Source organism: Musca autumnalis, unplaced genomic scaffold, assembly GCF_047663935.1.
Source record: "Musca autumnalis isolate F117 unplaced genomic scaffold, ASM4766393v1 scaffold_1, whole genome shotgun sequence".
NCBI classification, from domain to species: domain Eukaryota; kingdom Metazoa; phylum Arthropoda; class Insecta; order Diptera; family Muscidae; genus Musca; species Musca autumnalis.
Window position 1 is genome coordinate 123519854 of NW_027411644.1, and position 136742 is coordinate 123656595.

The window sequence follows — 136742 nt, forward strand, 5'->3', positions numbered from 1 at the left end:
CCCTCCGATTTTCATATATAGTTAACTAGCTGACCCGGTCCGCGTTGCTGGCCCGTTGTTTGGGTTCTCCGTGTAAACTTTAGTTATCTATCCAGTATTGATACAGCCATAATTAGGCATCCCTATAGAAACTTCATAATATAAATCAATGTTTTGACATAAATTCCATATAATGGTATCCCCCAAATTTAAGATATAAAATCTCTTTTATTATACCCTTCACCATAAATTGACAGTTTAAAGCACTTTGTGGCCCACATACAATGGTCGGTGCACGTCAATTAACATTGCTATATATTGGATTGTTGGTCTCGGTTGGGGTCGTAATTATTACTGCAGAGAATTGTCAGTTAGGTCCACGTTTTGATATAGCTCTCACAGAACGGTACCGGCTGATTTTTGCTATTTTTGAGGATTTAACATCATTATTTTAAAGAGGAGAGCATAAATATTCCGATCGACCGAAAGACACGCCTTTTCATTTGCGCTCGGTATGTAACAGTTATAGGTTCACGTTTTGATATAGCTCCCATAAAACAGTACCTCCCGATTTTCGATAGTTCAGAGATATAGCCACTGTTGGGGGTCGTAAACAGTCTTGCAGAGAATTTTCAGTATACGTCCTCGTTTTTATATAGCTCCCATAGAACGGTGGCGCCTGATTTTCGTTATTTTTGGTGGAATTAACCTCATTCAGCCCGATCGAACGTAACGCCTTTTTTCTTCGCGCTCTTTATGCAATAGTGGTAAAATACCCCTCAGCGAAATGTATGTTCCTTCGGGATATGTTTGGCAACATTTATATAATTCATAAAAAATTACTTCTATAAATTGTAGTTGTTATTATCGAGATTTTGTTGTATTTAAAAAATCTATCTTTATCTAGCTATTCCAAGGATTGAAATCAATGCTTATGAAGTTTCACTTCCCACATTTTGAGATTTTATCCGTAATTATAATATTGTATTGTACTGTATTCCAAAATGTGGAGTTTATCGCGCTATCCCACTTATTGTTGCTTTTATAGCGTTTTATAGGCACGCTTACAAAATTATGTATATTATCTGAAATAATAAAAGTTTGCAAATTTTGTGATGACCGCGATGTTTCACTTCCGCGAAGACCATTCAGGGTCAAGACAGTAATTACAGTAGTATTGCAAACAATCTGTAAACAATACGTTCAAAAATATCATGGACTTCAAATTTAAAAAAAAAAATTTGAAGGAGAACCTCCGGTCGCTACACTTAGCCGTATTAAAATAGTTCACGACCGCGCTATCGCGCTTGTTCAAGCTAGTGTTTATATCATTTTTGTGTCACGCTTACTAAAATTATGTATATTAATTGAAATAATACATTTTTGAAAACTTTGTGATGACCGCGACCATTCAGGGAAAACAATCTGTAAACAATACGTTCAAAAATATCAAAGATTTCAGATTTTCTTAAAAACATTGTGGGGGAGGACCACCGGTCACTACTCCTAGCCGTATAAAAACAGCTTATGACAGTTCTAATTAATTGAAATAATACATTTTTGACAATTTTGGGATGACCGCGTTTTTCACTTCCGCGACGACCATTCAGGGTCAAGACAGTAATTACAGTAGTATTGCAAACAATCTGTAAACAATACGTTCAAAAATATCAGATACTTCAGATTTTTTTAAAAAAGAATTTGAAGGAGAACCTCCGGTCACTACACTTAGCCGTATTAAAATAGCTCACCACCGCGATATCCCACTTGTTCAAGCTAGTGTTTATATCATTTTTGTGTCACGCTTACTAAAATTAGGTATATTAATTGAAATAATACATTTTTGAAAACTTTGTGATGACCGCGACCATTCAGGGAAAACAATCTGTAAACAATACGTTCAAAAATATCAAAGATTTCAGATTTTCTTAAAAACATTGTGGGGGAGGACCACTGGTCGCTACTCTAAGCAGTATAAAAACAGCTTTTGAAATTTTTGGGATGACCGCGATATTTCACTTCCGCGACGACCATTCAGGGTCAAGACTGTAATTACCATAGCATTGCAAACAATTCGTAAGCAATATATTAAAACGTATCTTGAATTTCGCGGTTTTCTTAAAAAAATTGTGGAGAGGACCACCGGTCACTACACTTAGCGAGATAAAAAAATAGATTACGACCTTTTCTCAGACCTAAAAACTGCACATACAAAATTTCATAAGATTTCCCAATCGATTTTTCGGAATTTCTATATAGTGACATTTCAAGTTATCGGGATTTTACTGTACTCCAAAATATGGCGTTGACCGCGTTATCCCACATATTGAAGCCAGTGTTACAGCGGTTTTGTAGTCACGCTTACTAAAATTAGGTATATTATCTGAAATAATACATTTTTGAATAATATGGGATGCCCACGATATTTCACTTCCGCGACGACCATTCAAAGAAATATATAGCCTATTTTCACCGCCGGTGTTCCCAGTAAATTATCTGAAATTTTCAAGAAAATCTATTCAGCCGTTTTAGATTCTATTCGGAACATACAAACATACAAACATACAAACAAACAAACATACTAACATACACACATTGCCTTTTATATATTAGATAGATTATGCGAACTTTACCGAAATACATAAACATACGATTTTTTTGAGAAAGTAATGGGTAAAACTGATAAAGGACAATGAGAACGTGACAATATGGGTTTCTTGGATATGGGAAACCTACATATAGTTTTCGATGGAACATTTTTGTCAAAAATTTCATTTTGTTTTACTTTTTGAGTTCAAGAACAAGAAGGACATCGAAGGAACTGAGGTAGAAGGACAGCATATTCGACAGAAAGGTTCCTCATTCTATTTAACTGAAAACATGACATCTAACAATGATGAAACAATATCTCGAAACAGAGATAAAAAGCTATTTTCTCAATGATTGATTGGGGCAAATCAAAAAATTCATTATGTCATAACTCAGAAATTTCAGCTATCGGATCCTTTGGGGTTTTCAATCGGGGTTTTCATCCCGAAAAGGAATTTTTCCACCCCCAGATCTTGACTTCCATTTTATGTCACAGTGTATTCAGTAATATTTCCCATAGATACTACAATGTCTTTAATAGAAGACAAGGATAACATAAAAACAAGATGAGAATACAAAAAGAACTTTGTGAGAATACCAGTAAGACTTCTGACGAAAAAAGTTAAAGGTCCAATCTTAATTCGATTATCATAGAACTTTACTTTTGTTTGCAAAAATGTAAAAAATCAATTGGATCAACAAATTAGGGTTGAATAGACTACACTTCAGAGGATAGTAAACATCCTGTGAATTTTCCCTTAACTTAGTATAATATACCGTTTGCATATATGTTTTCTTATACATTCCTTTTAAAAAAATAATAATTAAAAAAAATCTTGTTCCAAATTTAATGTTATATTTCTATAACGTGGAAAAATTTTGCCCGGAGTCGGAGTCGAGTTATTTTTTTCGACTCAGACTCCGACTCCAGCAAAATTGCTCGACTCCGACTCATAGACTCCGACTCCGACTCCGAAACCCTGATTACAACAATATTTTGTTTTAATTTTTTTATACTCTGGCTTAATCCCATTGTTGTCGTTTTAATATTTTAAAACAACGAATTTTTTAGTGAAGAAAATGTGTCATTATTCGCCAAGAGGTAAGGCAGGGAAGACTGTAGTTTCGATTTTCACCACAGAATCTCATCAGTTCCTTTTTTTTGATATTCTCCGTGGTTATTTTTCAATAAATTCTTCAACATAAAACTTTTTGAAAAAAAAAAGTAAGAAAAGCGTTAAGTTCGGCCGTGCCGAATTTTTTATACCCTCCACCACGAACGGTATTGAAGTGAATTCCAAAAATTCCGAAAATTGGGAGATATCGTCCTATGGAGGCTATATTAACGAAGACTTACTACCAAATTTCAGTCACTTCGGTGGGATATTTAGGTCACAATCTTCAAAATACCGAAAATCAGGAGGTACCGTTCTATGGGGGATATACTAGGGCGTGGATCTGTACCGACAAGTTTCTGGGAGAAAGTTTTATACCCCCAACGAAGACTAAATAACAAATATCAGCCATTTCTGGGGAATATTGAGGCCACAACCTTCAAAGCACCGAAAAACGGGAGGTAAGTTCTATGGGGGCTATATAAAGGCGTGGACCTATACCAACAAATTTCATATGGAACGTTTTTTTTTTGTTTTTTTTCCTTTATTCATATTTATTGTATTTTGTACATTAATATACATAAAGCCTCAGCGCCCTGATGGCATTGTAGAGTTTTTTACAATAAACATTTTTTTTAAATTTATAAATTACAGAAAAGTAATATTAAAAATATATATTTTTTACAAATGTACATAATTAGTTCATTTACATCAAAAGTGTTTCCATCCTATTACATAAATACCTTTTAGTGGCAGATTTAAAATTAGAAACGGTTTGAACGCACTTTATATCTGAAGGCAATTCGTTAAATTTCTTAGTTCCCATATAGTCTAATCTCTGTTTAGTTTTCTCAAATTTGCAAAGTGCAATTCTCAAATTGCTACTATTTCGTGTGTGAAAATTGTTCTGGTTCTGTTCTAGTATAATTGTCTGATGACCAATTTTATTAATAGTCTTAAAAACATATGTTACCATTTGATACACTGCCGCTCACTTGAATAGAACCCCCCTGCAAAATTTTTTTCAACCTCAATTTTTTCCGAATTACGCAAGATATGAAGTTTTTAAGGTTTATTATATTTTACTTCATGTCTTTGGAGTTAACTTACTCATTCATTTGCATTCAAATCCAATCTATATAAGAATTATACAAGAAAAACGAAATAAAGTCAAAAATTAGAGTAAAAAATTTGGCTCATTTGAATAAAACCCCCCTTTAAAACTTGGGAATACAGAAAGATTGTATTAGAATATCGATGCATATTCGTTCTATATAGAAAACTAAGTACTTTCAGTAATATTCAGTAAAAGTATAACCCTCCTGATTAAGGATACACCCGTATTTCCTGCTTTGGCAAGGATTCCTTAAATAATCATGTGTAATGCCTAACAAAGTTTGCTTTTTCTCTCATCAAGTTTATTTTTGGAAGCGTACTGTCTCATTTAGTCGTATATTTTACGCATAAGTCAGTCCCATACATTTTAGAGAATATTTACCACTGTAGAATATGGCGGCACCTCCAGGATATCCGCATTTCTTTTCGAAAATTTAAGTTTTGATGGCTCGAAGTGTACAAAAGGTTATAAAATCATGATGATATTTCCACTCCTGACATCCAACAATGTTACTCAATACTGGATATGTCTGTTTCAGAACTCCTTTATAAGTTGTCGTGCGTAGTTATGGTGCAGTAAATTGACGCCCAAGTCCTTCATAATTAGTAATGCGTTCCAGCGCCATAAAAACACATTCATCGCTATAGAAACAATTTAGAAGATGGTGTTCCATTCAATAGACGCGAAAACAATTGTTATATAGTTATGCAATAGTTTACTTGGTTTGGTTTGGTTTTAGGACGCGCAGCTACCGTTGTTGGCAGCTACTTCACTCGGAGACCTTGAGGTCCATTGTGATCATCCTTAAAGGAACTGTGTGTTGTAGTTGGACTATATGTAATGATGATAGATGCTGGGTTATTGCGGATTTGTTGTGAAGTTGAGTGTGTAGGTGATGCTGTGATGATGGATGTGAGTTTATAGGTTGTTGCTGAGGTTGTGATGGTGGATGTAAGTTTAGATGGGTTGGATGTGATGATGATGGATGCTGATTTATAAGGTGGGTGTTGAAACTGGTGACTGGTTTATTCTGAAGTAATGTGAGGTGGTTGGGCTATTGTCGCTTTATTGATGTAAAGTGGCTTGGTGTGATGGGTATGGTGAGTAATGGATATGGTTGCGCGACTGCTGTGATTGTGGCAAAGTTGTTGATGTAGTGAATGTGATGTGGGTGTATTGCCGCTGAGGGTGTTGTTCAGTGTTGAGCCGATTTCTATCCCCCTGTGTGAAGTAGAGAGAAAAAAACAATGATTAATTAGTTTTGTTTGCCAGCCATGTGAGATTTCTGGCAAATTGGTACAAGTAGATGGGGTCTATGTCGGAGAAGAAAGTCAGAGTATTTATCTCATATCTACCGAAGAGTCTCCTCGTGAGTAACGAGGGGCATCTACATAGTAGATGTTCGACCGTCTCTGTTTCTTCCGGATCTTGACATAGCCTACAGTAGTCTACACCACTGTTGTCCCATCTAGAAGTTAGGGACCTGACCATGTTGTGACCGGTAATGAGACCTACAGTGGTCTTTATCCCTAACTTATTTAGTGAGAAAAGAGAGTTGGTTCTATTTTGAGAATAGCTGGGCCAGATTGCCTTGGATACTTTACAGCCAGTTTCCATTTGCCATCTTTGCCCCGCCTTCTCAAGGAAGTAACCGGGAAGTTTCCGGATGTAGTAGCACTTTGGTGGTCTGATAGATGACTCAACTGGTAAGTCAGTCGACTAAAAGCCACCCCGTGCTAGTTAATCCGCCTCTTCGTTTCCCTTTATATCACTGTGTCCTGGAACCCAGCAAAGATCAACGAAGTCGCGTACTTCAAGCAGAGCGGTTTTGCAATCGAGGATAGCTTTTGAGTTTATGGTCCATGACTTGAGAGCCTTAAGGGCCGCTTGACTATCGACAGAAATAGTCACCGGTCCTTTAAGGACACTCCCAAGTTCTTTGATCATCTCCGCTGCTTTCCTAATTGCAAAAATCTCTGCCTGAAAGACGCTGCAGTTATCGTTGAGTTTGAAGGATTGCTTAATTTGTGGGTTTTCGCAGAAGACCCCGGCACCTGTGCCAGCCTCCATCTTTGAACCGTCTGTATAGATGACCAGACCGCTAAGAGGAGGGCTACCACTTGACCAGGCATCTCTGCTTGGGATTGTGACATTAATTTGGTTGAAGTTGAGCACAGTGGGTATATAATCACTGATGTGATCGGGTCCACTGGACTCAACTAAATCGATGAAGGGGAAAAGGACCTTTGCATGTCCAAATCGTGAACACTGCCACATACCTGCCTCTCTAAGCCTGAAAGCCGTCCTCGCTGCCTGAAAGTTGATAGTAATGTCCAGAGGTTGGAGATCCAGTATCACATTCAGTGCAGCTTGAGGTGTACTTCTAATGACACCAGAGATTAGCAGAGATGCAGTTCTTTGAACACTAGATAATTTGGACAGAAGTGCACTGTTCCCGAGTGCATGCCACCAGACAAGCCCACCATAGGTAAGAATTGGGAGAACCACGGTATCATACAACCAGTGTATGATCTTTGGTTTGAGACCCCAACTTTTACCAATGGAGTTCTTACAGGAATAGAGTGCCATAAAACCTCTCTTAACCCTCTCCTCAGTATTCCTTTTCCAATTTAAGCGTTGGTCCAGGATAACACCGAGGTATTTGGCTTCTGATGAGAGTTTTAGGGCAACACCATCAAGCTCTGGTAGCGGGAAATCGGGAATTTTGCGCTTCTTCGTGTAGAGTACGAGCTCGGCCTTCGTTGGATTCACACCAAGTCCATTGGTGCGAGCCCAGCTAGACAGCTGCACTAAAGCACGCCGCATAAGGTCTGATATGGTCGACAAGAATTTGCCGCTTATAAGGATAACAACATCGTCAGCATAGGCTACCGCCTTCGTCCTTAGTTGGTTGAAATTCACAAGAATTTCGTTTATTACAAGGAGCCAGAGGAGGGGTGATAAGACTCCTCCTTGAGGCGTACCCCTGCAAACCTTTTTCCTTCCGGAACTCTCTCCTATATGGGAGTTGATGATTCTGTTCTTCAGCATTTCATCAACCCACCTAACAAGGATAGAGGAAACTCCTGCGTTAGTGAGCGAATTATGAATGGATTCCAGCTTCACATTGTTGAAGGCTCCCTCAATATCGAGGAAGGCTGCAAGTGTGAAGCACGAACCCTCCATATTCCTCTCAATATATCCAACCACCTCGTGTAAGGCGGCGTCCACCGACTTGCCTTTAATATAGGCGTGCTGCGAGTTGCTTATAGTATTGGAATCTAGATGAGACCGTATGTCGTGGTCGAGTAGTCTCTCTAGAGTTTTAAGGAGGAAGGAAGAAAGACTAATAGGTCTATAGTCTTTAGGTAGTGTGTGACTAGGCTTCCCAGCTTTGGGAATGTAAGTCACCGTTACCTCCTTCCATGAGTTAGGTATGTACGACAGACGCAGGCAGGCCCTGTAAATTTCCTTTATGGTTGCCAGTACCGAGTCAGCTGCATTCTGCAACATAGCCGGGATAATGCCATCCGGTTCAGGAGACTTATAGGGTTGGAAGCTGTCTATCGCCCATTTTATTCTTGGGATGCTAGTTAAGCTGTCAATCAGTTGCTCGTCCTGTGCCGTGCAGCCCTGATTGTGACTCGTTTGTAGCGAGTCACTCTCTAGGTCTGTACAGCCTGGAAAGTGCACTTCAGACAGCAGATTTAGAGTCTCTAGACCAGAGTTAGTCCACGTGCCGTTTTCTCGTTTGATGCTACCATGGGTTTGGGATCCTTGGATAGAATCTTACGAAACCTGGCAGCTTCGTTTACTCCTTCTATAGACTCAGCGAAGCAAGCCCAAGATCACCGTTTAGCCTTTTTTATTTCACTCTTGTACTTATTGAAATTAACCCTGTAGGTATCCCAATCTGTACTGAGAGAAGATTTGCTGGCTTTGTTGTATGATTTCCTGGCCGCCTTGCGAAGACTGGCCAGGTCTTTATTCCACCATACCGGCTGAGATTTCTTCCCAGGGTAGGTTATTGGGCAGGAATCCTCGTAACACCTCAGGAGGGACTTACTTAGATCTTTTACAGCAACCTCGACTTCCTTTGATGTAGACAGTCTTTGGGAATTGCCTAACACCGAAGTCGTTTGTATGCTGTACTTGTTCCAGTCTGTCCTCCTGGGATTCCTGTATGGTTTTTGTTTCTCCGAATTTATGGGGACTTTGAAGAGTATCATCTTGTGATCTGAAAAAGAGCACTTTTCGGATACCTTCCAGTCCATAACTTCGGAGTCTTCCAGATTGGTTAGGGTGATGTCAATTACTTCGCCTCTAACTCTATTTTGGAAAGTGGGTGTGGTGCCCCTATTGCAAATTCTTAAATTATGTTGCAAAATAAATTTAAAAATTGACTCACCTCTAGTTTTGGTATCGCTGCTTCCCCAATGGAAGTGATGAGCATTTGCATCGCATCCAAGAATGATGTGGCCTGCGCTCCCCATTTCGTCCATTAGATTATTTACGATACCGCCGGGTGGGTCGGGGGCTTCATAGGGCATGTAGACAGAGGCCATTATAAAGGGTTTCCCATGCCCTCTGTCCATCCTTATAGTGGTGATATCTCCTCTGCTGAAATTAGAGAGAAGCATTAGTTTTAGGTTCTTTTTTGCGACTACATATGTTCTCACCTTGTCTCCGTTCGAGGCAGCGAGGACAGTGTAGTTGTTATTACTCAGTCCAGCAACCTTATTATTGTATAAATAAGGCTCCTGGACTAGAGCAATATCAATCTTGGAAGTCGAGAGAGTAAGTAGGAGTTCGGTAGCAGCAGCTTTACAATGATGCAGATTAATCTGCACCACACTGAGCTGCTGTCGCCTACCTCCTACTGTTGCTTTGTTGGGATTTTGAAGCATAACCTTCCCAATCCAAAGTTAAGCAACCCCTCTCGACTACGTAAATAGGCTTCCCCGCTAACATCCGTTGCAAAGCGAATGACAAGACCGCCGTTCTTCGGATAGGAGCTGAGAATTATCCAGTTCTCCATCCGAAGACCGACGTTCTGCCTCTCGACTAACTTCAGTATTTTGTCCAGCTCCATAGATGGAGGGGGGACCCATACTGAAGTCACCATCCCACACGGGATCTCAGCAATGCTGACAGCAGCCAAATCACTCCCCTCCCAAAGAGGATCAAGGTTGTTAACCGTAGATCTAAGGAAATCCGCAGATTCCTTATTCTCGCAGTTAACAACCATGACCCCCTTATAGGGGGCAGACTGACCGAGTCTCACTTTACTGCGATCCACCTCGTCTGAGATGAGGACGTCTCTAAGATGACCCTCGATTTGCAACCAATGACTTGTGCTGATCCTCCCATTGGGGTCAGCCTTGTCAATGATGGCCACTCTCAGGTCATCCGGAACTGTCCGTCGCAACGCACTGTCACCCTGCTTGGATGTGCAAGGTTTCTCTTGAGACCCGCTGGCTGGTTCACAAGGTTTTTGTGAAGGGACAACGATTGTGGAAGTATTACTCTTCCCTGTGTTGTCCTTCACACTCTCCTTGATCACCTTCGGCTCGCAAGGTTTTTGCGTGGTGGCGGTAGCTGCGGAGTGTGTAGCCCCACAGTTACTGGCACCTGCACTGACCTTGACTACCGGTGTAGCAGAGGTCTGCGAGATGATCGGTCGTGACAGGGATGACTTCTTCGCAGCCGGTGGTTGCTCCTCAGAGGACCTCATCCTCTTCACCACTACAGGTTCGGTGGAGTTTGTCCTTGAGGTACCACTGGTCTTTGAAGAAGTCTTTCCTGGCACTGACTTCTCATCCCGTTTTTCGAGCTTCCCCCTGCCCATCAGCCGACCCACCTCCATCACCTTGTTTATGGGCTTAGAAGAAGGGGCAGCAGAGGGGTTTGGGGAGGCAGCGGTTTTTTTGGGCCTGGTTTTTGACCTTGTTGGCTTCTTCACAGTCTGTATGGACTGTGATTTTGCCAGGTCCCCGGCGGGTATAGTAGTAGGAGGGTGGTCTGTCGTCACATCCGTACGGGTTACGGCAGAATACCCTCCCTCACTCGACGTGGGAATTTTATTGATTAGGAAATCCTTAATCGTTAGGTGAGGATATTTCCTTTCAAATCTCCTCACAAACTTTAGGTTTTTCCTAATCAATTTAAATTCCCTTTCTGTGATGGTCTTGGGGTCCTTATCGACAAATCGCCCACAATACGAGATTGCAAAGCGATAGTCTTTCCTATCCATAGCCTCTTTGCTTGCACGTTTTGAGGTTGTGGGTTTTTGCGACTCATCCATGACTTCCATGGTTGCGTCGCACTCTCCGACAACTTCATCAACCGCAGTTTGCCTAAGAAGCTGTGAGGGTTTTTCTCCTGAACAAACTGGAGGAACGATTTTGACGGACAGAGGTGACGACTCAGCTTGACCTGTGGAGGGAATAATGGTGGTTTCCATCATTTCTTCCTCGTTGGTTAAAGTTGAGTCATTTACCTCGTCGACCTGTTCGTCATCCAAATTTGTTGATGTGAGAAAGTTCTCATCTATTTTGGATAGGAGGACCCTGCTCTGTCTGTTTAGACTGTCGTTAATTATGTCTAACGTAGGGCTGTCGACCTTACCCCTGGTTGGGGTACCACGCGAAGTGGAGGGGGAGGTTAAATGAGAGTTGCCCGTGTCCATATTCCTAATCGTCAACGAGAGAGAGGTACTTGCACTTGTGGAAGTGAGGGTGGCAAGGCATACACACCAACATCAGTCGGGGTTTTTTGTTTTTTTGAAGGTTTTTGTTTTTTTTTGGGAGGGGGGGGGGGGTTTAAAAGTTCTGATATCCATAGGCTATTTGGTTTAAAGGAAGGATGGGAGGTCAACCGTGGCATTGCCTCCTTACCACGGTAAGGGCATTGACAGAAGAACAAGTTCGTTACTCGTTGATTCGCCCAGGTGTCAACGAGGCTCCGTTCGAATACAGTTTTAGGTACCCCACTGCAAACCTTAAAACACCGATAGGCACGAGTTTTACGCATAACACCCCGGTGTTGGGGGATCTCTGATGGGTAGGAGATCGCTACCTGGATAACCTTTGGTCAGCCGCACTCTCTCGCGCTCAAAAAAGTCAAGTAAAACGGAGCTCTATTAGTCCGTTTAAGATGCCATGTCGAGTACCGAGAGATTGCGACCTAAGCCCCTGTATCGCGTCAAGATTGTTATCCCTGATAGATTGTTACCCCTGACAGGGAATGAGGAGAGTCCTTAATAATTACGAATGACTTGGGCGTCAATTTCTTTCACCCCAAATGCGCACGACAATTTACAAGGAAGTTCTAAAACAGGCATTTCCAGTAGTGAGTAACATTTTTGGATGTCAGGAGTGGAAATTTCATCATGATTTTATAAACTTTTGTACACTTCGAGTCATCAAAACTTAATTTTTTGAAAAAAAAAATGAGGATATCCTGGAGGGTCTGCCATATTCTACACTGGTAAATATTCTCTAAAATGTATGGGAATGACTTATGCGTAAAATATACGACTAAATGAGACAGTACGCTTCCAAAAATACACTTGTTGAAAGAAAAAAAGTAAGCTTTGTTAGGCATTACACCTGATTATTTAAGGAATCCTTGCCAAAGCAGGAAATACGGGTGTATCCTTAATCAGGAGGGTTATACTTTTACTGAATATTACTGAAAGTACTTAGTTTTCAATATAGAACGAATATGCATCGATATTCTAATACAATCCTTCTGTATTCCCAAGTTTTAAAGGGGGGTTTTATTCAAATGAGCCAATTTTTTTACTCTATTTTTTTATTTTATTTTGTTTTTCTTGTATAATTCTTATATAGATTGGATTTGAATGCAAATGAATGACTAAGTTTACTCCAAAGACATGAAGTAAAATATAGTAATTCTTCAAAACTTCATATCTTGTGTAATTCGGAAAAAATTGAGGTTGAAAAAAATTTTGCAGGGGGGTTTTATTCAAGTGAGCGGCAGTGTATATCTGTAAACCATGTATTGGTAATATATTTGATGCAACATCTCTGAACAATGAAAGGGTAGAATATCTCTGTGGCAATTTGTAGATTATCTTTAATGCTTTGTTTTGCACGCGTTGTAACGATTTCAGAGACGTATTCGATTTGTTATAAGCATACATAATAGCCAAGTATTTCAAATGTGATTGAATTAATGAGTTGTATATCATTAGATTTGCTGCTTGATTCAACTTATTCTACAGTTTGTATAAAATACCAACTGCCGGAGCTATTTTCCTTTTTAAACTATTGATATGCAAATCCCATGATAGATTACTTTGAAGTATCATCCTAAATAATTAATGGAGTTTACCTCACATATAACTCTACCATCAACATGTATGCAAAATGTGTCCGTATTTCGCCTAGGTCTTTGTGGTCGAAATCTAATGAGTTGTGTTTTGTTAGGATTTAACACTAAACGATTTAGTCCTGCAAACTCAACTACTAAAGCGGCATCTCGTTCCATACGAACTCTCAACTCAACTTCACTTTTATATGGTTATAATAAACATACATATGTCATCGGCAAACATAAGTTTCCCAAACAGGCAAAGATTTTGCAAGTCATTAACGTAAATTGAAAACAATAAAGGACCTAATCCACTGTCCTGCGGAATTCCAAAATTAATTGCACCCATGTAACTTTTCTCATCATTAATTTGCACATATTGTTTCCTGTTCGATAAATAGCTTTTAAACAACATAACTTCCTTACCTTGAATGCCATAATACCTCATTTTTTCCGTCAATATGTCATGATCAACAAGATCAAAAGCTTTTGTTAGATCAAAAAATATTGCCGCTACTTTACTAAATCCACTATCCAGACCATTACAAACTGTATGCGTAAGATTTATAACTGCATCCACTTTTCCGCAACCTTTTCTAAACCCAAACTGAAACTTATAAATTAAATTATTTCGTTCTAAATACGTTTGCAGTTTATCAAATAGAATTTTTTCCATAATTTTGTCAACTGACGACAAAACGGCAACAGGCCTATATTTATCCACCGATTTTGCATTTGTTTCCTCCAAGATTGGTATGACTTTGTGTATTTTCAGAGCCTCTGGATAAATGGATGAAGAATTCATCATATTGAAAACAGTAACTAATACTGGTGATAATTCTTGTGCACAGTTTTTAACAAATTTTTGGTAATATATTATCAAATCCTGGACTTTTAGCACTCTCCATTTGGGATAAACTTGCAAAATATCTTGTAATCTTATGTTGTCTATTGCAAATCGAGTACGAACTCTAGATAATGTTTGTAAAGAATTAACTGTGTCAGTTGTAAATGTTTGAATTTGTGATCGTAATTCGGATGAAATGGTTAAAAAATAGTTATTGAATAGATTGGCTTTATCAATATCACTAGTAACACTATTTCCTTGTGCAACATTCAACTCAATATCAACTTTACTGGACTTTCCAAGGGATTTGTTGATAAAATCCCAGCATTTTTTCTGATTATTCCCTATCTTCTTAAACTATCCTCGTAATAGCTCTCTCTGCATACATTGGACGAAATTATTATTATTCGACTAATACGTTTTAATGTATCCTCAAGTACATCAGTTCTATTTTTTGACCTACGCCGTTTTTTTAATAAGCGTTTCTTTAGCATAATTAGTTTCTCAAAATTTATATTTATCCAGGGAGATATCTTCGTTTGTAATCGAGTTTAATTTTTTCTTCTGTCGTAGATCCTTCTATTGAAGTCTGAATACACGATATCAACCTTTCAGTCAAAATAGACACATCTGAACACCCAAAGTTATTGGCCAATGTATTTTGTAAGATTGCTTTCGCCTTTTGGTAATCACAGTACTTTCTTAAAGTCTCTTCAATATCAGAACCAACGCTTTTTGCTTTAAATTTGCAAGAAAGTAAATTATGATCAGAAAGATCGCATTCCACAGAATCCACTAACAAATCAACTGAGATGTTACTAAATACATGATCAATACATGTTCCACTTCTAGGTCTAGTTATTAAAGTGTGGCTATTGTGACAACCATAATTTAGCATCAATGTTTCTATGTCCATAAAGTTACCATTTTTCAACAAATCAATATTTGAATCAACAAGTAGTATTATGGAATTATGAGCATGAGCATTTAAAACGTTCTCCATACCATTAATAAAGTTAGTCAAATTGCATTTCTGGGAACGATAAAACGAAACCACTTTCATTGGTTTCCTATCAATTTTGACATTATTTAATGTGACAGCTATAAGATTCAAGAAATTATGACTTATGCAAACATCAACAGTGTATTGTAAGCGATTATTGAGATATATGGTTGTACCTCCATAATTATCTGCTGTACACTTTTAAACCCTGGGATAGAATATATCTGCGCAATACTTTCATGAAACCATGTTTCTTGGATTGTTATAATATCTGGCAATTTCACAAAACTTGATAACAAACCTTTAAACTTATTAAATTTTTCAATTGAGGAAACACTTCTGATGTTAATGTTTATTATATGAAAATATTCATCATTTAATTCATAAGTGTATTTTAAAAATTTAGAAAATTGTTTGAAATACTGATTTTTAACCATTAGAAAATATTAGATTAACCATAAAACAAATTTATTTTACATATATGGATCAATATTTATGAAGGGGATTCGTAAGCAGCTCCATCGCAATCATCACTGGATTCCACAACATCCATTTCCCTATTCCGTATCATAGATCTTCTATTATAATGCTTGTTTGTTGTTGCTTCCATCAATATCTTATCCACATCTTCTTCACACTTTATGAAAATGCTTCTCGATATATCGCTTTTCTTACAAAAAACTCTCCCATCTCTGGCATAAACATATTGATAGCCAAGAGATTTCAACGATTTTGCATAATGCAAAAGATGCAACGTATCTTTGCTTAAGAAATCATTAACAAAAACATTTTTGGTCTCTTCTTTCTCCTTTAACTTTGTCTTCGATTTCATTAGTTCTTCCTTTTGTTTCTTCGATGCAAATTTCACAACAATAGTTTTGTTTTTGTTCTTCTTATCTTTGTTTCTGTTTCCAACAAAGTAAGCTGTATCAACCGCATTATCTTCCAAATTCACACCGATACTCTTCGAGAATGGCAACACAGCATCGACGGCATTGACATCATCTTCAACTTTCAATCCATTTATAATGCAATCATTTTTTACGCGGTCATCATGCAATATTTTCATTGAATATTTAAGAGAATTCACTTGTGTTTTTAATTTTCTATTCTCTTTCTCAATAGCAGTTATCTTTTATTTTCTGCTACATCCTTAAAAACTTCTTCGAATTTCGCTGACATAAAATTTATAGACTCGGTCAGCTGATCGAGTTTTTCTAGTTTTTCTAATTTTTTTAGTTCTATTTTTATTGTGTTTAGTTCTTTCTTTATTTCATTTCCACTTTCTTCACAACAATCGTGACAGTTGTATAGTTCGCTCACATTTTTCACCAGTCTCTCAAAATCTGTCTTCGTTAAACTCGTACAACGAACGTGATAGATGTTTTTGCACTCATCACACTGTATAAAATCTTCACATCCTTCTTTTATCTCAATCTGGAGGAACCGTTCCACAGTGGATCCACTTGTATGGAGAAAGTGCACAAAAATATTATGACTAAAACCTTAGGTCAAATTTAAGTATAGGATCGAATTGGCATTACAAAATACACTAAGAAAATATACAGCTAACCAGAATTCGGCAAAATCCACTTTAATATACGTGCGTGAAAATCCACTTTAATATACGTATTAGTTTAGCGATATTTTGAATATATTTAATCAGGAGGTACCGTTCTATGGGGGATATACTAGGGCGTGGATCTGTACCGACAAGTTTCTGGGAGAAAGTTTTATACCCCCAACGAAGACTAAATACCAAATATCAGCCATTTCTGGGGAATATTGAGGCCACAACCTTCAAAGCACCGAAAAACGGGAGGTAAGTTCTATGGGGGCTATATAAAGGCGTGGACCTATACCAACAAATTTCATATGGAACGTTTTTTTTTGTTTTTTTCCTTTATTCATATTTATTGTATTTTGTACATTAATATACATAAAGCCTCAGCGCCCTGATGGCATTGTAGAGTTTTTTACAATAAACATTTTTTTTTTTAAATTTATAAATTACAGAAAAGTAATATTAAAAATATATATTTTTTACAAATGTACATAATTAGTTCATTTACATCAAAAGTGTTTCCATCCTATTACATAAATACCTTTTAGTGGCAGATTTAAAATTAGAAACGGTTTGAACGCACTTTATATCTGAAGGCAATTCGTTAAATTTCTTAGTTCCCATATAGTCTAATCTCTGTTTAGTTTTCTCAAATTTGCAAAGTGCAATTCTCAAATTGCTACTATTTCGTGTGTGAAAATTGTTCTGGTTCTGTTCTAGTATAATTGTCTGATGACCAATTTTATTAATAGTCTTAAAAACATATGTTACCATTTGATACACTGCCGCTCACTTGAATAGAACCCCCCTGCAAAATTTTTTTCAACCTCAATTTTTTCCGAATTACGCAAGATATGAAGTTTTTAAGGTTTATTATATTTTACTTCATGTCTTTGGAGTTAACTTACTCATTCATTTGCATTCAAATCCAATCTATATAAGAATTATACAAGAAAAACGAAATAAAGTCAAAAATTAGAGTAAAAAATTTGGCTCATTTGAATAAAACCCCCCTTTAAAACTTGGGAATACAGAAAGATTGTATTAGAATATCGATGCATATTCGTTCTATATTGAAAACTAAGTACTTTCAGTAATATTCAGTAAAAGTATAACCCTCCTGATTAAGGATACACCCGTATTTCCTGCTTTGGCAAGGATTCCTTAAATAATCATGTGTAATGCCTAACAAAGTTTGCTTTTTCTCTCATCAAGTTTATTTTTGGAAGCGTACTGTCTCATTTAGTCGTATATTTTACGCATAAGTCATTCCCATACATTTTAGAGAATATTTACCACTGTAGAATATGGCGGCACCTCCAGGATATCCGCATTTCTTTTCGAAAATTTAAGTTTTGATGGCTCGAAGTGTACAAAAGGTTATAAAATCATGATGATATTTCCACTCCTGACATCCAACAATGTTACTCAATACTGGATATGTTTGTTTCAGAACTCCTTTATAAGTTGTCGTGCGTAGTTATGGTGCAGTAAATTGACGCCCAAGTCCTTCATAATTAGTAATGCGTTCCAGCGCCATAAAAACACATTCATCGCTATAGAAACAATTTAGAAGATGGTGTTCCATTCAATAGACGCGAAAACAATTGTTATATAGTTATGCAATAGTTTACTTGGTTTGGTTTGGTTTTAGGACGCGCAGCTACCGTTGTTGGCAGCTACTTCACTCGGAGACCTTGAGGTCCATTGTGATCATCCTTAAAGGAACTGTGTGTTGTAGTTGGACTATATGTAATGATGATAGATGCTGGATTATTGCGGATTTGTTGTGAAGTTGAGTGTGTAGGTGATGCTGTGATGATGGATGTGAGTTTATAGGTTGTTGCTGAGGTTGTGATGGTGGATGTAAGTTTAGATGGGTTGGATGTGATGATGATGGATGCTGATTTATAAGGTGGGTGTTGAAACTGGTGACTGGTTTATTCTGAAGTAATGTGAGGTGGTTGGGCTATTGTCGCTTTATTGATGTAAAGTGGCTTGGTGTGATGGGTATGGTGAGTAATGGATATGGTTGCGCGACTGCTGTGATTGTGGCAAAGTTGTTGATGTAGTAAATGTGATGTGGGTGTATTGCCGCTGAGGGTGTTGTTCAGTGTTGAGCCGATTTCTATCCCCCTGTGTGAAGTAGAGAGAAAAAAACAATGATTAATTAGTTTTGTTTGCCAGCCATGTGAGATTTCTGGCAAATTGGTACAAGTAGATGGGGTCTATGTCGGAGAAGAAAGTCAGAGTATTTATCTCATATCTACCGAAGAGTCTCCTCGTGAGTAACGAGGGGCATCTACATAGTAGATGTTCGACCGTCTCTGTTTCTTCCGGATCTTGACATAGCCTACAGTAGTCTACACCACTGTTGTCCCATCTAGAAGTTAGGGACCTGACCATGTTGTGACCGGTAATGAGACCTACAGTGGTCTTTATCCCTAACTTATTTAGTGAGAAAAGAGAGTTGGTTCTATTTTGAGAATAGCTGGGCCAGATTGCCTTGGATACTTTACAGCCAGTTTCCATTTGCCATCTTTGCCCCGCCTTCTCAAGGAAGTAACCGGGATGTTTCCGAATGTAGTAGCACTTTGGTGGTCTGATAGATGACTCAACTGGTAAGTCAGTCGACTGAGAGCCACCCCGTGCTAGTTAATCCGCCTCTTCGTTTCCCTTTATATCACTGTGTCCTGGAACCCAGCAAAGATCAACGAAGTCGCGTACTTCAAGCAGAGCGTTTTTGCAATCGAGGATAGCTTTTGAGTTTATGGTCCATGACTTGAGAGCCTTAAGGGCCGCTTGACTATCGACAAAAATAGTCACCGGTCCTTTAAGGACACTCCCAAGTTCTTTGATCATCTCCGCTGCTTTCCTAATTGCAAAAATCTCTGCTGCAGTTATCGTTGAGTTTGAAGGATTGCTTAATTTGTGGGTTTTCGCAGAAGACCCCGGCACCTGTGCCAGCCTCCATCTTTGAACCGTCTGTATAGATGACCAGACCGCTAAGAGGAGGGCTACCACTTGACCAGGCATCTCTGCTTGGGATTGTGACATTAATTTGGTTGAAGTTGAGCACAGTGGGTATATAATCACTGATGTGATCGGGTCCACTGGACTCAACTAAATCGATGAAGGGGAAAAGGACCTTTGCATGTCCAAATCGTGAACACTGCCACATACCTGCCTCTCTAAGCCTGAAAGCCGTCCTCGCTGCCTGAAAGTTGATAGTAATGTCCAGAGGTTGGAGATCCAGTATCACATTCAGTGCAGCTTGAGGTGTACTTCTAATGAGACCAGAGATTAGCAGAGATGCAGTTCTTTGAACACTAGATAATTTGGACAGAAGTGCACTGTTCCCGAGTGCATGCCACCAGACAAGCCCAACATAGGTAAGAATTGGGAGAACCACGGTATCATACAACCAGTGTATGATCTTTGGTTTGAGACCCCAACTTTTACCAATGGAGTTCTTACAGGAATAGAGTGCCATAAAACCTCTCTTAACTCTCTCCTCAGTATTCCTTTTCCAATTTAAGCGTTGGTCCAGGATAACACCGAGGTATTTGGCTTCTGATGAGAGTTTTAGGGCAACACCATCCAGCTCTGGTAGCGGGAAATCGGGAATTTTGCGCTTCTTCGTGTAGAGTACGAGCTCGGTTTTCGTTGGATTCACACCAAGTCCATTGGTGCGAGCCCAGCTAGACAGCTGCACTAAAGCACGCCGCATAAGGTCTGATATGGTCGACAAGAATTTGCCGCTTATAAGGATAACAACATCGTCAGCATAGGCTACCGCCTTCGTCCTTAGTTGGTTGAAATTCACAAGAATTTCGTTTATTACAAGGAGCCAGAGGAGGGGTGATAAGACTCCTCCTTGAGGCGTACCCGTGCAAACCTTTTTCCTTCCGGAACTCTCTCCTAGATGGGAGTTGATGATTCTGCTCTTCAGCATTTCATCAACCCACCTAACAAGGATAGAGGAAACTCCTGCGTTAGTGAGCGAATTATGAATGGATTCCAGCTTCACATTGTTGAAGGCTCCCTCAATATCGAGGAAGGCTGCAAGTGTGAAGCACGAACCCTCCATATTCCTCTCAATATATCCAACCACCTCGTGTAAGGCGGCGTCCACCGACTTGCCTTTAATATAGGCGTGCTGCGAGTTGCTTATAGTATTGGAATCTAGATGAGACCGTATGTCGTGGTCGAGTAGTCTCTCTAGAGTTTTAAGGAGGAAGGAAGAAAGACTAATAGGTCTATAGTCTTTAGGTAGTGTGTGACTAGGCTTCCCAGCTTTGGGAATGTAAGTCACCGTTACCTCCTTCCATGAGTTAGGTATGTACGACAGACGCAGGCAGGCCCTGTTAATTTCCTTTATGGTTGCCAGTACCGAGTCAGCTGCATTCTGCAACATAGCCGGGATAATGCCATCCGGTTCAGGAGACTTATAGGGTTGGAAGCTGTCTATCGCCCATTTTATTCTTGGGATGCTAGTTAAGCTGTCAATCAGTTGCTCGTCCTGTGCCGTGCAGCCCTGATTGTGACTCGTTTGTAGCGAGTCACTCTCTAGGTCTGTACAGCCTGGAAAGTGCACTTCAGACAGCAGATTTAGAGTCTCTAGACCAGAGTTAGTCCACGTGCCGTTTTCTCGTTTGATGCTACCATGGGTTTGGGATCCTTGGATAGAATCTTACGAAACCTGGCAGCTTCGTTTACTCCTTCTATAGACTCAGCGAAGCAAGCCCAAGATCACCGTTTAGCCTTTTTAATTTCACTCTTGTACTTATTGAAATTAACCCTGTAGGTATCCCAATCTGTACTGAGAGAAGATTTGCTGGCTTTGTTGTATGATTTCCTGGCCGCCTTGCGAAGACTGGCCAGGTCTTTATTCCACCATACCGGCTGAGATTTCTTCCCAGGGTAGGTTATTGGGCAGGAATCCTCGTAACACCTCAGGAGGGATTTACTTAGATCTTTTACAGCAACCTCGACTTCCTTTGATGTAGACAGTCTTTGGGAATTGCCTAACACCGAAGTCGTTTGTATGCTGTACTTGTTCCAGTCTGTCTTCCTGGGATTCCTGTATAGTTTTTGTTTCTCCGAATTTATGGGGACTTTGAAGAGTATCATCTTGTGATCTGAAAAAGAGCACTTTTCGGATAACTTCCAGTCCATAACTTCGGAGTCTTCCAGATTGGTTAGGGTGAAGTCAATTACTTCGCCTCTAACTCTATTTTGGAAAGTGGGTGTGGTGCCCCTATTGCAAATTCTTAAATTATGTTGCAAAATAAATTTAAAAATTGACTCACCTCTAGTTTTGGTATCGCTGCTTCCCCAATGGAAGTGATGAGCATTTGCATCGCATCCAAGAATGATGTGGCCTGCGCTCCCCATTTCGTCCATTAGATTATTTACGATACCGCCGGGTGGGTCGGGGGCTTCATAGGGCATGTAGACAGAGGCCATTATAAAGGGTTTCCCATGCCCTCTGTCCATCCTTATAGTGGTGATATCTCCTCTGCTGAAATTAGAGAGAAGCATTAGTTTTAGGTTCTTTTTTGCGACTACACATGTTCTCACCTTGTCTCCGTTCGAGGCAGCGAGGACAGTGTAGTTGTTATTACTCAGTCCAGCAACCTTATTATTGTATAAATAAGGCTCCTGGACTAGAGCAATATCAATCTTGGAAGTCGAGAGAGTAAGTAGGAGTTCGGTAGCAGCAGCTTTACAATGATGCAGATTAATCTGCACCACACTGAGCTGCTGTCGCCTACCTCCTACTGTTGCTTTGTTGGGATTTTGAAGCATAACCTTCCCAATCCAAAGTTAAGCAACCCCTCTCGACTACGTAAATAGGCTTCCCCGCTAACATCCGTTGCAAAGCGAATGACAAGACCGCCGTTCTTCGGATAGGAGCTGAGAATTATCCAGTTCTCCATCCGAAGACCGACGTTCTGCCTCTCGACTAACTTCAGTATTTTGTCCAGCTCCATAGATGGAGGGGGGACCCATACTGAAGTCACCATCCCACACGGGATCTCAGCAATGCTGACAGCAGCCAAATCACTCCCCTCCCAAAGAGGATCAAGGTTGTTAACCGTAGATCTAAGGAAATCCGCAGATTCCTTATTCTCGCAGTTAACAACCATGACCCCCTTATAGGGGGCAGACTGACCGAGTCTCACTTTACTGCGATCCACCTCGTCTGAGATGAGGACGTCTCTAAGATGACCCTCGATTTGCAACCAATGACTTGTGCTGATCCTCCCATTGGGGTCAGCCTTGTCAATGATGGCCACTCTCAGGTCATCCGGAACTGTCCGTCGCAACGCACTGTCACCCTGCTTGGATGTGCAAGGTTTCTCTTGAGACCCGCTGGCTGGTTCACAAGGTTTTTGTGAAGGGACAACGATTGTGGAAGTATTACTCTTCCCTGTGTTGTCCTTCACACTCTCCTTGATCACCTTCGGCTCGCAAGGTTTTTGCGTGGTGGCGGTAGCTGCGGAGTGTGTAGCCCCACAGTTACTGGCACCTGCACTGACCTTGACTACCGGTGTAGCAGAGGTCTGCGAGATGATCGGTCGTGACAGGGATGACTTCTTCGCAGCCGGTGGTTGCTCCTCAGAGGACCTCATCCTCTTCACCACTACGGGTTCGGTGGAGTTTGTCCTTGAGCTACCACTGGTCTTTGAAGAAGTCTTCCCTGGCACTGACTTCTCATCCCGTTTTTCGAGCTTCCCCCTGCCCATCAGCCGACCCACCTCCATCACCTTGTTTATGGGCTTAGAAGAAGGGGCAGCAGAGGGGTTTGGGGAGGCAGCGGTTTTTTTGGGCCTGGTTTTTGACCTTGTTGGCTTCTTCACAGTCTGTATGGACTGTGATTTTGCCAGGTCCCCGGCGGGTATAGTAGTAGGAGGGTGGTCTGTCGTCACATCCGTACGGGTTACGGCAGAATACCCTCCCTCACTCGACGTGGGAATTTTATTGATTAGGAAATCCTTAATCGTTAGGTGAGGATATTTCCTTTCAAATCTCCTCACAAACTTTAGGGTTTTCCTAATCAATTTAAATTCCCTTTCGGTGATGGTCTTGGGGTCCTTATCGACAAATCGCCCACAATACGAGATTGCAAAGCGATAGTCTTTCCTATCCATAGCCTCTTTGCTTGCACGTTTTGAGGTTGTGGGTTTTTGCGACTCATCCATGACTTCCATGGTTGCGTCGCACTCTCCGACAACTTCATCAACCGCAGTTTGCCTAAGAAGCTGTGAGGGTTTTTCTCCTGAACAAACTGGAGGAACGATTTTGTCGGACAGAGGTGACGACTCAGCTTGACCTGTGGAGGGAATAATGGTGGTTTCCATCATTTCTTCCTCGTTGGTTAAAGTTGAGTCATTTACCTCGTCGACCTGTTCGTCATCCAAATTTGTTGATGTGAGAAAGTTCTCATCTATTTTGGATAGGAGGACCCTGCTCTGTCTGTTTAGACTGTCGTTAATTATGTCTAACGTAGGGCTGTCGACCTTACCCCTGGTTGGGGTACCACGCGAAGTGGAGGGGGAGGTTAAATGAGAGTTGCCCGTGTCCATATTCCTAATCGTCAACGAGAGAGAGGTACTTGCACTTGTGGAAGTGAGGGTGCCAAGGCATCCACACCAACATCAGTCGGGGTTTTTTGTTTTTTTGAAGGTTTTTGTTTTTTGGGGGGGGGGTTTTTTAAAAGTTCTGATATCCATAGGCTATTTGGTTTAAAGGAAGTATGGGAGGTCAACCGTGGCATTGCCTCCTTACCACGGTAAGGGCATTGACAGAAGAACACGTTCGTTACTCGTTGATTCGCCCAGGTGTCAACGAGGCTCCGTTCGAATACAGTTTTAGGTACCCCACTGCAAACCTTAAAACACCGATAGGCACGAGTTTTACGCATAACACCCCGGTGTTGGGGGATCTCTGATGGGAGGAGATCGCTACCTGGATAACCTTTGGACAGCCGCACTCTCTCGCGCTCAAAAAAGTCAAGTAAAACGGAGCTCTATTAGTCCGTTTAAGATGCCATGTCGAGTACCGAGAGATTGCGACCTAAGCCCCTGTATCGCGTCAAGATTGTTATCCCTGATAGATTGTTACCCCTGACAGGGAATGAGGAGAGTCCTTAATAATTACGAATGACTTGGGCGTCAATTTCTTTCACCCCAAATGCGCACGACAATTTACAAGGAAGTTCTAAAACAGGCATTTCCAGTAGTGAGTAACATTTTTGGATGTCAGGAGTGGAAATTTCATCATGATTTTATAAACTTTTGTACACTTCGAGTCATCAAAACTTAATTTTTTGAAAAAAAATGAGGATATCCTGGAGGGTCTGCCATATTCTACACTGGTAAATATTCTCTAAAATGTATGGGAATGACTTATGCGTAAAATATACGACTAAATGAGACAGTACGCTTCCAAAAATACACTTGTTGAAAGAAAAAAAGTAAGCTTTGTTAGGCATTACACCTGATTATTTAAGGAATCCTTGCCAAAGCAGGAAATACGGGTGTATCCTTAATCAGGAGGGTTATACTTTTACTGAATATTACTGAAAGTACTTAGTTTTCAATATAGAACGAATATGCATCGATATTCTAATACAATCTTTCTGTATTCCCAAGTTTTAAAGGGGGGTTTTATTCAAATGAGCCAATTTTTTTACTCTAATTTTTTATTTTATTTTGTTTTTCTTGTATAATTCTTATATAGATTGGATTTGAATGCAAATGAATGACTAAGTTTACTCTCTGTGGCAATTTGTAGATTATCTTTAATGCTTTGTTTTGCACGCGTTGTAACGATTTCAGAGACGTATTCGATTTGTTATAAGCATATATAATAGCCAAGTATTTCAAATGTGATTGAATTAATGAGTTGTATATCATTAGATTTGCTGCTTGATTCAACTTATTCTACAGTTTGTATAAAATACCAACTGCCGGAGCTATTTTCCTTTTTAAACTATTGATATGCAAATCCCATGATAGATTACTTTGAAGTATCATCCTAAATAATTAATGGAGTTTACCTCACATATAACTCTACCATCAACATGTATGCAAAATGTGTCCGTATTTCGCCTAGGTCTTTGTGGTCGAAATCTAATGAGTTGTGTTTTGTTAGGATTTAACACTAAACGATTTAGTCCTGCAAACTCAACTACTAAAGCGGCATCTCGTTCCATACGAACTCTCAACTCAACTTCACTTTTATATGGTTATAATAAACATACATATGTCATCGGCAAACATAAGTTTCCCAAACAGGCAAAGATTTTGCAAGTCATTAACGTAAATTGAAAACAATAAAGGACCTAATCCACTGTCCTGCGGAATTCCAAAATTAATTGCACCCATGTAACTTTTCTCATCATTAATTTGCACATATTGTTTCCTGTTCGATAAATAGCTTTTAAACAACATAACTTCCTTACCTTGAATGCCATAATACCTCATTTTTTCCGTCAATATGTCATGATCAACAAGATCAAAAGCTTTTGTTAGATCAAAAAATATTGCCGCTACTTTACTAAATCCACTATCCAGACCATTACAAACTGTATGCGTAAGATTTATAACTGCATCCACTTTTCCGCAACCTTTTCTAAACCCAAACTGACTCTTATAAATTAAATTATTTCGTTCTAAATACGTTTGCAGTTTATCAAATAGAATTTTTTCCATAATTTTGTCAACTGACGACAAAACGGCAACAGGCCTATATTTATCCACCGATTTTGCATTTGTTTCCTCCAAGATTGGTATGACTTTGTGTATTTTCAGAGCCTCTGGATAAATGGATGAAGAATTCATCATATTGAAAACAGTAACTAATACTGGTGATAATTCTTGTGCACAGTTTTTAACAAATTTTTGGTAATATATTATCAAATCCTGGACTTTTAGCACTCTCCATTTGGGATAAACTTGCAAAATATCTTGTAATCTTATGTTGTCTATTGCAAATCGAGTACGAACTCTAGATAATGTTTGTAAAGAATTAACTGTGTCAGTTGTAAATGTTTGAATTTGTGATCGTAATTCGGATGAAATGGTTAAAAAATAGTTATTGAATAGATTGGCTTTATCAATATCACTAGTAACACTATTTCCTTGTGCAACATTCAACTCAATATCAACTTTACTGGACTTTCCAAGGGATTTGTTGATAAAATCCCAGCATTTTTTCTGATTATTCCCTATCTTCTTAAACTATCCTCGTAATAGCTCTCTCTGCATACATTGGACGAAATTTTTATTATTCGACTAATACGTTTTAATGTATCCTCAAGTACATCAGTTCTATTTTTTGACCTACGCCGTTTTTTTAATAAGCGTTTCTTTAGCATAATTAGTTTCTCAAAATTTCTATTTATCCAGGGAGATATCTTCGTTTGTAATCGAGTTTAATTTTTTCTTCTGTCGTAGATCCTTCTATTGAAGTCTGAATACACGATATCAACCTTTCAGTCAAAATAGACACATCTGAACACCCAAAGTTATTGGCCAATGTATTTTGTAAGATTGCTTTCGCCTTTTGGTAATCACAGTACTTTCTTAAAGTCTCTTCAATATCAGAACCAACGCTTTTTGCTTTAAATTTGCAAGAAAGTAAATTATGATCAGAAAGATCGCATTCCACAGAATCCACTAACAAATCAACTGAGATGTTACTAAATACATGATCAATACATGTTCCACTTCTAGGTCTAGTTATTAAAGTGTGGCTATTGTGACAACCATAATTTAGCATCAATGTTTCTATGTCCATAAAGTTACCATTTTTCAACAAATCAATATTTGAATCAACAAGTAGTATTATGGAATTATGAGCATGAGCATTTAAAACGTTCTCCATACCATTAATAAAGTTAGTCAAATTGCATTTCTGGGAACGATAAAACGAAACCACTTTCATTGGTTTCCTATCAATTTTGACATTATTTAATGTGACAGCTATAAGATTCAAGAAATTATGACTTATGCAAACATCAACAGTGTATTGTAAGCGATTATTGAGATATATGGTTGTACCTCCATAATTATCTGCTGTACACTTTTAAACCCTGGGATAGAATATATCTGCGCAATACATTCATGAAACCATGTTTCTTGGATTGTTATAATATCTGGCAATTTCACAAAACTTGATAACAAACCTTTAAACTTATTAAATTTTTCAATTGAGGAAACACTTCTGATGTTAATGTTTATTATATGAAAATATTCATCATTTAATTCATAAGTGTATTTTAAAAATTTAGAAAATTGTTTGAAATACTGATTATTAACCATTAGAAAATATTAGATTAACCATAAAACAAATTTATTTTACATATATGGATCAATATTTATGAAGGGGATTCGTAAGCAGCTCCATCGCAATCATCACTGGATTCCACAACATCCATTTCCCTATTCCGTATCATAGATCTTCTATTATAATGCTTGTTTGTTGTTGCTTCCATCAATATCTTATCCACATCTTCTTCACACTTTATGAAAATGCTTCTCGATATATCGCTTTTCTTACAAAAAACTCTCCCATCTCTGGCATAAACATATTGATAGCCAAGAGATTTCAACGATTTTGCATAATGCAAAAGATGCAACGTATCTTTGCTTAAGAAATCATTAACAAAAACATTTTTGGTCTCTTCTTTCTCCTTTAACTTTGTCTTCGATTTCATTAGTTCTTCCTTTTGTTTCTTCGATGCAAATTTCACAACAATAGTTTTGTTTTTGTTCTTCTTATCTTTGTTTCTGTTTCCAACAAAGTAAGCTGTATCAACCGCATTATCTTCCAAATTCACACCGATACTCTTCGAGAATGGCAACACAGCATCGACGGCATTGACATCATCTTCAACTTTCAATCCATTTATAATGCAATCATTTTTTACGCGGTCATCATGCAATATTTTCATTGAATATTTAAGAGAATTCACTTGTGTTTTTAATTTTCTATTCTCTTTCTCAATAGCAGTTATCTTTTATTTTCTGCTACATCCTTAAAAACTTCTTCGAATTTCGCTGACATAAAATTTATAGACTCGGTCAGCTGATCGTGTTTTTCTAGTTTTTCTAATTTTTTTAGTTCTATTTTTATTGTGTTTAGTTCTTTCTTTATTTCATTTCCACTTTCTTCACAACAATCGTGAAAGTTGTATAGTTCGCTCTCATTTTTCACCAGTCTCTCAAATTCTCTCTTCGTTAAACTCGTACAACGAACGTGATAGTTGTTTTTGCACTCATCACACTGTATAAAATCTTCACATCCTTCTTTTATCTCAATCTGGAGGAACCGTTCCACAGTGGATCCACTTGTATGGAGAAAGTGCCCAAAAATATTTAGAGTGTAAAAATCAAGCAAATGTCCCGATTACAGCTTTGTGCTGCTGCGAAGAGTGTTTTAAGAAACCACGAGCGTAACATTCTCCCCCCTTTCCCCTCTGGAGGGGGTATATGGTAAAAGTTGTTTTATAATGTTAATACAAAATGACATGAACAAAGGTCCCAATTATCTTATGATGCACAAAAAGGCTTGGGGAAACAAAACAATCTCAAAACAACATAAAATCCAACCAATTTAGCGGATTAAAAAAAAACAACATTTTTGTCTGAAAATTGGTACAATTTTTAATATAGATCTTATAGAGTTCTTCCTGGAAGGCACGTACCGCCAACGTAAGACAGATGTGGAAGAAGATTTCATCATCTTGCCACTGATACCAATTATGCTAATGTACGTGGTCAGATAACAGAGTTATACGCTAATATATCGATAGAAACCCTATTCCAGGGCAGCTTTAGTCAGCGACCCACCATTTATAGTCTGGCACTAGATGGCAGCTGATTTTAATACCGAATAATCTTAAACCCATTACCTACTTTGGAAAATTATTCCCGAGGTGGGCACTGGTGGGCATCATGACTAAAACCTTAGGTCAAATTTAAGTATAGGATCGAATTGGCATTACAAAATACACTAAGAAAATATACAGCTAACCAGAATTCGGCAAAATCCACTTTAATATACGTACGTGAAAATCCACTTTAATATACGTATTAGTTTAGCGATATTTTGAATATATTTACTTGCACTTAAAATATAGATTCGCGTTCGAATGAAACAAAAATTAGTGTATTTTTAAAAAGGTCCATGTCATAGCTGTCAGAGTTGCCAGATATTGTAACAAATTTTTGACATTAATTTTTTTATTTTTGGCCAATGAGTGGATCCACTGTGCGTTCTATGGGGCTATATGAGGGCGTGGACCTATAAGTACAAATTTCTGCAGGAAAGTTTTGTACCCCCAAAATACCAAATTTTAGTCATTTCGGTGTGATAATGGGGCTAAAACCTTAAAAATACCGAAAATCGGGAGGTATCGTCCTATGGGGACTATATCAAAACGTGGACCTATGTAAACATTTTATGGTAGAAATGTTTCTTATCCTCTGGAAACACAAAATTAGAACCGATTCTGTGGTCAAATGGGACTAATACATTCAAAATATCGTAAAGTGACGCGTACTATATAAGGGGTGTTATATGGGGGCTATACCAAAACGTGAACCTATATAAACAAACTTTGGTAGAAATATTTTTTAGCCTCTGAAAACACATAATATCAAAGTGCAACCGATTCGGTGGTCAAATGGGACAAGTATCTTAAAAATTCCTTAAAACGACGACGCGTCACGCGTCACTTTGTATGGGGGCTATACGAAAACGTGGACCTAAATAGCCCGCTTTCAATACCAAAAGTCCTACGTACATATAATAGATTTTACCAAAATTTCATCCACCTACTTCAATCCGTTCGGACGCTAGACTGATTTCCACAGACGGACGGACATGACTACATCGATGTAGAATTGCACGCTGATCAAGAATAAATATAGTTTGTGGGGTCTACAATTATTATTTCGAGTAGTTACAAACGGAAAGACAAACTTAATATACCCCCCATCTTATGGTGGAGGGTATAAAAACAAAATTGCAACAGATATCCCAATAAAAACGCCACGGATGTTCTGATTTAGAAACACTGACATGGTTGTATGTTTGGTTCTTGCTGCAATAAGAGCAAATCAACAAATTTTTGTTATGCTGCCTTCGTTGTAATTCAACGACACATAACAGCCTTGTTTGGCAAACAATTTTGTTGGGGTTATATGGGATAGCCATAGAAAAAAAATCTCATGGAGATTGTTTCTTTTGCCCCTCTTATATTTCCAGTCGCAGATTGATGTTTGCGTATAAAAATTGTTTTTTTGAACAAAATTTCGAAAAAAACTTCGGCGAAGAGTATCCCCAAAAAGTCTTCCCTGCTTTGTCCCTTTGCTAAGAATGCCACTTTTTCTCCACTAATAAATTCGTTGTATTAAAATGCTAAACCAACAGTGGGATTAAGCCAGACTATTTAAAAAACCAACAGCTATCCCAAAAAAAAGGCCACCTTATAAAATTTCTAATTACTTTCCGGTCATTTCCAATTTTATTGTGGCCCAGGCAATATTAGGCAGGTAGGTATGTAGGTAGAAATAAATTAATAATATTATTTTAATATTATTTATGACAATCACAGCATTTTAACATACCAGTGACAGCAACTAGAACATTATATTTTTACCTCAAAGCTCCATTTCGATTTTTAATCTGTTTGTCGTATATGGACATGGTACTTTAAAACGCAATAATCGTGTATCATTAATAATCATTAATGTTATCCTAAACCATTAACTGGTTATCGTACAAAATTGAGTGTAAATGATATGAAAACCTACTGCACTGAGGGAAAAAGGCCTCTCTAACATATTACCCAAACATATTTTGCAGCAAACATATATTTGCTTGCAACCAGTCACAAACATAACATAAAGTATTTGTTTGGCTGCAAACAAATACTTGTTTGAATGTAATATAAATAGAAACACAAAGGCCACAAAAAAACAGATACATACATACACATTTATAAATGGAGGTGTTTTTCTTTTATTGAAATGCATAGAAATACCAAATACAAAAGAAACAACAGATCCTCCTATCAAAGCTAAAATCATCAGCGGGAAAGCGGTATCTGGAATCAAATATTTATATAATGTAATAAATAGGTACATCCATACTTCAAATTCATATACATATGTATGTATATGAAAAAATATATTGATGTTATAACCAATATTAAATGCGATTTCTTCTTTCTCCCACAGCATATTTCTATTTACCTTTTGGATTGCATTATAAAATTTCCAATTATAAAATGTAATGGGTTTTAATTTACTACAAAGCACTACTACTTTAAGAGAACACAAATCACTGATCTATTCATTCACTTTACCGACTAGGGCAGACATGGCCAGCAACAACAAATTTCCTATGCCCGCGGGCATAGGCAAAGCGATCGTACTCACACTAGGGTTATGACTTTTTGACATTTTTCCTCAAAACTGATTTCCTGTATCAGGGATGAATTAACTTTTGCCTATTAATCACTATGCTATCGTTTATTCCATTGAAATATAAAAAAGTTCACGCACAAATCGATTTTAAAAAAATAATTTTTTGAAAAAATATATGAAATGAAACAAAAAATTTTTTTCAAAAAATTATTTTTTGTTGCATTAATGAATAAATATAAGCCTACTAATAACTATAAAAACGTTTATTTCATTCAAATATTAAAAAAAGTCGCGAAAAAAAGTCACTTTGAAAAAATTTTAAATTTTTTGTTAATAAAATTATATTATTGAATAAAAGCGTTTACGACATTTTTACGATTCTCAGAATTGAAGAAAAATAGTGAGAAATAAATTTTATGTCATTTTAATTATCTCATGTGGCTCTAAAGTTTATTTTCAATGATATATCTGTTTTCAGTGACTTCAAAAAATTTTCCATAATTTTGATAAATTCAAATTTTAAAATCATGTTGTGCGTGAGGTTTTTTCACCGAATCAACTTATAATTAAGATTTTATGTAATCTTATGGCAAAACTCATCACGCTATGATACAGGCATATGAGGTTGTAAAAAAGTCATAACCCTAACTCACACGTATAGAGTAAGCATCTTCGTGTGACTTCGTTAGGTTGGCGTGTTGTTTACATTTTGCAAATCAGTCGATAAGAAGAACGTTGGTTTGTTAGTGCAATACTTCCAAGGCGATTGTTTACATTTATTTAATGATTCAACCAACCCATTTGAACAAATATAGAACATTTTCTATGTGATGATTATATGAGACGGTGGTGCAGTGGTAAGCACACTCGCCTTGCACTCTGAAGGTCCGGGTTCGCTTCCCAAGTCAGACAAAAAAACATCACATTTTTAAAATGACAAAATTAATGTAGGCGGAAATTGCAACGAATAATTTCTCTACAGTAGAAGAGAAATAAAAAAATAAATAAAATATTAAAAAAATAAATAAAACTATAAAAATAAAAATAAAAAAAAAATAATTAAAAATAAATAGAAAAAAAAAATATTTTTTTAATTTCTAGAACTATCGCGGAAATGATCATCTAGAAGTGTCGCTGGAGTGACTTCCAAGACGACATCCCGGCGTGGTTCATTTCTTCACAACGGAGGTCACTTCAGGGTGACTTCTGCGACTATCGCCGCAACTGTTTTCATCGCCCTGGGCGACACGCCTAAGTTACTTCCGCGATAGTTTTTGCTTGCAGGGCTAATGTTGGTCGTTCGGATTTTTTATACTCACACAAGCGCAATGTATAATCTGCAAATGTCCCTGCAAACCATTGGAAGATTGTTGGACGATTTTTCGACCAGATTTTTCTTCAACGCTTCTTTCCGGCGATCTTTTAGCGAATTTTTATATAAAATTCACCCATGCGAGTAATTTGCCATTCGTAGACGATTCTCAAAAATTATTGTTTATTATCAATCGCTACTACAAATTACCTGTTATGCTTCTCGGCGATCTTTCCGCGAAGTTGTGTTATATTCCGCTATTGCTAGAGCAGGCGAATAATAAAGTATTCTCCCGAACCCCGATCACGCGTTTGTTACTAAAATTTTTGATTTGGTTGCTTATAATTCTCATATACACATTCTGCATAACTTTGGTATAAATGGCACGTACTATATTATGAGTATTGACAAACATAGTACATGTCTGGATTTTGCCAAGTGAAATTAAGAAAGGCCCGAGAAGCAGTATTAACCACTATATCATAAGGAATGATAACAAATCCGAAAATAAAACAAAAAGTATAAAAATCAAAGACAACAAATGAAAGCAACAAAAAACAAAGAATAATGAAAAATAAATTTCCTTTAATTTTTTGTTTATAGTTTCTTCTTCTTAAGATCTTCCAAATGATTCGTCAGCGAATCTTGGTCGCGATTCGCATTCCATAAACACTTACTTTAGGTTGGTGTTACGCGGAAGATTTTTAGGCGATATCGCCTGCGAAAAATTATTCGCCCAGGAAAATCGCGTATTATTCTTAGGAGATAGAAATGGTTTGCAGGGTGTGTGTTTTTGGCCATCAATGGACTAGAGCGATCCACACTGAATGATTGTCCAGAAGAAACTGCCTTCTATTACACCATACCCTCCAAACATTTGAAAGTTAAATATATCTTCCCTCAGTAAATGCGTTTCTGTAAAGTGCCTGCATTCAGTTAAAAATACGACTGTTGTCTATTTACAAGAACAAATATGTTGTTATCGCTTTTTTATCCGTATGTGGTCACAACTGCGTGACTTACAGGATTGTAAAAAGCGACACTTTATGTCGTACAAAAACAAATGCTTAAAGTCTGGAGTATTGATACTACTCTCTATTATAGAGAGTATTGTTTTCAAAACAAGACGTGATTTCTTCATTTCTTGTGAGGTTCTGTTAGCAATCGGTACAAACTTTATACAAAAATTTAAACTGTTTATTTATTTTTTTATTTACAACTTTTATAAAAAAGTAAATCAAACGTATTATTATTCATTTGAACTCAATGTAAATGCGGTTATAAAAGGTGCATTGTATTATAAAAATTGTTTCTTTTTGATTAATTTTATAATAAAATGCACCTTTTATAACCGCAGTAACATTAAATTCAAATGAATAATAATAGGTTTGAATAAACAATAAAAAACTAAATAGCCTTTTACAGATACTGTCGCTTCCGTCACTACTGAAAGTTTCGTAAGCGGTACCTGCATGAGTACCTAATGCACACTCAAAGTGCCCCGGTTCCGACACTCCAACTGAATCGCATAAGAAACATACAGCAGTGACGGAAGCGATAATAGAGTTTGGGCCGCATAAGTGGAACAGTTTCTTTAGTCATTTTTGTCTTTTCGGATACAAATGCGACTGTCGCAGTAGACACAACTATCGCCTTTCAGTGACTTTTGCGTCAAGCAAGCGATAGAAAATGTTTGGAGGGTACAAACAGCTCTTTATTATAATACAAGCAAGAGCCCTGTTGTTACGCTCTTTGACAAAAATCCCCTCTCCTCAAATAAAAAACATGTTCTAACATAAAAAATAAGTTGGTACCCAAACAAATAAAATTGAGATATCTTACAAAATGTTGCAAACATATATTTGTTTGGACCCAAACAAAATATGTTTGGATCCAAACATGTATTTGTTTGCAACCAGTCCCAAACAAATATTTGTTTGGTTTCAAACACATTTCTAACATATATTTTTCTGCGTGTTGAGAATATTTTACTATACCCTACACCACAATTTGGAAAGGGTGTTATATGTTTGTTTTGCTATAAATGCATGTAACACCGCGAAATATTCGTCGTAGACGCCCCTTGTGGTGTACCAAAATTATTATCTAAACGAGATGTAGACGTGTGTCCTTCTGTCCGTCCATCCATCAAAAATTTAATCAAACTTCAGGCCGCAAATATGGACCAATTGTCATGAAATTTTGTTTAGGGGTTGGGTTCCGACCAAAATAGAAACGATACGTTTTTGGTAATGATCGTAAAATATTAAGAGGATGAAATAGACCAAAAACAACATTTTTATCCGATTTTGTAGCGGCTTTGCAGGTCGCAATAATACTCTGATCGGCATGAAATTTTAAGCAAGGTTTGGGGTTACGACAAAGAAAAAGCTTGCTATTTGTCATAAAGATCATTTTAACGGGTTAAATGGGCAAAAACTTTTGTGTGAAAATTGGTAAAATTGTTATATAATGACTATATCTTTATTCCTGGAAGACACATTCCACCCGCGTAAGTTATATTCGAAAGAGGAACTCTCGTCCTTTCCATTGATGCCCATTATGTTGATGTACGTCATCAGATAACAGATTTACAGCCTAGTGTATATAGGGATCCAAAAATTTTTAATGTGAGTAATGTTACCATAATCACGCAAAAGTCGCAGTTATAGTTCAATACGAGGGGCTCTAAAAACTGTCTGGCCTAGTCAACACGCAGTGTCGCCAGACGTCATTTGATATTTTTTTTTGTTTGACAGTTTTTAGCCTAAACGTACTCAAGACAGTTTGACATGCGACCTTGTGTTGGGCTGTTTTCAGCGGCTTGATTGAGACACCTCCAAAGCATGGTTTTTGAACGCTTTCACAGCATCTTCTGGCGACGAAAATCGTTGACCACTCCTATTTTTCTTGGTGTGCTGCAATCAAATGAAGTCATTGGATCCCCAGTCAGGGCTATACGACGCATGACCCATCAATTCCACGTTTTGTCTGGTCAAACAGGCGCTGGTTTGAATCGATATGTGAGAGCTCACATTGTCATGGTGCAGAATGATTTGTGTTCTCTTGTTCGTTATTCAAATTTCTCAGGAGACTTCAGACAAACTAATTGTAGTGTAGCACTCAAGCCGCATAGCTGCCACACGATCAGTTTTGCCGAAGAAACAGGCGACCATTTGCTTCGAAGGTTTATTTCCATGAACAACTTTCGTTGGATTTGGCTTGATTTCAAAGACCCACCCAAACGGTTGATTCCTTTTTTGTTTCGGGCTCCTAAGCATAGATACAAGATTCGTCTGTGACGATTTCATTAATGTCGTATGAAGCATGGCGATTGTTTTTGTTCACAATTTCTTTGTACAAACCCACAAGGGCCTTTTTTTGAGCGATTGACCAATTTTGCTGGATCTTGCGAGAAAAATCCATTTTTGCGGCCAGGTGTTCATGCAATATCAAATGTTAGTTGGTGGATGAAATACCCAAGGGTGCCTCTATCTCACGGTATATAACATGGCAATCTTGCATTATCCGTTCACGCACGGCTTAATTTTTTTCTGGTACAACGGCCGATTTTGGGCTACCGTCACAACTTTCGCAATTTTGCGAGTGTCGGCTACGATTGAATTCATTAAACCAGTTCTTCATAGTGATATAGGAAGGACCTTTATCGACATACAAAGATTTAATTTGATATATGCACTCGTACCGCGATAATTCACGTCGAAATTTGTGAAAAATGATGGGACAGAAGTGTTCACAAACAAATTTCATTTATTTGCAAAGTGATTTTTTCAAGTCACTGTAAACAACACAACACATGGTCGTATGTCAAACTGTCCTGAGTACGCATAGGCTAAAAACTGTCAAACTTTCCAAAAGTATTTAAAATTACGCCTAACGACGCAGTTGCCTAGGCCAGAAGGTTTTTAGTGCCCCTCGTATTGATAAAATTTTGCATGAGCTGAGAGTTTTAGTCAGGGAAGATGCAAATAATTTTGGATAATGATCCGATAGTGTTTAGCTGGTAAAATTGACATTGTGGAAGAAATTTTCAAATTTAATTTTTGGTCCATATTTTGGGAGACAACCAAACTTGAAAGCCGACTCTTGACATTTCCCTTTATGCACATTACATCAATGTAAACGTAAGATAATGGAACTATTGTCTAACATATAAGTGGGATCTTTTAGTATGTTAGTTTGTTTGTAAAGAACTGCATTTACCTTCCATGCAACAAAATGCAGAAATCATTATTGTAAAGTTTTCTAGTCATGATAGAGAAATTCCCACTTGTTTAAATTGATGCAAATTACAATGATGTACATGTGGTCTTCGTGTTCTTGTGCTACATTTGACCTAAGGCCTCGAAATATTGGTTGTATTTTCATTGGTCCATTTGGCAAAAATCAACGAAAGCAATTGCTAAAAGTATTTTGATTTTTTTTAATGCGAATTTTCTTTAGCAAAAAATGTCCGTTTGTCCATGACAATATATGGAAAAACGTTTTACATTTCCAGTAATGACGGTGTATGTACAGTGTACACATCGCTCATTTACTCAAAGAGTAGCATAACTCAAAAAATGTGTTTTCTGAGTTAGCGGCTGCTATTCCTGGCTACACCCATGTCAATTGTTACTGTGTTAAAATCCCCCTTGCATTTTTACAAAGAAGACATAAGAGAGGTACCCAGCCCCTTTCAAAATTTAATAAAACATATAGCCTATTTTCACTAAGGGCCATCCTGTACATTCTCTGACACTTTCAGCAGAGTCGGTTCAGTAGTATTTGAGTGATAACATGCTTAAGAAAGTGGGCGTGGTAGGCCCCAAATAAGTACATAGGGTCGGATGCACAACCACCATTGCCTCGCAACTTAATTTTCTGACCGATACGTTCTTAAGTTTTGCAAATATAGCGATTTTTAAAGATAGGCCATAGGGGAGGTGCTTCTCCCCCTCCCAAATTCAACCAAATATTTAACCTATCTTCACCACCGATCATCCCTATACATTCTCTGAAATTTTCAAGAAAATCGGTTAAGCAGTTTTTAATATATAACATATTTAAAAAGTGGGCGTTAAAATAGCGTTTTTAAAAAGTGTCTTTAGGCCCCAAATTAGTACCTAAGGTCGGAGACACAAACACCATTGCCTCGCAATTAAATTTTCTTATCGATGCGTTCATCAGTTTTGCTAAAAACAAAAAAAAAAAACATTGTTCCACAACATCCCGTACTTTACTTATTTTACTTATTTTAAAAAAGAGGGCGTGGTCAAGTCTTTGGTTTTCAAATAAGTAGGTAAGGTCGGAGACACAACCACAATTGCCTCTCAATTAATTGCCAAACCGATACATTCGTAATTATTATAAATATAGCATTTTTAAAGAAATATGGTATAGGGGACAGTTTTATACCCCTAACGAAGACTAAACACCAAATTTTAGCCATTTTTGTTGAATATTAAGGCCACAACCTTAAAAATAACGAAAATCGGAAGGTACTCTTCTATGGCAGCTATATGAAAACGTGTATATATATACTGATAACACTATGCAACACTGAAAATGCAAACAACTTCTAGTATTAATTTTTTGAAAGTACATATTTAGACTACAAAAACCCTAGTTGGGTTTTGTCCTGTCAGATCCAGTTCGGATTTTATGGCCTCATCTAAACCGGGCTAAATCTACACTTTTTTGCATTTATCAGGTCTTTATCTCAGAAACGAATAGGAATTTGGCCTTGCTGTCGTTAGCAATATTGTAGCCATCAACTAGTAGAACTTATCTTTTGAAGAAACCACATAAGAAAAACTCCGTCTAGGGCATCAAAATCTATAAAATATAGAAAATTTTACATAATTGCTGAAATTCTGGTCAGTATCGGCTAAACTATTGGGAGTTGAACCAAGTAATAAAGTTCTCAACAATTCTTTAGAACATTCTGAAACTCTAAAATGCTTACTTCATGTTGTTTCAGCGGTATTTTGCATCATATCTTTTACAACATGTATTTTAAACACAGTTCACACCAACAGTTTATTCTCGCATTTCGGATTTCACTACATTATTGACATTTTTATTAAATCGTCGTTGAGAAATGTACTGAAAACAACGGGACAGAGGCATTTTACAACAATGACATGTTCTGAAGAGTTGTGTATTACATTCCAGGGAATATTTTTCCAAAAGAAAATATTCAGAAAAAATTAACGGTTTTGGAGATACGGTGCGAAATGTATAAAAATTGTGGTATTTTTGCATATATTTTGAAATTTGAGGCAATAAATGTAGTTTTTCGAGTTCATTATTTCTCCAAATATTGTGTTCTTGTCCTTATCTACAAATTTGCTTCAGAGGTCAGAAGAAGATTCGCATTGGTTTCAGAGATATAGCCCCGAATTTCTTTAAAAACTCAATATTTAACCATGTTTAGATGGGGCCATAAAATCGGAGCTGGATCTGACACAACAAAACCCAACTAGGGTTTCTTGGCGTTTGGGTCTGTACTTTCAAAAAATCCTCAGTTCGAATTGTTTGCACAAGATCACCTTAAAAATGTTGCACAGTGTAATTCTCTACTGGAATATTTTGTACCCTCATCGACAACTAAAGTCTAAATTCCGTCCATCCTGGTTTGATAATGACGCCGAAATCATCAAAATACAGAAAATCGGGTGAGACACGTTTCTGGGGGGAAGTTTCGTAGCCCTAGAGTCTTCTCATATTAAATTCAGACATTTCGGTGATAAAATGTGGCGAAGACTTTAAAATTACCGAAAATCGGAGGCACCGCTTTATAGGGGCGGTGGATTTTCGGTATTTTATATTAGAACGTGGATCTTTACTTAGAAATTTCTGGGGCAAAGTTTTTTAGTCCCAAAAAAGACGAAATAATAAAATATAAGCCATTTCGGTATGATAACAGAGGTAAAACCTTCATCATACCGAAAATGGGGAGGTATATTGTAGGAGGGCTACATCATAACGTGGACCGATGTAGCCCATTTTCAATACCAAACATCCTAGGAGTAAAAAAACTTCTATACTACGAATAGTTCGATGTGTTACAAACGGAATGACAAAGTTAATTATGGTGGAGGGTATAAAAACAATTAGCGACGAATACAATGGTAGAAGTGCGATGGAATTATGTATAAGGGTACCCCCGACTTACGGTATTTTGACGTTTTAACTATATTTTCAGACCGATTTAGCTATAATTTGACATTTAGGGTTCTTAAGTGTCAATAAACTTATATATCAAAATTTGTGGACAAAGGTCGACGGTTTGGTATAGCCCCCATATAACGGTACCCCCGATTTACGGTATTTTGACGTTTTTAGCTACATTTTCAGACCGATTTAGCTTTAGCGATTTAGGGTTCTTAAGTGCCAATAAACTTATATAACAAAACTAGTGGACATAGGTCCATGTTTTGGATAACCCCCATATAACGGTACCGCCCGATTTCAGGTATTTTGACGTTTTAAGCCACATTTCTAATTTGACATTTAGGGTTCTTAGTGACCAAAAAGCTTATATTCGAAAAATTATGAAAATTATGTTTTGGTATAGCCCCCATATAACGGTATCTCCCGATTTTCGGTATTTTGAGAATTTTACCTACAATTTTTAGTTCTTAGTTCTTAGTGGTCACCACACCTCTCCACCAAAAATTGTCAAGAAAGCTCCATGTATGGATAAACCCCCCATATAACGGTACCTCCCGATTTTCAGTAATTTTATGTTTTTAGCTACAATTTTGAACCGAAGTAGCAGTAATTTGACATTTGAAGTTCTTAGTGTTCATAAAACCTCTCCATCAAAAATTGTCAACATAGGTCCATGTTTGGATATAGCCTTCATGTAACGGTACCTCCCGATTTTCAGTAATTTAGCAATTTTAGTTTCAATTTTTAACCGAACTAGCTGTAATTTGACATTTGGAGGTTGTAGTAGTCACCTATAAAATGGTACCTCCCGATTTTCGGTACTTAACCGAGAGTAGGTCCATGTTTTGGTTTAGCCCTAAAACAAACCTCCCAATTTCCCGTACCTTAGCTTTATTTGTTGGCCGAACTTTCTGTAATTTGAAATTTAATAGCCAACAAAAATTGTTCATTTAAGTTCATATTTTCGTATAGCCCACATATAGCGGTAGCTCCGAACTAGTTGTTAATGACATTTGAAGTTCCCACTGATCACTTTCCACTAGAAATATTTAACATAGGTCTATGATTTGGTATAGCCTCCATATAACGTTATGTACCGATTTTCGGTATTTTGAGGATTTTAGCTATAATTTTTAAGCGAATTAGGAGTTATTTGACATTAGAGGCTCCATCAACATACTTCCATGTTTTATTACATTGTATAATGTATAATTCCATGTTTTATTGACATTAGAGGCTCCATCAACATACTTCCATGTTTTATTATAACCCCTATATAACGGCACCTCCCACTTTCTAGCCCACCAACAATTGTCAACATACATAGTTAGATATAGACACGATATATGTACATTATCTGACATTTTGACGTACCTATTTAAAGTTGGGGACAGGATTAAAAGCTCATTATTCCATTTTAGTTAAGAAAATTTTATGGTGGAGGGTATAAAAAGTTCGGCCCGGCCGAACTTAACGTTTTTTTACTTGTTCTTTTTTAATATATGGTATTTTGTATGTTACTGGAAGTAACACTCCTATGTGTTTAGTCGTAATTAGGTAGGTAGATCACATATACCACGTCCTATACTCTTACACAATTTCAACAGATGGGATGTAGGTCTACCTGAGGCTATTCTCCCCTATAAAGAAGAGTATTACAATGAAGACGAATCCTAAGAAGTTAAAACAGACCTAATACAGTGCTGAGTCAATTTGGGCCCTTTAAGGATTATTGATTCCCCTCAACTTATCAATCATAATCCCCTTTAAATCCTACACCTCATAAAAGCTGTAATTAGCTGTCATGTTCAAATACAATTTTAATAGCAAAAAATATGCATAAATGTATATGCGAAATAAAAAAAAAAAACATTAGCTGTTTCACTGAGTTTATTTTGCAACATTATTAGATTATGGTACCGCATTGAACAATAAAACTACGTAAAGTTCTCATTAAAACTTTTCAAATAAATAAAAATGCAATTAAAAACTAATATTGTGCGAAGTTAATATGTACATGAGTGAATTATATTCCACACATTACAACAAAACAATACTCAAAATATTGCAATGAATTTTTAAAATATAATGCACACTTTTATGGAGAGAATAGATTAAGTACCAGAGGCACTTCCAAAACACACACAAATCTACAAAAAAGTTTTATATAAAAATCTAGAAGGGATGTTATTTTATACTATATTTGAATTATTGTATATTAGGGCTTCACATACATATGTGCCATTTTTCCAAATACCACCGCACTGCGCGACTGTGTGCTTGTTAAAAAGCATATTAGGAAATGTGGTGCCAAATTTCGTTCTCATCGTAGGCATTTTCCTTTGTTTATTAGTAATTTATTTGCCTTCGAATTGTAATCAAATCTTACACTTAAATATCACTGACATCCAAAACTACAGTTTTGAAAAAGTACGTCATTAATTTTCCAGATATTAAATGGAATTGGCAACCTCAATGACGCATTTTACTAAAGCCTATTCGACAAAAATGCGCTAATAAAGTCTGAGAAGACATTTAATTGCAATTTAATAATGCAATGTATCTAAAGGCACTGAATTGTGTGAAAATAAAAATATATAAATAGCCAGTTCCACAATTATAACCTTTTTATACTTTTCGTATACTTATAGTATAATTCCAATTTATATAATTCCGACGTTATTCCTACAATAAAACAACTCCATATTTATTGAAATTCCAGCTCTTTCCAATTTTAAAAAATTTGCTCCGTTGTGATTTTTATTTCCAGATCTAGTACTAGTTAGTTTTTTCCGCATGCGTAAGTACGAATTCCCAAATCATTCACCTTTTCTCCACTCTAAGCCCCACCTCAATCCCTTAATACAATAATAAATTGTACCAACTTCTGTGCCATTTATTACTACTCATTGTACGTAATTCCAAGACCACCTCCAAAACACTGAATTTCAGCTCTATCCCTACACCCAATAACAAATTGAGTACTATTTAGGTACTTTTTGTACCTTTCCAAAACGGCCTCCATATCTCAACTCACTGATCATAATCCCAAAATTCAAAATTTCAGCTTTATCCCTATACATAATATCAAATTAAGTACTGTATAAGTATGTACTTTCATACTTTTATAGTCCATATTTACAAAACAACCTCAAATGAAAGGTGGTTACACCTGGGAAGTTTTTTGCGGATTCTGAAACCACAATGTTCATAGATGAGAAAAATCCAAAAACAAGAAAAAATCACTGGAGGAATTTTTAAATAAATCGCGGTCAAACTTCACATTTATTTAAAAATTCCTCCAGCGATTTCTTCTTGTTTTTGGATTTTTCTCATCTATGAACATTGCTGTTTCAGAATCCGTGTCCGTGTGTATTATAGTAAGATAAGGCGATCCATGCATGACATTGTTTTATAAGAAGGCGATATAGTCAGTACATTGTCGCAATTTGAACTCCTATATCTCAAAAATGGTAAAACCAACAAAAATATCATAAAGTTCAATCTTGTAGAGAATTATCACTGCTACAACAGTTTCATTAGTCCCATTTAGAGAGGACTTGCGGTTTCCAAGCAATCGTGAAAACCTAAAAATGTGAATTTGACCGCGATTTATTTAAAAAGCGCTTGGCGATTTTTTTTTTTGTTTTTTTTTTTATTTTTCTCATATATGAAAATTGTCGATCATTTACACAAAGAGTGGTACAACTCATAAAATGCGTTTTCTGAGTTAGCAATTTCTATATTTTCTACGAGTTTGGCATAATTATACAAACATGTTTTTTGACTTTATGAAGCACTAAAACACTTCAAATCATGTTTGATTTTGTACAGAAATATATCAGTGATATCTGGCTGGCAGTATACAGAATATGGTCCAAGTAGTTATTTTAGTTTTTGTGTATTTCAACCGCCAACTTATAACGCGTTTTTTCGAGATGTGTAACTCTTTAAGTGAATGAGCGATATAGGCTGCAAAGTTTATATCCTAAAAAAACTATGCATAAATATACACCAGTTGTAGAGAAATATTAGATGACAAAAATACTCAGCGAATGTCACCTAAATTACGCTGAAGGAGTATAAGAAATAAATTTAGAAGCTGCTCTCGTGCTTAAAATGGTCGCAACCCGTATTATTTGCTTAATATGAATTTACTTTATATGTCTGCTTATAATCTAGTAAAAGTCCCTTATTAATGATTTAGACGTACAAAATTATATGTTTTTGTTACTACTCGGAAATCCGGACAATTTGATAATCCAGACACCGCCGAAACATTTGGTGTCTGGATTATCGAGATTATACTGTATATGTATTTTATACCCTCCACCATAATATGGAGGGTATAATTAAATTTGTCATTCCGTTTGTAACACATTCTTGATCAGCGTAAAATTTTATGTCGATACTAGCTGACCCGGTCCGCGTTGCTGGCCCGTTCTTTGGGTTCTACGTGTAAATATTAGTAATGCATATACATATTTATCTATCTAGTATTGATACCTCTAGAAACTTAATCATATAAATCAATGTTTTGGAATAAACCCCATGTAATGGTATCTCCAAATTTAAGATAGAAAATCTCTTTAATTAGAAATAATAAACTTTGTGACCGACATAGAATCCCAGCAAAATTTATTTGAAGTTGTTCTATGTGAAGTAGTGATTGAATAGCTTTTTTAGAAGCAGTTAGCGCAGAGTCATGAAAAATGCATTCCGTTCTTCACATTTTGACAATGTCCGATTTGAATCCATTTCACAAAATTTTCACATTTTAGCAATGTTTACATTTATAATAACTTTTTGCAAATAAAATGATTAAGAACACAAGAAACAATTTATTTTATGGTATTTTAATTACTCAGCAAAATGTTTGTATCCAAAAAGATAGTCATAGGTGCAAGAAATGTCAGACTGCATATTTGTTTGTAGCCAAAAAAGTAGTTGAATCATGAATTTTTTCAATTTCTCCCTTAAGTTGCAACGGCGGAAGGACGAAATTCACAGGGAAATTTCATTCATGATAACCCCCTATGTCTTTTTTACGTGAAAGAAGTCAGCAATCAATTTTAGATATTTATCACCGTTTTAAGATGTTTTTGGGTATTTTTGAGTAATAAAAGCTAACTTTCTAGAATAAAAGTATTTGATTATACCCTACACCACTATGTGGGGAGGGTATTATAAGTTGGTTTTGGCTAAAAAGTTTGTAACGCATCGAAATAATGGTCGCAGACCCATACTTATATATACCAAAATGAATGTCTCGACGAGCTGAGTCGATCTGGCTATGTGTGTCCGTCCGTCAGTCCGTCCGTCCGTCCGTCTGTCCGTCTGTCCGTCTGTCCATCTAAACCTTGTAATCACGCTACAGGTCGCAATTTTGATCGGATCGTCACGAAATTTTGCATGTTGATAGGGGTCCCGGAGGGGAAGAAGCCTATTGATTTTGGTGATGGTCGGATAATATTTAGGAAAGGGCAAAAAACTTAGGTGGATAAAATGACAACGTTTTTTTCCAAAGTGAATATCTCAGCTTCTATATGGGGTATACCAAAAGCAAAACCTGGCAATGAAAGTAGAAAATATCACCTTTCTTATGATGTAAAGCAGGTGCTCGTAGGTGACCAAACAACGAAGATATCACAATAGAAGCAAATAAAACCCCAATTTTCATTTTTGCGATTTTAATTATATTGACGAATATCGCAGCTTTGGTTGAAAACTTTTCAAAAGCAAAGTCTGACTCTGAAAGTAGAAGATCCCCTCTTTACAATGATGCAAACTAGGTCGGCGTTGGTAACCAAATAACAGAGATATCGCAATAGTCGGTAATACATCCCATTTTTCTATTTTTTTGGAAATCACGCTACAGGTCGCAATTTTGATCGGATCGGCACGAAGATTTGAGGGTTAATGGGGGTCTCATAGATGAAGAAGGCTATTGATTTTGGTGATGGTCGGATAATAATTAGGGGTCGGACTGGGCAAACACTTATTTGGAGAAAAGTCAACATTTTATTTTAAAGCCAATATCTCTGTTTCTTTAAGAGGTATATCAAAAGCAAAACCTGGCAAAGAATGTGGAAAATATCACTTTACAACGCTGTAAAGTAGGTTGTCGTAGGTGGTCAAATAGCAGAGATATGGCAATAGTCGATAATGCATCCCATTTTCCGATTTTTTTGTAATCACGCTACAGGTCGCAATTTTGATCGGATCGTCACGAAATTTTGGGGGTTAATGGGGGTCACAAAGAGAAAGAAGCCTATTGATTTTGATGATGGTCGGATAATATTCAGGGGTCGGAATGGGCAAACACTTATTTGGAGAAAGGTCAACGTTTTATTTCAAAGCCAATATCTCTGTTTCTTTAAGAGGTATATCTAAAGCAAAACCTGGCAAGGAAAGTAGAAAATATCACCTTTACAAGGATGTAAAGCAGGTTGTCGTAGGTGGTCAAACAACAGAGATATCGCAATAGTAGATAATGCATCCCATTTTCCGATTTTTTTGTAATCACGCTACAGGTCGCAATTTTGATTGGATCGTCACGAATTTTTTGGGAGTTGATGCGGGTTCCACAGAGGAAGAAGCCTATTTAGTTTGGTGATGGTCGGATAATATTCAGGAGTCGGACTAAGCGAAAAGCTTATGTGGAGAAAAGTCAACGTTTTTTATGCGAATATCTCCGCTTCTGGTTGGAGTATTCCAAAAGGAATACCCGTCAATGGAAGAAGAAAAGATCTCGTTTATATTGATGCAAAGTATGTTGGCGTAAGTGAGCAAACCGAGATATTGCAAAATTCAGTAATATACCCAATATTTCCATTTTCTGTAATCACGCTACAAGTTGGAATTTTGATCGGATAGTGACGAAATTTTTGGGGGTAGATAGGGGCCCCACAGAGGAAGAAGCCTATTGATTTTGGTGATAGTCGGATAATATTTAGGGGTCGGAATGGGGAAAAACTCATTTGGAGACAAATTCAAAGTTTTATTCTTTGTGAATATATCGGCTTCTAGTAGGGGTATTCCAACGGCAAAGCCTGTCAATGGAAGAAGAAAATATTACCTTTACATTGGTGTAAAGCAGGTTGGCGAAGGTGGTCAAACAAGGGAGATACCACAATAGTCGGTAATGCATCCAATTCTTCCATTTTTTGCAATCAAGCTACAGGTCGTAATTTTGATCGGATGGTCACGAATTTTTGGTTGCTTATGGGGGTCCCAGAGAGAAAGAGGCGTATTATTTTTGGTGGTAGTCGGATTATATTCCCTAAAAGAACTGTTTACCAGTGAAAAGTTTATGCACAGGGGTAGTGGTGTAGGGTATCACATGGTCGGCCCCGTCCCGACTATAGCCTTTGCTCACTTGTTTTTATTTGCACTCAGTCGCTTTTTAAAATGATTTATTTGAGATATTCCATTTTTTTTTATTCATTATATTTTAATTTCATTAATACTAGCGAACTATTATCAAACTACTGTTTTTTCAAACAAAAATGTTCTACAAAAACATGAGTTTGGTAGTAATTTGAACGAAACTAGAAAAAGAGGCCATAAATATTAATTAGAAGTTACCACAACTTCTTTAAATACCTTTTCCAAATGGCCCTGAGTTCTCAAATCAGTGAAAATCCTCGCTTAATAGATGTTAGCTTCTCCGTCAAATTGCATGCTTGCGAATCAATTTTTAAATGAATCGAAAATTCAAAATACTTTCCATGGAATGTATATTTATTCACTACAAAGAACTAATGCAAAAAGTGTGCTTAAGAAGCAAATTAGACAGTATCCTCACTGCACCATGCCCTTGTAAAAATCATGACTTCTTTCACGTAAAAAGATGTAGTCCGAAATCACTTGCACTCATGATTCAACTACTTCTTTGGCTACAAACATTTTGCTGGGATAGTCGGTACACGTCCAAGTTTTGATATCGCCTCCATAGAACGGTGCCTCCCGAGTTTCGGTATTTTGAAGGCTTTAGCCATATTATTCAAAAAAATTTAGGTTGTTGTTCTCGGTTGGGGGTCGTAAATATTCCTGCAAAGATTTGTCGTTATAGGTTCGCATTTTGATGTAGCTCCCATAAAACGGTACCTCCCGATGTTCAATAGTTTGGAGGTTTATCCTAATTATCCCACCGAAATGGCTACTTGGTAGTTTGTCTCCGTCGGGGTCGTAAACATTCCTGCAGAGAATTGTCAATATAGGTCCACGTTTTGAAATAGCTCCCATAGAACGGTACCGGCTGATTTTCGCTATTTTGGAGGACTTAACCTCATTATCCCACTGAAATGGCAGAAATCTGGTTTTAATAGAATTTAGTATAGTTTTTTGCAAATATGGTTGTGTTCTTATCAGGCGCGATCATCTTAAGTGATCTAAATTCATATAGGAGGATCCGGGATCCATAATATTAACTCTAGGCTGTCAAATATCGAAAAAAAAACCTTGTATTCAACAATTATCCTTAGAGCACAGTATTATAAACTATATATTAATTTATTTCATTAACTGGATTCCTCTATGATGTCTTCAGAAAATAATTAAAAGGTTTAACTCACAATATATTATCAAAAAAAAAATAATTTCTTTAGATTTTGAATCAAATTTTCTCAGTTGCAAATATTTTGAACAGAACCAAATATGAGTTCGAGCTTTGTTTTGTATATTTTTATAAAATAATTACAATTATTTTTTAAATCTTTAAAAAGGGCCAATAAACAATTAACCTACATAAATATCTGCATTTCAAGTCTATAAATTGCCTCTGAACTACATAAAATGTGAAATTGTCATTACTGTTGAAAATGTTTTGAGCAGCACTGTAAATGTATATTTTTATACCCTACACCACACTGTGGTAAGGGGTATTATGTCTTTGTGCATTTGTATGTAACATACAAAAGGAAACGAAATAGACCCATAGTTCCTTTTGGGGATATACATATAATCACTTTCTGAGTCGATTTATGCATGTCCGCCCATCTGTCCGTCTGTCCATGTATTTTTGTTCGCAACGTACAGGTCGCATTTTTGTCGGATTCAGCTGAAAATTGGAGACTACAATTTCTTTAACCATAGGAAAATCGGTTCAGATTTGGATATAGCTCCCATATATATTTTCGCCCGATTTCACATGTTTGCTGCACCAAACACGCTATATACGTCCAATTTTGATGAAATTTTGAATGTGTGACTGAATTCGGTCTTGAAATAAGTGTCCCAAATTATATCGAAATAGGTTCAGATTTGGATATAGCTCCCATATATATTTTCGGCCGATTTCACGTATTTTCTGTACCAAACACGCTATATATTTCCGATTTCGATGAAATTTGGAATGTTTAACTGAATTCGGTCTAGAAATAAATGTTCCAAGTTATATCGAAATCGGTTCAGATTTGGATATAGCTCCCATATATATTTTCGGCCGATTTCGCGTATTTTCTGCACCAAACACGCTATATAAGTCCGATTTCAATGATATTTGGAATGTGTGACTGAATTCGGTCTAAAAATAAATGTGCCAAGTTATATCGAAATCGGTTCAGATAAGTTGGTTTTGGCCAAAAAGTTTGTAACGCATCGAAATAATGGTCGTAGACCCATACTTATATATACCAAAATGAATGGCTCGACGAGCTGAGTCGATCTGGCTATGTGTGTCCGTCCGTCCGTCTGTCCATCTAAACTTTGTAATCACGCTATAGGTCGCAATTTTGATCGGATTGTCACCAAATTTTGGGTATTGATGAGGCTCCCGGAGGGAAAGAAGCCTATTGATTTTGGTGATAGTCGGATAACATTAAGGAGTCGGAATAAGCAAAAAGCTTATGTGGAGAAAAGTCAACGTTTTTTTTTCTTATACGATTATCTCAGTTTCATGTATGAGTATACAAAAAGGAAAGCCCGTCAATGGAAGAAGTAAAGATCTCCTTTATATTGATGCAAAATATATTGACGTAAGTGGGCAAACAACCGATATATCACAAAAGTCAGTAATATATCCATTTTTCAATTTTTTGTAATCACGCTACAGGTCACAATTTTGATCGGATGGTCACGAAATTTTGGTTGCTTATGGTGGTCCCAGAGAGAAAAAGGCATATTATGTGTGGTGGTAATCGGATTATATTCCCTAAAAGAAAGATTTACCAGTGAAAGCTTATGCACAGAGGTAGTGGTGTAGGGTATCACATGGCCGGCACCGTCCCGACTATAGCCTTTGCTCACTTGTTTTTTTTTTTTTTTTGGTATTGATCATATTAAATGTATAGTACGTATATTCTTTAAAAATCTGAATATGTAAAATTTCCATGTTATGACATTTCTAATAGGGGGCCAGCGTGGTGCAATGGTATCAAATTTTCAAGGGTGGCAAAGTACCTTTCAGTAATGTTGGCGACATTTCCTGAGTATCTCAGTCATGAAAAACTTCTCTACAAGTAGTGTCTTAGGACACCCCTTTCGGACCAGGGTTTCGGAGTCGAGGTATTTTTGGGACGACTCCGACTCCAGACCAGTTTTTTCACGACTCCGACCCCGGGTCGACTCCGAGAGTAAATTCCTGTAACACTAAAATTAATAAAATGTGCACAAGTTTTTAACTTTTTACTATATTTTGGCCTATATAGACTAATCTGTTGGTGTTTCCTTACATTTTCTTTAGAAATGGCATTCGGTTGAATATAATACTCAAGTACAGAACATAAATATTAAGTAAAATTCGTATCTATATTGTAAAAGGAAGAAAGTTTTTGCCGGTTTTACGGGTTTTTTGCACGAGTATATTCTGGACGGAATACGGAAATATGAAAATAAAGGGGTAATACAAATCATAAGTACTAAATGTGATAAAAATTATAAGCAATTCATAGCCAAGTTTTAAACTGGACTCACTTTTTGGCTTTTCCAAAAACACCAAAACAAAATATTTTTGCAAAATGCCAGCACATAACAACTAAGAATTCATCGAATTCTATAAGTTGAAATAGCATCACCACAGTTGCCTTTGAATGATTGTTGTTGGAATTCTGTTTAAAATTGCCTTGCGCGTGACGTCCGCTGTTTTTTGTTTGAAGATTCAATCTCATTGATTGCTTAAGTCTGGAGTATACCCTCAATGGCTTAACTTCATTATTATTCTCTACTACAGAGAGTAATGCTGACGTAGGGGATGGAAGATACCGAGGAACGGTCCTGACCGGCTTTAACATGGCACAGCCCAGGATTTATCTTGGTCCCTCTTTCGTCTCAAGTGGACACTGACCTCCCCGTGGGGTCAACTGGGGAACTGCCTTTAACATTCGTTAAAGGTAGTGAGCTAACATGTGCCGCGCGTTCACCCATAAGAACGTTAAAAACTTGGGTTTGGGCGTCGGGTTAGTAACACTCCCCTAGAAAAAACAGCCTACTATGAAAAAACGGAAGAAAAGAAAAACAAACCCCTCTAATGTTGACGAACCACGCAACCGTTTTAAGGACCATGATCTGCGAATCTGCACCTGCAATGTTCGCACCCTTTATAGAGAAGGTGCAGTTTACGCATTGGCAGATGTACTTGAAAAGTACAAGGCCGACATTACTGTCATACAGGAAATACGATGGAACGGGAAAGGCGTCACAACAACACCTAAAGGTGACGCACTGTATTATAGCTGACATGACACAAAGCATGAGTTTGGTTGCGGATTTGTAGTTGGTCGGAGGGTAAAACATCTGGTCTCCAGCTTCACTCCAGTGAATGAAAGACTCGCAGCAATTCGATTAAAAGCAAAATTCTCCAACATCAGCTTTATTTGCGCTCATGCTCCCACTGAAGACAAGGACGAACAGACCAAGGATATAATTTACGAGCTCTGCCCATGACATTAAAATAATACTAGGCGATTTGAATGCCGAAATTGGAAAGGAGAATATCTTTGGCCCAACAGTCGGGAAATTCAGTCTCCACAGTGAAACATCTGACAATGGTATGATGCTGATAGACTTTGCAGCTGCAAGAAACATGGTAGTTAGCAGTACCAGATTTAAGCATCTCGATATTCATAAGGACACCTGGCTGTCGCCAGATTAAAGAACAAGAAATCAAATAGATCACGTTGTGATAGATGGAAGACATGAATCAAGCGTGTTGGATGTACGATCGTTTCGAGGTGCAAGCGTAGACTCGGACCACTACCTTGTTGCAACAAAAGATTAAACGTAGCAAATAAAGTGCGAACAGACACAACATGGAAGTTGGACAGCGGTAAGGGTGGCTGATAGGGTGTATGCATCAGCTAGTTAGCTTCATCTGGCAGGAAGAACGCGTACCCGACGATTGGAACCTGAGCATCCTGTGTCCCGTCCATAAGAATGGAGATAAGATTTTATGCTTTATGCAACTATAGGGGCATAAGTCTTCTCCCTATCGCATTTACACAAATGTTGGGTAAAAACTCTTTAACTGCCGAACCACTTGACGTATCCTGACGAATTTTGGCTCAAATCTTACTTATATCAAGAGAACATCTGGTATTGAAAATGGGGTCTCTAGGTCCATGGTTTGATATAGCCCCCATATAACCGTACCTCCCGATTTAAGGTATTTTTCACCTATTAGACACATTTTACAACAAAATTGGCTGTAATTTGGCACACTGAGTCCTCAATGAGTATAAAATATCTTTGCAAAATTCTGTCAACGTAGGTCTACGTATACCTCACCACCGCCGTAAACACAACAAACGACAGCAGTTGTGAAATAAAAACAAGAATTGTATTGGCCAACAGATGCTACTTTGGCTTAAGTAAGCACTACAAAAACAAAGCCGCAACTCGTCAAACAAAAATAACGCTTTACAAAACACTGATACTACCCGTGATACTGCTCCGGTGAATATCGACGTCGTATGAACCACGAGCTGTATCTGCTATACAACGACATCAATATAGTTAAACGTATCGAGATGCAGCGATTGCGTTGACTAGGCCATATAAGAATGAGTGCTGATGAACCCGCTAAAAAGGCGCATAAATTCGAGCCACATGGCGGTGCACGCAGAATTGGCAGGCCAAAGAATAGAATGGATGACGAGATGACAAGGCGCGGTATTCCAGAAAGCGAAGCACTAAACAGAGAGAATTGGAGATCTTTTCTTAGTTCGGTCCATGGAACAAATGTTCTGTAATGGGCCAGCTAAGTAAGTAATGTTTTTCAAAACGAACTGTAAGTGTTGCAAAATTTTACTTATCTCTACAAATATCATGATTTCATCCCGGCGAAGGGAATTATCAGTTGGCTTTTCAGTTTTTGAAATGATGATTTTTTAGTGAAAACCGAACTATTTAAGTATCGAGTATTCTTAAGTTAATGACAATGACACTCACCGTTCGGCTTTCCCAAAAAACACCAAAACAAAATATTTTGCAACATGCCAGCACATAAAAAAGTAAAACATTCTTCTAAAAATACACCCAAGACCAATTTCAGCACCATTTAGTACATTTTCGTAACTTTACAGTAGGTATTTCCAATTTCAGCCCTCGGCGGCCCTCTTACCAAATTTCTGAATTTGTATGCATTTCATTACAAAAGAAACTTCTTCAACTTGAAAAGTCGCACATTTAAGTATCGTTTGATGTAGTTTCAGTATTTACTAAGATCCCAGTTCACACCGCCATACAAATAATAATGCAGAAATGGGATGACATCAAACAACATACCCAAATACCAAAAAGACTGTTCTACAGATATTACAATTTTGTCGCCAAGACAACAATTATTTCACATTTAAAGATAAAATATATAATCAGATATATGAAATGCCCATGGGAAACCCATTATCACCGACCATCGCAGACATAACTTTAGAAAAACTACTTGACGACACATTAACTGAGCTACAGGATAAAGACGTAAATATCAGATACATAGTTAAATATGTAGATGATATATTAGCTATTATACATAAGGAAGATGCTGATGAAATCAAAACTACTCTTATGGGTCGATTCCGTATTGCGACGCGAGTCGTGTCGCGTTGCCAGTTGCAATTTTTCTATTACGTATGGCAAAAGTCGCCCGACGACGTCAAATTCTGTCGCCATAAAGTTAATTTTCCGGCGACAACAAATTAGCTATCGCCGTGCATTTTTACAAACGAATAAAAACAAAAAATTGAAATGTAAGTAACATTTTCATTTATTTTAAGCGAATTTATTTAATATTATATACGTTTTTTGGTGTTTCAGTACTTATATTATAAAAATTACTACAAAACAGGAATTTGAAATGCTGCTTAAAAAAATGGAAGCCCACCCAAACGTAGCTCGTGGAGTCTTTTTGGCGAAACTAAAGCCACTTTTGATGAGGTGTGGAAGGATGTTGCGGAGCAATTAAATAGTAGTGTGCGTACACCAGAAGAATGGCACTGAGTATGGACTCATTTTAAATCCAAACTAAAGAAAAAATGTCTCAAAATAAGAAGAACATTACAACTACAGGAGGTGGACCATCACAAGAAATATCTTTGTCGTCGATGGAGCAAGCGGTAGCAGACTTACTGTTAGTTAATATGGTTTCAAATCCTGCAGGTGCGATCTACGGAATTGAAGAGACATGGGCTGATAATAACAGTAAAATTGGACAATCTGTTGAGGTAGAAAATGAAAAACCTCAAAATGAAGTAGAAATTGACAAGGTACTTGCCAACAAAACGTTTAAACTAAAATATCCTTATCTATTCACATATAAATGGCGAACATCTTCCTTTGATCACATTATATGTACGTGTGTTCCGTCAATGCATCCGACAACGCCCGGGAAATTTGTTTTTGAATAAAAATAGTTTTTATTCTGACGCTTTTCCTCTTCTGTTAATTGGGAAACAATCCAAATTTTACACAGTTTTCCTCTATTAACTCCAGAACTTCACTTTATCAGGCATGCAAATAATCTTAAAGCAGCACACACTTTAAGGAGTGTCTGTATTGCTGTTGATCTGTGGGTTTTTAAATTCATTTTTTAAAGCCTCTACTATATAAATAACAGCGTCTTTTGGAAGCCGAAAATAGGCTTTAAACCTAAAGAATTAACAATTATTTTGATGAATGTTGGAAACCAAACATACTCACAATACTGATGGCAATTCTAAAGGATTCGATTTATCTCTTAAGTGTCGCCTGATAGATGCTACGTTAACTATATTTTCTTCGCTATCATCAAAAAATAGTTCCACTGAACTTATCATTTTAGAAAACTATAACTTTTGTGTACAACTTGCTCTGATATTTTTTCTGATTTATTCAAATCAAAACAAAAAACGCTCCGCTACATTACCGATAACTTGTTATCGACGATTATTTTCTATCGCTTTACGTAGAACAATTTTTAATTTTTGTCGCAGAGACGATTGACGACGCGACATGACTCGCGTCGCAATACGGAATCGACCCTTAAATAAACATCCCAATAAAATAATTCACTATTGAAGTCGAATATGGAGGATCATTAGACGCCAGACTACAACGCAAAAATAATACAATCGAATTTGATTGGTATACAAAAGACACGTCTTCAGGAAGAATAATGAGTTATCACGCAACACAACCAAAATCTCAAATTTAAACACGGTCAAAATTTATTTTACGGTTTTTTAACTATCAGCGACAAAAATTTCTACAACAAGCATATTGAAATCATCAAAAACACACTTCACAACAATAGTTTTCCAATGAAGGTCATCATTTCACTCATTGAAGAAATAAAAATGAGAATTAATAACGAAACGTTAACTATCTCCAACAATAAAAATAAGTCTCCAGATGCAGAGAAACCACCAACTTTTTACGGTGTAACATATGTTCCTGGTTTGTTCGATAATCAGCACCTAAGGCAAATAATAAATAACAACAACATCAACTTTACCTGCAAACCAATCAGAACACTAAGTGCAATTTTTTATACCCTCAGCATTTATGCTAACGAGGGCAAAATGTGCCTCATCGAAATAATGGTTTAAGACCCCAAGTATGTTTGAACGAAATCCCTTTCAGACAATTTGGAGTTGATTTATCAATGTCCGTCCGTCTGGAGCGCACGATAACTCTCAAATGGATCAACCGATTCGGTCCAAAATATGGTTTTCGTAATATTTTGCTCAAACTTAGTTTAAGTTCGAAGATGGGCTATATCGATTTACTCCTTCCGGTACCTGCCCCACAAAAGTTCGAAAACGTTCGGAAAATTTGTGCGCACGATATCTCTTGAAGGGACTAAAGGATTTAATACATACTTTGCATATAGTGAAATTTCTACCAGACTTAGATGAGGTTCCAATATAAACTCAATCGGTCCACTCCTTCGAGTATCTCCCACGCAAAATTTCACTGTCCACAATACTACGGTAAAAGTTTCATCAGGGGCAAGTCCATACTTCCTGAGAAAATAGCCTGAAAGATGCAAAAAGCCCCTATGACACCGTGTCCAAACATAGATTAAATTCGAAGACAAGCCATATGGTACCTCTCACACAAAATTCGGATAAGTTCACATTAAGACCTGCTCACCATATGTTGCGGCTGGAGAGCACGATAACTCTCGAACTGTTCAACCGATTTGGTCCAATATTTGGTCATCGTGATATTATATCCAAACTTAGTTTCATGGGGCAATACCGGTCCACAACTTCCGGTACTTCTCCCCAATATTTAAAAAAAGTCACTAAAATGCTAGGACGATATCACTTAAATGGAGCAACCAATTTGGTTCAAACTTTGGATCTCCTAATATTTTGTCAACATTTAGTTTAACTTATAAAACGGCCCATATCGGTCCTCCCTAAGGGTACCTCCCCCACAAAAGTTCAACATTTGTGTCTTATTGCAGTTAATTCCTAATCCACATTTTTGTCGGCAAGTTCAAATGTCCAAAAAGGGCCACAAAATTCTGAAGAGACCTTAAATACATTCGATCTGTCCGTAGGTAAAAGTTTCACTTCACATTTGCTGAGGGAATATATCTGTCTGACACTTTCTTACTTGTTCAAACTCAAAAACTCCGATTGACAAGCAACAACAAAGCAATGTTGTCTACGAAATCCAATGCAAAGGTAAAGCTTATGAGACCTGCAACAAAATTTACTTTGGAACAACAAAGCAAATGCTAGACACACGAATGGGAGAACATAAAGCAGACATACATAAACAAAATGAATCCACTGCTTTATCACAACATGTTTTACACACCGGTCACTCACCAGATTTTGACAACATAAAAATATTGGACAAAGAGAAAATGGAAAAGAAGAGACTTATGATTGAAAGTCTAAGAATACAACAAAATAATGACAGACTATGAACTGAAAGACGATACAGATAACATTAGTTGGTGCAATGGAATCGCAATAAAGTAAACGGCCTGTTATATTAGTTTTTAAGTCGTGTTGCTGTTTTCTATGTTTAATATAAGATCAATGTAAATCGCATCTTAAATTAATATTGTAAGTTTACCATTTTGTTGTTTTGACATGAAATAAAAAACTTTATTTTATTTATCAGAAGTCGACAAAACATCGACGAAACGTCGGGAATAAACGCAATAAACTTTTGTTTTATTTGCAAAACATCAACATAGGTCAGTAAGCTAAATAAGAAAAACAACATAAAAAACTTCTTATTTATCGTTCATGCAATACTAACATGGTACCAAATTTAGCAAATTTTCGTACACCTGGGTATTTCCTTCAAAAATACATTCTTACATCAACCCAATATACCATTTCCATTTCCATCTCCATCAGTTCCCCCACAACTAATTATAGTACTATTTAGCACTTTACACATAAATACATTAGTACGAATATACATGTATTAAAAACCGACAGTTAAGTAAAAATTCATTGTTTTAAATATCTATTATTTCAAATTATAACGTCTAGCTTATAGTTATATCGTTTTGAGGAGATATAGCAAAGAGACTGCATATCTGCGACATCTTTTGACAAATTAATTGATTTTATTAAAGGCAACGCCTATAGGTATGCTATGAATATACATATATGATTGAATTATACCGAGTGGTGAAAATGTTTAATGGTTAATTTACTATAAAGATGCAACGACGTATTATATTGTAAGATATTTAGAACTTAATCATCTAATTTAAGATATTTAGACTGCTTCCATGACGAATTTTTCAAAACCCAGTCTTAATTCCCATCTTCGTACCAACAGTGACCTACTGGTATAATTTCAAGCTCATTCGCCGGTTTTGCCTGGACATGATGATGATGAGTCACCTTGCGAAGACTTATTTCCTCTAACAGAGTCATTTCCTAGATTAGCAAATTGTGTGGCTGTAAAAATGCAGCAATAAATGTTTGTATGTATATGTAGATATATTTAATGCAAAATATGTATATACATTATAGTGTTTTTAAAATCTAAAATAGTTTTACAGGTTTAATGAAATCATTTGAGTTGCGAATACGCAAAGAGTATAATCGAAATAAATTCAATCCACTCTCACCCAGTCATGATTTTGGATGAAAGCACATCGTTTCTATACAACTGAAGTACACAAAAATATTTAAAAAAAATTGAACAGTCTAACATATCCGTACATTGCACATAACCTCACACGCACGTGCCACTTCTACTCTACAGTTACGGATTTAGCCAAGTTGCGCGGACAATCAACGTCACAGCCACGAAGAACAGCAATGTGGTAGGAAAGCAGTTGCATTGGAATGACAGTAAGAATACCCTGAAGACAGTCCACAGTGCGAGGAATTTCTAAGCTGCGGGAGCAGAAGGCCTTAGTTTCTTCATCACCTTCCTCGCAAATGATAATAGGGCAACCTTTGCGCGATGTGACTTGTTGCAGAGCATTCATGCACTTAACGTACACTGGATCTCGGAGCACTATCATGAGGACAGGCATTGAGTCATCGACTAGAGCCAAAGGACCATGTTTTAATTCGCCAGCCATAATGCCTTCACTGTGCATGTAGGTCAATTCCTTGACTTTCTGTGGGGAGAAAAGAGAGAGATGAAGTTAATATAGATGAATATAATATCACTAGTATCGTCGATGGACTTACCAAAGCACCTTCCATGCATGTGGCAAAATTGTAACCACGACCCATAATCAAGAGTGATTTATGCTGATACAAATCCTTAGCCAATTCCTGAACCTTGGAGTCCAATTTTAGGACCTGGCGAATCTGATCGGCCAAGTTTGATAGACCGTGAATAATTTCCAAACGTCTTTGTTGCAGGGACAAACGATCTTCTGACATGACCAAACCAAACATAACTAATGAGATAAATTGTGATGTGTAGGCTTTTGTGGATGCCACACCGATTTCAGGGCCGGCATTGATATGGACACCACAATGAGATTCACGGCAGATACTACTGCCAACAGTATTGGTGATGCCAACTATGAGGGCACCACGTTGTTTGCAATAACGCAAAGCCATAAGAGTATCGGCAGTCTCACCAGATTGTGAGATAAAGAAGCAGACATCGTCACGGAAAATGGGTGTGTTACGATCGAGGAAATCAGAAGCCAATTCAATCATAACTGGGAGTTCAGTGAGTTCTTCCAAGAGTTGACGAGTGGCCACAGCACTGTGGTAGGATGTACCACAACCGATCAACATCAGACGACGGCAACGTTTAATTTCAGGAATGTAATCCTTAATGCCACCCAATACGATGGTATTTGTATCGAAGCGGACACGTCCACGCATGGTGTTGACAACGGATTCGGGTTGTTCGAAAATTTCCTTCAACATGAAATAATCGTAATTGCCCTTCATAATTTGTTGAATTTCCATTTTAAGAGTGGTAATTTCACGAGCATGAGGATCATCGGTAGATTTCTTTAGACGATGAATGCTGAGACCACCATCGCGTACGGCAGCTACATCATCATCCTAAGTAGACAATTAAAAATATAAAACGGAAAATTTAATATCCAATAAGACGTTATGTACATAGGTATGTATGCATGTGCATTATTTTGTTGTCAACATTTTCTACAGGGTAGTAAGTTCAATGAACCTAAAGAACAAGAAAATATTTAAGTCTCTCGGAAGTATTTAGTATATCGTCTGCTCCGTCGGAAAAGGTCGTAAGTCCCTCTCAATAAATTTTTCAGGAGGAAGAAAAAACATTCCAGCGCTTTCTGTATTAAAGATTTTATTATGGTGGTAAAGACAGTATTTTTCGTTTATTTATTCCGCTTCAATACCTGTACTTTGTTTGATAAAATTCCATCGCGTTTGGGAGATAATTGGATGTCTTTGGACTTACGACCTTTTCCTTGTACAGTTTTGTATTTTTGTAGGGACTTACGACCTTTTCCTACAATTTACGGACGTTTTTAAAATAAAATATTTATACATTACAAAACAATGTGGAAAGGGTATTATAAGTTTGTTTTATCCAATATTCGTGTAACATCGCAAAGTATTCGTCGTAGACCCCCTCCCCTTGCCATTTTTTCATATCTTGATGAGATAAACCGATCTAGCTATGTGTGTGCGTCTATCCATTAACAATTGTAATAAAACTCCAGTCTTCAATTTTGGACCGATCGTCATGAAATTTTGTGGAGAGGTCGGGTTCGGACCAGAAGTGAGCCCATTAGATGTTGGTTATGATCGAAAGGTGTGAATTGGACCAAACCCACAATTTTTACCCGACTTTGTAGCTGTGCTGTAGACCGCAGTAATATTCCGACCGGAGCGAAATTTTAAGAATGATTTGAGTTTAAGACAAAGAATAAGCTTGCAATTTAACATGGTGATGAGATAATTATTAGCGGGTTTAATGGACCAAAACTTGTGTATGAAATCTTATATATAAAAGACAATGTGTGTATGTTTGTATGTTCCGCATAGACTCAAAAACGGCTGAACCGATTTTTTTGAAAATTTCAGAGAATATACAAGGAACAACCGAGGTTTTTGAATTTCGGAGGGGGCCCTATTTTTTAAAAAACGCTTTTTTGCAAAAGTTATGAAAGTATCGGTCAGAAAATTAATTTGCGAGGCAACGGTTGTTGAATCTCCGACCTAAGTACTTATTCCATGTAATTTTCAGATTATGCACAGGAATGTCCCTTGGTGGAAGTAGGCTATATATATATTTTGTTGAATTTCGGAGGAGCGGGTTAAAACTGTGCCCTAATTTTTAAATGCGCTATTTATATAAAACTTACGAACGATTCGGTTTCTCCAATCCTGGGTACATATTTTAGCAATAAGACCCGACCAGAGTAAAATTCTAAGTCGGTACAACCATGACCGTCTGTCCGTCTTTTGAAATTAAGATACAGCTCGCAATTTTTAAGATAGATCTTCGTGATTTGGTACAGAAGTTTCTATTACTTCTAGGATTTTTGGTATTGATGGGAACTAGACCCATGACACCATCGTCTAATTCCATTCCAAATTCATACTGCTCTTTGTTAGCAAAAACCATTATGACTTCTTAGTTTAATAACATTTCAATCAATTATTATTTTAGAATCATTTAATAACATAAACATTGCACTTAGCCGTCCGTTAGAAGGTTTTACTTTATTGAATTCGGAATACTAACTAATCTCGTTATGTGAATGCCCTATGTCCTATGAATGTCCCTAGAGAAACCACAAATGACCAGTTGATAAAGTTAAGTAAGATATACGACAATAAAAACAGTAAAAATTTTGATTTTTTTTTTAAATTTTCAATATATGAGGTATTTGAACACATACAGCATCCCAATTTGTATCAATGAAAATGCCAGAAGTCCATCTTTCTTAATCAGTTCCCTTATAGAGGAAAATAGATTTCAAATGTAAATTTTCGTTGCAATATAGAAATTATCACATTTTTTGTTCAAAAGTTTGGTCCACAGGCTCCGCCAAATATCATCCGATTATCATCCAAAAGTGTAGGCTAGTTCTTTACATTGTACCCCAACCATGGATGACGTTAAACATTATATCTGAACTATATTAGCTGTAGTATTCTTTTAAAGTATACATTTTCCTGTGGACTTACGACCTTTTCATACTCAAATTTGTACGTTTTGCGGACTTACGACCTTTTCCGACAAGGGCAAAACATATAGAAAAACGCGACATACTACCATTTTCTTTGTATCATACGACGTGTTTTGACTTGTACTATCATCCTGTAACAAAAACGCGATTTCCAAAAAAAGTGGACTTACGACCTTTTCCGACGGAGCAGACGATATTATAATTCATGTGAAGTTATGGTCATTTCATGGAGAAATTTAAATGTCAAATAAAAGTAAATATTAAAATTTGGTTTATTTTAAACTTTTGAATTGAGATCAGTCTACTTGTCCGAATTACATATCGTCGCCATAAATGCCAAAAGTCGTAACTAACAAAATAATAATTTTACAGAAGAAGCAAAAAACGTTATAAAATTAAAAACAGTTTTATGGAATATTATTCTTATGAAGGCGAGTGTATGGGATATTATCAATCATGAAAAACTATTTTATGGAATATTATTCTTATAAAGGCGAGGGTATGGGATATTATCAATCATATACGAATGGGAGTAAGTAATGAAACCAAAACCGCGGAAATGCTTGGTTTTGGGATCCGTCATTACAACAAAATCTGCAATGTTATCCCATTTTCCGAAATTCCTTTTCTTAAATAGGATCGTTATTTTTTAACGTAGAAGCTTGAAATTTTGCAAGAGCATCTATTTTAGTCTTACGTATTAGATTCAATCAAAAAACTAATTTTGACTTTTTTGGAGATACGATTTCGGACATTTATGGTGACGATATGTATGTTATACAAACAAGAGAAAAAAACACCATGAAAGTCACGTTATCTGTTTTTATTTTACAATTCATTCATCGTTGAATGAATACTGAAATGTATATTCTTGTACTTACCTCCAAGTAAATCACACGATTGGTATGCTCAATAACAGCTGAAGCATCGGATGCAAAGAAATATTCTACCTCCTTCTGTTCCATGGGCAAGAACTCCGATGTGCTTTCCGAACGTGGCAAAACTGATAAATCACGATTTTGTACATATGGACGATGTTCTTTTTGATTAGTATTCAACAAAATATTTTTCGTTTATTTTTGATGGCATTGATGATGTCGATAAAAGCCAATTGGCAGCAGTAGAGAGATGGCGATGACGATGGCAATGGGTGTTTTCAGTAGAAGCAAAAGCATTTGGTTCGAGTCATTGCCATTTGGTGTTTTTATGATATTTACAATGTCATCGATGCACATTGCATTCATTGGCAATAGCGTTTTTTTTTATTATGTAATTCGGAATCACGGCAACCAGGCAGATAATCCAAGATGGAATGTGAGTTAATATCAGGCGTACGATCCACAGTCCACAAGTAATTGATTGCAATAATATTTATTCAACAATTGCAAATTTGTAATGAATGATGGATGGTGCCAACGAAATAATCGATAATGAAATCAAAATGTTAAATTAGCAAAAATTTGTTTATTAAAAATTATGCATATATCCTTGTAAAGGAGAATTAATTAAAAAAAATATGTACTACTTTATTATAACAATTAACCAAATACAAAAATTTATATGGTAATGATATGTTAGTACTAAAAAATATAAACCTTCACCAAATATTTGCGATAGAATTTTAATTAATTCCATTTTAGATGCCAATGCATATTCGATGGATTTGCGAGTAGGAAAACAACATGAAATAAATACATACACATATACAAAAATTAAAAACAAATAAACATTTGTTAGATAAAAATTTTAAATATTATTTAAATTTATTTAATGTGTTTTATGGGCAGAAATAATTGTTTTTTAGTTTTTATTAAAACTGTTATACATGTCGATCCAAACAAATTTGATCAGATGCACATTAATAAATCAAACCGAAGTACATATGATGCGCTCAGCGCCAAAGCGGCCTAACTAAGGGGTCATATGACACAAAATAAAAACATTCCATATCTACCATATCTAAACTACCTCTAACTGTTCTGATCAGTTTGATTTTTTTATCATGTGGGATAGGCCGTTTTGGCGCTCAGCGCCTCATATATGGACTGTAAAATAATGGAATTGTCTGCTAAAATAATAGTTTGTTGGTTATGTATAAGAGAATTGATTATACAATATTTCAGTACAAAATGTAAAATAACACTGTGCAACACTGAAAATGCAAACCACTTCTAATGGGCATTTTCTGAAAATACATATTGAGACTACAAAAACCTAAATTGGGTTTTGTGTTCTTAGATCGGGTTTAGATTTTATGGCCTCATCTAAACCGACCTTAAATGAGCCTTTTTTCCAGTGATCGGACCTTTATCTCCGAAACTAATAAGAATTTTGCTTTGCAGTCTTCAGCAATATTGTAGCCCTAAAGTAGTAGAAATTATGTGTCAAACAGATGAACTTGGAAAAGCTGCACCTAGCGCATCAAATTCGTTAAAATATAGAAAAGTTTACATAATTTCTGAAATTCTGGTCAGTAACAACTAAACTGTATGGAGTTGAAACAAGTAATCATTCTAAAACTTTTCCAAATAATGTGACCATCAATTCTTCAGAACATTCTGAAACTCTAAAATGGTTATTTCAAGTTGTTTAAGGGGTATTTCATAACATACCTTTTATAAAACTTATTTCAAACAATGTTCACACAGGCTGTTCATTCTCATGTTGGGGATTTCAATGAATTATTGAAATATTTACCAAATTGTTGTTGAAAAATTTGCTATAAACAAGGCGATAGAGGCATTTTACAACAACATAATGTTCTGAAGAGTTGTTTATTACATTCCAGAAAATACTTTCCCAAAAGGTATCATTAAGAAGAATTTAACATCTTGGGAGATACGCTGCGAAATATACACAAATTATAGAATTTTTAGAGATATTATAAAATTTGAGACAATAAATGCAGTTTTTCGAATTTACTATTCCTCCAAATATTTTCTTCTTGCTCTTATCTACAAGTTTACTGCAAATGTCAAAACAAGATTCGTATTGGTTTCAGAGATACAGCCCCGACTTCTTTTAAAAATTCGATCTTTAACCATGTTTAGATGAGGCTATAGAACCCGAACCCGATCTAAGAAAACAAAACCCAAACATGGTTTTTGCCTATTGGTCCTCTACTTTCATAAAATTCTAAACAGAAGTTGTTTGCACGAGATTGGCTCCAAAATGTTGCACAGTGTAATAATAATTGTAATCTTCGGGCATTATTTTGATCCGCAAAATATCCAAATCATATTCGAACCTGACCTGCCTGCAGCGTTCTAGCTGAATTATTGCTATTGCTGCTAGGGTGATTACAACAGACGCATTTGGCTACATCGGTTATTTCGATGAGTTACAAACGAAAAAACGAACTTAATATACCCTCCATACTATGGTATATTTTGAAATTAATTCGAAAGGAAAATTTCTTCCCTTCCGCGTTCGAATCCTATAAAACGGTGGATATAGGTACTCTGCAAATAGGAAAATCTGGAAAAATATATTTTGACAAATCCGCGTACTAATCCGAGATTTTCTATGAAAAATTTTACATATATGGAATCCTTTAAGTGCGTTTATAATATTTGCGAAAAAGATACGCGAGTAATAACGGGTTTGTTACCTAAAATAGAATATGGAGGCACATACGCGATTTTCTATCTAGAATCTATTTGCAAAGGGGGTAAATTGACGTATTTTTAATGCGTGCTGCTGAAATCGAATGCGCATCAAAATCGTATGGGTATTGCGCACTTTTACCCACTTAAAGGTTTTCGCATTGTGTGATGCAACTGACGGCATACTTTGGCCGCTGAATGAAATGTCGAAATATGCATAGATATTGAAAGAGATTGATTCGCTATATCCAAAAGCGGATGCGCATAAACTGGTTGTAACTAATTCGCGAATAACAAGCTTTTTAATGTTCATATTTTTTGAATGATTGTAATTTCAATATTACTCTTAATTTCCTATCCTTATAAGTTATCACAGTAAGCAGTTAACCTTTCGCGATATTTTAACAATAAATTTTTCTATTTTGTTTTTGCCATAATATGCAATTTATATATCCAATCTCTATAAATTCGGTTTCATATAAATTCGGTTTGATGTATTTTTTAGAGGTTTTTACGGACTACGGGGCAGAATAATTTGGATTTACTTCAAGATTTTTTTAATATTTGTTGATTTTTCGCGAAAATAAAAATAAATTTAGTAAATATTTAAACATCTACGAATAGATATGGAAAGCTGTTAGTGATTTATACATACATTTTCTCATAAAAATAAATAAAACATTCTTAAGTATTTTTTCTTTAAATAAGAATAAAAAATGCTATAACTTTTGCGCGCATGGGCCAGATTTGTGAAATCGAACAGAATAATAAGAATAAGTAATAAGTATTATTGTCACAACCATATATATTGTGCCATACACCATAACATCGGTTTTGGTAATATAAATTTTAAACAATACGATTGCCATTATGTTCTACAAAATACAAATGCTATTCTAATTAACATATAGTCTGTATAAGAAAATAATATTTGTTTTTTATTATTTTTACGAATTTATACAAAATCCATTATATAACATTAATTTGTTTAAACAAAAACATATTATCAATTCGTTATTGATTTATTGCTAGTGTTTTTATATATTTTTATAGAAAGTGCATTTCATTTAATTAAGATATTGTTTGACAATATCTGTATACTATCAAATTGTATTTTCTGAATAATTTATTTAAATTAATTGTTTTTTTTTCTCGCTAAGTACATTTTTTTAAATTCGATCAAACTATCAATCCTACCTATTTTCCAACCATATCAAAAATGTTACAGATTGAATTGTATAGACAGATGTATGCTTCTGATTACACATAAAGCAACAAAACGAACGAAGAAATTGTATAGCTTTGTTATAATACAGTAGAACCGCGATAATTCGTACCTCGATAATTCGTAATTTTCGATAATTCGTAACAAACTGTCGGACCCTTGAAACCATTTCTTTCGGATTTTAGCCCCGCTAATTCGAAATCCTCGATAATTCGTAGAAAATGACCGGTTCCTTTGCATTACGAATTATCGAAGTTCTACTGTATTGCCAATAACTGTTTATACAGTGGAACCTGTCATAAGTGGTAAAAAAACGTTGAAAAGCCCTGTGAAGAAATCTATCCATCCTTAAAAGTTTGGAAGAAAAGCAAATACAAAATAGCTTCCCAATTAAGTGGAGTTATCGTTAGCAAGAGGTTTTACTGCACATGTACACATACATACACATGTAGAGTGAAATAAATAAATCTAATTTCAGTTAGTTTTATTGATAACGTTTTTTATAATAAATTCCTTGTTTATATGCTAAATTGAGTGGAATTAGTATGAATAACCACAAAAACTTTTTTCCAAGGGAAAATCGTTTAAATGTCGATTGCATTTCACGCCTTCCGATGCTTATTGCATTGCTAGTGTAATCAAGTGAACTGTAACTATTCACATCTATGGTGTTTTGCATATTTATTGGAAATAATGTTCTGAACATACAAACATATACTCATACATACAGGCATACTTTTAGCTTGGTTTTTAAAATATCAATTATTTAAGCTATTTCTTTGTGTAATAGATGTGCAAATTGTGGTATGTTTTATCCATATACAGACATACATATACATACATATGTTTAATTCATACAATGGTCTTTAGATTGGCATCTTTTTCATGTTCACAATCCATGAAATCTCTTTTTGAAAATTCATTTATTTGTTTCAAAATTCCACAAATATTTACTTTTCGAAATGCACAAAAGCCACGACACATGTACGTACAAGAGGGCTAAATCATTTTGCACTTTTCTTTCATCGTGAAAAATTACCATTTTCGTTGCTAGACTCAACGATTTTTTAACCTTAACTTAAAATACATGGCAAAATAAAAAAATCTGTGTGAAAACGTTTTTCACATGGAACTGTGCATTCAGAAAAGTTATAGCCCCGATATTATGTATATATAAATATGTACAATTTATGTGCATATAAATGTCAATAAAAACAAAATTGTCGATAAAGCAAAAATTCTTTTGATGTAAAAACATTACATATAATTGGACAATGTGAAATGCTTGGTGATTTTGAATTTTCAGTCAATTCCTAGACACTTTCTATAAAACAGATAAACAAGTAAGAACATCGCCATTCTAATGTCCTCAAAGTAGCTAAAATCATGAGGTACCGTGATATGGGGGTAATATCAAAATGTGGACATATATATATCGCCAATTTTTCGTAGAGAAATTTTCTGACGCTTTGTAAATTATTGATAATTTTCTATGAAAATCCTCAAAAAAACAGAAATCCTCTAACAAAATGCCTAAAATCGGGTGTACTTCTTATGTTAAAACTTACATTTATACCTACAATTCTCTGTAGGAATGTTGAATTCCCATATCAGCATTTCAGACATTTCGTTAGGATAATGTGGCTTACACTTTCAAAATACCCAAAGCATGCAGAAACATTATATGGGGATTATATTAAAGCGAGGACTAAGAATAATGACTAAGTAGAATGTGGTAAAATCCTTCGAAACAACGAAAATCAAAACGAGGAACTACACCGACAATTTGCCTAAAAAATGTCAGCTACATCGGAACGATAGTGTCGTTAAACATTCGGAATATCGGGCCATATATTAAATCGAGGACCTATACTGGTAATTCTCTGTAAAAATAACTTATACCCCTAGCACCCCCTATGGGTGCTATGCCAAAATCTGAATTAGTACTGTGGAAAATTTTGTGACTCCAAAGAAGACTAAATACCAATACCCAATTCGTTGTGAGAATGACTCTAAAACCTTTAAAATACCGAAAATAGGGGGGTGCCGTTCTATGGGGGCTATATCAGAACGTGGATCTGTACTGACAAATTTATGGGGAAATGTTTTGTAGTCCCAAATAAGACTAAATACTAATTTGCAGCTATTTCTGTAGGATAATACGACTAGAACTTTTTAAATATCGAAAAGCGGGAGGTACCACAAAACGTAGACCTGTACTGACACATTTCTGAGGAAACGTTTCGAAGTCCCATTTCAGTAAAAATAATGAGGCTAAAACCTTCAAAATGCCGAAAATCTAGAGATATCGTCCTATGGGGGCTATATCAAAACGAGGATCGGTATAACCCATTTGCAATACTAAACATCCTAGGAGTAAGAGAAACATCTGTTCCAAATTATAAGGCTCTATATTGAATATTACTATTTATGTATCTTGATTTCAACAGAGGGACGGACGGACAGACGGCATCGTGTTATCGACATGGAATTTTATGCCGATCAGGAATATATACATATACCTTATAGGGTCTCCGACGAATATTTCGATGTGTTACAAACCGACTGACCCTCCATATTATGGTGGAGTGTATACAAATCTAATGCTCAAAATGGGAAAACAATATTGATGAGGTAAGAAAACTAATTATTATATAGTCTAGTTACGGATTACAATTCTAGTGTCCGGATTACAGCGTTGTCGGGAGTATGGAGATTATACTGTATGTACATTATATATTTTTCATTAATTTTTTTTTTTCTGATATGCCGTATGAGCTGAATAACAACAAGTTATCATTTTTCAATGCAACTACCCCTAGGTAACGATAACACAATCAATTAAATTATGTAAAAAAGCATGCTCTTTTTTATTAGCAAAATGCAAAATAAAAGAATATGGTTATTAATAATTTAATTGATTGAATTTTCATGACCAAATTCGAACAGTCGCTATAGACTAACTTTTTTACGTAGTTTTAATGAATTTTTTTATATAACTAAAATGATTTAAATGGAGAACAGAGACAAGGGATGAAACCTCTCATATCAATCAGCTCAATGATATGGCACCTGCTTTTTAGCTCACCACTTATAGAGAAGTTTTAAAGGGCTGATGGCTTGACTGCATCTAGGATTCAGGTATTGAAATATTGAAATTTTGCGCAATGCTATGGTACAACAATGCCTTTAAATTAAATCTGTATTATATTACACAAAGAAGATGTTTAATTGGAATTACCATCATCCTTACTGGATCACAATACAACAGTTCATTCAAATGCAATGTGTGTGCAATAATTCACTTGCTCTCACGAATGTCCTACTTTCCTGATTTAATTCGATATAAAAAATGGTATTTCCTATAGTCCACTTTTTTTGGAATGTATAAATATAACAAAGATTGTATTAATTATATACACACCCATACAAATGTCAATTAGAAGGAATTTCAATATACGTATGTACATGAACATATGTATATACATATAATCGTTAATTAATGAGAAGCCGTTAATTTTTTTATTATGATTTTCAGTAGATACCTAATTTTCGTTTAAATTGATTGTTTCAAATCTAATAATAAAATTTAAAATATGTTAATGCATAAATATGAATACGAGTATGTGTACGAATATACAATTTGTATATAAATATATGTCTGCATAAACCTACATACATGTAATTATAGATACAAATTGCCAAATATGTGCGTGTGTGTTATTCTGATTATATTTACTTAACTCCATCGATAATATAAACACATCGGTTGTGTTTTCGATTTTAAAAGACAAATATGTGTAAATGTTGAATTTTATGTTTCCCGGAAAATAAATGATTTGAAAATAGCAAATAATAGGCTTATTTATTATTTAAAATTGGAATTTACAAATGTTTTCTTTAATTCAAATATGTAAAAAGTTTACATGCGGCAGAGCTGCAGCCATGACATATGTATGCAATAATATTAATTATACAGAAAAAAATGGTCGTTAAAGGTGTAACCAGCCAAAAATGAAATCCTAATAGTATGAAAAATTAAATTTTGCTATTATTTAAAATGACTAGTGCAATGGGGTGCAAGCAGGCATATCCACACACAGAGGAGATTTTGGTCATTGGAATTATATTTTGGGAGCGTAATATATAGCTTAATGTTTATGCTCTCGCAATATGTTTCCTGTTACTAAATTTCTTCTATTCGTAAAACCATGTTAACAATTTGTTAGAACAAATATTTTTGTGATAAAAGCAAGTAAAAGTGAGAAAGACTGACTGGAGCGATTATAGAAATTAACGTTTTTTTTCAGAGATAAAAATACCACTACACAGCTGGGTAAAGAATGAGAAAATATTAAGAAACGTAGTTCCAATTTTCTCTATTGTCGTCGGACAATAATACACAAAACACGTTTATGTGGCATGAAGTATTTCCGGCTACAGAAAGTCGGGCACTGCCGATTATATAATATCCTACACCGTTATCATTTCAATATAATGTAGTGATTATTTCTACACCCAATTGCGTAAGTTTTTCCAAATCTTCATAAATAAAAACCAAATGTTGTTCGTTGGTAATTGCATCAGCTGAGAACGGCTGGACCGATTTAGATAATTTTTTTTAATGTTCGTCATAGTCCAACTTTGGTTTTCATGGAAAGAAAAGTTGACCAAACCCACTTTACGCCCATTTTATTAAATATGTTATGGGGAACGTACAGGGATGGCCCCGGTGAAAATAGGCTGTATATTTTGTTGAATTTCGGTGGGAGCGGGGTACCCTTATGTCATATTTTAAAAACGCTACATTTTTATAAACAAAAATCAAATGTCGTTAGTTGGTAATTGAATCAGTTGAGAACGCCTGCACCGATTTGAATATTTTTTTTAAATGTTCGTCATAGCTCAACTTTAGTTTTATGGAAAGAAAAATTGACTATGGGAACCTCCCCTATGTCATATTAAACAAGTAAAAAAATATCAGTCGGCTTTGCCAATTTGAATTGATAGTTTCATATACGGAAAGATCGACCATCGGCCATTTTAGAAGTTAAACTAAATTTGGACAAAATCCAATGTTTAGACCAATTTGGTTGCCCCGTTCAAGAGATATCGTGCATATTTTAGTGACATTCTTTAAATATTGGAGGAAAGTACAGGAAGTTGTTGCCAATCTTCGAACTGAAACTAAGTTTTGGACACCTTTTCTCAAGAAGTCCCTGAAAAAGCATTTACCGTCGTAATTGAGGCAGCGAATGCAAGTTGCTTCAACAAAAATCAAAGTGATTCGAAAGCAGGTCTTAATGTGAACTAATCCGAAATTTTGTGTGGGAGGTACCGAAGGTCCATATTCAGATCTGATATATGTACATATGGTAGATATATTAGGATGTGTAAAGTATGGACCAAATCGGTCACTCCCTTCATGAGTTATCGTACGCACAATTTTTCCGAACATTTTTGAACTTTTGCGGGGGAGGTACCTGAAGGAGTGGACCGATAGGGCTTATCTTGGAACTTATACTAAGTTTGGTCAAAATATTACGAAGGCCAAATTTTGGACCGAATCGGCAGATCCGTCCAAGAGTTATCATTGAATAACTCAGTTTGACAATGGACCTGAAGAAATGGGTAGAAAACATGTTTTTTTTTAGTTATAAAGTAAAAAGGCACAACAAATTGTCATTAAATAAAAATAGGTAAAAAAACTTTTTAAGTTAAACGGTTTTATGTTAAACATACATTGCAATGTTTAAGATAAATGTACTAAAAACCAAAAAATAATAAAATAGATACAGTCGTGGGAATTATAAAGATATGCATAGACTAGACTAAAATAAAACCGTGGGGCACGTCAATTGTCTACAAATTATCGATTTAATGTGCGATAGAAGAATCGTTTAATTCGTCGTTAGACAGTTGGCCCGCAGACGGTGAGGAAATTACTTACTATTTTCTTGCTCATGGAAATTCCAATCGTTATACACTCCCGTTGCTTTGTTAACCTGGCTTCATATTCTTCAGGCGTTTCTGACGCCGTCATTTGTGTATATCGCTGACGTTGCTTTTTTAACCTGGCCTCATATTGCTCAGGTGTTTTTGACGCTAATTGTTCCCGTCGTTTCTGTAATCGACTATTTCTATCACCTTCACTTTCTTTAGCTCGTTTTGCTTTATACTTTTCTTTCGCTTTTTGAAGTCTTCGTTTACGTTGTGTTGCAGTTTCTGTTTTATTTGTGTTTGTATTTTCTACATATTTTTTTACCATTTTGTTCCCACGAGTAATGGACATTTAAACGGTCGACCCCCCAGAGGTCCAATAAAGGGGCAAGGCTATGTACAACAAGAAGCGCCTGAGTCTCTTGAGGGGAAAACGTTAACGACATATCATTTTTATCCACCCTAATGCCATACAGTTCTCGGCGCGTTTTAACCTTTCACCTTAACTTGGGTGGTGTACCGCTAACGACGTACCATTGTTAGCCACCCTAACGCCACACAGTCCTCAACACGATAAAAAATCTTGACTTGGGTGGTGGATTCAGGCTGGATTAATCAGATACCTAAATTACAGATTCAATTTCTAAATTTAAATCTTAATTATACGCCATTTACTGGCTGCGCCCATCTTAAATATTGAGGTTGTATAGTGCACTGTATTCTTCTTGTCAAGCCCTTTTATTTGATACCCATATTGATGGGATTGATAAAAAATTGTTATCAGCCATTTGGTAGCGGCGGCCATCTTAGATTTCAATTTTGTATAGTAAATTGTATTCTACTTGTAGAGACCTTTCATTTGATACCCATGTTGATGAGATTGATAAAACCTAAGTTATCCGCCATTTTGTAGAGGCCACCATCTTGGATTTTAATTTTATATAGTACATTGTATTCTGCTTGTTGAGCCCTTTCATTTGATACCCATATTGATGGGATTGATAAAAACTGCGTTATCCGCCATTTTGTAGCGGCCGCCATCTTGGATTTCAATTTTTTATAGTATATTGTATTCTTCTTGTTGAGCCCTTTCATTTGATACCCATATTGATGGGATTGATAAAACCTACGTTATCCGCCATTTTGCAGCGGCCGCCATCTTGGATTTCAATTTTTTATAGTATATTGTATTCTGCTTATTGAGCCCTTTCATTTGATACCCATATTGATGGGATTGATAAAACCTACGTTATCCGCCATTTTGTAGCGGTCGCCATCTTGGATTTCAATTTTTTTTAGTATATTGTATTCTTCTTGTTGAGCCCTTTCATTTGATACCCATATTGATGAGATTGATAAAACCTACGTTATCCGCCATTTTGTAGCGGTCGCCATCTTGGATTTAAATTTTTTATAGTATATTGTATTCTGCTTGTTGAGCCCTTTCATTTGATACCCATATTGATGTTATCCGCCATTTTGCAGCGGTCGCCATCTTGGATTTCAATTTTTTATAGTACATTGTATTCTGCTTGTTGAGCCCTTTCATTTGATACCCATATTGATGGGATTGATAAAACCCAGCAAACCAATCGTACCGACATCTTAACGAAATCGGAACAAAATTCGGACGATACGTCCGATGTCTGATCCGAAATCGTAACGATATCTTAACGAAAGTTGTATGAAGTGGTTGACATAATTTCGGAACGAAATGTCGAAGCGACATCGTACCGATTTCGATCCGATTTCGTAACGAAATCTGAAGAAAATCCTTGGAAAATTCGGAAAGGAAATTTCTTTCCGACATTCATTCCGAAATCGGAACGAAATCTGTACAAAATCTGAACTATTTCCGCACCGAAAAATCGTTTAGAAATCGGAACGAAATCTGAACGACGTTGCTTCTGATATTGTTCAGACGTGTCGGACATCCGACATTTGGTTTGCTGGGAACCTACGTTATCCGCCATTTTGTAGCGGCCGCCATCTTGAATTTATAATGATAATGAATAAACATAATTGTATTGTCACCAAAATCCAAAGTGTATACAAAATTTCAGATTAATCGGTTGACAGGAAGAGGGTGAAATTTGAATTACTAAATTTGACCCAAGAATAAATAATAAAACAAACAGGGTGAGCTAAATAAAACCATTTAAAAACAAAACGATGGGCCAGCAATGCGGACTCGGGACTGCTAGTATATGTATATAAATATATACTCCAATTTGAACCGATTTCAATATAATTCGGCAAACTATGTTCAAGACCAAATACCGTCACACATTGAAATTGGACAAAGTACACAGTGAAGTTGGTGCATCAAAAAACCAAAAATCGGCGGAACATATATGAACGGATTTGACAAACATTTCTCTAGTCCGAATTCGGTGAAATTTTCCACATTGCATTACAATTAAAAGAATTTGAGTGCATTAAATACATGAAGTCGGCCGAACATATACATTTGTTGGGAACTATGTATATCCAAATCTGAACCGATTGCAGTAAAATTTGGCAACATTTTTTCTAGAGCAAATTCCGACACAAAAAAAATCCATTTGATTCAAAAAACTTATACAAAGGTGCATTTTTACGAAAATTCTCTAAAGGCCGCAACTATGGTCCAATCGATGAAAAAATGTAACAGTTCACTGTTGAGGCAAAAATCCGATCCCAGTGTCAATTATTTTTTCGGAAGCACCATATGCTTAAAATAACTACTTGAAATATGATATTTTTATCGGGTGCCACCGTGGTGCAATGGTATGCACACCCGCCTTGCACGCAGAAGGTCGTGGGTTCGATTCCCCACTTAGGCAACATCAAATTTTTCACTGTGACAAAATACACCTCAATAATATTGGCGACATTTCCTGAGTATTTCAGCCTTATAAAACTTCTCTACAAATGGTGTCTTAGGACACGCCGTTCGGACTCGGCGATAAACGGTAGGTCCCATATCATTGAGCTAATATGAGAGAAGTCTGCCTTGTCCCGTCTGGGATGTTCGTGGAACAAATATATTATAGAATATATAAACTTTTATTTAAGGTAAGAATATTCTCTTAATCAATTTTGACATCAAATATTACATACATTGGTATTTATTATTGTTCCAACAGAATAATCAGCTATTTTTGCTTACTGTATATGTAATTGATGTAAAAAATGTAAATTTTATAAACTAACAATCTTACAACGGCTAATTGTTAACCATATGTTATAACAATAAAAAAATTAAAAGCATACAAAGTCAGACCAAATTAAATCTTCATCAACTATGTATTGCATTCAGAGTTTATCGAAATGCACACATATAAACGTGTACATGTATAAATGTATTTTAACGAAATACATGTTAACTTTTGAAAGAGCTATAGATTGATGTTTATTTAACGAGTTTGGGGTAGTAATTGGTCGGATTGCTATAATTAGTGTGAAATTGTATTTACATAGGATTACTGCAGATTATTTGAATGAACTACATACATATTTATGAAGTAGGACACCAGTATGCATACATTACATACGTTTGTATTAGGGTGTTTTAAAAAAATTGAAAACATGAAAACTCTGAAATATATGTACAGTCGAACTTCTCTATAGCGAGCACCTCTATAACGTATAATTTTCGACAACAAAATAATTTCTTTATAACTAATTTATAAATTAGTAATTTTCCGTCCCCAGCTGCAATATTAAATATTTTAAAGGCTCGTTATCAAAGTGTAACCACGAAAATGATCGATTAGTTACTACCATTTGGCCGCGGTAGTAACTGAAATATACTATTATTCTCGTTGGAACCTCAATACATGCTCATACATAAACGGTAAGTTTGTTATTCAAAAGTTAGATTTTATAGCAATGGGGCCTACACAGGAAGTTAGACCTTTCACGCCACACTTATTGTGAACGCAGAACTCATTTCATGAACCACAAATGTATATTTTTTAGACATTTCATTTCATGCCATGGTATTTATTCCTAATGTTTAAAAACTTTTCCCCAAAAGTTACCCTTTTTGTTTGAAGAATCGCCACTTATTAAACATGCAAATCCCAAGAAAATGTATAAATTATAAAATTTGCAAATCAGTGTATTTACTTTAATGACAATACAGCAGGGAGAGAGAGTAGTGACACACATTCACTCTCGTTCTCACAAGTAGTCATTCACTTAAACAAATGATAATATTTGCATAAATCCCCTTATCATAAATATACATATGTTTTCCTTGAATATACACACATACATGCATGCACACAGAAACAAATATATATTCGTTCTGCCAGAGAATGAATTTTCATCCTTATGTAAATAAAATTGTAAGTTTTTTTATTTATGAATGGTTTGAATGAAATATAAATTATAAACAATGGATTTTTAAGTGAGATATAATGATGCAGCAAAAGTAGTATATAAAGAATATTGAGAGGGAGAAGGACACAAATGACCGCAGCAGAAAATAATGGATGCTGAGAACATGTCAAGATTATTTACTGACCGCAACCGGTATTGATTATGGATTTAAATTCCTCTTGCTTTGCTCAAGTTAGAAATGGAAGAATTTACTGAATTTATGGTTACTAGTTTTGAGGGGTAGTTGTTTGTTTGTTTGTTTGTTTACCTTGAGGTTTGCCAGTTCCGGTTTCTATAGATGAGTTAATTGTACGATTTGTTCATTTGAATTGTTTTTGTTATACGATTTAGGTTATTATTCATTTTTTTGTTTGTTTTTGGTTTTGTGGTTTTGTAATTTATATTTTATGTGGGCACGTACACATACAGACATATATGATCAAAGGACGAAAGAGGACGAGAGAAAGAAAAATAATAAAAGTAAATATTTAGAAATCTCATTCACAGCTACAGCAAATGGCTTTGTAGAAAAGTCATAAATAAACTATTTACAGGAAGCCAACCATAGAAAAAATGAAAATCATAAAGTCCTACAATAGCCATATAAATTTAGTATTTAATAACAATAATAATAATATTTTTGCATACTCATACCACATACACACACAGCGCACCCTACACACCCATTATCATTTGTACAAGCAGTGAATGTACGAGAATGTGGGTGTACTTCACTGGGTGTGTGTGTTTGCGTTTCGAACAAAAGTTTAGTCATCACAATATTAATACATTAGTAGACACCTTCACCATTACCCTTGGGGTTAGTCGTACATATTTCATTTCCGGATAAAATAGCATTTTCATCCGCCTTTAAAGGGCGTCTTCAAAACCGTGCCCATTGACCATTTAGTTAAGAAAAAGTAAAGTATAATAATATGGCAACTACCTTGTTCACTTTGTTGTTTTTTATCGTCTATGAAAATCGTTGAGAAATAGTAGTAGATAGCGAGCAGTAGTAAAAGTGGTGGTAGTAGTAGTACAGTGTAGGGGTAGAGGTTGACATTAAGATAGTAGTAGTAGTGAGGATGTTGATGATAAGACACGATTCGTGTTGTTGACGTAGTTCCGGCGTAGAAAAGTTAGTGGGGTATATATTTGGTCGCGGGGTTAAAAATATGCAGGACCCACGTAGACACAAACGAGAACGGCGAAAGTGAGTGCGAACAACACAATCGATTCCGGGTAGATTTAACACAGATGATGATTTGTGGTGTATGCAAGTAGTAAACATATAATATGAAAAAAAACGGATACACACGGACACACATATACATCATTTAAGAACATAAACATAGAACCAACCACATAGAAGATAGTAAAGGAAGAGAAATGAAAAAAAGAAAAGAAACAATTGACTTATTAATAAATACAGATAGTTGTGGGAACACAGTTAGAAAACTATATATAGATACACAAGTTAGAATACAATTGATTTGATTCATTCACATAAGTAAGAGCTGCAGTTATAAGGACGAACCACAAATGAAGTGTAACGATGTAATCTATGTATATCATACAAATGTGTGAAAATAACATACCTTTGCCATAAAGAATGGGAATATGATCGGTGGCTAAGCGGGTTTTAGTTTTAATGCCCACCAACAATGGAGAGCCACGTCTAGAGGCTACACATTCTCCGGGGAAGTATTTTGATTTTAATGCAATAGCAAAAGCACCTTCCTGTAATTGTGAAAAAAGAAAATTAAATTAATTTTTACAAAAATTATTATTACTACATTGAATTTGAATTTTCTAATAAATGTTAAAAATTATCGGTCATGCCAGTGCAAACAAAGCCTTGATTCAAATTTGAAAGGGAAAGGTGTAGAAGAATATAATAGCGACGTCGGAATACAAAAGGAAATCTTAAAATTTGATTACAAAATAAAATACCAAAGTGAGGGTCAAGTAATGTAAAGAATGTTTGATCAAGAAAGGTAATTTTATTTCGATTTCACTATTGATAGGGGTAATATGGTCGACCTTTCTCAATTATAGGTTAAAGATTATTGTCTTTTAGGACGAATATCATCATTTGTGACATTTTTAATTAATTGAGACACATGACCCCACAAAGGAGGAAACAAACAAGGAAATGGTCCAGTTTATTCGAAAAGAGCGAAATCCATATCGTAATCGGAATCTTCCGGTTCTTCTTTCTTGGCTTCAAGCAGCAGGAGCAGCTACTCTACGATTTTATCGCTGGTAGTTACTCAGCTCACCAGACATATCAGATTTGATAATGATTCTATTTATACGAACACCATTGAATATTTGTAAATGTGAAGTATTTGTGAAGACTTTTTTTCTATTAATTCAACCTAGTGTCTGTCTTCTTGAATCTTAGTAGTTTCACATAATTTACTTGTTACCTTCCAACCTATTCACAATGCTTTAGACTGGCCAATTTAACAAGAGGATGTCTTAGGAGGAATAATCGTAGAAGAAATTTCTTATATTTGAATCCATATATGCATGACATGAAAGAAATGTGCCGTGTACGCATAGAGATACCGGTAACCCCATAAATCTATATTGTTACTATGGAGGTATAAGTAGGAATTATCCTATAAGAAATGTACGACGAGGATATGTAGATGGAAGGTAGAATTAAAATAAATAAAATACATTGGCGTTTAACGTTCTGAACCACAATTATCTTAAAATAAAATCTATCGATTGACTTGGAAGTAAAAAGCTTCAATTTAAAAATTCACAAATGTTGTACGTATAAATAGTGGGTCCAAATGACGAAAACTGTCTAGCAACAACAACATCTAATATGCCTGATGATGTTAACGAAACAATCGTTGCATAGCGGTTGGTGTGTAGGTCTTCGCTATATATCAATTTTAATAGAACCTCCTTAAGTCATATAGCTCGATTAATAATTAAATTAATTAAAAATCTCACAAATAATGGCCTTCACCCTTAACAAGTCAAAAACTTAAACAAAAAAAAATAAAAATTCAGCTGAGCCCGGCTGGGATTTGGACCTGGGTCGTCGCTAACCAACAGAAAATGTTGCTGACGTCTATTGAAATAAAATCTTCAATTTAAAAATACAGATATGCAAATTTGCAATGTTGTACGTATAAACAGGGGTTCCACATGATGAAAATTGTCTAGCAACAACAACATCCAATATGCCTGATAATGTTAACTTGACCATATATGTATATAAACTCCAAAACAAAACCGAGACCCTTAATATAAGCACAAAGTACTTACCAATTGCTGAATGGCCTGTTCAACCAATTCTCTAAATGAATATCCTTGATGTTTTTTCCACAAATGATGAACCAATTTAGCTATAACTTCAGTATCGGTGTCAGATTCGAATTCATAACCTCTGGTTTCCAAATAAGTTTTAACATCTTTGTAATTGGTTATAATGCCATTGTGCACTACAACAAAACTGTTGTCAAAGTCGGAACGTTGTGGATGGGAATTTTTTTCACAGGGTACACCATGAGTGGCCCAACGTGTGTGTGAGATACCAACATGTGTAGTAATGGGCTCATCGAATTCCTTGCCAGTACAGGCTAAAAATTATATACATATTTGGGATTAGTAATAATAGATTCATGACAAACTACATGTACATACTTTTTGCAATTGCATCTTCTAAAACTTTAACTTTGCCAACACTTTTGATCATCACTACGTCCTTAGAGTTGGGACCATCGATGGCAACACCTGTAGAGTCATAACCACGATATTCCAATCGCTTTAGACCATTTACCAATAATTCCAAAACTTCCGCACGGGATTTTGGTGTCATATAGTTCAAGTAAGCAAAAATTCCTAGAATAAAATAAAAAATGAAATAATATTTAGATTGAATAATTTTAAATATGGAATTAAAGTGATAGTTCTTTTTTGACATTTTCCGTGATTTCCCCCCAAAAAATAATTATCCTTTACGTGACTAAATAGTACCTATGTAATAACCTATTCAAAATGAGCTAAATAACAATATGTATGACCAATTATTCCTTCCTATTGTTTTCTCGTAAAAGAATTATTTATTTATGATCAGCTTTCCAGTATATACGCTGTAAGTGGTTATTTATGGAGTTTTTATATGCTCCCCAAAATTTTGGGAACTAAGTCCTCGCGGACTTAACTCTCAATGAGTATTATGTCGGTTTTATAAATTTAATTTAATTTTTTAATAAAATTTTTATTTGAAATTTATAAGATAATTAAAAAATTACTTGATTTTATATACATTTTTCTTTTCACAATACAATTTATAATTGATTTAAAATTTTTAAGAAAAATGAGTACAAAATAAGTGTTATCCATTACAAATCGAACACTATTCAACATATGCCTTCAACCCTATTTTGAATGAAATATATTTACTGCAGAACGGGCATATAACACTGTGCAACACGAAAATTATTAACCATATTCTGACACCGCAGTGTGATAGTTTACAAAAAATGAGAAGACACGTGTCTCGCCGTTTTTCCCTATCTCATCAACTTTCGCGGTTATAGGCCTCCAAAGGTTTTAGGCATTGATGTTAAAAGGGCCATTTAGTCAGGACTATGTCTTCCAAACCGTTAGGAAATTTGAACTTATCTCAGAAGCAAAGTTGTAGCTCTTGTCTTAAAGAACAAAAATTTGGAACACATATAACCCATCAAGCTTCATCTGCAAGGTCAAAATCGACATGGTCAAATAGTCCTGACTAAATGACCCTTTTTACATCAATGCCTCAAACTTTTGGAGGCCTATAACCGCGAAAGTTGGTGTTCTATCACACTGTGGGGTCAGAATATGGTTAATAAAACATGACTCAAAAAATTACACACAGTGTAATTTTTTGTTTTTTAATGGCATAAAAATTTACATATCTGTAAAAATAAAATACTGTCAGCATATGAATGTAATGTGTCGGGATGTGGAAAAGCGCCGCTGGTGAAAATTAAACATTTTTAAGAAACTCACGGGATTTTATAAAAAAATATATTCTCCTTTTAAGAAAAGGTAACGTAATTAAAAAAAATAAATTCTTTAAGAAAGCTCGTTTTAAAATTTAAAAAATATATATTTACGTGTCGATTTTAAGAAATTTAAATAATTAATATGTATACGAAATATCTTCGTCATCAAAATGTTGTTCCTGCAAACGTTAAGTAATATCTTGCATACATGTATTTCCACGGACATTCCCCAAAGGAACTAAGGAAACTTCTCTCCCTCTTATTCAAATTAGTGATATGGAACCTCTAATTTATTGACTAGTCCGAAAGGCATGTCTAACAATACCACTACTACATTACGCTGAAGGATTTTTTTGTCATCGCTGAAAAAATGATGTTGTCCGGTCTAGGAATGAAACCCGGACATTCAGTGAGTAAAGCTGACGTGCGACCTTTGCACTACAGTGGTACCCTACTGATATCTCAGAATTAATTTTATTATTCTCAACGTTTACTACATTGCCGAATCATTTCGTTTATGATGGACAATGAGAACATGTAGAAAGACCAAGAGCAGATTAGAAGGAAAGTACTTTAAAATAATTCGCATTTCACTCCAAATTTATAGTCATTTGAAAAATAATTTAATATTTAATTTGTTCAATTGCTTCTACTAGGGTCCGAATATAGTATTTAGTTATAAATATAAGCATAACATTTTTGAACCATTCGAAAAAAATATATTTTAAAGTTATCACTTGGTACAACGTTTGATCTTGTTACAAAATATGTGCCAAATAATAATTGAAATTATTTTTCTCACTAGTCATAGCAGGGTCTTGTTCGACGAGATATGAAAATGGTTTTCGTTGAATGGAGCTGAATTGGTCTTTGTAGTTTTGGTCCCTTTGGGTATTGTTATGTTTTTTTTCGCTTTCGTCTTCCGTTCTATTTTACTTTTGTACGATGGTGCAAACGTGATTGAAAAGGATTTATTTTCTGAAAACGTTTTTCCCTCGCAACCAATTGAAATTTCCGCATGAATAACAGCCAAACACAATGGTAAATCCTAAAAAGGGCTTCACTAGCAATAGAGTGGTCAGATTTGATTAATATCATGGCTATTTTTGAAACATTTTTCCCATAAAATGTCTTGTCAAACAAAAAAAGCCAAAAATACTGTTTGACAAAAGTGAGTGTTTAACAATGCCACCTACTATACTTTGACCTTCAGTAATAATACCGCGTTAAGTGGACGATAACCGTTTGACATCGTAAAAAAGTGTAACAAGCCAAAACCTTCTTCAACATGATGAATGTTTTGGACAAAAAGTTAGATATGGGAAGAAGATGTGAATCCTCTGATAAAACAGAAACAAACCAATTAATTGTTAACAACAAACACGAAGAAATTTCAATCAAATATATCCTCTTAAACATTTAATAAAAAAAAATGTTGATTCCTCCTGTATATTTCTTTTTGTGCTTCCATCATTTCCTTCGCTTTCGAGAAAATTCGAACTCATATATAATCATTTATATGTATGTAAATATAACAAGAAAATTAAGAGCTGTCAATCCATTTTTGTGTAATTTTATTATTTATCAAAGACATCATTGGAAAGCGTTTCTTAATGTATTCCAACATACAAAAAAATCTAATGGAATATTCTAAGATAAATTTAATATTTGATTCCTTATTGCAAGACTTTTGTCTGAAAACTAAAAACAAGCAGAAAAAATCTGAAATCCCTGTAGATGATATCTAAACGAATATCAAAAATCATAGACTCTGAACAAATGATTTCCCACTACAATTTATTTCTTATTTGGAGTCATTGCGACTTTATTGCATTTAAAATCTGAATCTCTTTATGTCTTGGCGGAATACGGTCAGCCAAAAATAAACAACCAGACAACAACTTTAGATAACAATCGAACTATCACGAAAAATGAAATTGTTTAGCACAACAACAATTGAAATTGTAGCGACATCAGCCGAACCGAAACAGCAACAACAACAACAGAACATGGAAGCTAAAAGTCATGTTGGTAATTTGCGTTCACATATTTATGTGCAAGCATAGAATTGGTGCCATTTGATTCTGGACAATCAGATGTAAATTGTAATTTGCAAATTTTCAACAACCGGCTTTATATTCCAACACACTTACATACATATTGCCACTTGCAAACAAAAATATGTACGTATGTATGCATATTTATAAACACAGATTTTTGTATGTTAGCACATACATACATATGTATGTATGTATTTTTGGGTGTCCTATTGTTGGCTCCGCAACACTTGATTTGTTCCAACAGCAAAATTGGTTAACTTACAGTCATGGGTTTGAAAAGCTAACTAAATGTCGGCAAAGAATGAAGTGAGCATAAATGGCAATAAGCTAAGGAACGAAAGGGAAAAGCTGCCAAAATCTAAAAACTGGTAGCACAAGCAGAATAGCTGGATTGGTAATAGAGGGAGGTGGGAAGTATGGAAGCAGTAAATGTAAATATCAGCGTGCAGCAATATTTGAGTTGCAAAAATACCGGCAATAGTGTAAGGCACACTTCGCGTGTAAATATCTATGAATGTGTGGACAGACATTCTTCTAAAGTCATATATAGGAATCCATAGTTATGGGTATGAATATGTTTAGTTAAACAGGCCACATGACGGTAACACCCACAAACGTGACCGTACACCAAAATACACATACAACAAACATACATATTTATTGTATCTATATGTATATCAGAGTTGCCACTATGAACTTTGGTTATGCAGAGATAATTTATGTAACAATCCAATTTACCGAAGTTTGTCTGATCAATATATCGATTCTGAAACTCGTTAAAAATAAGTACAGGAAAATATCGACTACCAAATATTTTTGTTTGGTAATTAACGAAGTTTGGCGGTAAGTTAACGCCCAAAATAATAATAATAATGGTTCCATAAACATCCCAGAAGGGACAAGGGGGGAATTCTCTCATACCAATGAGTGCACCCCGATTCATATTAGCTCAATAATATAGGACCTACTGTCTTACGACACCACTTGTAGAGAAGTTTTACATGGCTGAAATACTCAGGACATGTATTTTGCCACCGTTGAAAAATTGATGTTCCCTTCCTGGGAATCGAACAGCCAACCTTCGTTTGATAGGGTTCTGTTGATATCGAAAAAAAGAAAAATCTTCTATCAGTTATGAAATAATGTCTTCATTGTTATTTTGTAATGAAGTAAATATATGCACCCCTTACATATATGGGAAATGTTGCCAATTCCTTCATATTCCATTTCCAAAATATTAAATTTTTCTTTTCGCACTACATCGACGATTTTTGGTACATAGGTTAAGAAAAAATTCCTCATTACAAATCCGCTCGGGAGCAAGTAAAATGATACTCAGTATTCGCGGAATTTACAAAAAAGTACAAAATATTACATGTAATTTGACTTTTTTTCAAAACATAGGTCCATTTACACGTCAAAAATTATAAAAAAAATAGTTTTAAATCTAAACTTCACGTGGAGTCAAATGAGACCAAAATTATAATGATCGGGATAATAGTTAGGATGTTATAGCCAAAATAAGCACTTATTTGAGTAACAAAAAATAAATTTTGGTTTGAAAAAATAGTTTTCACATACATACATACATTCTAGAGTTGAAAATATAGGAACAAATCTATAGGAGTACTACTTTTTTAAACTCCCAAGAAAATGGACGGATTTTTCTTTATCTAAATTCACATAGAAGGTTTCCCATTGAGGAAAGTTATTGGGTAGGCTTCTTAAACGGAAATAGAGTTCAAATAAACCGTTTTAATTTATATGCAATTATCAAAATCAACACAATTATACCTTTACATTTGTATATATTTCTCCAAATTTCATTTGGAGGATCGATCGACTGCATCTTGATATCCAAAAACCTATAAAACGCCTTTAATTTGCGCAAAGTGCACACAATTTTTGTGCGCATCCGGTTTCAGTGTCACCTACATCGATAGATATCTATTTGCAGGCGATCAATCAAAAACCGTGGATGTAGCATCACACACTATTTTTGGGATAAAATTATTGTAGCTCCCTTATCAGTGAAGTTTTTTTTTATTGTTGTAAAATAATTCAGCTAAATCTCGGGTTTTGTTGTTTTTAAATTTTAAAACAACAAGTTTTATTTTTTTTTTGAAAAAAAAAACGAAGATGCTGCATTAGTTTTTTCTTTGCAGTGGAAACGACCCGCAGAAAACGCGATAAAATACGCGATATTTTCAAAAACAATTTTTGGTGATTTTCCTACTGTGGAATTTCTCCTATCTCACGTTTTAATAGATGGATTTTCACGAGTAGTGATTTATTGGATCCGGAACGTAAAAATATAAACTTTGCAATCAAGTACGAGGAAATCGAATGACAATTGTAAAAATTAGGACCGAAAAATATGATTTTTAAAAAAAATGTTCGCACAAAATTTTCGTATTTGGATACAGATTTCTGTGGAACTGTGTGGACTACATTCATGATACATATGTATATCAAAATGTGCTTTATCGAAATAATGGTGTTAGAACCCAAGTATGTTTCGGCAAAATCCGTCCGGCTGTCTAGAGTGTACAATAACTCTAGAATGGATCAAACGATTCGATCCAAAATTTAGCCTTCGTAATATTTTGTCCAAACTTAGTTTAAGTTCGAAGATGGGTCATATCGGTCCTTTCCTTCGGGCACTCCACCCCCCCCCCCCCAAAAGTTCAAAACATTTTGCTAAAATGGTGAGTGAACACGATAACTCTCGAAGGCAGTACACGATTTGGTCCATACATTGTATTATTTCTACCAAATAGAAATCAGGTTCGAATATAGACTATATCTGCCCACTCCTTCGTGTAGATCCCACAAAAATTTTCTTTCGAAGTGGATACTGGGTTGTTTCAAACTTTTCATATCGTCATATTTTTGCAAATCTAGATAAAATTCGAAAATGGTAACTTATCTGTCCACTCCTTCCGGTACACGCGCGATAGCTCATAAACGGACAACCAATTTGGTCCAAACTTTGGATCTCGTAATATTTTTACCAATCTTAATAAAAGTTCGAAAAAGGGCCATATCGGCCCACTCCTCTCTCACAATACTTCAACATTTTTGTTTAAATTCAGTTTAAGGTCTGTTCGAGGATTGTTTGTAAATTTTTGCCGAAGTTACTCCTTGTGTTCCTGCTTACAGCGATAATTAGTTTTTCGAGAGCAAGTCTAAACTTCCTGACATAATGGTCAAAGAGCTCGAAATTATACGGTGAGCAAATGAAGGGAAAGGAATGATTCCCAAAATTAGATCCACTTCTAAAATGAGCTATATCAATCCATTCGTTCAGGTTATCGAAATTTATATTTTTTCGGCCGGTATTCGGATCGATATTGTCTACAGAGGGTATATCTCTGTCAGCAAATATTTTTTACTTGTTTAAAACCACAAAGACCATTCATGTAGACAATTTTTAAATCTAAAACTTTTACTTTACGATTTTTGAGAAAAATTAAAAAAAAAAACTGAATAAGGCCTCCAGAAAATGACCTTTGACACCGAATAACTTCTTTCGCATACATGGGATCGATGGTTACTTTTAGGACATAAATTCTTCTAATGGCAAACCCTAGCTCTCCATCAAAATTCTGTTTTGTGGGAATTTTTGCATCCCCCCCTCTTATACGCATGTCTATTTTGACCGGACTATTGATATTATATTCAAACAACACCCTCCTATTAAAACATCCTAGTTCTTCTCTTTATCTGGCAGAGTGGGTTTAGTGCATACAACAGATATAATAATGGACAAAATATGGTTAATTACTTAGTTAGTAGATCGGACAGTTTGAAATGCTTTGATATTACTTTCCACGACAGATTTGATTTCTATGAATACATCGATTACCAATGTCCCATTGCTAAAGTTGGTGGGCTAAGACACGAAGTAAAACATCTAATATATATGGAAGTCATCAGACCAGTGGCAAGTTACCACCCCCCCCCCCCCCCCTTATCTGTCGACAGGAAAAAATGACAGAGGGCGAGGATATCTTTATAGATGTAAGCTCAAGGAAGCAACTAGATCCTTTGACCTTGAATTTGATCCAATGTATTGTCATAACCTACTGCATTATACGAAAAGTTTTTATTGGTACTGTTCGTACATCCTTTCATTGCATTTTTTTAAATAAAACGAATGCCTTTGACTTGTTATTAATTGGGTGGCAACCATATACAATATTGTTTTGCGAATTTGTATCTTGGTTCTCTACGTTTTTTTTAATTTATGTCTTTACTTTATGTCGTGAGACGTAGTCTCAATCAGGTTTCTGTTTCTCATTGTGGATTTCCTCTTGAAATGTAATTCAGGTTTTGACTTCTTGCAAAACTTCTGTCATATAATTTTATTTTAATTTCATTTGTTGTTGTTGTATTTGTCTCTTTGTTGGTATCTTAAACTTGTACTGCTAATTTGGTTGCTCTTTCGGTCTCTGTTGGTTAACTGACTGAATGTTACTGTGCTATCGTTATTATTAGATTTTTGCTTCGTTATTTCTATTGAGTGCGGGCGAGGGAGGTCGAAGTGGGTGTTTTTGTTTTTGCTGTGGAATTGAAATTGGTAACACACCCGCTTTTGCTAAATGTGAACGTGTCTGAGATAAATTTATCCAACACCAAATTAAAGCCGCACAGCAAAGTTATAACAACAGACCCTAACTACAGTCACAGCCATGGCCCTACCAAATAACACAACACAAAAAAGAGCAAAGTATCGAAAAAAAAAACAAACATACACAGCAACTAGACCCAGTACCACTAAAACCCAATTGATTTTTTTGGGCGAGTGAATGGTAATGGTGTGCGGGATAATATTGCACATTTATTGCATAATAATTATTTGTTTCTCTTCGCTTGGTACATTCACAATTTAAAGTTTGACTCAATCAATTCGTGTGGATATTTTCGTAATAAAAACTGAACTAAAAATCCAATTTAGCCACTCATCCAACCACATAAAAATTACAATAAAAATAGAGTCATGTTTATTGATACATTTCAATAATTGTAACACACATATCGAGGTTAAACTAGTTAAAAAGTTGTAACCTCAATTGGGTACTGCGTACTTATTGGAATGGTTACTTTCAATGGATGAGATTTTTCCAACAAAAAATCTTTAAAGTATAACAAAATAATTATACAAATTTGGGTATTCTTGGGATATTTGGGGTTCTCAGGCCATTTGAGACTTTGAATGTTTCAAAAACTCGCAATAAGCTGAAAGGCCTACATGATGCTGTGTATATTCTTATCATAATGCAATACATAGAGACGGAATAGAAATGCATTTGTATGCTTATATGAATGAGGTGATGGAAAAAATTCTGAAATCAATTTGAAATATTTGCAATATTTGCAAATGTAATTTCGGACGTGTATATGTAATTGGAAATTTTTATAAAAATATTTTTAACATTTATCCCTTATAGATGTATATCGAGATGTGCAAAAATTTAGGTTAATGCAAACAAAACCTATTTATTTGTAATTTGTGTCTCAAGGCTAAAGTTAATTAAATCAGCCATAACACAGTATTAATCAGTTGTAAAAAGATACAACATACCCAGGTTAGTGTGATCCACTCTGAATTTAATTCTGCATCGAATAATTTTTGAATGAAGGTTTCCTCCTAACAAAATTTCTAATTAAATTCTGATTTATGTCTGTTCTTTTTCTATTTCCGAATAATGTACGAGTATAGGCAAATCCCAATCCTAAAAACATCAAAAGTAAAATATTTCATATTTAAATTCCATACAAAAATTTCCTATTTCCAAATGATGCCTTCTAATATTTAATTTATTGGATATGACTGGCTTGTAAATATAAACTAATCATAATCATGAACGGGAATGGCAGGAACTTGGTCGAAAATAACTGGTAAGTGACTTTGACAGTTCGTAAATAACCGAAGGCGTATAACATTTTGTCATTTCGTTATTTTGCCATTAATTAAAATTTGTTGCGGGTTTTACAACACTGAGCTCCTCCTCTTCTTTTGTCGGCTGTCATTTCATTAAATATAACTTTTAGGTATTCTCTTGTTGTTTTTACTTACCGCACATTATGTTGTATTCAGTATTCAATTAATTTCTCCGAAATGAATATTTAAATATCTGCAAATACAGCGAAAAAAAGGCATATTAAAACAAAGGACATAGCACATCATGACTATAAATCGAATTAAATGTTAGATCAAATTTATTTGTTCAACTGTTTTGTAGTTGGTTAAGCGTGTGAAGGCAGTTGAATATGTTTGGCTTGGTTATTTTAAACTGATACGAAGTAAATTAAATTTCTATACAGAGATGGAAGAATTCATTACATTTTAATAATTGTATGTAATTATTTTGATACTAGCAGGTACATCTATCTATCTATCTATATATATAAAAAGGATGATGTTAGTTAATACGCTTATAACTCAAGAGCGGCTGAACAGATTTTGACAATTCGCACCAATTCGGAATGGTCTCATAGCAGAAAAGGATAAAACCTAAAAAAATCGCGAAAATTTGCGAAAAATTTGCAAAAATATTTTTTCAAGAATGTCAATTTTTCCACAAATTGCTATCAAGCTTCGCGTTTGGAGTATACCTTGACACTTATTTGATTAAAACGCAAATTTAAATAAACACTATATTCAGCATTAAATTCAAATTCCTACGATCGCATTCCTTCCTTCGTATTCAATTGCTTGAGTGAAATATCGTGTTCATTGATGAAAACAAGAATTGCAGAAAACCATCGATTATGAAACGAATAGGGGCGATATGATATTATTTTGCTTCAACTGTGCTACCAAAAATTTTTATTTACATCGCAAAACGTGTTATTTGTTTAAAAAATATATTTTAAATAAAAAACTGTAAAAATTTATCACTTTGCCTCACAGTACCTTCTCTCTTCGCCAAACTGACAAAGAAATATTTGCCATTGAACAGGGTGATAGCAATAATAGTATTATAGGTTTGAACCACAGCCATCAAGTTCTGTACCTAACAAACTGCGAGACGAAGTTCGCCGGGTCCCCTAGTATTTAATAATGGAAGATATGCTCGAAAGATTTAGTACAAATTTCCTATATAGCGTTATTTTTATGTTAAAAACGACAGTATAGTAGTTGTTAGAGCTGTATAGTTCCTGAACGAACTAGTTCAATTGAACGATGCATTGAAAAGAGCGTATGAACTAGATCAGTCGATATAGTTCAATAGTTCACTGAACTAGAATCAGCCTGTGACCGTACGATCAACGAACGAATGATTCACAATCTAGTTCAACACGTCGTTCACACATGCATAAAGTGACGCCTTCGCCTGTGTTATGGGATGCCTTCGTAATGTTTTGTGTTTGTTTATGTTTTGGATCAAGGTACATGGAATAGATGTTCGAAAATGAAGATTTATACAAACACATAAAGACAACATAGTCCAATTTGACGAATTCATTACCTATTGGATAGAAAAACCAGTAGGGAAAGGATCAAAGTCGGGCGGGGCCGACTATATGATACCCTACACCACTGTGAATATGTAAAATATAAATCGGAGCTATATCCAGATCTTAGCCGATTTTGATATAATTTGGCACATTTATTTCCAGACCGAATTCAGTCACACATTCCAAATATCATTGAAATCGGACTTATATATCGTGTCTGGAGCAGAAAATACACGAAATCGGCCGAGAATATATATGGGTGCTATATCAAAATCTGAACCGATTTCGATATAATTTGCCACATTTATTTCTAGACTGAATTCAGTCACACATTCCAAATTTCATCGAAATCGGAAATGTATAGCGTGTTTGGTACAGAAAATACGTGAAATCGGCCGAAAATATATATGGGAGCTATATCCAAATCTGAACCGATTTCTATATAATTTGGCACAATTATTTCTAGACTGAATTCGGTCACACATTCCAAATTTCATCGAAATCGGAAATATGTATATAGCGTGTTTGGTACAGAAAATACGTGAAATCGGCCGAAAATATATATGGGAGCTATATCCAAATCGGAACCGATTTTGATATAATTTGGCACACTTATTTCTAGACCGAATTCAGTCAAACATTCCAAATATGGGAGCTATATCCAAAACTGAACCGATTTCGATTTAATTTAGCTCATTTATTTCTAGACTGAATTCAGTCACACATTCCAAATTTCATCGAAATCGGACATATGTAGCGTGTGTGGTACAGGAAATACGTGAAATCGGCCGAAAATATATATGGGAGCTATATCCAAATCCGGACCGATTTCAATATAATTTTGCACACTTATTTGTAGACAAAATTCAGTCACACATTCAAAATTTCATCAAAATTGGACGTATATAGCGTGTTTGGTGCAGCAAATACGAGAAATCGGGCGAAAATATATATGGGAGCTATATCCAAATCTGAACCGATTTTCACCAAAAGCAATAGCGTTCTTCCTATGGCTAAAAAAGTTGTAGTCCCCAATTTTCAGCTGAGTCGGACAAAAAATGCGACCTGTATGTTGCAAACAAAAATACATGGACAGACGGACGGATACGCATAAATCAACTCAGAAAGTGATTATATGTATATCCCCAAAAGGAACTGTGGGTCTATTTCGTTTCCTTTTGTATGTTACATACAAATGCACAAAGACATAATTAATACCCCTTACCACTGTGTGGTGTAGGGTATAAAAATAAATAAAAAGAATACGCAAAGCTTTTTTCGCAATGACAACTTCTACACACACAACATAGGATTTTTTGCCTGTCAACTAAATGAAGGACGCTTTCTTTTAAATTCATACCAACTTAATCTCTCCTTATGAATGGAATAGTTATATCTAAATGAAATATTTTAAATTATATTGTTCTATTGTTTGTTCCTATTTGGTGTACGATTCTGATTGAACTGGATAGTGAACTATGAACTAGATTTCTGAACTAGTTCAGTTAAAAGCGCTGAATGAACTAGATTGTACAACTCTGGTAGTTGTGTCGTTCTGTCGTAATAACAAAAGTAGTGACACTTGTCATAAACTCTGCTTAATAACTGATGAACCCAATTACACTCGAATACTAGTCTAATTTAATTCTCGAAAAATTTGATATATACGTGTAATATTAAGCTCAATCATTACTGTAACTCCCCCTAAAATGCCCAACATTTTGTGCATTACATTTTCACCACACGTGGTTCCAAGTATAACGGTAAGATTCAGAATGTTCAAAAAACCACTTACACCACCATGATTTCAATGTAATTTGGCGAAATTTGTTGTAGATGGGAATCTGACACATTTTCGTGTTTGGTGCGTCAAGTACATGACATCGTGCGAAAACATACATATGTTTATGGGAGCTACATATGTATATCCAAATTTAAACTGTTTTCAAAATAATTTGGCGAACATATTTCTAATCCAAATTGCGGTAAATATTTCAAATTTAGTCAAAGCTGGACAGACAAGGGGTGTTTAGAGCATGAAATTGATGAAATCGGACAAAAATATAAATCTAATCCAAATCTGAATTGTTTTCAAATAAGTTGGCGAATTTTTCTCTAAACCATATTTTGACAGATTTTATAAATTCAATCAATCAAATCAAAATTAGACAGACAATGAGTTTTTTGTGTCAAACACTTCAAATCGGCAGAAAATATATATGGGACCTATGTATATACAAATCTGAACCGAGACCGACATAATTTAGCAAATTTATTTCTTGGTCAAATTTTTCCCATTTTCACGATTTATTGTATGGTTCGTTTTTGCGGTCTTTAGAAAATTCTCGTGAAAATGCACCTTTGGCACCTTTGGCACGGGTTAACGTTAACCAATCGCCATACAATTACATAGATAAGGTTTTTGGGTGAAATGGAAAAAATTAGGGTCTAAGAGAAAAAAAACCATATTTTTTCTGGATCGCCCTAACTTGAAATCAGCCGAAAATATATATATGGGAGCTATATCCAAAATCTGAACCCATTTTCATAAAATGCAATAACGTTCGCCATTTGTAAAAAAATACTACCCTTAATTTTCACTCGGGAATGATAATAAATCCGATCTGTACTTTAATTACAAAAATATATGGACAGACGGACGGGCGGACCGACTGAGAAATTGGTTCTATGTATATTCCTGAAAGATACTATGGGTATATCCACAAATACATAATACAATACACTTCACCACTGTGTGGTGTAGAATATAAAAACCGCTGGAACAAATCAAAGTTTTCGTTTCATTTAAATAGTTTATGGAAGTATAAATGTCTTGGGATGGATTTTAGAGCTGGCAAAAAATCGATGGCACTATCGAGAGTATCGATTAAAATGCAATATCGGTAGATAGTTTTGTCCATCGATATTATCGGTTTAAAACCCCCTAACCTAAAATCTATTGAAATGAATAGACATTACGCGGCTTTTCGGTTTTGTGGATGTGGGAAAATAAGTCCGTAGTGACACGTACAAAATTTTCGGAAAAACAAATTATATTTTTGTGTCTCTTTAATAAATAAAAGAAATTGTGTTTTTTTCTCCTTTATAGTTCTGTGAAGAACTTGTGCAAAATGTCAACAAAAGCAGTCATTTCCACCATTTTTATTTCCAAATTAATAAAACGATAGTATCGATAGCTATAGATTTTTTTGAAATGAGATATCGAAAATATCTAATGTTGGGAATATCGATAGTTTGCCAGCTCTAATGGATTTATGTATATGTCAAGAATTTTGATGCCATAGTCAGTATTGATAATTTTCACACGGTATTGAGTGAAAAATATCAACAAATAAGCGACCATATTTCGCTTATTGTTCATAGTTATGTATGAAAGAAAATTGCCGTTAGAGGGAAATGAAGTCCGCCCTGCAACAACAATCGCAAAATAATAAGACTGTAAATTGTTGGCAATGCGTCAATTCTTAACTGGTTAAATTGGGGAATATGCAGACCAAGACTGTCTTTTTTATTCAGGGTGGTCTCTTTGAATCGAAATCGATTCATAGAATCTGAATTGAGTAATACTCATATTCCCACAAGAAAGGTAATTCCCAAAATGTATAATGAATATTGGACAAAATTTGTTGTAATTACCAATCGACAACATGAATTATATTACCGCCATCACGTTATGTTTAAAATAAATGCTTAAATAAGTAATATTTTTTATTTATGGTGGTCTCTTCTAATCGAAATCAGTATTACTCAAATTCCCAAAACAAGGGGTTTCCCAAAAAATTGTGAAAAGTATTGGAGCAAGATTGGTTTGATCACCAACATAGGCGATCTACGACAACATATTTATTATAATTAACCTTATCTAACATATTATCGAGAGTAAGCTTTTAACATTAATATGGGTCGTAATAACATTCATATCTGTTTTATTATTTATTTGACTTTTGATTTAAAGTTTATTTGCTATTTGAACATAGTATTTGAACATTAATTAGATAACAACCTTAATTACTAAATTACTAAAATCAAATAATTGTTATCAAACTATACCCTTTTCACGATCCGGCATACTTATTGCATTAGGTTGGGGGTATTACTTGCCAAAAGCAAATCAACTTAAAATTTATACTAAGTTTGCCATTCTTTGTCCAATCCTTTTTTGTTTTTTTTTTTCACAAATTCCTTTCCGTCTCCTATACATTGGAAACTGTGCCGTACCGTATAGCTATGACCAATTTTCCTACTTTTTTAAGGAGGTGTTACACCCCTTCGAAAACCAGCCGCAGCCCCAGTAATACTCATATTCCCACAAGAAAGGTAATTTTCAAAATTTATGATGAATATTGGACAAAATTTGTTGTAATTACCAATCGACAACATGAATAAACAATACTTGTTTATATTATCGCCACCACGTTATGTTTAAAATAAATTCTTAAACAAGGTATATTTTTTATTTATGGTGGTCTCTTCTAATCGAAATCAGTAATATTCAAATTCCCAGAACAAGGGGTTTTCATATTATCAAGAGTAAGCTTTTAACATTAATGTGGGTCGTTATAACATTCATATATGTTTTATTATTTATTTGACTTTTGATTTACAATTTATTTACTATTTAAACATAGTAATGGGTTATTAATTTGATAACAACCTTAGTTACTAAATTACTAAAATCAAATAATTGTTATCAAACTACACCCTTTTCACGATCCGGCATACTTCTTGCATTAGGTTGGGGGAGTTACTTGCCAAAAGCAAATCAACTTGAAATTAATTTGAGTTATACTAAGTTTGCCATACTTTGCCCACTCCTTTTTTATTTTTTTCACAAATTCCATTCCGTTTCCTATGCATTGGAAACTGTGCCGTATCGCTGTATGGGAGCTTTATTATAGCGATGACCAAATTTCCTACATTTTTTTAAGGAGGTGTTACAATGTCAAATGGCAGATAAAGGTTCGTATAAGATTCATACTAAACGTGAACGTGCATATGCCCAAAAATATTAGGAACTATTTTTCCAAAGTATAGCAAAAATCTTCAAACTATCGTCATTCGAGTTACTGCTGACGAATGAATGTTGGGAAAAATAAAACTCGATAAATTGACTATGTTAATATTTTTTGGTAAACATAAGGTAACTGTGGTATGCCCTACACATTTACATTTTTGAAATTTTTTACATTTTTGAATGTTCCACTTATACGGAGTCAATTGTATTATTTTTGTTTACTTGGTCATTTCTCCTACTTCATATTTTCATTTATACAATTCACAACCACGTTGTTAATTCTGTGGCTTTTACGTACAATGGCCATTTCAGTGGGAATGATTACGCATATTGATTGTCTGACTCAAAGAACGTCACGTAAAGGTTTTTAGTCCGAAGAATATTATAACGGTATTTTGTAAATAAACATGTTATGAATATTTAAAGGCAACGACATTTCTTTTTTTTTTCAGATGAATGTTTCATATCAAATATGCCGCTGTCTAAAAACATATGAATGTTATTGAGACATTTCTATGGTTTAATTTGATTTTAGGTCAAGGTCAGTCACAGGACTTTTTCCGATAACAAATCTCCAAAATATGGACAAATAAACATTACCTACATATGCTTTTGTCAATGTGTCTCTCACAGAAGTTTCCGATTTAACTGACTTACAAAAATCCCATCTTTCCTTATGGTAAGTTCTTTGTACGCATACATTAGCCAAATACACCACACGAACTACATATATACACACACGTTGGTATATTCTAACAAAAAATAATCAAGGCTGTGTTACTTCTCAAGTAAGATTTACTAGGTAACTTATTATTAGAGAGTATGGGAAACTGTACTGTAGCAGGTAGTTAACTTATAGTTAACATTGTTTGGCGCAGAAAATCAAAGGGAAATATTATAAATTACTTTTATTATACTTTGGCTATTCCAATATTTTCACTTAATTTGGTTGCTTATAATCTTGAAATCTGTTCGTAAGACGACAGCATAAAATAACATTTTGTCTCAAAATATCGAAAAGCCAATCGCGTCCAAAATGGCTGCACATGAGAAACTACGTAGAAAAATGTACATTACTTTCCTTTTTTGAAATATTGCACTTATATGTTTAATTGCTGTGTTGATGCTGCTCATCAGCCAAACATTTTAGTATATTTTCAATTTTTTTAACTAATAGTTTCAGAGATATCGCGCCTTGAAAAAGTCGAATTCTGTAAAAACTATATGCAAAGAAATACTCAGTTCTATAATATTGGTCCAACTAGAAAAAAATGTTGTTTTATCAGCTATCTAATAAAAAGTAGAAGCAAATTTTTCACAGTGGGTTTGAGTGAAATTTTTGGCGATTTAAAATGAAAAATCAATTTTTATCAATGATTATACTCTTCGACTTTCATGTTTTTTTTAACTACGATTATTTACAAAAATATTAAGACCTATTTGGTAGTGGGATTCGAATAATTACTATTTTTATTATTTTTTTAAATATGTCAATACATTTTATCCTTTATACCAGTGTGAAACATTTGTCATCAAAATCATCATTTGTCAATCAAAATACATTTTTACATTTGTTTTATTGTTTTAATTAGGAATTTATCTTAAACATTTTAAAAACTGCTTCATTTTTAGATCTTGAAAATGGTTTAGCAATTATTGTACCCAACCTGTAGTTATTTGATCATCAATTTATTTAGTTTATTGTTCGGCTGTCAATTTTCAAAATCGAAAAATGAAGCAGTTTTATGTTTAAGATAAATTCTTGACTAAAACAGCAACAAAAATGTTAAAAATATATATATATTTTTTGATTTTTTTTTGTAAAAATAACAAATGTTTCACACAGGTATGAAGGAAAATTTGGATTGGCAAATTTAAAAAAAAAAAAACTAAGAAAAAAATAGTAATTATTCGAATACCACTACCAAAAAGGATTTAAATTTTTTTAATTAATCGTAGTTAAATACAAACAATTCAAAAAAATCGAAGAGAAAAAATTGATTTTTAATATTATTAATTTCAATTAATTTCAAAAATTTTTATATATATATTAGATAGCTGATAAAAAACGATTTTTTCAATATTGACGAATATTAAAGAAGATTTTTGCGTATAGTTTTTACAGAATTCGACTTTTTAAAGGCGCGATATTTCTGGAACCTTTATCCAAAAAAAAATCTGAAAGTATACTAAAATGTTTTGCTGGTGAGCAGCATCAACACAGCACAAAAATAAAGGAAATCAAAAACCACTTTTTAAAAAAGTGTCCGATTTCACTCAGAAATCCCCATATGTAAATTCTCGATCAGGGCATAATTCTGAGTTTTAGACAGTATACACAGCAAAAAATAAAGGAAATGAAAAATCACTTTTTGAAAGTTTCCGATATTACTCAGAATGACCCATATAGACTTTATAGTTTATTTCAAAACAACTAAACAAAGATCAAACTTAATATACAATAGCGAAGAGACTAAATGTCTTCAAGAGTGCGATGGTTTTACAATCAGGCAATGAACTAAAATTGCCTCAGTTTATCTTATTTAAAAAATGCTTAAATAAATGTTTATTTATCATTATATGTTTATCTTTCCATTGTCAGTCAGTTTTGTTCAAAAAATATTGTTTTCTCAATGTAATTAAAAATATATAAATTAATTTCGATATAAATATGAAATTCAAAATAACATTAAACATGTATATAACAAAACTTTGTGCGTTTAGCGCGCAAATAGCCACTATTTCCAAATTTATCAATGTAACCCTAATACAATACATATCAATGCAACGGAAAACAAAATTTTTCTGATATATTAAATTTACCGAATGAACATGTTGCATAAAAATGTCTCTTTTTTCTATGACACTATACATATTTTATTGTCATTGAGCACTGTATAATTTAATTTGAATTAAAATTCAATGATTTATAACAAACATTAACATCATTACTATAACATAATGTCAAACCATATTGTTAAATTGCTAACGTTTGTAATGATTAAAATTTGTTTCGTTTTTTGTTGTTGTTATTTAAATGTATTTTAACCCACATAAAGTCACTGGTCGTTTAAAAGCCACAAAAAAAAAAAATTGTTCCAAAAATTGACAAAAACTCGGATATTTTCGCAAATGTTTGTGTTTTTTTTGTATTTTGTTATAGTATTGTCTGTTATCTGTCACTCCATACTTATAAAGCTTCATTTGGCCCATGCATTTCCAGGCTATCAGTGTAAAACGAAGGCAATTAAAAAAAATCGCCTTTTTGTATTTTTCTACATATAATGAATAATAAATATGCTATAAAAATTTAATCATAAATATTACATTCATGTAAATTCAGGGATTTGTTAGGAATGTAGTTAGAGTATTTTCTCAATCAAAAACCTAGGGATTGGCATATAAGAATACGCCATTATTAACCTTAAAAGTTTTCTTCTGAAAGAAGTCCCGATTGCAGAAGCACTATACGTTTTAGAGAAAAAAAGCTAAAATTTTAAGTTTTCTCACAAAAAAATTCTCGGCGCTAAGTGGGTTAAAATAAGAGCAACAACAAAATTCAAAACGTATCTGCTTAAATCTAGCTGACCACATAATGTTGTTAGATCCATTGTTGGTTGTTGAATTTATAACATTAACAGCTAAACTTGAAGTAAGTAGCCAAATTAGTGACACGTGTATTCATTTATGTTTAAGCTTAAAATTTTACACATGGACTATACTAACTAATTATTATTTAAATTTAATATTTATTAGTATGTAATGCCAAAATAACATACTGTAAAATGCGCACCCGTTAGTATACTCGTGTACTTGTAATTTTTTGACAATTTATTATATATATAACTTTGCAACAACTTGCTTAAAACAGGGCAAAGATTATTGCAGTAAACCCCAAATGAGGTTTGTAATTAGAACAAAAAACCAGATGGGTTTTTAAGTTTATGTGTTACATGGTGTAATTCCACAAATATTTAGTAAAGAAATTTTCCCCAAAATGTCGATGCTTAGCTTATTAACTGAAATTTTACAATGTTAATTAATTCTACTCATTTTGATATTATTTTTATTCCGATTTAGTATCAAGGAATAAATTCACGTGCAAATAAAATTAATTTAACAAATATTGTTTGAACTCAGAAGCCGTTTTAAAATTTGTGTTGACCAACAACTAGAAAATCCGATATAGCGACTAAAGATAAATGTCAAGACTATGTGTCTCAGAACATAACCGTATATTCCACTATTGTATTACCGGAATTTGTTTGAAAAAAAAAATTGACAAAACCATTAAAATTTCTTAAATAGCATTTTTGCAAATACAGCCAGCTTTATCTATTTCCTTAAGATGCTCGAACTGTGCCTTACACATAATTGATTTTTATATAACATCGAGGAAGGAGTTAAATAACTTGAGTAACAGACAGCACTTCGATTCAAAATATTAATTTACCCAATATATAGGTGACCATGGAAGTTTCAGGTATTTTGAAGTTTGAATCTACATTTTCGTCCCAAATTTGATGTAATTGACCACTGGGAATGGTCACCACAAATTGTGGAAATTGATACTTTCCTAACAGAAAGAAAATTATTTATTTCTTTTTAGTTCAGAATATTTCATGATGGAGGGCATAACAAGTTCTGTCCAGCTTAACGTTTTTTAATTGTTTTACATACTCTTGAACTAACTTTAAATGAAAGGAGCTTACACCTGGGAAGTTTTTGCGGATTCTGAAACTACAATGTTCATAGGTGAGAAAAATCAAAAACCAATAAAATCGCCGGAGCGCTTTTTAAATAAATCACGGTCAAAGTCTACATTTTTAGTGGTTTTTTAGATTTTCACGATTTTGCTTGGAAACCGCAAGCCCTATCGAAATGGGATCGGAGGTTTTACCATTCTTGAGATATAGAAGTTCAAATTGGGACAATGCACTGATTGTATCGTTTCCTTATAAAACAATGTCATGCACGGTGTGCCTTAACTAAGTTTATATGAAAACCGCATACACCTGGGATGTTTTTGCGGATTCTGAAACAGCAATGTTCATAGATGAGAAAAATTCAAAAACAAGAAAAAAAATCGGTGGAGGGATTTACAACTTTCGGATTTCCCCAAGGAACAAATTATAACGGTCAATCCTCTAGAGAATTTTCACAGCGACAACATTTTCTTTAGCTCTATTTCCATAGGACTTGCTGTTTCCAAGCCAAATCGTGAAAACCTAAAAAAACTCTAAAATGTGAACTTTGACCTCGATTTATTTAAAAAGCGCTCCGGCAATTTTTTGTTTATTGATTTCTCTCATCTAGGAACATTGTAGTTTCAAAATCCGCAAAAACTTCCCAGGTGTAAGCACCGTCCATTTAAAGTTGGTTCAAGAGTACCGTGATGTTTTTTTATGTATTCGTATCTGAGATTCGGCAAAATTTACACAGTGTTTTTTTTTAATAATTATGCCCACAGTACCTACCACCCACAACTTCACAAGCAAAACAAATAATATCGTACCTTTTTGAAAACGTGGTGCCAACGACTTATCATTCTTATCGACCAAAAGCTTCATTTCCGTAAGCAATTAAATAAATATGTAAACAAATGCTGTATTGTTTGTTTGTTTTAGAACATACACACAGTATTCCCCATACCTTTTTCATTTGCAGTCAATAATACACAATTATGAATAGCGACATACATACATAGTTGCGACAAAAACAAAAAAATCAGACACAGACGACAACAATCAATTTTTTCTAAAATCATTTCCAAGTAAAATAAAACGAGCAAAAAAGTTTTCCTTCAATAAGAAACCCGTATTTTTACTTAACAATACTTAAAAAAAGCATTCTTTGAAACAAGAAACAGATACTTTTGATAAGAGTTGTACGTACACCACACTGAGGAAGATAACAGACAACAAAGTCAAATAACAAGAAATACATTAAGAAGAACAAGTTTTAATATTTGTCGCCATAATTGTGTGCTGTAAATAATTGTTCTATTAATGACTAAAGTTTTTGCATGGGTGTAAAGAATGCAGTACTTTTCAATGAAATGGTGCACAGTGATTTGAATTGTGTATAAAATGATTGATTTGAGTTTTATTCAATATAAGGAGTTGTTTACACATTTACTTATACATACACTCCAAGTTATTAGAATAGCCGGAATCATAAGCTATGATATGGTTTTCATACATAACGACATAAGTCTAAAAGACAAAATTGTCAGGAGAGCGAAAACAATAGTTTTTTGTAATATTTGCTACATGTCGATGATTTCGTTTTGTTTTATTTTTTCTTACATATTCATACCCAAAAAAAAAAAATTCGGATCCGTTAGTAACCCACTACAAAGAAATGTAACATGTCAAAGATACTTATTTCACTTCTTACTATGTAATGAGTACGGTGGCGCAGAGCGTATGTGTCCAACAGCAAATCCTAGAGTTGTGTGTTCAACGCTCACCGTTGGAACCCGAGTTTTTTGTTAGCAAAATAAAATACAGTTGGAGGTGCACATGTAAACGTTTTAAACAACCCTGCATTCGGCTACAAATCAGAAGTTCGCATGGGACGGAAACCACCGTTGTCTCGAAAATTTATTTGCGAGCCGATGCATTCATTACTTTAGCAAATATAGCGATTATAAAGCGATAGACCCCAGAAATTCATCAACAAATATTAGCATTTTGGATCAAGGGACTTTCCTGAATATTTTCTGAAATTTTCATGAAATTAGGTTCTGTAGTTTTGAAAAAATAATGCATTGAAAAGAGTGGGCGTGGTCATCAGTTTCAAGATATAACATATTTAAAAAAGTGACCGTGGTCCGGTATTTTGGCTCCAAATATGTATATACCTTCATGGGGGATACAATCCCATTGTCTCCCAAGATTAATGCTGAAACCGATATAATCATTAGTTTCGCATATACATATAGCGCTTAAAGGACATGCGTTGGAATGTACGCCACCTCCTCTGAAAGTGATAAAGTAAACATTGCCACGGCAGACCTTGAACATTTGCTGCAAATTTCAAGGAAATCGGTTCAGTATTTTGGAGATATAGCATATTTAAAAATGTAGAAGTGGTCGAGTCTTTAGGCAAAAAAGAACTACCTAGATTCCAGATTAATTCGTAAATTTTCCAACCGGTACATTCGTTATTATTGCAAATGCACCGATGAATCCGTTTCAGTAGTTTTGTAGATGTACGATCCAGTGGCGTGGATCGAAACTAGTCTTCCTTGCCTTACCCCTTGGCGAACAATGCCAACCTTTTTCCACTAATAAATTAGTTGTTTTAAAATAATAAAACAACAACAATGGGATTAAGCCAGACTATTTTGAAAAACAAAATTGTATTAGCTATCCCAATAAAAAACGACGCCACCAATGTTCGATTTGAGAAACACTGGCACCGTTTGTATGGTTGGCTGCGACATGCTACCAACTACATTTTGTTATGTGCATTCGTCAAAATTTGACGACACATAGCAGTGGGAAAAGGTTTGGTGTGTTTCGCAAACACTTTCGTCGGAGTTGTGTTAGGCTGCCAAAGAAATACTTCTCATTGAAGTTTTTTCTTTGTTCACCTTTATACTTCGAGCTGACGATTGATGTCTGGGTATAAGAAGTTTCTTGTTGAAGAAGTTATTGGAAAATAACTTCGGTGGAGAATATCCACAAACAAGAAACAAGGGAACTGATGAGATCCAGTGGCGTGGATCGAAACTAGTCTTCCTTGCCTTACCCCTTGGCGAACAATGCCAACCCTTTTCCACTAATAAATTAGTTGTTTTAAAATAATAAAACAACAACAGTGGGATTATACTTCGAGCTGACGATTGATGTCTGGGTATAAGAAGTTTCTTGTTGAAGAAGTTATTGGAAAATAACTTCGGTGGAGAATATCCACAAACAAGAAACAAGGGAACTGATGAGATCCAGTGGCGTGGATCGAAACTAGTCTTCCTTGCCTTACCCCTTGGCGAACAATGCCAACCTTTTTCCACTAATAAATTAGTTGTTTTAAAATAATAAAACAACAACAGTGGGATTAAGCCAGACTATTTTGAAAAACAAAAAAGTTTAAATATATATTCTCCACAAATGCTTCAAAAGCTGTTTAAATGGAGCGCACAACATCTTCTGTATGAACTCATAACGAAAAACCATCAATTTTATATTTATAGTGTCCAATCACAACGACAATCTGGATAAAAAGTTGTAAACCATGGCCCTGTTATGGTTAAAGATTTCTTTTATGAAATTTCGTTTGGAACATTTTTTTCTTTAACAATATTCACAAAATGAGAAGGATTCTGGTAGATTTTGATCCAGTATGGAATTATGTAAAATTAACAGTCCAAAATTAAAACATATAGTTTAATCCTAATATATATACATTTGTAATTTAATTTTATTAAATAAATTATATACTTAGATATATTGTTTTTTTCTGAAACTCATAGTGAAATTTTGTGAAGAATTTTTCATCTTTTGACACTTTTCACCGAGAACCAAGTTTCATATTACTTTCATGTATCATCTCGAAAAATGAAGGAAAACACGACAATCTGGATAAAAAATTGTAAACCATGGCCCTGTTATGGTAAAAGATTTCTTTTATTCAGAGACTCATAATGAAATTTCTTTTGGAACATTTTTTTCTTTAACAATATTCACAAAATGTAAAGGATTCTGGTGGATTTTGAATGGAATTATGTAAAATTAACAGTCCAAAATTAAAACATATAACTTCATCCTAATATATATACATTTGTTATCTAATTTTATAAATGAAATTGTATACTTAGATATATGCTTTTTTCCGAAACTCATAGTGAAATTTTGTGTAGAATTTTTCATCTTTTGAAACTTATCACTGAGAACCAAGTTTCATATTACTTTCATGTATCAACTCGAAAAAAAAGGAAAAAATTTCATAAAAAAAATGGGAAATAATTTCATGTTTCTTAAGCAAAATTTATACTGCTATTTTTATGATATATGGTGTAAACAGACATTTTATTTATTTGGTGACCCACAGTGAAATTTAACGAAGATTATTTTTGCCTTTGACGTCATCTCCCCAAAATTATGTTTTGTGGGACAATTTTGAATAAACTCAGATGAAGTCCGACTTTAACCCTAAAACGTGTTTTTCATTTTTAGAGATTTCTGGCGATTAAATAAGATTTACAGATTTGGTGTATTCTGAGGTCTATAGTAGAATTGTATGGCAAACAATTTTGTAGAATATTTGGATTTGATATGATTGCATTTTAAAGGAGGTTTTGAAAGATTTTCGAAAAAAGGGCCAAAAAGACACCTTTGATGAAAATATTTTTAACAAAAATATTGCCCATATCCTCCTCTGTAAAGTTGCCAAAGACACTATATACGTTAAATGCAAGGATTCCATAATATCTTAACTCGAATATTTCAAAATAAAAATAGAAATGGGCGGAACTAGCCCCACCTACTTTGGTTACTTTCCGATGTAAACATTAAAAACGCCGATACACGTGTCTTATATTTTTAGCTATATGTACTTTCAACATTTAGAAAAACATTTCCCAACATTTTGAAAAAAATTTAATTTTGTTGCACAGTGTAATGAACAAAGACGACAAAAATCAAAATATTCTTCATACCGATATATTTCAGAAACAGTGGCAGGTATTATAAATTATTCATTATCGACATATAATTCGCATTTGAATTTATGTCGTTATTTATGAAAATCACAGATTTATGCCTGAACGAATGAGTCCAAGATTTTATTTTGTCAAACAAACAAAAATAATTTTCCTTTATTTTTTTTAATTAATATTCAATATGACAAAACAACATAGGCATGAACAGCCGAAAGCCAATAAGATTATTTTAGGTTTAATGAATGGAAAATTTAAAACCTTTTTTCCAAGCACTTAAAAACCAAATCAATTATTGATGGAATCTACAGTATAGAACAATCCTGCTTCTAGTCCCCTTTAATTCTGTAGAACCTAAAATATGTATTTATGTAGCTGTAGTGTTTCTTTATTGCTGTTCATATTGTATCTCAAAGTTTCCATACTGCATATAACAATATTTATTGACTTTTAAACAATACTAAACACACATTTTAAACAATACTAAAATATTAATGTTTGCGTTAAGAGTCTGCTAGAAAGTAAATCAGTGCAGAAGACTGCAGTTGTCAACGTATGTCATAATATTCAACGTCCATTTCTTATATATTCATTTTACTTTCAATGTCAAACTAGTTTTCGTCAACTGAAATACCTTTTTAAAGACGAAACGTCTTAGCTTTCTAGAAATATCTTTTTTATTCGGGAACTCTTTAACTGTTATAAATTGTGCATAACTAACATCTATACCACTATTCTAGTGGAGTAGTAACCTTTGCTGTTGAAACCCCTCAACTATGTGCATTATTACCTTCTCAATAAACGTACTCAAGTACTTGATTCGAAAGTAAAATAAAACCAATTACACGTTACCAATGATCTTCCAATTAATTTTGTGACGCATTTTTTGTGGTTTTTAACGCTTGGCTCTTTAATAGCGCAGACACACTTAAAATGCATATAAGAAGCACTTTGTTGTCTGCATTTAAATACCCTTTTTGATTAGATAAAACTAAATGAATGTGTGAAGAAATAGTGAATGACCTGAACATAAATGAAAAGTGTGTGCCTACTGCAATAGGTCGTAGTTGTTGTTGCAGTTTGATTACCAAACAAACCCACGTAATTTAATTGTAATTCTTATTCGTCCCTCAAATGAGTTGAATTACTCCTATTAGAAGTTTGTTCACGTATAAATGCAACAAAAACAGCTGATTTGTATGGAATATCAGTTCTGTGAAGACTGAGTTATATAATATAAAATTTGTTACTCCGTTACGAGAGGCTTTCGACATAAGGTCCACTGCAAGATTTTCCTTTATTGATAGATTTAAGGCCCAGACATAGAAATAATTCAATACGTAACAACTTCACTGACAGATTCAAAATATACATACAGGTAGGCAACTAATGTATTGCAAAAACTTTGTAAAAAATTGCATATTAATTGTTCATTTATGGTAACAAATTATGTAAACACTATACGGGTTTTTGTGCAAAACTCTTGCAATTGATCCCCAAAACAATATTCCGTCAAAATATACAAAGTTGATTTTTGCCATAAGTGAACAATCAATATGCAATTTGTTACAATTTTGGTTTTTTGACTAACTGTGTGTTTTAGGTACGTCTGCAATAAACATCGAAGGGTTTATTTGAACAATGAACAATTATTGTATGGGTTAGAGCTCATTAATCTAGGTTCGAATCACTGTGCATTAGCGTCATACTTGTACGTGTGTACATATACATTGTATATACGATTTGTTTGTTTATTTTGCGTTTTTTTTTCATTAAAACGAGATAAAACCAAACGTAAAGTTAAGCAATTGCAAACATAATTTTATATAATAACTTTTTAGGTAATAATTCAAATTTTAAGATTTGTTTATGACAAATTCTTTGAGGAAGGAAGTCTTATGTTTTATTTCACTGCTGATTTAAATTTTAGCAATGTCAACACAATTTTAACATTTCACATTGCCACCCAACCCGCTACCAAACAAAGCTGCCTTTTCAATATAAGCATCCGGTTTAGGAAAAATCACTGCTGAGATGATACTTCAGCGATAGATAAGGAGTTTCTGTTAAATGTTTACCGTTTGTTTTACTTCTTTTCCACGGTTTTGTTTGTATTTATTGCAAAATTATTTCTCCACTTTTAAATTTGTTTTGTGATGATTGTCGAAATTTGTTTTGCTTCTTATGCTTCAGTCTCTTTATTTCTTATTATTGTATTCTTTTATTTTTTGTTTTCTCTAGTTTTGTTTGTTTTTTGTTTTTCACAGAACACACACGGAAACTGAACTGAACCCTCTTAGTTCGCGTCTTAATTAACACTGAGTCCAAATCAAAAAGTATCGCGAGCAAAATGCTTCACTTTTATAGCAAAAGTTAGTTCCAGTGAGCCAAAACTAAACGCGCCAACGTCGACTGAGGTGATCGTGTTCCAAACGAATTGGTGGTATTTGGTTGGTGGTAACGCAAGTGGCAGCAGAGTCAGTCAACGTTAAAAAAACAAGTTAACAAGTTGTTACTGGCTTGTTGTTGTTTGTATTTTTGGATATGTGCGACCGGTGTACGATCAAACAATCGTACGTACGCGAGAGTGATGTAGAAATTGTTGACAAGTAACCGAACACTTTCGATCGATCACTACTTCATTTCTTGTTCCCACCTTTTGTCTTTGAGTTTGTCTGACATTTTGCCTATCTGTCTGTCCATTGTTTGTGTATTTGTACAAAACGTACACAAGAATGGAAGTGGGTTTATGTGTCAGAAACTCACTTGTTATCAAACCACATTATAAACAAACATTTAATTGTGAATACTAGGCGGTAGTTTACAGCAGAACAGATTGAGTACCTTTGTACACGTGTATGTATGTATGCATGTGTGCCATGGTAATCGAACTAAACCGACGTATGATTAATGTCGACAGAATTGAGCGATCATGTTTTAGCCATAAACCACTGGGTTAACCGGTAACTTCGTTTGATTCTCTTTTATTCTCCTGTTCTCTCTCAATGTACATTTGATTTTCCCAACAGGTTTAGGTTGTAAGGCAACAAGTTGCCTATTAACATTTTTGGCCAGTGATGTTAACACTTTTTTCGAACAATACAATAAACTTCGGTGTAGAACATTATTTTTTTAATTATGTCATTGTTTTCAATTAATTAATCAATGTGTTTAAAAAGTTTGTGATGAACTAAAATTTGTATTGTAGATTTATTCAAGAATTAACAAACATATTATTAAAAAATATGGCTGAAGATGGCTGCTTAGCATCTCTTTTTAGACAGGGCGACAATTTTTCAGATTTTTGCAAAATCTACTAATGTTCAAATGTGTTTAAGAACTCTAGAACAAAATACAATTATTTAGTCAAATACATAATGAAATTTGAGTACTTCTTGTTGTAATATGAAGGAACTTTTGCCTATTAAAACTAAAATAAAGTTTATTCCATGTAAATATTGAAAAATTTACACCCAATCCATATTGAAATGAATTTTTAATTATTTTGTGCGTAAGGTTTTTTAAAAATCATTAAAATATTATGCGGGGAAAGAGGGGCGTTACGAAATAAGTCCCAAAACTGAAAATGAAATAAGTCCCCAACCATTGAAATGAAATAACTCCCCAACGAAGAAAAAAAAAAACTCTCCAAAACAAAGTGAAGTAACAAGTACCCAATTTTGAAAATTAAATAATTCCCCAAAGAGTTTCTCTGTTGTATGTGTTTACTTTATTCGCATGCAACAAGAAATAGTTATTTCTAAAATGTAGGCAGTAAGGAGAAGAAGACGTTATTGAAGACATTATTCTATTCAGCAATTGAGCTATTTTTCGAAGATTTTATTTTCATCTCAAAATGAATCTCCTCTTCGAAAATATGTACTTTTGGTACCATATTTGAACACATGCCGTTTCTCTTATATGTTATCCAAGATAAAAAAGGTTTCAACCGTTATCTTTTAAAAAATTAGAAAAAAATATTAGTTAGTTCTTAAACTATTTCGCTAAAATCCCATACAATAATTAATGTATACTGCTAAAACTTCATCAAGAAATATGGTTTACCATCGTGAAAGCTTAACTGCTTACTGTGATAACTTATAGGGATAGGAAATTAAGAGTAATATTGAAATCACAATCATTAAAAAATATGAAAATTAAAAAGCTTGTTATTTGCGAATTAGTTAAAGCCGGTTGATGCGCATCCGATCTTGGATACAGCGAATCAATATCTTTCAATATTTATGCATATTTCGATGTTTCACTCAGCGGCCATTGTGTGCCGTCAGCAGTGATGCAAGATAAGGTTGGTCTAAAATCGTCAATTTTCGGGAGCCCAAATCGGCAAAATAGTATTTCAAGTCGTCAAAAAATCGGCAAGTAGAATAACTTGTATTTCAGTTCAAATTATTACTATATAAGAGAAGCATAAAATATTAAGTAAAGAAAAAAATTACCAATTCATAAAACAAAACAGTTTTGTGACAAATGACCACCTACGAAACACTGGTTTTTTAAAAAAAGCTGTGTTCACTATAGGTCGAGAAGGACTGTACCGACCATCATATATTTTTGTGGGTTTATAGAGTACAATTTTTGTTTTTTTGGTCTAAAAACTGTCAAAATGCCGATAAATTGGCAAATCTGGCATCACTGGCCGTCAGTTGCATCTCACAATGCCAAAAACCTTAAAGTGCGTAAAAGTCGCGCAATGTACATACGATTTTGATGCGCATCCGGTTTCATTAGCACCGATCAAAAATACGTCAATATACACCTATTTCAAATAGATTCTTCAAGAACCGCTGGTGTGCCTCCACATTTTATTTTGCGTTATTTATGGCACGCGTTTTCGCAAATATTATACTCGCGTATAAAAAATTCCATTTATGTACAAATTTTTTAAAGAAAATCGCGGTTTAGTGCGCGGATTTGTCAAAATATATTTTTGCTGATTTTCCTATTTCCAAGGTATCTAAGTATATCAGTGGTTTTATTGGATGGATTCGATCGCGGATGAGACCTAGATCCGTCGCGTAAGAAATCTAAATGCACGCGGGGTTCAAAGGAAATTGAATGACACTTGTAAATTTTAAATGCAAATAAGTAAGGTTTTTAAGAAAATTCACGTATCAATTTTTTTCCTTTAGACTCCAATTACTGGGAAACTGTAAGGAGCACACTCATGAGATAAACATTAAACGACGTAAAATCACGCGTTCTATAATCCTATTAGTAGTTTGGAATACTATCTTGTTGCGCGTCCGGATTATTAAATTAAGGCTTCGAAATGTCGGCATCAAATTCAAAATCGTCTGGTTATATCGAAACATCATGCACTAGTATCATGTTGCCCATGGAGTATTCAGTAATTCTTTCTATAAAATGTATGGTTAAGACAGAAATCGGAAGGGAACATAAAAAACTTGTTGGCTTCAACCCAATTTTGCCCATTTTTCTACATTAAACTCGGATGAAACTCGGATTCATCGATTGTAAAACAAAAAATTGGGGGTAGGAAATCCAAAAAAAAAAAAAAAATTTTTTGAGTAACTCATTCATCACAAAATAATCAATTTTCACAATCATATTTCCCAATGCTCCATATATTCCATCTTCATTCTAATGATTATGTTCTATATGTTTTTTTTTTCATCTTCCACATTCACTCTTGATTTGTATATAAATCATTTTTGGGACATATAATAGCTCGAATTTTTACTGATCAGCAGACGATCTTCAAAGACCTTTTTTAAAATTGATATGTAATAACTACATGAGAAAACTCAACGGCTAGGTTGTACTTACCACGCGTACTTACCAGGAGATATTTATATTTTCGAATAATTTGCTATTTTAGAAAAAATAAATCATCAACAAATTTATTTTTGGGGATTTATTTCATTTCCAGAATTGGAGAGTTATTGCATAATGAAATAAGTCCCCAAATTTGTATATGAAATCCCAAAAAAAATTAATTAAATCCCTAAAAACTGAAATTATAGTTTTTGTTGTTTTGTGTATAATTTGGTTTTCAGTTTGGGGACTTATTTCGTAACGCCGGAAAGAGGTTGTATAAGATTTAGTTCGTCCGATCTTTATCGTGATTACGGTTATTCTACCAATATTTAAGACTGAAACTCTCTTATGTGGCTATTTACATAAACAAAATTAGCATCAATGTAAATGTCAGGATTTCCTCATTCCGATATAAATTAATTGTTTAGAATATATCATTTTTTTATTAACTCAACCTTTATTTAAAAGTTCGCGGGATCAATGTACATATATTTTAGGTTACAACTCTGTTATGTGACCCTGTACATAAACATAATTAGCATCAATGGAAATGTCGGAAATTTAACCTATCACATAACTGTCCTTCCGGATTCATCAAATAATCTTTATAGGCTTTAATCGCTTAAAAGAATTTTCACCCCCCGAACCTTGATCTTCATATTTAAGCGCAGTGATATTTTCCTGAAAACGCGGTTTAAGAAAATGGGTTTATTTGTTCTAGTATCGGGACCAATAAAATTATTTATTTATTTATTTATTTATTTATTTATTTATTTATTTATTTATTTATTTATTTATTTATTTATTTATTTATTTATTTATTTATTTATTTATTTATTTATTTATTTATTTATTTATTTATTTATTTATTTATTTATTTATTGATTGATTGATTGATTGATTGATTGATTGATTGATTGATTGATTGATTGATTGATTGATTGATTGATTGATTGATTGATTGATTGATTGATTGATTGATTGATTGATTGATTGATTGATTGATTGATTGATTGATTGATTGATTGATTGATTGATTGATTGATTGATTGATTGATTGATTGATTGATTGATTGATTGATTGATTGATTGATTGATTGATTGATTGATTGATTGATTGATTGATTGATTGATTGATTGATTGATTGATTGATTGATTGATTGATTGATTGATTGATTGATTGATTGATTGATTGATTGATTGATTGATTGATTGATTGATTGATTGCTTGATTGATTGATTACATGATTGATTGATCGATTGATTGATTTATTTATTTATTCATATTGTTGTTATTCAAACAATTGAATTACAACAAAATATGGACTCAAGCTGAAATAAACACAAAGATGTAAAATTCTGCAGTCCAACAATAAAAACGCCAACAACAATAATAGGCTTCAGCACGGCCTTGTTGACCAATGCGTAATGCAAAAACAACTTTCTTGTTGTTTTTACCCCCGCTTATTGAAGCAACATTCCTATGTTCGTATTCTTTGCGAAGCAAAGACTACATAAAAACAGTGGTGGATATGAAATTCTTTAGTTCGACTCAAATTGTAGGGTAAACAGCTTTAGGGCCATACAGCAAATTTCTCATTTTATTTAATTTGCTAGATGGCTTTATTGACCTGTTTATCGATACAGAGTCATCGAAAAAGGGAACTGATGAAGTTGTTTGGTGACAACTGAAACTATAGTATTCCCTACCCTTCGCCCCCTTCGCCCGCAACTAATCAATTTCATATCCACTTTAAAATATTTTGTTGTTATTCAAACAATTGAATTACAACAAAATATGGACTCAAGCTGAAATAAACACAAAGATGTAAAATTCTGCAGTCCAACAATACAAAAAACGCCAACAACAATAATAGGCTTCAGCACGGCCTTGTTGACCAATGCGTAATGCAAAAACAACTTTCTTGTTGCTTTTTCCCCCGCTTATTGAAGCAACATTCCTATGTTCGTATTCTTTGCGAAGCAAAGACGACTTAAAAACAGTGGTGGATATGAAATTCTTTAGTTCGACTCAAATTGTAGGGTAAAAAGCTTTAGGGCCATACAGCAAATTTCTCATTTTATTCAATTTGCTAGATGGCTTTATTGACCTGTTTATCGATACAGAGTCATCGAAAAAGGGAACTGATGAAGTTGTTTGGTGACAACTGAAACTATAGTATTCCCTACCCTTCGCCCGCAACTAATGAATTTCATATCCACTTTAAAATATTTTGTTGTTATTCAAACAATTGAATTACAACAAAATATAGACTCAAGCTGAAATAAACACAAAGATGTATTTATTCATATTTTTATAACAGAAAACCTAAAAGGCCAAATAATTTGTATACATGACAAAGAATACCTGAGTTTATATACAATACTAGCATATGCCCGCTACTTCGTTAGCGGAAAATCCCCATGGTATAAACATGGTATAACCAGTCAAAATAGACACAAAGCAGACCTTCGACCTATCAGAAATCTACTAAGGTAAAATTTGTAGGCTTGAAAATGATCTTTATGACTTTTCAATAGGAGTCACCATTCTTGAGATATTGTGATATAAGTGTCAAATTATGTAAGAACATCATGAGGCGGACCGCTTAAAACAACAATAACATGTGTTAGGTATTCCCATACGCTTTCAAAAGATACCCACTTTACAGTAATCGCTTCAGTAGAACCGGGTCTAACCCAGTTTGAAATCTGGCCTTTCGGGTCAAATAACCGACGAACCGGATCCGCCGTTCGTGAAAATTATAAAAGAAAATCGGAGAGTTTTTTTCGGGGACGTCCCCGTTGGTCTCTCGAATACATGGGCTATTTTTGCATAAAATTACCCATCCGATTTTGTTAGAATTTTTTAAAAGATAGGTATAATTTCGCTCTTCAAGGAAAAATATATTTTTTGGGGTGACAGACCCGGTTACTCCGGTCATTTAAGGGGTGACCCCCCACTTGTAAATTTTAGAAATCGAAAAAAACTTTATTGGCCTATTTTAAAGTATAAGTAGCATAGAATATGTGCTATAAATTTTAAGTCGATCGGAACAAAAATGACTGAGATATAAGTGTTGGAAGGGAAAAATTAATTGTGATTTGTATGTAGCATAGTTTGAGTTTCTATATTTTTCTCGAAATGACATTTTGAAAACGGTGCCAACTCTAGCGCAAAAACTAGTGAACCGATTGTCATATAATTTTGTGAGCTTATAAATGACATCAAAAACTAGTCCTAAATCGATCGATTTTATTTTTAAAAAAATTTGTTGTCCTTTTATGACCAGAAAATATCAGTTTTTTAAGTCAAAAAATGAAATTTTGAATTTTTAGTCCACCATTTCCGTAAAACCTAATCTTTTTAAAAAAATCTATGGATGAAGGACTAGATATTTATGTTCTAAATAAGCATATACAAATATATATTACGATCGGTTCATTAGTTTTCGAACTAGATTTGGCACCGCAAAAAAAGAAGGTCAATTGACACAAAACTACGTAATATTTTTCAACAAGAAAAATTCAGAATGTAGTTTTAAATGCGTTCTTTCAAATGAAAAAACATCTACTAAAAAGTTTCATAGTTTTCCTGGATAAAATTCATGAAAAATGGTTTTAGTTTGTTTTGTTTATTGTTGAAGATTCAATCTCATTTTGATTGCTTGAGTGGAGTATTCCCCCATTGGCTCAACTTCATTTATTACCCTCTATTACAGAGAGTAATGTTTTTCAAAACGAACTGACAGTGTTGCAAAATTTTACTGATCGCTACCAATATCATGATTTCATCCCGGCGAATTGAATTATCAATTGGCTTCTCAGTTTTTGAAATGATGCCTTTTTAGTGAAAAACCGAACTCTTTAAGTGTCTAGTATTCCCAAATGAATGAGAATCACACTCACTTTTCGGCTTTTCCAAAGAGGGTAATAAATGAAGTTGAGCCAATGGGGGAATACTCCACTCAAGCAGTCGAAAATGGTTTTAGTTGGGATTTACAACTAGGGGCCACCCCTTAAGCCGTTCCACCTGAATATGTACGTATTTCCCTTATGAATGCATAAAATGATGTGTTTTTTAGAACCGCTAAATGTTAATGATGGTTCGTTCTAGAAAAAATATATTAAGACCAAACTTGCAGAGAATTTTTCTGTCTACAATGTTTGATCTAGACCTAAAAAATCCCTAAAGATTGACCTTTGACGCCGAATAACCGTGTTTGCACAAATGGGAAAAATGGCGACCTTTAGGATATTGGCAAAACATAGCTCTCCACCACAATTCATCTTTGTGGGAATTTTTGCTATTTCAATGTCTATTTTGACTGGACTAGCATGTGATTGACAATTTTATAAGCTTTCTAATGGTATACATTAGACTGGTTTTAACTCAAAGGGAAAAATCGATGTCAATTTAGTTTTGTTCGATTTTAAGATTGCCAAAGTTTGAGCACAATCGGAATATGTTAAAATGTGCCACTGGGGCCTCAAAGTTTCCATTGTAATTTGTATGGGGCCAAAGGTGAATTTTAACGAAATCGCTCTAAAGGCTACATTTATTGTCCAACCGATGAGAAAAAATTACCAGTTAATTTCTGTGGCTAAACAAGTAAACCTACCAAAAATTGTGATAATCGGCTGGATTTTAAATAAGGCAATATTATAGGGCCCCAATTGACCAAATATACAATTGTAGCAATATCAAAATCTTACCCGATTTTCATAAAATTTGGTAGGATTTGTGTTCTAGCCACATCAATGAACTGGATGTCGATTTAGTTTTGTTCGATTTTAAGATTGCCGAAGTTTGAGCACAATCGGATTATGTTAAAACGTGCCACTTTGGCCTCAAAATTTAGTAATTTGTATATGGCCAAAGGTGTATTTTCAGTAAAAAAGAGGTTTTTGATTTCCATTATTGTTTGCTGTGTTGATGCTGCTTCTCAACAAAACATTTCGGTATATGCAAAAAATACTCATATTGGTCCAAATAGAAAAAATGTATATGGTAACATGGGGCGCCTTCGCCACGTTTTTGTTCAATATGTTCTCATATCGACATCATTAAAGTTTTTCCAAATATTATTTTTGGTAAGAATATTAGCATGTCTTGACTATAAGTTTTGATATATAAATGATTATATTTTTGTTTTTAAAATATTATTTTTGAGAATTTACAAAATGTCTAAAAAGTGGCGAAGCCTCCCCACCCATGGGGTAGCTTTGCCATCGACATAGGACATATATCAACGGACTCTAAACTGACATTTACCATACTTCCTCCCCAAATATCAACATTATGCATAAGAGTGTAGTAATTTGTACAATATATACCTTACTTGTTATTCCTATTTATATCTTATTTGAACTTGTTATTTCTATTCGTTTGTTACCCAGTCTTATATCAACTACTTTGAATATTATTATATATGAGTTAGCCTACTATAATTTGTTTCAATGGATACATTCTAAAATATGTCAAATGAAAATAAATAAATATTCAGTTTTGGAATATTGGTTAAAAGGAACAGACGTGTTCAAATTATTAAGGCCTACAATTTTCAGAAGTGGGAACGAATTTTTTTTCTTTCAAACAATTTTGTGTGCTTATTCAATGGAGAATATTATTGGAAAGGATTATACCGTTCCACAATTACGTATGTGGTTACAACAGCTCGGTTTACCATCTTCAGGCACAAAAAGTATGCTTTTGCTAAGGCTGAACGAAGTTCCTGCTGTCGAAAGAGGCAATTGTCCCGAATTGGTAAGGAATGTGACGGATGAAGCGGAGCATGCTAGTGAAGATGAACGTAATGATTTTGCTGAGGATTGTGGAAAAGAAGAAGAGAATGAAATTCATAGTGAAAGGAAGTTAGAAAGAATTGAGGAAGTATATCAGAATGGGTCAATGGCTGAAGAGAGAAATGAAGCTTCAAGATTTAATATAATGAAGAAAGAACTGCAACTTTTGAAGCGAGAAAACGAACTTCTGAATCGTGAGAATGAGTTTATGAAAAAAGTGATGGAATATGAAACAACATGCGCTAATTTTGAAGGTGCTGGACAAAAAGAGTTTAGCTTGAAACAGTTTGGAAGGACAAACCAAGATGGTGAGAAAATCGATTCGATGATTGGAATCATTAAGGATATTGTTCCTGATTATTATGGCGGTGTACAACCTGATGTATGGGTAAGCCAATTCCGGGGAATCCTCGAAGTTTATCATGTGAATGAGAAGACCGCAAAGGCTCTATTGTTGAGCAAACTAAAAGGAAAGGTCCAGAAGTGGTTACACAACAAACCGAATTTTGTTACCCAAGATGTCGATGTTTTGTTAAATGAAATTAAAGATGTTTTCTCCGTGAAGGTAAACAAACTTTCGTTGCGTCGTAAGTTTGAAGCGAGAACATGGCAATATGAAGAATCATTTATAGATTATTATGATGACAAAATATTACTGGCTAACAATGTTGATATCGCAGATGATGAACTGATTGATTGTATCATAGACGGTATTCCCGACAAGCACCTCAAAATACAGGCAAGCCTACAATGTTATAAGAACAAATCCCAACTGTTGCAAGCCTTTTCAAGAATAAATTTGGAGAAACCGGAATCGATGTATACGAGAGGAGTATTCCAAAGAAATCAAGACAATAACATTAAATGTTTCAATTGTAATACACTGGGCCATATGGCAACAGATTGTGAGAAGCCGAAGAAAGCTTTTGGAACATGTTATGGATGTGAAAGTTTTGAACAATGTGTGGCAACCCGTCCTCATCAGAAAAGTGAAGCTCAACTAGTAGAAGAGATATCAAATGATGAAAATAGGGACATGTTTGTGCAATCAATTATGGCAATTGACATCGAACCTAAAATTGCTAAATGTCTTGAAGTTAGTGACAGCGAAAATTGTTTTGTACATAGTTCCGGGACAAGAAAGCAAAATGTAGACGCACAAAGTTTGAGTAACGGTGTACCAGCATTGGGTTCGAACACGTTTGAAGACAATTTAATAATTTGCCAGAATAGACAAAGAAAGCAAAAAAGTATATGTGATCAGCTACAGAAAAATGAAATTTCGAAAGCGGATTTAAGTGTAAACCGCGAATTAAGAAGAAAAGAAGCAAAGAAAAAACAGGAAGTCCTTCAATGCAATCATGAAAATTACTTCAATATAACACGAAAAGAACCAAGAACTTATCAGATCGGAGATTATGCAACGGTAAAAAATTTCGAGAATTCTGGAGGTGTATCTAAAAAACGCATACATGAATATAGAGGTCCATATAAAGTAACAAAAATATTAGATAATGATCGTTATTTGGTTCAAGATGCTGACGGTTTTCAATTATTTCGAAAAGGTGGGTGGGCGGTCTCAAATATGCGCCCTTGGTCTAGTAGTCGTGTGAAGTGATAGCCAATGAGAGATCAGGAGCTCTCTCGGTCAGAATGGCCGAATTGTAGTAATTTGTACAATATATACCTTACTTGTTATTCCTATTTATATCTTATTTGAACTTGTTATTTCTATTCGTTTGTTACCCAGTCTTATATCAACTACTTTGAATATTATTATATATGAGTTAGCCTACTATAATTTGTTTCAATGGATACATTCTAAAATATGTCAAATGAAAATAAATAAATATTCAGTTTTGGAATATTGGTTAAAAGGAACAGACGTGTTCAAATTATTAAGGCCTACAAGAGGAACATGTTTTCTATTTAATAATCAAAAATGATTCTAAAATTTACAAAAAGAAACATATTCTAGCCGTTAATTGAAGTAGGTACCTTGAATTTAGGCATAAATATGAAATTTTTGTCAAAGTAGATAGGTTTAGCACAATATTTGATTTCGACTTCACATTATAGCGTGGGATATCAATAGAATAAACAATTTATGTTAAACCTGACATATTTCTCACATTAACCCACAACACCCCTATCATGGCGTAGCCGCCCCACCCCCTACATAGTTCATAATATGAATATAATTACTTTTATCATGCAAATTATTTGGATTTATATTCTTCAGTATTTGTCTATAAATGGTTTAAAATATAATTTTGATATCACAAAAGTTATACAAGATATCACAAAATATACCTACCATGAATATTTTTCGCAATACCCCAAAAACATGAAACCGCGTTCATCAGCAATCATATATTTGATAGAAAAGCCAATTTTTGGGAGATGAAAGATCTTAGTTAAACTCACAATTTTCCCTTTAACGGCATTTATGTAGCAGTTATAATTATCAAGAAAATCGGCGCTGGCGAAGGCGCCCCAGTGGCGAAGCCGCCCCATGTTACCATATATATTCTTTTCAGCTATATAAAAAAATAGAAAAAAATTTGCACAATGGGTGCAATTTTCGCGAATTTGTATTAAAAATTGATTTTTATCAATGATTGTACTTTTCTAAATTTTTAAAATTGGCCCATGTTTTGGAATGAATAATGAAATAAATGTCGTATTTGCGTAAAGCACTTCTTTTTGATGCCAGTGTAAATATAACTAACCATGTTGTAGTTTTTGATACGCCAAATTTGTCGTTTAAGAAGGCCTTGTTTTCATTGTTTTATTTGAACTTGGCAGAAGCTTTATTTCCATGACAAATAAGGCAGACAGATCATTTTTGTTAAGTCTTTATAATGATATTTTTACAATAATATAATTATTTAATTTTATATACATACTTCGGCAAATATTCATTCAATAGAACGTTAAATATCACGATAGCACCCAAACATACACCCGAGTATTGGATATTCTAATCGTAAAGAAATTTGGACGAAGTGTTTCACTCACATCAGTAAATCAAAAGATTGCTTCAAACTTAACAAACACGAATGAGTAGAAAAAATGCATTGACCCCACAGCAAAACATAGAGAAACGATTCAAACTTGCAATTATTTCTGGGCTTTGTCATGTTAAAGTTCAACCGGACCGTTGTCGAGTTTCGGAGCTAATCATCAGTTAAACGTAAAGTTATCGATATTGAGATCCTCGACAATTACACTGTGCTACAGTGAAAATTTGCAGGGGTTCTAATGCATAAATTCGGTTTTGTGGGAGTCCACAGAAGACGAAAATAATATTGGTTTCTTTGGGTCACTTCGGTTTTTCATTTTATAACGGTAAATGTAGTGAAAAATGGGCTTTCTTGGATTTTCAACTTTAAACGGATATTACTTCTTTTTTCCACAACCGATGTGCACACTCTGTTTTTCATTATAAAGGGGAGAGTAATGCCTTTCGAAGAAGCCATAGATTTTTAAAATTGGTTAACAAATGGCTAATTAATAGTGGTTTAAGTGTGACAAAAACGCATTAAAAAACAGTAAAAAGTTTTTCCTTGTGCTCTAGGCTGTGTAAATGACACCTAAAAGTACAATTATTTACAGTTAGCAAGTAGAAAATTTAGTTGGCTTTCCAAAATGGGAAAAACCAACAAAATCGTTTGAAAAATGAATGCGTTATGACATTTTTTTGTGTTTCAACTTTTTGGTTTTCTTTCACAGTCAACAGTAAATAGTTGTACTGTTAGGTGTCGTTTACGCAGCCTAGAGCACAAGGAAAAACATTTTACTGTTTCTTAATGCGTTTTTGTCACACTTAAACCACTATTACTTAGCCATTTGTTAACCGATTTTAAAAATCTATGGCTTGTTCGAAAGGCATTACTCTTCCCTTTATAATGAAAGACAGTGTGTGCAAATCGGTTGTGGAAAAAAGAAGTAATGTCCGTTTAAATTTGAAAATCCAAGAAAGCCCATTTTTCACTACATTTACCGTTATAAAATCAAAACCCGCAGTGACCCAAAGAAACAAAAGATATTTTCGTCTTCTATGGACTCCCACAAAACCGAATTTGTGCATCAGAAATCCTGCAAAAAAATTTTGTCCACTTATGTATCACAGTGTTATCATTTATTGGCGGCAAAGCAAATGTCATGTGGAAACTATATGAGTGAAAGTAAAAAAAAAATAGTTTCCTTGAAGCCAAGATTTGCACTATTATAATACGCGGACTATTGTAGTTTACCAGTAACTATGACTATTGCTGGATCAAGTGTTTTAAAAAAGCTCAAAAATTTCGCTAAAAAGTTAATTTGCTGGAAGTTATGACAGCGTAAATGAACAAAAATAGGTAAAAAAAACGGTGAAGCTAACGAGGTTTTTTACGTTGTTATTCGATTACTGGTTAAACCATTAAAACGACGGATATCTGCCCAAACTAGAAGTAGGAGAATATAAAAGCTTTGTTCCTTTACCTGCCTGAGGTTACCATTTCTTACCATTTTTAACCTGCAAAGCGTTCCTTTACTTTAACAAGCATACGATTTATATGAGACCAGTTCACCACTTTTACCATTTTTTGCCACTGTTACCATTTTTTAAAGTAAAGGAACAGACCAAAAATGAAGATTACACTTATAATGTATCACTTTTCAAAATCTCCACTGCATCCACTTTTATTGATGCTGACATTTTAAATCCGGATTTTAGGTGTTTTTTGTATTTTTGATACGGCTGCGACGCGCATTCGGCTATTTCTAAAAACCCATGGGATTAAAGTACTTTCGATTACGGTTAATTTTATATGTATAATGGCTATGTAGCCCAGACGGAATTCACTACCAAAGGCCAAAATTAAGTGCGAAGTTTTGTTTTTAAAAAACCTATTTTTTGGGTACAGTAAGAAACCGACACATCACTGTATTGGTAAACCGCATGCGCATTATGTGATTTTGAGGATTTTGCGATTTACACGCATTTCAAAATCTATAAAACCCGATACCGTTTTATTTCAAGATTTTCCCAATTTGAAAATTAACTAAAATGGAAGAACAACTCCAAACTATTCTCCTACAATTTCTTCAACTAACTCAAAATTAAATTTGAAAAATATATTTTTCTTACAAAAATTTTATAAATTTTCTCAATATTTTTTTTTTGTTTGTATAGTTTCATTTGAATCTTCGCGATGTTTAGATTACGTACATATTTTTGAAATATTTTTCTGATGCATAAACAGCTTGAATTTTATTAAACTACTAATTGTTTTGAATTCTCCCTAAATTTCCGCGAAAATTTAAAACGTTCTCAGTAAAGTTATGGGAGTTCAGTAATCATATAGTATGTAGAAAGCCATAAATTGTCAATGTTTCTCAATATAATGAGTAGCGTTTTTATAAGATTTTGTTTCTTATAATCAGAACTAAAACCACCATAACTTTTGCGCGCAATGACCAAAAATAGCATCTCGAACAGATTTGAGAATGGGAAGTTTTTCTCAATCCATATGCCAAAAATCTTTCATGCAGCTTCAAAAAAAATTTTAAGATTTTTTGTTGAAAACTAAAAATTTTTGACTTTTCCTCGCATACCTTCTCCAAATGTAAAATCAGTCACAAACGCATCTGTAAAACTTTGAAAGCAGAAACATAACCTTTGCCGCAAAATAATAAATATTAAATAAAACCAAAGTTAATACCGCCTAAGTGTTTCATTTCACAATAGCAATACGTAAGTATCGCCTAAATACTTGTTGTCTTGTCTATATTCATAAAAGTGTTGTTGTTCGTCTTTGGGCAACAATTAATTTCGACTCTAAACAACTATGTAGAATATTGAAACAGAAGAATATTGAAACAGAACTACAGTTGTATAATGTAGATTTAGAACCCCTACAAGTCCATACGCCTGTATCGGAACATGTACAACCTTTGTTTGGAATATTGTATCCGTCAAAAAGTCATTTCAATAAGGGGTGTTTACACTATCCATCAATGTCATATGAGATGTCAAATTTGCTACATGTGAATGTTGTACACATTGTGTAACCACTATGAACATTTTCATCTATCAAAATGATGTGGCAACTCATATGTACATTTTTCATTTAGGGAGCGCTCTATTCGGCTATGTATTTTCGTATGCAGTTGAGAAATAAATTGTTGGAAGAAAACAATTTTACCAAAAAATGAAGAAAATGGATAAAGAAAACAAAAATGTGAGTGTGATTGAAGTTTTTAACAAAATAAATTGTGTTTGTTGCTTAATTTTATTTTGTATTCATAAGAAATTGTATGCTAGTGTGAACGCAAAAAGTAAAAGTGGTATGGACTTTGACAAACATAAAGGATGTCGAATGGATAAAAGAAGTGACAGTTAATAAAACATTGATAGATAGTGTAAACACCCCTTAACCAAAACAAATACATCGCCAATACCAGGTGGCAATATTACCTTGATGACGAAAACGTGTTCTTGCAGTTCAGACACCAAACACGATTGATTTTAGTTTTTTGAACAAACATTTATTGAATACATATCCTTCATTGGAGTTATAATAAGTGATATATTAAATTTCATGATGATATATTAAATTTCAATAAAAACAAATTTTATTTAAGAATGATTTTCTTTCCTAATGACGAAAATAAAAGAAATAGCTGCAATGGGAAGCTTGCATGCAATCAGCACGGGAGCTTTGTTAACGGTAGTGAAAAATTGACCACACTTTTCTTAATATTTGTCCAAGCTCCACACGCCTATTTGGTGGTAGTATTTTTGATATTTGCAAAAAGTGCAAAAAAGTTATAACACTTAATATGTGCATATATGGAATTTCTTCCGTTCTGTCACACATAATTTGTAAATCTTTATTTCTTTGAAGCAAACAAAGTAAATTTGATGTTTATTTATTTGCATACTTTGCAGTGCTGAGCGAAATACAAAGAAATACATTTCCACTTAAAATTTATTTTTGGAGTCAATTTTTTGAAAAAAAGAGTTCATTCTAAAAATATGACAACGGTTCGCGTTTTTTTAATAATAACTATCCCAGCTCTCAGATCCAGTTAATTCTAGATAAATACAATATGTACTGTATTGACAACACTTCAGTTAGTGAATATTCTTATAATACATATTAATATACACACGTCTGGTTGGAGTTCCTGTAAAGAAGACTGTAATCAATTTTAAATATAAAATATATAAATTGTTTTTAGGGGTAATATAATAATTTGAAGAAATATTTTTTTAATATGTAGCATAATCTTTTTCTTGCTATGTACAGATCGTTTCCAACGTTTGTGTGTTAATACTTTAACTTCATCTTACTGTTGTTGGGTTGAGAAAAAATGTTTTTGTCAAAACAAAAGCGACAAATAATTATCATGCCATGAACGGGGAGTAACTCGTTTAACATTTTGTTAATATTGAAATCAGGTTTGCTGCCGTCTGTGCTTGTTACGACCTATAGCATTTTGTATAAATGTGATATTTTGGTAAGTGTATATGATTATCTTTAGCAAAATGTCAACAAAATGAATCAAATTTAGTATTTTTTGGTATGAAATGTTATGTCTGATGGTCTACAATTCAGTCTATGGCAATTAAGACAACAATTTTAATATTTATCTCTTAGTTTTATTTGTACGCAAAAATGTTAAATTAAAGCAAAAATTATAAAATAAAATCAATTAACAATACAAGATATTTGGGAAGACTATTATAATTTTTTCGAAACACCTAGTCTTAATCCCAGTGTCGTTGTTTAAATGTGTTATTACACCTACAAATATTCGTAGATATGATTGAAGTTTTAAAGTCAAATGTTGCAAGATTGATAATATTTGTAATAATATTGCAGGGGATAAAAATAGTTGTAATAAAATTTAGTGGATACAAATTGGTGTACTCGTATTAGCAGATAAACGTTGTTGTTTTATTCAGGTAATGTTTCAACGTGTGTACATTTTGCAGACTCCGACTTCAGAGTCGACCCAGATGATAATTTCTACCACCTCTCAAAATAATTTAATACAGTCGGACCTCGATTATCCATAATGGTCGGGACCGGAGGCATTATGGATAATCGATTTTCCTGGATAATGGAGTAACACTATTTTTAATGAAAAAATATGACCTTTTGCAAATATTTACAAATAAGAGCAATTATCAATTTAATGTGAAGTTTAAAATATTGATACTGTTCTAAAATAATTCATTCGTGCATTGTTTTCGTCAATTAAAATTTTGGTCGAATGAATTATAGTGCCGAATTATAAAGATTTTCACGGTCAATCGGGGTAAAATGGACAAAAATTCTGTATTTTCCTTTCACGGATAATGGTGGTTTACGGATAATCGAGGTTAGACGGCATTTAAAAGTATTCAACATTTTTCTGTATCTGCACTATATCTGAAAATCTCTTCGAATATTGAAACAGAGCTACAATTGTAGAATGCATTGATTTTGGGGAATATGAGCCCCAGTATCAATGGGCTAATTCAAAAAATTATTATCAGTGCAATCAGGGTGATTAGACCTACACACGGTAGTTTTTTACCAAGACAATTGTGTCAATAGTTTTGTCAGGTAAGGGAGATAAAATAAACATTATTGTGGATCGAAATCCCGGATATGTGGGTCAGGAGAATATTTTTGTACATGCATGTAAACTGATATAATTGAGATATAGCGGGTGTATAAGAAATTCATACTTTTAGTGTACGAAAAACACTAAATGGAAAATTCAAGAGATGTGGTGCAAAGTATGATGTTTTGTAAATGGTAATTTGATACCGGTGTCCTAGAACCACGAGCTGTACCAACCAACCGTCATCGATATAATAGAACATATCGAGCTATAACGATTGCGTCGACTGGGCCATGTTAACAAGTTGGACAAGGATGCTCCCGCCAAACAGGTATATAAGTACGAAGCACTTAATAGTGTATGTCTCAAGGAAAGAAGATGATATAACAAAATATGGCCGTCAAAATTGGAGAAGAAAATTAGTAAACCGGCACGTTTGGAAATCTATTCTTAGTTCGGCTTATAAAACAAAACGTTTGTTTAGAATATATGCCATATAAGTGAGTAATTTGGTACTATTTGCCCAGGTATATTGAGAAACGGAAAGGAATTCTAAAATTAGTCAGAATTGGGTAGTGTTTAATATTTTTACACTTTGAATAACACAAAGGGTTTTAAATATTGCTGGGAAGAGCAAGAACGTGTATTAAAATTAAAAAAATTAAGAAACAAATAAGAAAGTATCTGTCAGCTGTGCTGACGGAGAAACATCCTCAGCCACTGATCAAAAAAAAAAAAAAAACAAAATAATTATGCCGCATATAAAATATATTGATTTTGTATTACGAGTATGCTTTAAAATCTCTATGTACCGTAATGAGGGGCTATACCAAATCATTGACATATACCAAACATTTATAGTAACCAAACTTCTTAATAAATGACTCGAAATATTAAATTACGTTAAGGGAAGAAATTTTTGAAAAAGTTTTAGATTAATTTTGCACAAAAGCCATTTTAGGGGCAGGGGTTTGGAGCTTTTGGGTCATTATCTCAGGAAGCATTGACTCACCCCGGAAAAAAATGTACCGTAGGAAATGGGGCCGCCAGAACAACCTACCGAAAAAAAGAATCAAAACGATGCACTTTTTCCAGATTTTTTTGTGGGAGGCACCCGAAGGAGTGGACCCATGTAGTCCATGCGATAATTATGTTGCAGATTTACAATTTTGGTTGGTGCCGTCAGGGTTTCATGGAGTTTTAGGCTAATATCTCAGGAAGTATGGACTTGCGCAAGAAAAAATTGTACTGTCGTAAAGGAAGCCGTAAGGACAACCTACTGAAAAAAAGTTTCAAAACGATCCGAGAGGAGCTCCTAAACTTCACTTTATCCGAATTCTGTGTTGAGGTACCCGAAGGAGTGGACCGATATAGTCCATATTCAAACCCGATCTATATTTGGAAGGAATAATACGATGTGAAAAGTTTGGACAAATCGGTTGCTCCCTTCGAGAGTTATCGTTCACACCATTTTGCCCAAAAATGTTGAACTTTTGTGGGTGAGGTACCAGAAGGAGTGGAGATCTTCGAACTTAAATTAAGTTTGGGATAAATATTACGATACCCAAAATTTGGTTCGAATTGGTTGATCTGTTAGAGAGTTATCGTGCGCACCAGCCAGACAGACAGACGGACATGACTAAATCGACTCCAAATTGTCTGAAACGAGTTTCGTCCAAACATACTTAGGGTCTAAAACCGTTATTTCGATGAGGCACATTTTAGTCGTATCAAAGTGTATATAGTAAAAACCAAACATGTTTTACAATCGATGAATCCGAGTTTCATACATTCAGAATTCGCGAACTGTTAACATATTTTATATAGTATGACTGAAATTCTTTAAAATTAATAAAATTAATTTTGGTGGAAGCTGTGTAGGCATCAATGTAGAAAAATGGGTTGAAGCCTACAAGTTTTTTATGTTCCCTTCCGATTTCTGGCTTAACCTTACAGTTTATAGACATATGCCCAAAAAAGAATGACAGAATATTCCATGGGCAATATAATACTAGTGTATGATTTTTCGATACATCCACTGCATCCACCTAAAATTGATGCTGGCATTTCGAAGCCAGAATATCGGGGTTTTGTGAATTATTTTAATAATCCGGACTCCCAACAAGATAATATTCCAAACTCATAACAGGATTATGGCACTCGTAATTTTACGTCGTTTAATGTATATCTCATGAGTATGCTCCTTACAGTATCCTAGTAATTGGAATCTGAAGGCCAACATTTGATGCGTGTATTTTCTTAACAAAATCTATTTTTGCGTTTAAAATTTACAAGTGTCATTCAATTTCCTTTGAACCCCACGTGAATTTAGTTTTATTCGACGGATCTAATGAGCCCTTCCGCGATCGAATCCGTCCACTAAAACCGGGTATAGATACCTTGGAAATAAGAAAATCAGCAAAAATATATTTTGAGAAATCCGCGTACTACACCGCGATTTTCCATAAAAATGTTTGCATGATTAAAATCCTTTATACGCGATTATAATATGTGCGAAAACGCGTGTCATAAATTACAGAGATACGCGAGTAATATGGGTCTTTTACACAAAATAGAATGTGGAGGCACATCCGCGGTTCTTGAAGAAGAATCAAAATGGTATGCAAATTGCCCGACTTTTACCCACTTTAAGGTTTTTGGCATTGTGAGATGCAACTGGCGGGACACAATGGCCACTGATTGAAACATACAAATATGCATAGATATTGAAAGATATTGATTCGCTGTATCCAAAATCGGATGAAGCCAATGTTTATAATTTTGGTTTCATATTTTTTAAGCGTTGTCTAGGTTCTGGACTCTGAGGTAGTATAATTTAGATTTGCTCCCAGATTTTTTTTTTAATTTAGTTGATTTTCCGCGAAAATAAAAACAAATTTTACAAATTATGGTGCATCTATGGATGGATGTCAAATGCTGTTACTGATATACGGATACATTTTTTCAATACAACAAATAACAAATTTTAAAATATTTTTTCTTTATAAGAGAATATTACACCGCTATAGCTTTTGCGCGCTTCGGTCAATTTTGTGAACGCGAACAGATTTGAAAACAGAATTTTTTCCTTAACCTCTATACCAAAAATCTTAGATGTACTCGCAAAAACTTTTTTAATTTTTTTCAAATGGAATTGTAAAGGAAATTTGGTTTTTACCATATACCCTTTCTAGCCTAAAGGCTGAGGGTATAAATATCTGCTCGCAATATTTAATAGCCCAGTCAAAATAGACATGCGTATAAGGGGGAAACAGCAGAAATAGAAATTCCCACAAAGCCGAAGTTTGGTGGAGAGCTAGGGTTTACCATTAGAAGCAACGTCCTAAAAGTCCCCATCGATCCCATGTGTGCAAAAAAAATTATTCGGGGTTAAAGGTCACTTCGGAGGAATTATTCAGTTTTTTTTAATTTTTCTCAAAAACGATCTAAAGGTCAAGTAATTTTTGCGACTACTAATCACAATAAATATGAAAAATATTTTTATCTCTACGGAAAAAATCGGGTTTCAAAGGGTTAAGATAGAGCTTTAAAAATTGGTACGGAAGTTTCTATTATATCCAGGATGTTTGGTACTGAAGAAGGACTATATAGGTCCATGTTTTTATATAGCCCTTATAGAACAGTACCTCCCTATTTTCGGTATTTTAATGGTTTTAGCTTCATTTTCACACTGCAGTGGCTGGAATTTGTATATAGTCTTCCATCTGGCTACAAAACTTTTCTGTACAGGTCCACGTTTTAATATAGCCCCATAGAAAAGTATCTCCCGGTTTCTGGTATTTTGATATAAATATTTATTTTTCAAAAATATCGCCCTAAAATATGTTTACTCAAGAAACACAATATGAAAAACTGCAGACCTAAAGAAAAAAATTAAAACTGTCTCCAAATCATTCCACTTAAACACTGCATTGGATACGATGTGATCAAAACAAGCTGCTGCTGCATAAAGATGTTCTTCTTTTGCTATCCAAACAACTACTAAAGTTAAACAACTTTTCGTTGCTGTCCATTCGATACTGATCTCTTGTTTGTCTCGTTCACCTTGAACTATTTAAATAAAGGTAATCAACCCGAAAATGAAAATTAGTTGTCTCGTTTCAAGGTTATTTCCCAACTTTACCAATTGCACTTTATTAAGAGATTTAGGAGAAAAATAACGGTATGGTATGAATTAGAGTTAAAGAAGATGATATTCTACATTTCGACGGGAATGTTTATGATATTCCCGTCGAAATGTAAAAATAACAAAATATCAATTATTAAGTTAGGGCCACTATATACACCCATACAAAAGTTCAGTAAATAAAGTTGTGTGAAACTAGTTGTTACGTAAATTCCAACCTTGATTTTTGTATCAAAACAGATTGAAAACAAAACTACCAATGTCTGCATCTCATTTGTATATCTGCCGCTAATGATATTGAAATTAGTGCGAATCAGCTCTGTAATGCGTATTTGTGTGTTAAAGATAGTAAAACATCATTTACATACATTTATTTTAAAAAGATAAGGAAACATTCTTGGAAATGCACGAATATTACAATGTTTCCATCCTGCAACAAAAAATGAACGACGAGTTTGACGTTCGCGTCGAATATAAGAAAACAACTTCTCCACGCTTAAATTCAATAAAATCATGTAGAAATAAAATATAAAATATTAGTTTGTAACGGTTCGAAACATTAGACCTAGGCCAAGTTCTGGTATAATGTTCTTCACATCTTGTATTTTTATTTAGTAAAGCAAAAAACTAGTAATAGTTAGTGGGTGAAATTGACCATTGCTGTGTGAAATTGTAAACATTAGCTTTGTTCCTTTACGTTAAAGTTTCTTCAAGTTTTACCATTTTTAACTCGGAAAGCGTTCCTTAACCCCAAAAAGTATGCGTTAATAAATATATTTTCAATGTAATATGTTCCCAATTTTCCCACTGGGTAGTAAAACTGGAAGCAATTTTTAAGAGAGTGAGAGAGGAGAGAGATCCAAAATGGCTTTCTCTTTTACTACATTCTGCTCGACAAATTTCGTTGTGTAAAAAGTGGAAAATCTGTCAAACTGCCGATTTGACGTTTATTTGACAAAAGCAAAATAAAAAGAAATAAAATAAAATAGTAAATATTTAAACCAGTGAAATAAAAAAAATAGTGAAATTTATTTTGTTTGTTATTTTTTTAAGCGTCCATGTTGGTTTTTTGACATTGCTGCCAGATCTACTATTTTTCCGTTTCTTTACTTTTGTGCAAAACTTGTTGCGTGAGAGCAATTTTCACAGTTTTCTGAGAGAAGAGAGAACTTCTCTCTTTTGCTACTTTTACTATTAAAAAAATAAAGGAACAAAGATATTTTTACCATAGCTCTGAAAATATTGTACAAATTTCGTTGTTGTTATAGTGCTTACTGACTAAAAATATGTTAAAAATCTGATGACATAATTGTAAGCGAATTAAATATGCAACTTTATTTACGAAAGTACATTATTTACTATTAATTTTTATGTACCTCTGTACGCATATTTTACACTTAAAAAAACAAATAAAAATTGCATTCATTACACTGTGCTACAAATGTCGACGAAAAAAAATATGCAGGGGTTCTCATGCAACATTTCGGTTTAGTTGAAGCCCATGAAAGAAGAAAATACCTATGGCTTTTCCAGATCACTTCGTAAAGTGATTGTATAACGGTTACTTTAGGGAAAAATAAATTTCTTCAACTTAAAACGCATAACAAAAACAGGAAAAATATTTTCTTCGGGCTGTATACTACGTATAATATAACAGTGCAGTTGTTAAAAAGTGAATGAGTTATGCTATTTTTTGTGTGTTTAACTTTTAGGTTCTTTATGCATAACCGTCTCTCCGTCCGTTTGTGGTAATAACTCTAGAACCCACAAAAATTGAGATAGGACGATAAAGTTATGAGAAGATGCGTCTTTTGTCAGCAGACAGACCATGTTCGATGATGGACTATATCGGTCCACGGTTTGGTATAGCCCCCATATAACGGTACAGCCCGACTTTAGATATTTTTTGACATTTTTAATTACAATTTCAGACCGAATTAGCTATAATTTGGCATTTAGGGTTCCCAATAATCAAGAAACTTCTCTATCAAAAATAATGGACATAGGTACATGATTTGTTACAGTCCCCATATAACGAACGGTTCCGTTTTTGAAAGCTAACATAATTTCCTTTTTGGAAATAATAAATAATTGTACTTTTTGATATATTCTACGCAGTATAGAGCCCGAAGAAAATCATTTTCCTGTTTTTGTTATGCGTTTTTTTGCACTTCAACCACTGCAACTTAACATTTCTCAAACGATTTTTAACATATGATTTGTTTGAAAGTTAACATTTGAAGTTATGTCCTTTTACAATTGAAAATTCAAAAAATGCATTTTTCTCTAAAGTTACCGTAATAAAATCATTTTATGAAGTGATCTGGAAAAGCCACAGGTATTTTCGCCTTCCATGGACTCCAACAAAACCGATTTGGTGCATGAGAGCTCCTGCATTTTTTTCGTGTAGCACAGTTTTATTAGTACCCTTGGGTATCATCGACTTGGTATTTCACACCACCATGACCTTGAAATGCTCCCAAAGTATTATCTATGGCTATTGTAAAATATTGGGAATTAAATTCTTTCTACAATAAATGGTGGTCCTAAATTAACGAAATGCGAAGAAATGTAAAAAGGCCTTAAATCAGGATAAGATATTTTTCATATATTGTTCTTCATGTACTCTATACGAAATTGTATAAATCAACGTTCCAAATTATCGTTCATTTACTGAAAGAGTGACATAATATTTATGGTGTAAGTCAAATTTCAATCGGCAACTTAAAATGATCTTTGAGTAAATGAGCGATTTATTCGAATATATGCAAATATGTGATTTTTTGTTATGAAAATTTTTGACCTGCCTGGAGTTTTTTCTATCTATTTAGAATCCGAAGAAACTTGTTTCATTTTTCTTTCAAAATAACTCACATCGGGCAGTATTGTTTACCTGTGTCATTACCAAAACATAGCCCTGTTTTTATACTCTACACCAGTACGTAAAAAGGGTATTATAGGTTTGTTTTAGGGAAAATTCATGTAAAACATCGAAATATTGGTCCTAGACCCCGTCCGTCCGTCCGTCCGTCTGTCCATTATAAATTGTAATTAAACTGCAGGCCGCAATTTTGGACAAATCGTCACGAAATTTTGCATGGAGGTCGGGCTTAGACCAGAATAGACAGCTAGACTTTATTGGATTTTATAGCTGCTAGGTCGCAATAATAGTCCGATCGCCTCGAAATATAAAATAAGGTAAGAGTATATGACAACGAAGAAGCTGGCAATTTGAAATACTGATCAGGTAATATTTAGAGGGTTAAAATGAAAACAAGGTAAGTAAACCTGGCTGCTCCGGCTGAACCTGGGTCCTCTCCAACAAACAGACAATGTTGTCGAGGTCTTAGCGTTTTAAGCCACTGCCAATCTATCAAAATACCGAAATGGAAGGCATTACAATTCATGAATTCGATTGTACATGTGTATGAATTGAGATATAATTCTAGACTAGACATTAGGTTGACTTGATTTAAAAAGACTTAAAAAATGCTTCGTAACTGCAAATTTGCAATAATGTTTGTACAAATAGAAGTTATCAAACGCAGTTATTGTCTTCTAGCCATCCTGATCTGATATGCCTGATGAGCTGAATTTAACCACCAGCGAAAAGATCGTAGCATATTGGTTGGGTGTGTGGGACTTCGCTAGAATTCACTTTTTCAATACAAACTCCTTAGGTCATGTTAGCTCGATTATTACAATTTTTTTTTTGATTTTTTGCATTTGATCCAAAAATCTTATATATGAAATTTTATGGCGATCGGTTAAGGTTAACCCGTGCCAACCAAGCGATCTTTTCTCCATAGTAATTTGTAAGGGACCAAAAGCGCATTTTCACCAAAATTCTCTAAATGTCACAATTATGATCCGATGGATTAAAAAACTTTACCAGTTCATTATTGTGGTTAAAAAACGATTTCTACAAAAAAAATTGAAAATCGGATCGGTGTATTAATGTATTCAAACGAAAGATCGAAGTCCGCTTCAAAAAAAATTAGGGAAGATAATTTTTCGGCATTTTATAGTCGGCCAGCCCGACTTTGATCTTTTCCTTACTGGTTTTAGTTTTAACTTCAATAAAAAGACAGTTGAATATAATGTTTTGTTTCTCGTTTATTGTGCAAATTTCAATGAAGAATGTTTTGCCAAAAATTCGTTATAGAGCGATTATTTCGTGTGAGAATGTCCACTTGTGCATTAAAACACTTCGTTACAGAGAAGTACTCGTAATAGGGAAAAATCGGAAAGAAAAAAAAAACAAAAATAAAAACGGCGTTAAGTTCGACCCGGCCGAACTTGTTATACCCTCCACCACGAGTTGTATTGAAGTAAAACTAAACAATTAGTTTCCTTTCGTTTATGAAGAAGACAAAATATTAAATTCCAGCAATTACGGTACAACAATGTGACTATCTTTCCAAATAACGAAATTCGGGAGGTACCGATCTATGGGGGCTATATGAAGGCGTATACCTATACCGACAAATTTCATATGGAAAGTTTTATACCCCAAATGAAGACTGAATACCAAATTTCAGGCATTTCGGAGGAATATTGAGGCCACAACCTTCAAAATACCGAACATCTGGAGGTACCGTTCTATGGGGCCATAAGAAGACGTGGACCTATACCGACAAATCACATATGAAAAGCTTTATACCACAAATGAAGACTAAATATCAAATTTCAGCCATTTCGATGGATGGATGGCCACAGCCTTCAAAATACCGCAAATCGGGTACCGTTCTATGGGGGCTATATGAAGAAGTGGGCATATACCGAAACAAGACTAAGTACCAAATTTCAGCCATTTCGGAGTGATAATGAAGCTAAAACTTTCAAAATACTATGAGGCTATATCAAAACGTGGACCGATATAGCCCATTTGCAATACCAAACATCCTAGGACTAGTATAAACTTCTGTACCAAATTACAAAGCGCTATCTTAAAAGATGCGAGCTATATATTGATTTTAACGGACGGACGGAGAAAGGGAGTACAGACGGACATGGTTACATCGACTTAAAAATTTACCCTGATCAAGAATATATATACTTTATAGGATCTCCGATCAATATTTTGATGTGTTACAATTTTTATCGACTAATGAATAAACGACCAATATTTCGAGGTAATACATTACTTCATACCAAATATAACTCACGTGGGCGGAATGTTTCTTCCAGAAATAATAATAATAATAATAATAATAATAATAATAATAATAATAATAATAATAATAATAATAATAATAATAATAATAATAATAATAATAATAATAATAATAATAATAATAATAATAATAATAATAATAATAATAACAATTTTTTTTTTTTTTTTTTTGCGGCGGAGATGGGAAAATGCGTTATGCATTCACGCTGGGTCGTCACTCAACGTGGTATGTCGGACTCGATCTTCCTGCCGACTAAAAACCCACCTCCTTACCTCC

At 34.5% G+C, this 136742-nt stretch overlaps 3 protein-coding genes across 10 annotated transcripts; all 3 read right to left on the reverse strand.

Annotated features, from left to right (window-relative positions):
• Positions 1 to 9308: 9308 nt before the first annotated feature.
• LOC141390816 (uncharacterized) lies at positions 9309 to 10317 on the reverse strand. The gene is made up of 2 exons (XM_073963777.1): positions 9480 to 10317; positions 9309 to 9420 (listed from the first exon to the last, which is right to left on the reverse strand). Exons 1-2 carry the CDS (start codon positions 9705 to 9707, stop codon positions 9340 to 9342), a joined length of 309 nt encoding a protein of 102 aa, XP_073819878.1. The 5' UTR covers positions 9708 to 10317; the 3' UTR covers positions 9309 to 9339.
• Positions 10318 to 21963: 11646 nt separating this feature from the next.
• On the reverse strand, positions 21964 to 22972 carry LOC141390818 (uncharacterized). The gene is made up of 2 exons (XM_073963778.1): positions 22135 to 22972; positions 21964 to 22075 (listed from the first exon to the last, which is right to left on the reverse strand). Exons 1-2 carry the CDS (start codon positions 22360 to 22362, stop codon positions 21995 to 21997), a joined length of 309 nt encoding a protein of 102 aa, XP_073819879.1. The 5' UTR covers positions 22363 to 22972; the 3' UTR covers positions 21964 to 21994.
• Positions 22973 to 58864: 35892 nt separating this feature from the next.
• On the reverse strand, positions 58865 to 109711 carry LOC141406509 (glutamine--fructose-6-phosphate aminotransferase [isomerizing] 2-like). Of its 8 annotated transcripts, none has more exons than XM_073992148.1 (10): positions 109009 to 109266; positions 90847 to 90904; positions 81356 to 81553; positions 80978 to 81291; positions 79285 to 79426; positions 78633 to 78659; positions 77955 to 77978; positions 63430 to 63551; positions 59589 to 60428; positions 58865 to 59515 (listed from the first exon to the last, which is right to left on the reverse strand). In XM_073992148.1, exons 2-10 carry the CDS (start codon positions 90851 to 90853, stop codon positions 59141 to 59143), a joined length of 2049 nt encoding a protein of 682 aa, XP_073848249.1. In that variant the 5' UTR covers positions 90854 to 90904; positions 109009 to 109266; the 3' UTR covers positions 58865 to 59140. The 8 variants fall into 8 exon arrangements, with proteins under 8 accessions (XP_073848249.1, XP_073848225.1, XP_073848235.1 ...); XM_073992124.1 differs by having other exon boundaries at positions 63430 to 63587; XM_073992134.1 differs by lacking the exon at positions 77955 to 77978 and having other exon boundaries at positions 63430 to 63587; positions 109009 to 109619.
• Positions 109712 to 136742: the final 27031 nt, after the last annotated feature.

What these genes read in the sequence shown, in the direction of transcription:
- LOC141390816 (XM_073963777.1), bottom strand. Translation starts at nt 9,707, where the DNA reads ATGCTTCAAAATCCCAACAAAGCAACAGTAGGAGGTAGGCGACAGCAG. An exon ending in CTGCCTCGAACGGAGACAAG is followed by an intron (nt 9,421 to 9,479) that starts GTGAGAACATAT and finishes CTCTAATTTCAG; the next exon opens with CAGAGGAGATATCACCACTA.
- LOC141390818 (XM_073963778.1), bottom strand. Translation starts at nt 22,362, where the DNA reads ATGCTTCAAAATCCCAACAAAGCAACAGTAGGAGGTAGGCGACAGCAG. An exon ending in CTGCCTCGAACGGAGACAAG is followed by an intron (nt 22,076 to 22,134) that starts GTGAGAACATGT and finishes CTCTAATTTCAG; the next exon opens with CAGAGGAGATATCACCACTA.
- LOC141406509 (XM_073992124.1), bottom strand. An exon ending in ATCGTGTGATTTACTTGGAG is followed by an intron (nt 60,429 to 63,429) that starts GTAAGTACAAGA and finishes TTGTCTACTTAG; the next exon opens with GATGATGATGTAGCTGCCGT. An exon ending in CATGCATGGAAGGTGCTTTG is followed by an intron (nt 59,516 to 59,588) that starts GTAAGTCCATCG and finishes TTCTCCCCACAG; the next exon opens with AAAGTCAAGGAATTGACCTA.